Genomic DNA, 121,896 nt, shown 5'->3' with positions numbered 1-121,896 from the left:
GGAGTAGCTGGGATTACAGGCATGTGCCACCATGCCTGGCTAATTTTGTATTTTTAGTAGAGACAGGGTTTCTCCATGTTGGTTAGGCTGGTCTCAAACTCCCAACCCGAAGTGATCCGCCCACCTCAGCCTCCCAAAGTGCTGGGATTATAGGCATGAGCCACCGCACCCAGCAAAAACAATTAAAAAAAATTTATAAAGAAGTATATTTATTTGGCTCTTGTCTTTTGCTGTTTTTTTGTTTTGTCTTTGTTTTTGTTTTTTTGAGACAGAGTCTCACTCTGTCGCCCAGGCTGGAGTGCAGTGGCACAATCTTGGCTCACCAACCTCCACCTCCCAGATTAAAGCGATTCTCCTGCCTCAGCCTCCTGAGTAGCTGGGACTACAGGCACATGCCACCATGCCCGGTTAATTTTTGTATTTTTAGTAGAGACGGGGTTTCGCCATGTTGGCCAGGCTGGCCTTGAACTCCTGACCTCATGTGATCCACTTGCCTCGGCTTCCCAAAGTATTGGGATTACAGGCGTGAGCCACTGTGACTGTCCCCTTTTGCTGTTCTTTATTCTGCTTTACAGCAGAAGTATTTTGATAACTTTTTTTTTCATTTTAAAAACTGAGTTCTGGAAAATATCTCAATTTTTGTGCATATGCCTTGATACAGCTGATCAATTCTGGGTTGCCACTGCTCTAACACTCTGGAGGGCAAGTATATTTGTTCATGAAGTCCACAGCTAAATAGTGAAAAGAACACTTATTAGCAAGGCATGTGGGGCTGGCTTTTCAGGTGTCTTCTGCAGAAGTCACTCAAGTTGTGAATTTACCTTCTTTTTAATTGTGTCTCCTAAACAGACCTCAATTCCGTGGGTTCGTTCCCCAGGGTGTTTTCCAGGACATGCTAGTTCCAAAAGATACTCCTTAAAAAAGAGTTCTACAGTCAAGTTAGTTAGGAAAATGCTATAACAATTAGGAAGTTTTGGTGACAATTCACAGAAAACGCTGTTTCAAACTGATTTAGCAAGAAGGAAAGGCCAGATACGGTGGTTCACGCCTGTAATCCCAGCACTTTGGGAGGCTGAGGTGGGTGGATCACCTGAGCTCAGGAGTCCGAGACCAACCTGGCCAACATAGTGAAACCCCGTCTCTACTAAAAATACAAAAATTAGCAGGGCGTGGTGGTGCACGCCTGTAATCCCAGCTACTCAGGAGGCTGAGGCATGAGAATCACTTGAAACCAGGAGATAGAGGTTGCAGTGAGCTGAGATCTTGCCACTGCTGTCTACCCTAGGCAGCAGAGATTCTGTCTCCAAAAAAAAAAAAAAAAAAAAAAAGGAAAGATAATTGTATCCTATAACTGGACATCTGGGGGGATTGCTGAAAGGAAGCTAAGTTCAAACAGAAGGTTCAGTATTATGAAAGACTCAGTTTTATTCATGCTTTTTATCATGCGTATAGAAGAGTATATGATGTAATAAATATAAATACCTCTATATCCCTACCAGAGGCTTCCTGGGTGCCCTTTCCCAGTTGTACCCCTCTCCTTTCCCATATATGCTATGTTTGAGCAAAGTGTTTAAACCTGTCTGGGGGTTTAGCCCTCTTCTGACGATGTAGGTCATAATTTGAACATTGGTATCATTGTGTGTTACCGTAGAAAGTGAGGCGTCAGGCTCCTTGCCTCTGCCCTGCGTGACCCCTTAGTGTTGATTGAAATGATCTATTTATTCCCACCAGACCATGAGCTTGAGGACAGAGCTTATAGTGTTTCCATCTATTTTCCAGGGGCCAATCATAAAGTTTGGCAAGAAGTGGATGCTAATTTATATTTTGAATATAAATTTTTAAAACTGAATTAACTAAACATGGAGGCTGTGGAAAGGATTGGACTGTCTGCTCTGAGGCCTCTGGCAGCTCCATCCTGCTCTTCTAGCATGTGTTTTAACAAATTCATTTTGTGGAACTCAGGTTTCCACTTGCACTCAGTGGTAGCATGTGGCATGAGTCCAGGTCCCCTTCACAGACGCGGCCACAGCAGATGCACTGCCAGACTCTCCACGTGGCTGGAAATGGTCAGGCTGCTGTTTCTTACAAATCATCCTCATGCCCACCAGATTTTGTTCTCATTTTGACAATTGTGAAGGCATTGAATGTCCGTCTAACTACTCAAAGATCACTACTCTTGAGCATAATCTCAATAAATGAACGTGTAGGTTTGTCTTGAGTCCCAGACAGGGGGGAATGTCTGTGATATTATCTTCTCCAGAGGGGGATCAATGCCAAAACCTTTGTTCTCTTCTGAACTGCTTTGAAACAATACTGTTCTTTGAAACAATACTGTTTTGATCTCCCATGGGAGCTGCTGCTCCGATTTCCTTAACTGAAAAGAAGTGGCGACTTCATTTCCTGCCTTAGCCCGCTGTGGATTGTCCTGGCCTGCATGTGTGTGCCTGTGCCTAGGTGCAGAGACGCTCCTTAATTATCTCACCTCCTGCTGCTTCCAGCTTGGAGTGGAAGCTAAAGCTATCAGGCCAAGGAGGTGGGAGAAGGGAGCACCACCATATTCCTTGGCTAGAAGCAACTGTGAGGGACAAATGCTGGGGCTAATTTAATGAATTTAAAACCTTGTTTCCACAGCCTGCAACCTTCTTGTTGAACTCTGGCATGGGAACTATGCACTATATGCACTATGCACTATAATTTCTGAAATTATAGAAATTTCAGAACTTGGGTTCCCACCCTTTTGATCCTCTAGGAAGACTTGGGACCCTCCCTTCTGGAATCTCATATTGCAAACAGCTGATCTTGTTCAAAACCCCTTTCAAGGCAGCTCAGAAGTTCTCAGTAGTCACCTGAGCTGCCAGTGTGCTCCCCATGTCAGCTGTGGTGTGGCTGGTAGGCCCTTGTTCCTGTGGCAGGGATGACAAATGCCTTATAGTTATTTGGCTCTAGACAATGGGGTTGGAGCATGAGGAAAGGGTTGGCCTTTGCAAAGAGCTGAGTCCCTTCATCCACACAAAAGGAAATCATGGGTCAGTGCAATTATTGGCAAGTCAGTAGCTTAGATGGTAGGAAGATATAGGGGATGGAGTTGCTTCTCAATGAAGTGGACGCTGAGGCCCAGGGTTACCGTGGCTGGGAAGGCAGTACAGTCCTTGGTGGTCAGCAATGGGGCCTGGGCAGATTAGGTTGGATATCAGGGCTCGTCAGATTTTAATGGGCTAATCACCTACAGTTTCTCATTCAGTGAGTCAGGAGTGAGACCAGACATTCTGCATTTCTAACCGGCTTTCAGGTGAAACGAAGCCAAAGACTACACTTTGAGCCGGGAGGTTGTATAGCATTACAAATGTGCCCTTTCTGGGAGAACACCTTCAATTTTCCTTTCACTGAGGCTTAAAAGCCTGACAAAGCAATTTCATCAGCTAGGGGTGGGGTGTGGAGAAGCGGATGTTACCAGGGGAAGGAGGAATGAATGAGAGGAGGTTAGGGAGGAGACGATGTGAAACGGCTGTTGTGGAAAGCGGGAAGGTGAGCATACCAGGGAGGTGGTGAAGTCCAACGGCACAAATTTTTTTTTTTTTTATACTTTAAGTTCTAAGGTACATGTGCACAACATGCAGGTTTGTTACATATGTATACATGTGCCATGTTGGTGTGCTGCAACCATTAACTCGTCATTTACGTTAGGTATCTCTCCTAATGCTATCCCTCCCCACTGCCCCTTCCCCACAATAGGCCCCGGTGTGTGATGTTCCCCTTCTTGTGTCCAAGTGATCTCATTGTTCAATTCCCACCTATGAGTGAGAACATGCGGTGTTTGGTTTTCTGTTCTTGCGATAGTTTGCTGAGAATAATGGTTTCCAGCTGCATCCATGTCCCTACAAAGGACACAAACTCATCCTTTTTTATGGCTGCATAGTATTCCATGGTGTATATGTGCCACATTTTCTTAATCCAGTCTGTCACTGATGGACCTTTGGGTTGATTCCAAGTCTTTGCTATTGTGAATAGTGCCGCAATAAACATACGTGTGCATGTGTCTTTATAGCAGCATGATTTATAATCCTTTGGGTATATCCCCAGTAATGGGATGACTGGGTCAAATGGTATTTCTAGTTCTAGATCCTTGAGGAATCGCCACACTGTTTTCCACAATGGTTGAACTAGTTTACAATCCCACCAACAGTGTAAAAGTGTTCCTATTTCTCCACATCCTCTCCAGCACCTGTTGTTTCCTGACTTTTTAATGATTGCCATTCTAACTGGTGTGAGATGGTATCTCATTGTGGTTTTGATTTGCATTTCTCTGATGGCGAGTGATGATGAGCATTTTTTCATGTGTCTGTTGGCTGTATGAATGTCTCTTTTGAGAAGTGTCTGTTCATATCCTTTGCACACTTTTTGATGGGGTTGTTTGCTTTTTTCTTGTAAATTTGTCTGAGTTCTTTGTAGGTTCTGGATATTAGCCCTTTGTCAGATGAGTAGATTGCAAAAATTTTCTCCCATTCTGTAGGTTCCCTGTTCACTCTGATGGTAGTTTCTTTTGCTGTGCAGAAGCTCTTTAGTTTAATTAGATCCCATTTGTCGATTTTGGCTTTTGTTGAACGGCACAAATTTTAAAGGACCTGGGCCTTCAGAAGAAAGGAGAGGTGGCCGGAAAGCAGAGTAGACACTGGCCATGCCAAGGCCATTGGGCATGAGACGAAAGGCAGCAGGGGAAGTGATGATGTCACAGGACAGCCAGGTTTCCTTTAGAGCAAGAGGATGACAGCACTGTCCAGAGAATAGACTGAGGATGTGGGAAATTTCCTGCTGATAGACCGTGAGGCCCAGAGGGTATGCAGAAAGGGTTGGGGAGGGGCGAGGGAGGGAGAATTGGGAGACATTAGCAGGTGTACGGAGAAGTTCAGTGTGAGGTCCAGGTCCATACTGGGGCCCTTGGACTTCCTGTGGGCTGAGGCAGGGCTGAAGCAGGCTGGGAAGACAGGTAACCAGTTCCGACGGCACAGAGTAGGGCCACTGGGGATGCTCTTCCCTGCATTCGGGTGATGCACTGATCCTTTTCTGGAGGCACGAGGGAGGGGCAGTAAAACTTCAGGAGAGGCGTCACTCCTGGGACAGGAAGCCGGGGTGCCCCTCTCCAGGGCCCAGGTGTCTCAGCCATGGAGTGGAAGCCCCATGCACACGACCTTGTCTCTCCAGGGCATGTTGTTATGGATGCTGCCTTCTTAGAGCAATGTGGTCAGACAAGGCTGTCCCCACGCACTGGTGACTTGGTGGTTACAGCTCAGCATTTCCAAAGATAAAGCAATAGTTGTGGGGTTTTTTGTTTGTTTGTTTTTTGAGACGGAGTCTCACTCTGTTGCCCAGGCTGGAGTGCAATGGCACGCTTTAGGCTCACTCAACCTCTGCCTCCTGGGTTCAAGCAATTCTCCTGCCTCAGCCTCCTGAGTAGCTGGGAGCACCATGCCCAGCTAATTTTTTGTATTTTTAGTAGAAATGAGATTTCGCCATGTTGGCCAGGCTGGTCTCAGACTCCTGACCTCAGGTGATCCACCCGCCTCGGCCTCCCAAAGTGCTGGGATTACAGGTGTGAGCCACCGCACCTGGCCAATAGCTGTGTCTTGAGCTTCAAATATCATAGATGCCTGAGTATAAGGTGTCCTGAATATAACGTGACCCCATGCCCACTGTAAAGGTTCTCTCTCTCCACCCAAAAGATTTTTCACTAACTTAAACTTATAAACTTTGGGGATGTAGATGAAATAGTTTAGTTTCTACTAATAATACTTATTAAATTTAAAATGTGTTTAAAATCACACGTTCATAAAATGTTGAGAACAAGTGCTTTCCTCCATTCATATTCCATAAAATAATTGCACTCAAATTTATCACAGAATCTTGTCCATTGTTGTACTTGAGCCATTTTCGGAATCATCTAACAGTTTTTAGGAGAACGTTGCCTTCCCACCCATCATGTTGTTTGAGGTCCAGGACTTGAGAGTCCGTGGCTCTGTGGCTGAATGTGTTGTCCTGAGCCGCCAGCCCTCATCTGCATTGCATTAGGACAACTGGCCTTCCCATCCGTCCTGTAAGTGGGCTTTTCCCATCTTCATTTAATGTACTGCTCTTTCTTTTTTGTGTGAGAGAAGTTCTCGCTCTGTCAGCCAGGCTGGGGTGCAGTAGTGAGATTATTGCTCACTGCAGCTTCAACCTCCTGGGCTCAAGTGATCCTCCTGCCTCCCCTCCCTGCCAGCTAGGACCACAGGAACACAGCATTGTGCCTGTCTAACTTTTTAAATTTTTGGGAGACAGGGTCTCACCATGTTGCCCAGGCTGCTCTCAAACCCCTAACTTCAAGTGATTCTCCTGCCTCAGTCTCCCAAAGCAGTGGGATTTCAGGCATAAGCCACTGTGCCCAGGCCAATGTACCACTTTTTAAAACAAGCTTTAAAATGCTTGTTTATAACTTTTGCAAACTCTTGAGATTTTACAACCATGTCCCCAGGAATAACAACTAAATCTGTATTCAATTTCTTTCACACCAAGCCTCTCAAAGGCCTCCATAAACATCAAAAACTAGCTATTGATTGGGATCACTTCAGGTTAATGTGTCATCCCCAAACTGTACATTGTTGTCCAAACAAATGTAATTGACAGGGCCTCATGTAATTGGAAATTGTCAGGCAATTATTGTGTGTCAATTAAAACTAATAAAAGTAAAAAACATAAAACTAACAACACATGTATAAGATATGTATTCTAAAAATTACACAATGATGAAAACAACATCAAAGAAGACGCAGGCTTGGCACAGTGGCTCACACGTGTAATCCCAACACTTTGGGAGGTCAAGGTGGGAGGATCGCTTGAGCTCAGGAGTTCAAGACCAGCCTGGGCAACACGGCAAAATCCCATCTCTACAAAGAATACAAAAAATTAGCCAGATGTGGTGGCGTGTGCCTGTAGTCCCAGCTACTTGGGGGCTGAGGCAGGAGGATCACTTGAGGCTGGAAAGCAGAGGTTGCGGTGAGCTGAGATGGCACCACTGCACTACAGCCTGGGTGACAAAGTCAGACCCTGTCTCAAAAAAAACAAAACAAAAAAAAGTCTTAAATAAAGAGATTTATCATGTTCACGGATTGGAAGACTCAGCATAGTAAAGATGTTTCTCTACCAAAAAAAAAAGAAAAACAAATTGTTATAGCTAAAATGTCAGGCTTTTTTTCAAGGGGATAAAAACTGCAGGTATTGGCCAGGCGCAGAGAAACACGCCTGTAATCCCAGCACTTTGGGAGTCTGAGGGGGGGGTGGATCACTTGAGCCCAGGAGTTCCAGACCACCCTGGGCAACATGGAGAAACCCCGTCTCTACAAAACATGAGCCGGGCATGGTGGCCCACCTATAGTCCCAGCTACTTGAGAGGCTGAGGTGGGAGAATCATTTGACCCCAAGAGGTTGAGGCTTCAGTAAGCTGAGATTGTGCCACTGCTCTCCAGCCTGAGCAACAGAATGAGACCCTGTCTCCAAACAAAATAAAAGCAAAACCAAACCAAACTTGCAGGTATTTATAGGTTGCCACATTTTGTTTTATTTCCCCCATCTTTGGAAATCAGCTCCAATTTTGACTGCTGTAATAGAAAAAATGCAGGCTTTAGAGTTATTCGAACTCTAAATCCTAGCTCTTCCTCTGACAAATGATGTGACTTTGAACAATGGCTCCATCCCCCTCAGCTTCGATTTCCTACTGTTTAAATTGGGATAACAATGTCTACATCCCAAGACTGTTCTGAGAATAATATAGTCAGAGTTCAAAAAGGTTAGTCTTTTTTTCCCACTGATTTTTTTAAAGAGCTTTTTGTGGTTAACCCTTTATTGTGCACATGGCAAATAATTTATCCTTTATAACATTTTGGGACAAACAGATTAATAGGCAAATCTGTCAACATTTCCCTTCATGGTTTCTGGATAAGTATATTTTTTTCACAAAGAAATAGATGTTCCATGAAGTTAAAGCTTAGGCATCAGGGTCCCTCACTTGCCCGGGCCTCTTCCAAGGCTGCACCTAATTTTTCATTTGTAATTTTGTTTCCTTTTTCCTAAAGAGACCCCCGCCCCACCCCCACCCCCCACCTGGCAAATATAAACTTCAGGCCCCACAGAATCTGAACTTCCCCAAGTAACATGCTTAGAAAAGTCACCTCACCCTAGTCCGGGCATGGTGACTCATGCCTGTAATCCCAGCACTTTGGGAGGCTGAGGCGGGCAGATCACCTGAGGTTAGGAGTTCAAGACCAACCTGACCAACATGGCAAAACCCCGTCTCTACTAAAAATACAAAAACTAGCTGGGCATTGTGATGGGCGCCTGTAATCCCAGCTACTCGGGAGGCTGAGGCAGGGAGAATTGCTTGAACCCAGGAGGCGGAGGTTTCAGTCAGCCGAGGTCATGCCATTACACTCCAGCCTAGAAGAAAGAGGGAGACTCTGTCTCAAAAAAAAAAAAAAGAAAAAGAAAAAAGAAAAAGAAAAAGAAAAGTCACCTCACCCCAAATTATGAAAAATTTTAATATGCTTAGCTTTATATCTTTTCTTTTGGCTTATTTTCTAATTTTTTAGTACTAAAGTTGATTACTAATTTTCTTCAAAGAAGTTTTCTCAGCACAAAATAGAGCTCCACTGCTCATTCATTTACTCATCTTATTTGCTAGCTCATCCAAGCCCTTCCCTCACCTTTCTGCACCCAGCTGAGTTGTGAAGCAGCTGGTGGTTTCTGGAGAGGAGAGAGGAAGGGACAGAGCCGGAGGGCACGGTGGCCCTGGATGGAAGTGATGGTGCTGGGGTTGGGGGCAATGTATTAGTTTCCTAGGACTACCGTAATGAACTAGCACAAACGGGGTGGCTTGAACCACAAAAACGTATTCTCTCATTGTTCTGGAGACTAGAAGTCCAAAATCAAGGTGTCAGCAGAGCATCAGAAGGCTCTAGAGAGGATCTGTCCACTTCTCTCTCCTAGCTGCTAGCATTGCTGGCAAACCTTGGCAGTCCTTAGCTTGTAGAGGCGTCACTCCAATCTCTGCCCCTGTCATCATGTGGCGTTCACCCTGCATGTCTGTGTGCCACTTCTCTTATTATAAGGACACCATTATATCAGATTAGGGCCTCCTCTAATGACTTGATTATATCTGCAAAGACCTTATTTCCAAATAGGAAGGTCACATTCACTGGTACCTGGAGTTAGGACATCAGCATATATCTCTGGGGGCTGGGGACATAATTCAACCCATGACAGAAGGATTAGGGGCTGATTCTTCCTCACCTCAGGTCCTACGCCCCAACCCTCAGAAGTGCCTGTCCCTCCCTGCGCTCATTCCACTTTGGTTACACTTCCAAGCATGAGGAGCTCATTGCCTCTGCAACGGGCCCTTTACTTTCTCTCTTCAGTTTCTGTCCCCCACCCCAACATGCATTTTGGTGTATCTGGTATAAACACTGGCCCCTAAGTTACAGTGCAGGGTTTGAATCACCACCCCATGACTTAATAGATGTGTGGCCCAGTACTTAAAAACAGCATGCATGATATGGTGTGGCTCTGTATCCTCACCCAAAACTCACTTCATCTCAAAATGTAATCCCCATAATCCCCACATGTCGAAGGAGGGACCCGGTGGGAGGTGATTCAATCGGGGGCGGTTTCCCCCATGCTGTTCTCATGATAGGGGGTTCTCACAAGGAGATCTGATGGTTTTATGTTTGACAGTTCCTCCTTCACACTCTTTCTCTCGTTGCCTTGTGAGGAAGGTGCCTGCTTCCCCTTCACTTTCTCCTGTGATTGCAAGTTTCCTGAAGCCTCCCCAAACATGTGGAACTGTAAGTCAATTAAACCTCTTTTTTAAAAAAATAAATTACCAAGTCTCAGGTATTTCTTTATAGCAGTGTGAAAACGGCCTAATACAGTGCAGAAAAAGCCTTCATAACTACTTGCCAAATACATGAAAGATCTTGGGCAGGTGCTTTGCTTCTCTGAGCCTGAGTTTGGGGCTCAGATATGGGGATAGGGAAGGGAGATAGTGAAGCACCTGCCTCAAGGATGTTGGGATGATTACAAGGGATGACTACCCTGATACACTTGGTGCAGCCTGGCATATGTTAACTCCTCGTAAACATTAGTTACAGTAATCATAATATGCCCTAGAGCTCAGGATGCAGTGCAGGCACTGGCTGGTCTTAATGAAGACTGATACTAACAAATGATAAAAAGCAATCCTCCAAAGACGGCCCATCTCACTCAGCATAAAAGCCAAAGTCCTTACTGGGTCTGACTAGTTCTCTGCATTGACCAGCGCCCTTGCCCTCTGCTTGGCCAGATTGTTCCTCAGACAGGCCAGGTGCATTCCCAATTTCAGGGCCTCCAGCTTGGCATCCCCTCTGCCAGGAATGCTCTTCCTCCAGATGGCTGTAGAGTTCACTCCCTGGCATCTCTTAGATCTTTGCTTGAAGGCCACCTCCTCCTGAGGCCGTCCCGGAACCCCTCTTTCAAGCAGCGCTCACTCCACTGCCTAGCCCTTATTCTGCATCTCTACATACAGCACTTTTTACTGCCCGGCGCTCTACGTGTGTTGATTTACTGTCTCTCTGCTATCACCCAGAAAGTTTGTTCCGAAAGAAGACTGTCTCATTACTGTTACATCTCTGGCCCTGGAGTAGCCCCTGGCAAATCTGTACTCAGTACATATTTGCGAGACGCATGGACTTGTAGAACAGTTCCACAGCTGTCCATCACTGCTGTTCCATACCTGGCGATGCGGCCCTTCGAAACGCACCGGAGATCTGGGCAGACCAAGGATAATGTCACAGGTAAGTCAAATAGAGCCTGGGAAGGTGCAGCGATTGGCCTAGGCTCCCAAAACTGATGACCCGGGAAGCTGGGGCCTGCGCTCTGCTCTGTGGTGTGGCTTTGCGTGCTGCGCAGCTGACCAGAGCACCTTTAGAGGAGCCACTGCTCATTTACCAGTCACATCGTCGTGTCATGCACCGCTGACAGGAGACCAAACCCAGGGCAACATTCTCATTCCCCCTCTCCATGAGCGTGACCGGTGGGTCTCGGTCTTGCCTCCGCGTGGGCTGTACAGGACAAGGGCCAGAGCCTTGCAACCCCACCCCCCTTCCAGGGGTGGTCTCCCGGCAGCCCGGCAGAGGGCGCTGTGGGACAGCGTTGCTGATCGGTTGGGGACCTGGGTCCAGCTCAGCGCCCTGCGCTCCTGCTGGGTCAGGACAGGCGAGGGCAGGGCTGCGGGGCGGGGCAGGCTGTGGAACTTCAATGTCCTGTGTCCGCTACTCCCTGCCCTGTGCTCAGGTGTCTCCTCGTCCAGGGCTCTTGCATATTCTTGGAGAGCTTTGCTTGGAAATTGTGTCTTAAGCTAGTGAGAAAGTGACTCGTTTTTGGTTTGCATGAGGCTATGGTTCCAGAGTTAGAAAGGGAGGGAGTGTTGGTTTGCTGCAAAGAGTTTAGGGATGAATATTGAGTTTGAAGTGCTTGTGGCACATTCAGAAAAACTGTCCAGGGGCTGGTTGGATGTGCGAGTTTGACATTCTGGAAAGGGGTTTGGGCTGAAGATACAGGTGTCATCAGCGGTTAGCTGGTAATCGAATCCTCAGAAGTGAATGACCGTGTTGAAGAAGGGAGGCAGAACAGCAACATTCAGGGGACAGGTGACAAAAGAGGGCTTTTAAAGGAGACTGAGAAGCTGGGAGAAAAACAAAGTAGGAAAGAGGAAAGTCAACTGGTGAATGCTTTTGATTGATCAAGTGAGACTGAGCTATACCCTTCAATTAGATCTAGCCAGTGATCTTGTTAGTTCAGAAGATGGAAGCAGTTCTCCTGGGGAGGAATCTTAGAAAGGCTACTACTGGGAGGGTGACATTCATATCTATTGGGCTGCTATATGGGATGCTCTCCCTATTGACTTTCACATGTTAACTTGTCTAGCTCTCATGACAATCCTTAAGTATTAACCCTGTACAGTTTTTTTTGTTTTGTTTTTGTTTTTTGTTTTTGTTTTTTAAATTTTTGAGACAGGGTCTTGCTCTGTCTCCCAGGCTGGAGTGCAGTGGCACCATCATAGTTCGCTGCAGCTGCAAACTCTTGGGCTCAAGCAATCCTCCCACCTCAGCCTTCAGAGTAGCTGGAACTACAGCTGCATGTTAGCCACGTTTTCATTCATTCATTTGAGACAGGGTCTCCCTTTGTTGCCCAGGCTGGAGTGTAGTGACGCGATCATGGCTCACTGCAGCCTCAACCTCCTGGGCTCAGGTGATCCTCCCACCTCAGCCTCCTGAGTAGCTGGGACTACAGGTGTGCACCACCACACCCAGCAAAGTTTTTTTTTTTTTTTTTTTTTTTTTTTTTGTAGACACGGAGTTTCCCCATGTTGCCCAAGCTAAATTTTCTAAAACAATTTCTAAAATAATCAAGACTCAGATAAAAAAATCTTACCTAAGATCACCCTGCTGGTAAGTGGTAGAGATTATCCCTAGATCGATCTACAACTTGAGTCTGAGGTCTTTCCACTACTTCTTTCCTCTATGTCCACATCCTGCCATGTAGGATAATTTTATTAATTCATGATTAGGTTGAACAAATATTTGAGTGTTTACTGGGCACTGTTCTAGATGCTGGAAATGCAGCAGTGAAAAAAACTGTCAAATACTTCATGCTGTTCATATTCTAGCAGGAATGATATAAACATGCAGTATGTCACGTAATGAGACATGGAGATACAAAAAGAGGGATGAGGATGTGCTTAGTTTTTAAAATATATGTGAATTTCTTTCCTGCCCTTTATGATCTGCAGGAGGTTATCAGAATTGACAATGAGGACTTTACTAATAAAAGTGACGTTTGAGCCAAGACCTGAGGAAGGGGAGAAAGCCAGTCATCCAGTTATCCAGAAGAAAGGAGGAACATAAAACCTCCAAGGTAAGAAGATGCTTGGCATGTCCTAGGAGCAGCAAGGCCAGTGTGGTGGGAGCAGAAGGATTAAGTGCCAGCAGTAGGAAATTAGATCAGAGAAACAGGTCGTGGGGCAACGATGGGGAGAGGGGTAAGGAAATCAGATGCAGGGCGATGTAGACCGAATTAAGTATTTTGACATAAAAATCCCACTAGGTGGGACGCCATTTGGTGGGTTTTGAGCCAAGTGGTGCTGTGTTGAGAAGACAAAATGGAGGCGAGGGCTAAGCAGGAAGGCCAGTTAAGGCTACTGTGGTACCTAGGTGAGAAATGAGGGTGGTGGTTGAAGCAAGTTGTTCAATTTCTAAAATGTTTGGAATGCAATCAACATGATTTGATGCTAGACTGGATGCAGAGTATGACAGCAACTGAAAAAGTGTTGAGATCAGGCATCTCCCATTGGAAACTGAAAAGCAAGAAAAAGGAGGTGTCCTGGGAACAAGTTAACACTTTCAAGGAATGAGTCCAACTTGTCAAATGCTGCCTACAGGAGGAACAAAACCTACTAGATATATGGAGTTACTGGTGACCCTGAGAAAATTTTGGTGTGGGGAACCTGGGGGGTGAAGCCCTACTGAGGCTTAAGAATGGGCAAAATTGGACAACTTTCAATTTTGCAGTATATAAAGGAAAAAAATTGGGGGCAGTCAAGATGTGCAATCTTATTTTGAAGTCACCATGAAGTGAATGAAAATTAGTCACTGCATGCTGATACTAAAGACCTTGGCCATCGTGCAAGGTACATCCCAATTATATCCAAATACTGCCATTCCACAGTATGGCAGGTTATGAAGTGCACTGTTAGGTGTCTTTAGAACAAGGTAGCAGCAGTATTATACATTCTCTACAGGTTATTTTGAGTAGCTCTTGACACATATGTGGTGGTAAGATTAAAGCATGATTCTGTAAGCAATAACGAACCACTACGCACTGGGTTTAGTTTTTTATTGAGACGGAGTTTCGCTCTTGTTGCTTAGCTGGAGTGCAATGGTGCCATCTTGACTCACCGCAACCTCCGCCTAGGTTCAAGTGATTCTCCTGCCTCAGCCTCCCAAGTCACTGGGATTACAGGCATGCACCGCCACGCCCGGCTAATTTTGTATTTTTCTGGAAGAGTACAGGGTTTCTCCATGTTGGCCAGCCTGGTCTTGAACTCCAACCTCAGGTCATCCACCCACCTTGGCCTCCCAAACTGCTGGGATTATAGGCGCAAGCCACTGCACCCGGCCCAAGTCTAACACTTCCTTTAGTCTGATACCCTGGCTGAATTGGGGAAATTCCGGCAATAAGAGGAATTGAATAGCTGATCCATCTGTCTAACCACTTGCGCCTTTTGCTAGGTTAAAAATTAGTTTCCTCCCCTTGGTGGGGAAGGTTGGGCAGATAAACAACTTACAGCTCTTTTAAAATCTCAAGTAGGTTCATACAAATCTCTGCTTAGCCTTAATTTTGCTGTACTCAAAGTACTCACCAAAAGCTTGACTTTAACAAGGTACCATAACGCAAGGTTTAGCTTCCCTGGCCCAAGTAAGACAGAAAAACATTGATTGGCTCTGCCCACCACCCGTAGGAGCAGGTGCAGGCAGCCTCTTCTGACTTCAAGTTTCTGATGGGTTCAGCAGTGATCATCTGCCTTGAGGGTCTCCCCCATCACCAATAGGTTGTTCTTCGGTGTTGACATCAACCAGAACTCCAGTGGCACACTTCAAGAGTCCTCATCCATGCCAATGTTAGAAGTAACCCTAGGATTGTCAGAATGTTCCAGGGCTGGAGGGAAATCCTTTATATGTGCTTTTGGAAAACATGCAGAGGTTTAAGTTGAATCAAAAGTCAATTTTACTGGGACAATGGAATTTTTCCAGGGGAAGCAGGGATCTTCCTGGACATTCAGGGGCAGCTACTGGGAATGATGCTTACAGGACAGCTAAGCTTATCCAGACATCATCATGTATTTCAGTCTGACAAAAGATAAATGTCAACAAATTGTAGTTGCTATGTGTAGCAATGTTCCTCCACATTCATGAGACTTGTAATCTTTGATTATAAAAATCATTTATATTGGTTAGTTTTAGTAACTCAAAGCAAAAATAACCACCTTAATTAAATCTTGGGTCTCATCATGAAGAGTCTAAAAATTCCTTCTGGAACTCAGGCTTGTACAGCAGAAAACCAAACATTTGAAAGCCTGTAAGTCAAACTAAGGTGGGTCTCCTATACCTCAACAACAAAGCTGACTATTCTCCCACAGATTGTCGATGCCATTTACAGCCAGCCACACATCACTACATCAAGTATCACAATGTTTATTGATAGATACAAGTATATAAAATCAGGGCATGAACATGACTTGATAAATTAAGTAGACTTAATTTCAATACTATAATAGGAGGGACCAATTCAAATTCTCACCATTTGTTTCACACCCACAAAAACCACTTCAAGGGCATTAACGATCTCTCAAAACTGATCAGTTTTGTGCAAGTAAACCATGTTTCTTTTAAAAAGACTTGTGCACTTGCCCAGGCTCAAGGATATTAAAATCTAGCACATAAAGCCCATTACTAGAGGTAGAAATACAGGCAATATACTATTACGGCAACAACCATCAATTACAGTTAAGAATTTTTCTGTAACAACCAAATGGATAATCAAATATTGCAACAACTCAAGTATTACTGAGCAAAGTGCATTTCTACAGTATTCAGTGTTGCTATTCAGTTTTCTAACTTAAAACAGCCTATGATAACTGGCAGCAAAGAAGGTCCTTGCAATAGACTGCCTCTGCTTGAGAACTTATGATGTAATTATTGCATGCTGCTAATATACTATCTAAACATTAAAGATACTCCTAAAATATTTGATGGTAGACTATGATTAAGACATTACACTACAAAAAAACCTTATGCAGAAGAAAATCCTAACTGACGTGCTTCTGCTTTAAATATTGTGAAAACATTACAGCGGAATGAATTTTCGCAGTGGTTAGGTCAAATGCAGTTACATCATAGCAACAGTATGTTTTGCACAATTTAAGGCTTTGGCTGGTTCTTTAGTCAGCTTCTTCCTCTGATTCTTCTTCTTCAGCAGTTTCTAGCCAGGTTAGCCACTGATTCACCTATAAATTAAGATTTGTAACTTAAAATAGTTCACAATATAAATGGAAATCCATCCAGAAAGTTTTAGGTGGTACTACAGTTTTAGAATATGAAACAAGGACATCCTTACAACAATTTGTATATTAAGTTATGCAAACAGTGGTGTATTATCCAGATTTGGGACAACACAGAGCTAGATATAATCCTGCACGGATGAGCCTCATGAATCTAGTTTATAATCAGCAATAAAAAGGTAGCAAGATGCGCTGTAGGACCAATGTTTCTCAAAGCCTGGGCCCCCTGGAAAACTAGTAGCATGAGAATCACCTGGATTTTGTACATAGACCTACTAAACCAGAATCTCTGGGATTAGGCCTGGAACCTACTTTTAAACTGCTCTTCAGGTGATTAATGCATTCGCTGTGATTTGAGAATGCCCTGATGTTCCTCCCCTAGGGCTACCATTTCATTCAATAAGACACAATTAAATTGTGAGAAATCAAAAGCATCTCTTTTTAAAAAAATAAATATATATTTAAACTGTTTTTTTTTTGAGACACAGTCTTATTCTGTTGCCCAGGCTAGAGTGCAGTGTTATGATCTCAGCTCACTGCAACCTCTGCCTCCTGGGCTCAAGACATCCTCCCGAGTAGCTGGGACCAGGACCACAGGAACATGTCACCACGTCTGGCTAATTTTTTACATTTTTTAAAGACAGGGTTTCACTCTGCTGCCCAGGCTGGTCTTGAACTCCTGAGTTCAAGTGATCCTCCCACCTCGGTCTCTTAAAAGTGCTAGGATTACAGGCATGAGCCACGTGCCCAGCCACAATTTCCTCTTTATTGACGTTTTTTAAAAATCTTAAATCGAAACTTGTACAGTCACTCCCATCTATATCAGTAGCTATACTCCTTGAAAAATTTGTTAGCTACCTCTAACATCTTATACACCACTAGAACTGATTCACTGTGTAGCTTTACTTAATCATAGCTTTAAACAGTGCAGAATGAAATGTATGGGTGAAGAAAAACTACTAACTAGGACTATCTTCCCTGTATTTCAGTTGAAAAAGGCTCTTAACTTGAAGTTAATACCAAGCAAAATGAAATAAGCAGACCAAATTTTTAACAAAAGACTTACCTGGAACAAAGCCTTGCCTTTTCCCGGAAACTCTTGGGTTATATCTTCTTTCCAAGCCAAGAAAGCTTCTTCTTCAATAATCTCCATATCATAGAAGTGCACAAAAAAGCGAAGTAACATGCCTTTAAAAAAAATTAAAAAGTAGTAGTAAGCCCATTATTTAGTGTGCTGTTTAAGACTTGCCCCACACTACTCCTCTGATACAAGTCCCCTCACCTTTTGGGAAGTTGCTGTTATAGCAGTGCACCTGAAGAGCATACAGGGCGCTGACTTGTAGATCAACGTGATCATGAAGAAATTTCTGCATTACTGGCTTGAAAGAAAGAAGTAGTTGTTTTTCCTGCTCTAACTGTTCTTTGGAAGGAGCAGAGGATGAATCTGTTTCATCGCTGGGGGGGTTTACTTCACTAGAAATGTACTGTAAGAAGCTGGACAGAAAGAGGTCTTGTTAGAACCAAACAGCGAGTTTTCTTGCTTATCTCCTGCCTTGTAGACATTCTTTTCTAGTACATGAAACATTACTACATATAGAAAACCATCTTACCTAGTCATTAAGATGTTCACAAATCCTTTATCTACATGAAGTTTGGGAGAGATGTTATCTTTAATCCATTTATATATGGTTTGAGGGGATGGATCCAACTTTATTTGCTTCAACAGTTCCTTCTCCAGTTTGAGGAGTGGGAATAAGAAACTCAGTCCCTTTCCTTCCAAAATCTCCAACATGCGGTCCTTATTCTGATCAATTTCTGAAGAGACAAAACCACTTGCATCATCTAAAAGTTCATTTTACCAAGTTGTCCTGTCCAGAGAACAGAACTTCACAAATGATGTCCCCAAGTATACAAGATCCATGTAGCAGAATAGAGAACCAACCCAGCAAATGAAAAAACTCAATATACGGATCAAATGAAAGTAGTTTAATCATACATCTTTTTATTGGTAAGATCTGCAGTATGTTTATCATTATCTGAGCAGGACAATCAGACCATCTGACCTACATAAATCCATTCGAGGTACTAAAAATCTCTAGATATACTATTAAAAAAACAAACAAAACAAACAAGTCAGCATTCTCTTACCTGGGAGCATTTTCTGCATATTGACCTTGCTTTGTTGAAAAAGTTCTGTTAACCATTCTCGATCTTGTAATTTAGCTAATTGCTGAAGACAAAGTAGGAAGAGAGGAAAATGGGTGCCACTTTCTAGTGGTTGAGCTAGTTCTGAAATGCTCACCAGCTCTGAAATGATGGCACGAGCTGCAAACTGTGCTAAATATGATTTCACCAAGGGGATGTCAACCTCCAGTTTGGGACACTGGTCCAATACATTCAGGAAAGCCTTAGAAGAAATATACAACAGTTTATCAGTTCTCGAATTTGAGTGCTAAGAGTTCTTACCACACAATCAGTAAAGTGTCCTACCTGCATGAAGTTATCACTTGTGGCTATCCCTTCCTGTTTGAGTAAACTGATCAAAGAACTTGCTTTTTCTTTATCTTCATCGCTTCTATCTAGTGACAGGATGATTACTTTGCTTAACATCTCAGGAAGAAAGTGTTTAGGAGCCCTCATTTCTCTTACACCATTGACAGCCTCATTTGCATTTCCACTATTTAGATATTCAGTCACAACAGTTTCCTGTGAAGAACACAAGTATCTTTAATGTTTTCTCTATCTCAAATATAGGCTGATTACACTAAAATGGGATATTTGAAACTTACAGTTAGTTTAAGTAGTTCTTCCTTTGATGGCGGTGGCTTTTTGCTGGTCTTGGCAGGCTTTTCCTGGATAAGTGGTGGATTAGTTTTGAGACCAAGCTGAGGTGTCTAAAAAACAAGCAATGACAAGACATTTTTTAAAAGAAGGAATATGAAGTTAGGGGGAAGAACATACTAAATTTAGAAAAAAAAAAGTCTTCAGTCATCTTTAGAAAATAATGGAACAACAGAAAATGCTATCACACTATGGTCTGTACCTGTCCCAGAGGTGGTGTTTGAGTGCGTGGTGGTTGTGCACTAGGAGGAATCATAGTTATCTGGGGCTGAAGCTTTGGCACTTGGTTTTTATTCATTAGGAAAGACTGAGCAGGCCTCAGGCTAATCTGGAATTGAAAATAAATCAAAATATAACTAAATTAACAACATGCAGTTGGTGAACATATTAAATACAATATCTAAAATCCTATACAAACATGACAGAATCTAGGGAAACATTAAGCTTTTTATAAAACTAAAGAAGGCACTCCACATTAACAGGTTTAATTTTTGACAAAAAATTTAAAGATCTGATGATGCATACAGTAGTAAGATACTACTATAAATCTTACATTTATGAGAATTCTCTTAGAATTAGCATGACTAAAATATTCAAATAAAAAACTGCAAATTTAGCCAGTTTAGAAAATGCCTTGTTTTATCCTTAAATCACCCTACTTACAAAGAAAGAAACCACAATATCTTGACAACCATTTTCCTTGCCCTAACTAATAGACTTTAGCAGACTTGCCCTCATATCTCATAATCTTCACTCACAGGATGCTGGACATTCAAAGAAAGAAAAATTAAGTACAGAAAAGAGAGAAAAATGTAAAGAACTCCAGCATTAAGTCCTCTTAATAACGCGTCTTTTTATAATCATCGGGCAATAAATTTCTGAATTGACAAACTATGGTATATAAGTAACATAGGCAAATGTACCTCATCTGCATTAAGCTGTCCTTTCTTAGAAAACCGAGGTGGCATATCCTTCGACTGTCCTTGCAGCTGGGATAAGAGTCCCTGACTCTGGTTATGGTAGAGCTGGCTTAGCCCCTATTTCAGAAAAGGAGAAGGTCAGTCTAGATAAAAAGGGGTCCACAAATTACGGTAATCAAGTACCAAAGGGATGAGCCAAGCCAAAAAGAAAGTTTAATTGAATCTGCCCAGAGAAAGTAAAAGATGAAACAGGGAAGAATAAAAATCTAACCTAACTGTCAAAGTGATGTCATTTTACTAATACTTTACTAATCTTAAGGATAAACATTTTAGTTTGAAATAAATGTTGCAGATATGGTTTAGAAAACATGCACACTCCTAAAATAGTTCCATGTTTTAACAGCAAATGAAATCACATATATTGCAGAATTTAACACTTATTGCCTAAACACTCAAATCTTACTTACCTGGCTTTTCATAAACTTGCCTCCCATCTCTCCAAACTGCGACTGTGTGGGAGGCATGATGTGTCCCCCATGGCCATTGAACAGTTGATTTGAACGATGACGTCCCATGGTGGGTGAAAATCTATCCTGGATAACTCCTGGACCAGTACCAATTCCGCTACCTTAAAATACATATACGGACAACTCTCAAAACTCCACTGACAAAGTTAAACTGATTTTTCAGCTTAATGAAACCACTGTTTTTTTTCAAAATTACCTGGCATTTGTCCAAACATATCAGCAAGTCCTCCAAGTGGGTCCCTATCTATTTTCATCCTGGGTGGCATGAACGGTCCCTCCAGAAAGAAGTCACTTCTCATCCCTTGAGCCATGGGAGCAGGAATAAACACCCCTAGATCCTTTAGAAATGAAGTGAATAAGCACTTTTTGTCTCTGGACCCTATTTTACTTAAAACTAAAATTCTTGCAACTGGGGGGAAACCTAGAATATTAAAACCGTAATTTATGCTATTTCTGTAAATAACTTCTTCCAAAAATGGGAGACAAGGCTCGGCATGGTCGCTCACATCTGTAATCCCAGCACTTTGGGAGGCCCAAGCCTTGGTTTGCATGAGGTCAGGAGTCCAAGACGAGCCTGGCCAACATGGTAGAACCATCTCTACTAAAAATACAAAAAATTAGTGGGTTGTGGTGGCGCAGGCCTATAGTCCCAGCTACTGGGGAGGCTGAGGCAGGAGATCGCTTGAACCTGGGAGGCAGAGGTTGCAGTGAATCGAGAATGTGCCACTGCACTCCAGCCTGGGTGACAGTGAAATTCCGTCTCAAAAAATAAAAAAATAAAAATGGAAGACAAGACACTAAAAACATTAAGCTCCGCCACTAAGATGAGACAGACCCCTCAAGTGTTCGGGGTGGGTGGGGAGGAATACCATACTACTCTACAAACACAAAGTCTATGTGACAAAACAAAAACCCAATCTTACTTTTACTGCATCTTGACGGATTTGATTGATCGTCTTTGGTCCATTGTCAAGAAAAGCCTTGCGAGGAACCCAATGGTGTTCTCGCAACTCTACGGTATCCTTTAATTGAAAAATATATTTCAATATTCCTAAACCAAAAACTCAGCTTATCAACACATTTAAAGAAACCAGTTTTACCTGCAGCAGGAAACGAATCCTCGCTGGCAATTCCTTACTTAACATCAAGGAGCACATTCGGGCAAAGTACTGATCCATTAAGGACTGGTAAGAGAAGAATACACTCATTGGAAGAGCTAAAGCAAATGTGTTCAATTTACAGTTTTAAGACTTCTAGATTACAACCCAGTTAATGGCTAAATATGGCAATCCCCTATGATGTCACAAAAATAAATAGCTTGATTTAAAGACAAACTACTTGTACTGCTTCCATCAGCTACACACATACCTTGGCTCGTTCATGGTCTAATCTAGGTCCCACTGTCCTCATTATCTGACAGAGGCACTCCAAATCCTCTCCCATATCTTTGAGTTGGACTCTCTTCTTCTTTTCCAAAAGCTGCAAGAATAAAATGCCGTGGTGACAAAATTTTACAGTTACTCTGGTTTAGGCGTAGTACTTTCCCTTTACGTTTGCACTGACTCATTCACAGTTCCTACAGAATCTAGTATAGTGCTTTCTACCAATCTGATCAGTTCTAACCCTACTTTGTCAAACACCACATATTTCAAATTATTATTCTATGTTTGGTAAATTTTGTTGCCCATTTGTATTTAACTAGTCAACCTCCCTCTCAGATGAATAATTGACTCATTTCCCCTAAATAATGATTGACTACATTCACCTAAGCCTAACTTCCCCGTCACACTTACTGTTTTGATGCACTTATGAAGGATAGATTCGTGAATAAGATCAAGCTTGCCAAGCTCTCCAATGAATTTGATGTTTCCCAACATCTTGATCTTAGCAATGGCTCTCTGTTCCTCCTCCTCGGGGAGGAGGGGATTTTCACGCTTATCATAGACTGAAAAAAATAACAATGAAGTAAGACAACATTCAGAATTAAGCTGAAAATATACAGTACTACTTAGTATCAACTGTAAGTCTTACCATCAACATTTCTAGTTCGGTTTTCAAATTCATCTTGTAATTTGGAAATTAGGAGGCGTCTGAATGTCTAGGAAAAAAGACATTTGTCATGCCTTAAGGAAATTTTTCAAGTCAACTTTAAAACAAGCAAACAAAAACTACCACTTACGGTGCTTTGCTTCTGTCCTGGTTGACCCTCTGCTGCTGGGCCATCAAAGTTTGGTGCATCTTCTGCCAATCGCAGACATAGCTGAGCATACAGTGAGCTATACTTTGGCTCTTCTAGGGCTTTGTCCACAATCTACAGAAAATGTCATTGCTTAAACTAAATATGAATACTACTTCCAAGAACCCTTCCTTTAGGAAAAATACAACCACCTAAATGTTAGCTATTACACTGTACCAAAAATGTCCAGTTATACCAGTTCTCATCTAGTCACATCCATCTCTCCAGGGAGCCAGAAAATGGCATGGATATCAAAACTTTCAAGTCTACATAAACTGTCATACAATGCATTTCCAAGACCAAAATATGGTGTTTTCCACCAAAGAGCTTGCTAAGCACCACCATTTATCTCTTCAAGCATAGTATGAACATTTACCTCTTTAATCTAATGCTACTGAAGTCAGTGGTTCTTTCTAATCACTATCAGTATTCAAAAATCACACCTCAGGGTTTTAAGTAGTAATCCAAGTGTAAAAAAACACAACTTGAGTTTGTTAAACAGTTCCCTCTCCCTTTTGAGTTAAGCCAATATTTAAAACTTACCAGCAGTATGACCCCTTTAAGGATGAGTTTAGACTCTACACCCACATTGAGGAGCTCAAGGCATAGCTTGTCAAACTTTTCAGGAGTAAGCTTATTTAGTATGCTGGAGAAAAAGGAATTACATTTTAAGTGTTAGCTAATACACAGAATTTGAATTGAAAAACTGCTTTTAAATTACACTGATTTTTCTTCCACTTGCTCCCTTTAATAATCAAGACATGTTTTCTTACTCATCTAAAACCAAAGGAATGCTGAAATAAACCTGTTATTTTAATTACAATGATTTGAATTAGATAGGGCGGTTCCCAGCTGTTTGACAAGAATCCTTTCTCACTTTCTCAAGGTTAGAGTGCAAAGATCTCATTATCAAGGCTAGACCATGAACTAAGACCATTATATTCCCTGCTTCACTGGCTTAAATAACATAGCACTTCCCTTAGCCAGCACAAATGTTAGCACAACAGGATTATGGATTGCAATCCGATGGCTAAAAGCAACCGTAAGCCCAAAAAAACAACGTTCAAGATACATTTTTTCTTTTTTTTTGAGACAGTCTTGTTCTGTCACCCAGGCTGGAGTGCAGTGGTGTGATCTTGGCTCACTGAAACCTCCATCTGTAGGGTGTTCAAGTGATTCTCCTGCCTCAGCCTTTTTAGTAGCTGGAAAAACAGGCGCCTGCCACTACACCCAGCTAATTTTTGTATTTTTAGTAGAGATGGAGTTTCAACATGTTGGCCAGGCTGGTCTTGAACTCCTGACCTCAAGTGATCTGCCCACCTTGGCCTCCCAAAGTGCTGGGATTACAGGCATGAGCCACAGTGCCTGGCTAGTTCAAGGTACCCTTGCCTTCTTAGTAGTACAGCACACACACCAAACACAGTTAATCCATACTATTTCCCATCTTTTAGTAAAACAGACCTTCCAACTTACCCTCTTACTTTCCTGAAGATTGCATCATGTCGTTCTTTTTCGTTTGCGGAGTTGTTTGCTGCGGAGTTGTCATCTCGTCTAGTGCTTCGTGCAGGAATCCATTTCTGAGCGTTTTGCCCTGGGGTTTTCCCCAGGAACTCGCTAATAAAAATCAGCAGTAACACTTATTTTCACACAAATGTTAAACATCATAAATTCTCTCAAACAGAGAAAGTAATTTAGGCTTTCTCGACTTCCCCTCCCAAAAAGTCAACTCTGGAGATCAGTGGTTCTGTAAGGGTAGTGTGCCATCAGAATCACCTGAAGGGCCTGTTAAAACAGATTGCTGGGCCCACCCAGTTTCTGCTTTCACTGGTTTGGGGTGGGGCCTAAGAATTTGCATGTCTAGTAAATATTCCCAGTATCAACGCTGTGGATCCAGGAACCACATTTTGAAAACTAATTTTTTTTTTTTTTAAAAGAGATAGGGTCTTGCTGTGTTGCCCAGGCTGCTCTCAAACTCCTGGGCTCAAGCGATCCTCCCACTTTTGCCTCCCCAAGTTGTTGCTGGGATCACAGGTGTGAGCCACTATACCGGCTGCCAATGAACACTTTCTAATGTTTTACTGACCGTGTTGCATGTGTACCACTTTACTAATACCAATTAGTAGGAATAATAGCTACTAATTTTGGGAAAAAAATTAGTAAAAATAACCCAAAGAATAAGAAAAAAAGTAAGTTTGAGAGTCTCAACTCATTTAGATAATTTGGCTAAGTAATAATCAAGAGCTGATATTCTATATTTAGGATACCCAACAGAAACCATGCCCCTTAAGATTAGGAGTCTTGATGGCTATTGCCTTAATTACACCATCACATGGGAAAGACTTTTAACTTAATTTGTTAAATAAAGCTCAGTTTTTTTTTTCACATGTTTACCACACCTGTTGCCAGCAGTCTTGGGATAGTGCTGAGGTGCACCCCTACTTCCTCCTCCGCCCGAAGAAGCACTATTTAAAAGAAAAAAACTTTTTAGTTTACTGTATCCCAACTATGTCTCAATCAAAAAGAATAAACCATCTATTTTGTGTTTTGCTTTTCTTGTAGAGATGGGGGTCTCGCTATTTTGCCCAGACTGTAGCCAGGCCTGTATTTTAGTGTTCGTATGTTATGCTACAAATGAAGACTAAACTGGGACCCAAAGGAAAGGCAAATACTTGATTTTATTCTTCAGATGGCAGTTCTTAGAAGGCTGTCAATGAAAACTTAAGAACTTTTCAAATGAAAATTGCAGCCCATTAAGTCGGAATTATTTGCCATGGTATCTAAGTTTTGGGACTGGCCTTTTCAAAAGGATTCCCCAAAATCAATCTAGACATACCTGAAACGAGAAGCACCCCCTTCTGCAATCGCACTCTCCACTTTGGCGGCTTGACAACGAAGAATCTTCAAAAGAATAATATTAATAGATGGGGTGGGGAGGGGAGGGGATGGGAGAAATGAAATACCTGGAACGAGAAAGAGCACCAAAATGAGACACTTCTAACTAACATACAGATCTATAAGCCTTCATTCAATTATAACGTATTTCAGATCCTGGCACTGTCACTGCATTGCAGATCTGTAAGACTAACCTAGGATGTACTCAAAACACAAATAGACAATTACATTTTGTTTAGCCACCTGGAAATTCCCCGGTGTTCAAGGATGCAAAGAGACTTCGTAGAACACAAGAGTATTTCAAACGGCTCAGAACGAATCTTTTGAAAAACCCACATTCTACTGTCTTTAAAACTGAGCACTGAGATCAATAGAAAAATCTAACTATAGACACGAGCAACATCACGTGGAAAATGTCTGCCCTAGGAATTTTTACTGCCTCGACGAGGAGGCCAGCGACTGCATGAGGTCTCTCCGAAAGCTCTTCAGCAGTTTTCCCCTGTCCACCCTTTCGCCTCCTCCCCGTGGAGAGCTCGTGGAAAGACGCGCGAGAGGGGGCCGGGTGTACGGGGCTAGCACTCGCAAGCGGAAGACCTGGGCTACAACATGGCAGCAGGAACCTCCGCCCCGTTTTTCCCTTCCTGGGAACAAAAGAGCGGAGCATTCCTCCCACCCAGGCGCAAGTTAGGGAAGTGCTTCCGACAACCTCCCCGCGAGGCCGCGGGTCGCTCGGCTGGGAGGAGCAGCTGAGGCCGCCCCCGCCGGCCCGGCGCCCAGCTCTTTGTTCTCCAGGCAGGAAGGCGGCCTCCTGCCCACCCGCCGCCTCCAAGCGGGCCCCCTCCTGCCCCATAAATCCCCCTGGGACTGACAACCGCCTCGCCACGGCCTCCTCGGCTGACAAAACAAGCAGAAATCATCACTCTCTCTTTTCCTCCCCCCAAAGGGCAGCCCCGCCGACTCCAGGCCCAACACACCTCCCCGCCGGGAGGCCGGGCTCCGGGACACCTGCGGTTCCCTGGTCCCGCGCCAACGGCCGGGCCCTCCCTGCCGGCCCGCGTGCCTCCCGCCTCGGCGCTCGCGGTCCGAGCCGCGCTCCCTCGCCGTCCCAGCACACCCGTGCCTCGGTCCGCCACGGCCTCGGCCCTGCAGGGGTCGGCCATCCGGCCATGACCGCACGGCGGTCTGGCCAACACTGACGTTTTCCTTCTACTCCGTCAGCAACAGGAAGAGATAACAAAGGCCAAGACTTTCCAGGTGTCTGAAGCGCAGAGGAAATGCTAAAAAAGGGTCGCCCCACCCGGCTCCGCCTGCGGCCGCCATTTTGTACCACTCGAGAAGAAGCGGCCAGGGACGGCGGCCATTTTAGAGCGCTCCACTCGGCGGCGGCGGCGGCGGCGGCTCCACTCACCTTCACCGAGAACTCAGCAGCTGCCACCGCAGCTGCCTCCTCAGGATCCGGTCGTCGGGGATAGGGAAGGGAGGGGAAAGGGGAACGGAAAACAAAAAAAAGGGGGAGGGAAGGGGAAGGAAGGAATCGGGGACGGCCTGAAACTCAGCTCAGAGGAGTCACTGCTGCAGCCGCCACCCGGTACCCACCGCCACCTCCATAGAGCTCCGACTCACTGCTGGCGCTGAGGCGTGTCTGAAGCCGAACTTATCACTCTTGGGGCAGCCGAACCCACCAGAGCCGCCCCGAATGGCTCCTTCGCCGCCCAATCAGCGGCCCGGTTGCCGTCTGCCACCAATCCGCGCAGGGCAACGGGGAGGAGCCACAGGGCTGAGCTCGGTTGCGGCGCAGCCCCGCCGCAGTGCGCAAAGCCATATTCGCGAAGTCTCTGAGGCTGAGGCAGTGGCGTAAGGGGCGCGGAGCGCTGCCGAGATGTGGGCTGCGTGCGTAAAGCCGGAGAGCCCTTTTGAGTCTGCGTTGGTGTGGCTGCTGCTTCTTGCTCCAGTCCCTTTGTTCGCTGAGTCGATATCCCATGCTCCAGTTGTATCATCCCCTTTTCTCCCGACCTCGTTTTCTCACCGGGAATATGGGAAGAAAACGCACCTTTACCTCCCCGGAGCCCTGTGCGTGGCGAGTGAGCATTGCTTTTCTTGGCGCCCCTTGGAGCTGTGGCTGCCCTCGCGTGCCTGGCCTCTCCAGGGGCCGGGCCCGTCGGGTTGAGGCCTGGCGCCCCCGGGCGCAGTGCCGGGACACTACCCAATTCCAGGTCCTCGGCTTCGGCAGCCTTAGGGAACCCAGAGAGTAGTGGGGAGGAGGCGAGACTTGCGCCCTGATGCGAAAGGAGAGCTTCATTCAGCTCCTTATTGGCCCACCCCCTGCAGAGTGAATGAGAAGGGGATGAAAGGAAGGGGTTGATTGTCTTTCTTTGTACCGCACACAAGAAGCAGCTTTTCCCATAGGAATGTCCCGCTGGCGGTCACCGAGGAAAACACCCTGTGTGTCAGACTTCCGCGGGTGTTTGGAGGATTTCAAATTGCTGGCTCCTGGGTGGTTTTGTTTTGTTTTGTTTTTTAAGTGCACGTTAAACATTGTCAGTTGTGTATTTTCATTTTATTTAGGGTCAACCATAATAAATAGGATTAGGCTTTTCAAAGCCGGCAAGTTGAACTTTGTATACTTCTCAGGTAATGTGTTGATGGGTACCTTATTCCATCGGTTGCGACACTGTGGCTACACTAAAATGGAGTCATACTTCCATAAACTTAAACAACAAAAATGTCCCCATCTCCATTTTAACATGTAGTACTTTCACAGTGTATAGTCAAAGGCAAGAATGTGTGTGTTTTAACATGAATGACTTTTAAAGAAAGTGTTCAGTAAGAGGCAGGATTTTCAAAGACCCAAACTTAACCTTTGATGTGTCAAAACAGCTCTTGGTATTAGAGCACCTGGTCCTTAATACAATTTTCAGGAAAATTGCAGTTTTTCCTGCGACATTTAAACGTGATAACAGAAGGCTGTGGTGTGGCTCTACAGGTTTCTAATACAATTCCAGCATCTGTAGATCTTTGCTATAGAATAAAGTCAGCATTCCCCACCTTACTGTTACTACACTTACTGCTATTAAATCAATTTTACTTGAACTTTAAAACTTGGAAGAGATATTCTAAAAATATATATATATATTTTGGGGTGGTGGTGGTGGTGTAAGTTTTGTTTTAAATACAAGAGGTTTCACTTTGTAATTTTTTGGACCCTTCTAGCTTCATGATAACACCAGAATAATGTTTCTTTATAATTTCTGTAGGGCTTTAAGGTTTGGAAAAATGAATTTAGTATATGTGATATTTTGACATAACTGGTTTACATTCCATATATCTGATAATGAACGAATACATTAGTTTACTAGGAAGAGTAGTAGTCAAAAACTATTGTCTAGACTTCAAAAAGAATATTCACCTAGCCCTAAAAGTCGGATGTTCTTATAATTAAGACACTTAAAATTCAGTAATTAAAAATTTAAAAAAGGTTTTACTTAATATTTTATTTAATCTTTGCTAATTGTGAACCCTTTTGGTATGGGCTTTGCAGATATGAGTTTATGTGAGAAATTGACCTGGAAGGGAGTAACCTAAGGTACAAAGAGTAAAAATACTGATAAAACAATCTTTCAATTACCTTTCTGTCACTTAAATAGAAAGATTTCAGATTGAAATCAAACCTGCAAAGCCCATTGCAGAAGGGTTCACAATTAGCAAAGATTAAATAAAACATTAAAACCTTTAGGAAAAAAATTTTTTTTTGAGACAGAGTCTCACTTTGTCACCCAGGCTGGAGTGTAGTGGCGTGATCTCTGCTCACTGCAGCCCCTACCTCCTGGGTTCAAGCATTTCTCGTGCCTCAGCCTCCTGAGTAGCAGGGATTACAAGCATGTGCCACCACACCCAGCTGATTTTTGTATTTCTAGTTGAGACTGGGTTTCACCATGTTGCCCAGACTGGTCTCGAACTCCTGACCTCAAGTGAGCCACCCACCTAGGCTTCTCCAAAGTGCTGGAATTACAGGTGTGAGCCACTGTGCCCAGGGTAAAAAATTTTTAATTATTGAATTTTAAGTGTCTTAATTATAAGAACATCCAGCTTTTAGGGCTAGGTGAATATTCTCTTTGAAGTCTAGACAATAGTTTTTTTCAAATTGAAATCTATTAAGTGAGGGAAATAAACATTGAAACTTTCTAAAGTTTCCATCACATCATGGATATATGAAAATTCAATAGCACTTTGGGAGGCCAAGGTGGAAGGATCCCTTGAGCCCAGGAGTTGGAGACCAATCAGGGCAACATAGGGAAACCCCCCTTCCCCCGTCTCTAAAATTTAAAAGTTAAAAAAAGATCCGGATGTGGTGACATGCATTTGTAGTATCAGCTACTTGGGAGGCTGACATGGGCAAATCCCTTAAGCCCAGAACTTTGAGGCTGCAATGAGCCGTGATCACGCCACTGCACTCCAGCCAGGGCAATAGAGTGAGACCCTGTCTCAAAAAAAAAAAAAAAAAAATTGCTGGGCACGGTGGCTCATGCTTGAGCTCAGGAGTTTGAGACTAGCCTGTGCAATGTGGTGAAAACCCGTCTCTACAAAAAATACAAAAATTAGCCTGTGTCCCACATGCCTGTAGTACCAGCTACTTGGGAGGCTGAGGCAGTAGGATTGCTTGAGCCCTGGAGGTCGAGGCTGAAGTGAGCCATGATCATGCCACTGCACTCCAGCCTGGACAACAGAGCGAGATTCTATCTTAAAAAAAAAAAAAAAAAAAAAAAAGGTTGGCCGGGCGCGGTGGCTCAAGCCTGTAATCCCAGCACTTTGGGAGGCCGAGACGGGCGGATCACGAGGTCAGGAGATCGAGACCATCCTGGCTAACACGGTGAAACCCCGTCTCTACTAAAAAATACAAAAAACTAGCCGGGCGAGGTGGCGGGCGTCTGTGTTCCCAGCTACTCGGGGAGGCTGAGGCAGAAGAATGGCGTAAACCCAGAAGGCGGAGCTTGCAGTGAGCTGAGATCCGGCCACTGCACTCCAGCCCGGGCCACAGAGCCAGACTCCTTCTCAAAAAAATAAATTAAAAAAAAAAAAAAAAAAAAGGCATTGTCTGGAATTTAGCTTTTAGTTCATTGAAAATTGAATTTTAAATATACCCACTTCAATCTGCTAGTTTTCCACTTCCATTTTATCAGTTTTCTTTAAGTCCTAACTTGTTAACTCATATATTTTTGCCTTATTTTAACTAATCATGTCAAGTGCTGGTTACTATTCTAATACATACTATTTTGGAAGCATCTACCATCCTCTCTGTGCTTATGAATTCCCTAATCATATACTTTCAGCCCAGATCTCTCACTTTACATCCAGTTCTGAATTTCCAACAGGCTTTTGCTCAGAGATGCAAACTTGAAGCCATAGTTTGGGCCACAGTAGTTTTAAACACTTGAATTTGATATTCACACAAATTTTTACATACAAATCCAGATTTCCATCTTTTCATGAAAAATATTAAAATATGGCAACACTGGGCCTGAAAGTCTCATAGGGCAACGTTCAAGCATAACTAAGTAGAACTGCCTCCTCTCGATGTTTTGATTTCTCCAAGTTGCATCTGACTTGATTCACTCATTTATGTTCCCATCTGGCCTCTATAGCCATTTTGCTTTTTTGAGTTGTTTGTTCAAATTCAACAGATTCCATATGTAAACTGGTCATCTTCCTAAAAGGAAAAGTAGTCAAACCAGTTGAGATCAAATGTCTTCTCTATCACTTACTGTGTAACTTTGGACAAATAATTTAATTACTCTTCCTCAGTTTCTAAATCTGTAAAATGGGAATGATAGTAGTATTTATATGGTTGTTGTAAAGATTAAATGAGATAATGTATGTAAGGCACATAGGTTAGACCCTGACTTAGAATTTAATATTAGTTTCCATATTCTCAACAATATTAACCAGCTGTTTCACAACTACTTTAATTTTGTTAAGGATCCTATTGTTGTTCTATGCTAGAAACTTGACCATATTTTTTTTTGCTTTTGCTCAGATTTAATATTCAATCACTTACTGAATCCTGGTGCTACTTCTCTCTAAATGTTTCTTGCAGTCATCTTCCTCCCTTCAACATCATTGTATGTATGCTAATCCAGCCCTTACTAAACTTTTCTCTTAGATTATTGCAATATTCTTGTTGATCTTCTGTAGTCTTTGCCTACTAGTCTGTATATTCCTGTTAGTCTTTCTTCAAATACCTTTTTTCAGCCAGGCGCAGTGGCTCATGCCTGTAATCCCAGCACTTTGGGAGGCCGAGGCAGGCAGATTACAAGGTCAGGAGTTCGAGATCAGCCTGGTGAACATAGTGAAACCCCGTCTCTACTAAAAATACAAAAGATTAGCCGGATGTTGTGGTGCGCACCTGTAATCCTAGCTACTCGGGAGGCTGAGGCAGGAGAATCACTTGAACCCAGGAGGTGGAGGTTGCAGTGAGTTGAGATCATGCCATTGTACTCCAGCCTGGGCAACAGAACAAGATTCCGTCTTGGGGGAAAAAAAAAAAATAACTAAACTAAACTTTAACATTATTACCATGCTCAAGAATCTTAGTGCTTCACTATTTTCTACATGAGTTGATCTTTACCTTGGCTGCACATTAGAATCACCTGGAGAACTTTTAAATATCTCAGTGTCCAGGCTGCATCTGAGACCAGATAAATCTGAGTCTTTGGTAGTGAGATCTAGCCATCAATAGCTTTTAAAGCACTCTGGGTGATTCCAGTGTGCAGTCAAGGTTTCAGAGCCACTGTAGCAGGTCAGAGCATTGTAGAAAATTACAACATTTATAGCTGAAGCAAACCCCAGGAAAAGGCAACTGGGTTTTCAAAAAGATAAGGGGACTTTCTCCAAGTAGGGAAATAGGTATTAGAACCCAGGGATCCCAGTTTATATGCTTTTACCTGGCTTTGAAGCCCTTTATATTCTATCCCTACCCTACCTTTTCTGTTGGCCTTATTTTTTGCCTCTCCCAAACACCCAATCTTCTCTTATGGAGCCAGTTAGGCTGGTATTGCTGTCCCTAAAAATTCAGTTCTAATACTTCATTGCTTGCAATTTTGAGGGCACCCTCATTTATCCCCTCTACTGATTCATTCCTGAAGTACAGAATTAATATGTAAGTGCCCTACTCAAAAACCTCTATAGCTCTCCTGTAACAATAATACCTGAACTCCTTAGTTTGGCCATAAAAGGACCTTTATCATCTGGCTTCAGACTACTTTCCTATTCCTAGATGTATCACTCCTTCATTCCTACAGTTATCCGTAATCTGGTTCTATGGTACTCAAATTTTGCTCCATTGTTAAGATATATTTTGGAGATAAAGCCAATAAAACTTCTGATGGATTGAATGTGGAAGATGAGAGAAGAATCAAGAATGATTCATAGATTTTGACCTTAAGCAACTGGCAGGTAGTAAACAATGGAGGAAAAACTATTCTGAATATATTAAATTTGAAATGCCTATTAGATATTCAAAGGGACATTTCAGTAGGCAATTCAAAATAGATGATATGCATCTATAGCTTACATGGGAGGAAGGGTGGCTCAGAGATGGAGATATGACCAATACCAGTGTTCTGTATTACATGTGACTAAAATTTGGAGGTCTTTGTTCACTTGGCAGAAAAAGAAATAAAGTTACTGAGTTTATATGTGTAATACCTGTTTTCAGGGATCTCACAATCTAGACAAAAGATAAATACACCAATTATATAAAAGGCAGGGAAGGGTGGAATCAATGCTAAACCAAAGATGCCATAAGCTTTCATAAAGGGAATAACAGAGAGATGAGGCTGTGGCCATTCTTCCTTAAGTGCCAGAATGATGATTTGGGACTTGACTACACAGACAAAGTTCTTGAACTGATCAGAACTCTGATCAGTTTTAGTGTAAAGCTGATCATTTTTAATTGATCCATGTACTGTTTTAGAAAAACTATCCTTACAGTTTGTGTAGAATGGATTAAAATGGGGTGTGGTGGCTCACGCCTGTAATCCCAACACTTTGGGAGGATGAGGTGTGTGGATTCCTTGAGCCCAGGAGTTCGAGACCAGCCTGGATAATATGGTGAAACCCTGTCTCTATAAAAAAAAACTACAAAAATAAGTCAGGTGTGGTGGAGCACCTGTGGTCCCAGCCACTCAGAAGGCTGAGGTGGTAGAATCACTTGAGCCTAGGAGGACAAAGCTGCAGTGAGCTGTGATCACACCACTGCCCTACAGTCTGGGCAACAGAGTGACACCCTGTCTCAAAAAAAAAAAAAAAAAAAAAAAAAAAAAGGAGGGCACATTTGGAGATAGGGAGATCATTAGTTAGGCGGCTACATGATTTATTATTTTTATGGGCTTATTTTTACCTCCCTTCCAAAATCATAAGGTTCTTGATATCAAGTATTTCTCTTGCATTACCAATAGAATTCTTTGCATACACAAGAGCTGAGAAAATATTTGCATATTATCTTGCTGCCATTTTATTTATTTTTTTCTGTAGAGTTTCGTACTGCCTCATTGCCTCCTTTACCAATTCAGCTCAGTCTTTGCTGGGTTCTCCTACTCTGTTTGACCTATAAATATTGACATACCACCAAGGATTTATTCTGGGTCTTCTCTTCCCTCTGAATACTTTTCTGTGAGGTAATTCATCAATCCTATGGCTTTAAATCCCATTTATATGATAAACATTTCCAAATTCATATCTCTATCTCTTATCTACCTTTTCCCCCATGCAAGCTATAGATGTATATCATCTATCTTGACTTGCCTACTGAAATTTCCCCCTGAATATCTAATAGGCATTTCAAGTTTAACATGTTCAGGATAGTTTTTCTCCATTGTTCACCACTGTCAGTTACTAAAGTAAAAAACATATGAATCTTTCTTGATTCTTCTGTCCCTTATCTTCTGTATTCAATCCATCAGAAGTTCTGTTGGTTCTGTCTCCAAAATATCTTAAACTGGTCCACTTCTTTTGATCTACATTGCTATCACTTTAATCTAACCACCATTCTCCCTAGCCTTCTAGAACTGGTCCCTCAACTTCATCTCTTGCTCTCCAATACATTCTCTACCCGGAACCAGTAATCTTTAAAAAATGTAAATCAGATTATGCCACTTCCATGTTTAAAACCCTCTAATCATGGATCTATATATAATATCCACAATAAAATCCAAACTCCTTAGCATGGCCTATATGACCTTACATGATCTGACCCTTGACTATCACTCTGACTTCAACTCCTACTATGTTCCCTTTGATCTCTATATTCAGTCACACTGGCCCCTTTCTATTCTTCAAACATGTCAAGCTCATGCAAAGCTTTCTATTTCTCAAATATGCAAAAACTATGGCTATTTCTTTTTTAAGTTCCACTGCCCAAAAGCTCTTATCCCAGTTTTTTACAGAATGGCTTTGTGTGTGTGTATAATTTAGATTTCAGCTTGAATGGCCACCTCTCTAGAAAAGCCTTCCCTGATCATCCTGTGTAATGTTGTGTCCTCTTCTAGACACTCTATTACGTTTCCCCTCTTAGTTTTTCTGTTTGTTAGTTTTTGTCTTTTGCACAGTCCTTCTTACTATCTGAAATGATTTTTTGCATTCATTCTTGTCTCTTGTCTGCTCACTGCATTAGGATGTTAAGCTAAATGGCAGCAGAAACTTTATCTGTCATGTTGTATTCCATAGATTTTTTAAAAAGATGACTGGCTTCTGGCAGGCATAGTAGCTCATGCCTGTAATCCCAGCACTTTGGGAGGCTGCGGCAGGTAGCTCACTTGAGGCCAGGAGTTTGAGACCAGCTTGGCCAACATGGCAAAACCCCATCTATACTAAAAAAATACAAAAATTAGCTGGGTGTGGTGGCACACATCTGTAATCCCAGCTACTTGGGAGGCTGAGGCACGAGAATTGCTTGAGTCTGGGAGGTGGAGGTTGCAGTGAGCCAAGGTCGCACCACTGCACTCCAGCCTGGGCAACAGAGCAAAGCTCTGTCTCAAAAACAAAACAAAACAAAACAAAACAAAAACACACACAAAAAACTTCACATTAAAAAGATGACTGGCTTCTGGATAGGGAATGTATTGGATAGCAAGAGATAAAGAGCTTAGAATAGTTCCTGGCATATACTAGGCATCATTAAATATTTATTGAATACAGGAATATACATTATCTCAATTGAGTCTCACTACAAACTATTTGGAGGAAGTAGAGATGTATTATTTCCCCCATTATATATATTGGGAAATCGAAAGTTTGGTGACTTTTCTAATGCAATTCGTGGCAGCATCTCATACTTTCCCGAGTACATCAAGCTCCCCCACCCCACAGCAACATTAATAGCCATAATGGGAATATTCCTTTCTTATCACTTTTGCATGAATAAGGTGCTTGCATTAGTTTCCTTTGGCTGCCGTAACCAATTGCCACAAACTTGGTAGCTTAAAACAACCAAAATTAATTTTCTCACAGTTCTGGAAGTCAGAAGTCTAAAATCAAGGCATTGGCAGAGGTGCACTTCCTAGGGAGGTGCTGGGGAGAATCCAACTCTTGCCTCTTGTAGCTTCTGGTGGCTGTTGGCATGCCTTGGCTTGTGGCCACACCTCTCTGCTCTGTCTTCACATTGCCTTTCTGTATGCGTGTGTGTGTGTGTGTGTGTGTGTGGTGCACATTCCTTGGCTTGTGGCCACATCCCTCTGCTCTGTCTTCACATTGCCTTTCTGTGTGTGTGTGTGTGTGTGTGTTGTGCATCCCCAAACCCCCTCTGCCTCTCTAAGGATACATGTGATTGTACCCAGATAATCCAGGCTAAGCACCTCCTCTTAAGACCCTTAATTTAATTACATTATTTGCTATATAAAGTAATATTCCCACACTACAGGGATTAGGACATGGGCATATCTTTTCGGGGTAGTCATCAATTCAACCCTACAGTGCTCATACTATTTTACTGCAGTACTAAATTCTCAGAACTCTATTTAATGGGCCAGTCTCTTTACTGTTTTATTGCAGAACCAGATTCTCAGAACTGTCTTAATGGGCCAGTCTCTTTTTATATAGCTCATCATTCATTCATTAACAAATATTTAGTGAGCACCTAATACATGCTGTGCACTGCTAGAAATAGGGTATATATTGATAAACAATAGTAAGCACTTTATGTGTGGGGTGAAAGAGGGTGTTATTAATAATTACATTGGGATAGCCAGCATAAACCAGGACTATACCAGGTAAAGCAGGTTCTGTGACCACCTTACTTATGATGCATGTTGTTAGGCTAGGATAATGAACTAGACCAAGACCCTGCCTGCTAGTATTTCTCCCTTTGCCATTTTTCTTTTCTAAGTCAAACATAGTGTTTAGTTTTTAAAGTTCTTAAATGAATAGCATGCATAGCAGCATGACTGAAGTGATTTTACTGGACTTCATCAATATGTAGATCACTTATACCTTTGGATATTGGACTTGTAACCTGGGAGTACAAGGACCATTCCAGAGCAAAATTTTCTGTATTAGATAGGCTAGGGATACACTTGAGCCTTAAGTAAGGGAGGACAACCGGCGCTTTTAGTTCACTGTACAGTTGACTCTTGAGCAACGTGGGTTTGAACTGCGTAAGTACACTAATAGGTGGATTTTCTTCCACCTCTGCTACTCTTGAGACAGCCCCAATGAGGTCTTGACAGCAAAACCAACCCCTCCTCTTCTTTCTCCACCTTAGCCTACTCAGTGTGATGACTACAAGGATGAAGATTTTTATTATGATCCACTTCCACTTAGCGAACAGTAAATACATTTCTTCTCCTTATGACTTTTTTTTTGAGACGGAGTCTTGCTCTGTCCCCCAGGCTGGAGTGCAGGGGCGCGATCTCGGCTCACTGCAAGCTCCACCTCCTGGGTTTACACCATTCTCCTGCCTCAGCCTCCTGAGTAGCTGGGACTACAGGCGCCCACCACCTCGCCCGGCTAGTTTTTTGTGTTTTTAGTAGAGACGGAGTTTCACCGTGTTAGCCAGGATGGTCTTGATCTCCTGACCTTGTGATCCGCCTGCCTCGGCCTCCCAAAGTGCTGGGATTACAGGCTTGAGCCACCGCGCCCGGCCTCCTTATGACTTTCTTTATAAAATTTTCTTAAATTTTTTTTTTTTTTTTTTTTGGCTGGGAGCAGTGACTCACACCTGTTATCCTAGCACTTTGGAAAGCCAAGGCAGGAAGATCACTTGAGTTCAGGAATTCAAGACTAGCCTGAGTAACATAGTGAGACCCTGTCTCTATGAAAAAAAAAATTAAAAATTAGCTGGGTGTAGTGGTGGGCATCTGTAGTCCCAGCTACTTGGGAGGCTGAGGTGGGAGGATCACTTGAGCCTGGGAGGTTGAGGCTGTGGTGAGCCATGTGGTGAGATCGCGCCACTCTACTCCAGCCTGGGCGACAGAGCGAGACCTTGTTTCAAAAAATAATTATTTTTTTTTACCTTTTTTTTTTTTAAGAGACAGAGTCTTACTATTTTGCCCAGGCTGTTCTCGAATTCCTGGCCTCAAGCAATCCTCCCGCCTTAGCCTCCCAAGGTGTTGGGGTAGCAGGTGTGAGCTATCACACTCGGCCCATTTCCTTTTTTCTCGCTTACTTTATTGTTAAAAATATAGAACATAATACATATAACATACAAAATATGTGTTAATAGATGGTTTATCAGTAAAGTCAACAGTAGGCTATTAGTAGTTAAGTGTTTGGGAAGCCAAAAGTTATATGTGGATTTTTGACTGTGCAGTGAGGGATGTGTTGATGACCCCTAACCTCCACATTGTTCAAGGGTCAACTATATTTCATAATTCATTTAATTTAGAAAAATTAAAGTTAGAGAATGGATGATGTTCATCTGTAACACTCCTGAAAGGTGACCAAAATTACTGGCAGCAACTTAAGATAAACAGGCTTCAAGTTATGTGCAATTCCCAGTGTTCCTTTCTTGCCAAAGTAATAAAGCATATATGAATGCAAGTTACTGAGAATATTATTATAGGGATAATATTGCATCCACTCTCATTGATTGACTGATTGAGACGAAGTCTTGTTTTGTCACCCAGCCTGGAGTGGAGTGGCGCGATTTTGGCTCACTGCAACCTCTGCCTCGCAGTTTCAAGCGATCCTCGTGTCTCAGCCTCCTGAGTAGCTGGGATTACAGACATATGCCACCACGCCCAGCTAATTGTTTTGTATTTTTAGTACAGATGGGGCTTCACTGTGTTGCCCAGGCTGATCTGGAACTCCTGGGCTCAAGTGATCTGTCCGCCTCAGCCTCCCAAAGTGCTGGGATTAAAGGTGTGAGCTACTGTGCCTGGCCACTTTTATTAATAAAGAAAATCATTTGCAAATTTTGTTTCTTCATAATTTTTATTAGTGACAATATTTATAATATAACCCAGCCGGGCATGGTGGTGGCTCATACCTGTAATCCCAGCACTTTGGGAGGCTGAGGCGGCTAGATCACTTGAGGTCAGGAGTTTGAGACCAGCTTGGCCAACATGGTGAAACCCTGTCTCCACTAGAAATAAAAAATTTGTAATCCACCTACTTGGGAAGCTGAGGCACAATTGTTTGAACCCAGGAGGTGGAGGTTGCAGTGAGCCGAGATCGCACCACTGCACTCCAGCAGCCTGGGTGACAGAGCGAGACCGTATCTTAAAATAATAATAATAATTTATAACCAAATGTAATCAAAATGCTATAACAACACAGTTAAAGAATCAGTTCTAGAAAATGCAAATTATTTAACTGGAATAGAGAAACGTAAGTGTAATAAACCAAGTTTCTCATCTTGTTTCAAGGGGAAGAAAGCACATGTCCAGAGCACAGGTTTTATACGTTAAAAATTATTTATAAAATGCTCAAGTTTACATTTTAAAGGATGCTTCCATATGCAAGGGAAATATCCTTATTTCCATTTTATGACTGATGTTTGGAGAAACTAATTTACCTGTATCTTTTTCTTTCCCTTTTATTTTCTTTTTCTTTAGAGACATGACCTTGCTCTGTTACACAGGCTGGAGTGCAGTGGTGATCATAGCTAACTACAACCTTGAACTCCTGGGCTCAAAGAATCCTCTGGCCTCAGCCTCCCAAGTAGCTAGGACTATAGGTACATATTATCATGTCTGACTACTTTTAAAACTTTTCTTTTTTTTTTAAGAGATAGGGTCTAGCTATGTTGCCCAGGTTAGTCTTGAACTCCTCGCCTCAGCCTCCCAAAGTGCTGGGATTACAGGTGTAATCCCACCACCCCAGCCCGATATCTGTTTTTTAAACTTTTATTCCAGTGATCTTTCCTTGACTTTATACTTTATCTCTTAATAGAGCATAGAGTGAGCAGAAGTAAACAAAATAGACACTAGAAAAGCACAGAAAAGATCAATGAAACTAAGTGTTGGCTTTTATAAAAGACAAAAAAGTCAATAAACCTTTAGAGTAGCAGAGAAAAAGAGAGAAGACGCGAATAAACTCAGAAATGAGAAAGGAGACCTTACAATTGATACAACAGAAATATAAAAGATCATGAGACTACTCTGAACAATTATAACCAACAAATTGGATTAACTGGAAGAAATGGATAATTTCCTTGACACATAAAACCTACCAAAATTGAATTATGAAGAGAAAGAAAATCTGAATTGACCAATAACAGGTAGGAGCTCAAATCAGTAGTAAAAAGTTTCTCATCAAAGAAAAGCCCAGGACCACATGGTTGCACTGGTGAATGCTACCAAACATTTAAAGAATATTCCTTGTTTGAATATTTTTGATTAGTGATTCAAACTGCATACTCGTTATTGGTCTATTCAGATTTTCTATTTTTCATGGTTCAGTCTTCCTAGGTTGTATATGTCTAGGAACTTAATCATTTCTTCTAGGTTATCCAATTTGCTGGCATGTGATTGTCCACAGTAGTCTCTTATGATCCTTTGTGTTTCTGTGGTACCCACTGTAATGTCTCCTCTTTCATTTATAGTTATTTGAGTCTCCTTTCTTAGCCTAGCTAATGCTTTGTCAATTTTTGTTTTTCAAAAAAATAATTTAGTTCACTGATCTTTTCTATTGTTTTTCTAGTCTCTATTTCACTTGTGCTCTAATCTGTATTATTTCCTTTCCTCTGCAAACTTAGTTTGTTCTTGTATATCTAGTTCCTTCAGATGGAAAGTTACGTTATTTATTTGAGATCTTTCTTTTTCTTAATTAGGTATTTGTCGCTGTCACTTTCCCTCTTGAACTCCTTTTGCTGCATCCCATAAATATGTGTGTGTGTGTGTGTGTGTGTGTGTGTGTTTGATAGATCCACTCTGTTGCCCAGGCTGGAGTGCAGTGGTATGATCTTGGCTCACTGCAAGCTCCGCCTCCTGGGTTCAAGCGATTCTCCCACCTCAGCCTCCCAAGTAGCTGGGACTACAGGTGCCCACCACCACGCCTGGCTAATTATTGTATTTTTAGTAGAGATGGGGGTTTCACCATGTTGGCCAGGCTGGTCTTGAACTCCTGACTTCGAGTGATTTGCCAGCCTTGGCCTCCCAAAGTGCTGAGATTACAGGCGTGAGCCACTGCAACCTGGCCACATCCCATAAATTTTGGTATGTTGTGTTTCCATTTTCATTTGTCTTAAGATATTTCTGATTTCTTCTTTGACCCACTGGTTGTTCAGGAGTGTTAATTCCACATACTTGGGAATTTTCCAAGTTTTCTCCTGTTATTTATTTCCAGTTTCATACCAGTGTATGAAGCCTTTCCTTGATGTGGTAGTAGATATAAATACAAACATATGTATAGGTTTCCATCTATGATTCCTGGCTCATAACTCCCAGAGTCCTTGTTATAGTCTTTTGTTACAATGTTGGTATGTTAGGCCTCTGACTTCCTCCAGCGTTCCTTTCACCTGCCCCAAGGCAGGACTGTAATCTGATTGTGGGTCATAAGACCACCATTCCAGAGAGGGTCCCATCCATACCTTGGGGGAAGGAATGCTAACATCATGTAGCTTCTATAAAAAGCCAGGAGGACTGGATTTAGAGAGCTTCTGGATAGCTGAACACATGCAAGTTCCTGGAGGGCAGCTCGCCCAGGGAGGGCATGGGAGTTCTGTGCCCCTTCCCCCATACCTCACCCTGAGCATCTCTTCATCTGTATCCTTTGTAATAAAATAAATTGGTAAACATGTTTCCCTGAGTTCTGTGAGTCACTGGTGTGTAGCAAATTAATTGAACCCAAAGAGGGATTGTGGGAACCCCAACTTGAAGCCAGCTGTCAGAAGTTCCAGAGGCCCCAGACCTGTGACTGGTGTCTAGCAGTGTTGCAGGAGGGAAAGAGGACAATCTTGGGGGGGCTGAGCCCTTACCCTGTGGGATCAGACACTATTTCCAGGTAGATAGTATTGGAATTGAATTGGAAGACATCCAGTTGGTGTTTGTTGCCAAACTGATTGCTTACTTCTTGCTAGGGAGAAATCCCCACATATTTTGAGGTCACAGAAGTCTTCTGTATTGATGATGGTTGTGCTGGCATGAGAGCAGAGAGAAAACAGAATTTGAGGGTTTTTCCAAAACACTTGGCTATAAAAACACACTGTTCTGGTTGACAGTTACATTTTATTGTGACTGATTAGATAAAAGGTGGAGAAAAAGAGAACATTTGTGAACCAACAAGGAACTCAAAACAGAAAGCAAAAATACTATGGTAGAACAATGTCACCCAATGCTGTCTCAGAGACTAATCTTGGCCCTAGAGCACTGCACATCTCCATTATCACATTTCTACAGTGGAGCTTAGGGCCTCTGTGACTGCTTCCCTCCCTTAGAAGAGAAAGTGCCTGTCAGAATATACAAATATACAAATATCCCTCTGTTTTGCGGGGAGAATGGTAAACCAAAAAACTGTCTTTTATTTTTAGTTAATTCACTGTATCTTTTAAAATTCTTTTTTCTGTCTCAAGCATCATTTTTACTGGAACTTCATGTTTTTTTAGACAGTGTTCTTATTCTCTTCTGGACAGAACATTTTTAAAAGTTTGTGTTTCCTTTTTGCATTCTTTCACTGTGATCACAAGTCAGATATAAAATCCAGCTGGATCTGGCTAACAACTGTTGAGAAAGGGACTTAAATGAAGACATTCAATGGTAAATTCAGTGATGTCTTTCTGGTTATAGTTCACCTTTCCACATTTATGTATAGCCCAAAGGCAAACACATATATACTGACAAACCACCAAAACAAAACCAGAGTAGGGGCAGGGGGGCAGGGGCTCATGCCTGTACTCAAAGGGATACCAAGATTGGAGGAAGGCTTGAGATCAGGAATTTGAGGCCAGCCTGGGCAACATAGCAAGACTCCATCTTTACCTATATATACACATGTATTTTATATAAACATAAAAGCTGGAGGGGGGGAACAGAGTCATCACTTCAAGGTCTGAAGTTATGATTTTTGAGAACTTGGAGAACTGAGAATTTAGGAAAAAAGGTATGCAGGAAAATAGGAAGATATAATTTTGACAATCTCTGATAAATTTAAGAGAGACAAAGATGATCATGATCAATGTTTACAGCATGTGCTTATGATCTTTTGAAGAAGAGAGAATATAAGATAATATTAGAAGTCAAAGGGCAAGTGTTCTTTCTTGCATTCAAGAGTCAATGGAGGCAACAGTAAAGAACTACTTTTTTTTTTTTTTTTTTTAAGAGATGGGATCTAGCTATTTTGCCCAGCCTGGTCTTGAACTCCAGGGCTCAAGCAATCCCCCCACTTCAACATCCCAAAGTGCTGGGATTACAGATGTGTGCCACCTCATCTGGCCTATAAATGATTATTTAAATAAACAGCTACTCCTTTGTCATCATTACTATCTATAAACCAAATGTTGCTCATTGAAGTCAGCATTAGTTTTTGCTTCATCTCTATGTTCTTCCCAGCATAGTGTGTGATACATTATCGTCATTCAATAAACATTTGTTAAATTATTAGGGTGGTAGAAGTGACATGGGTCTCTCTCCAACAAGGTCATGGGTGAACTCATAATCAATAAACACTTACTAAGTGCGTTCCACATTTTATACTTTTCTAAGTGTTTTATATGTATACACCACCACAGGAGATGGTTGATATTACTGTTCTCTCTTTACAGACAAGGAAGCTGAGGCACAGAGAAATGAGTACATGACAGAATTGGGATTTAAGACTAGGCAGTATGGGTTATAGAGCCTATATACTAATCAGCACCTATATGATCTCAGGTCAATCAGAAAAATGCCCCAGGATAACTCCAGGATAACTCTACAATGCATTAAACCAGAGCTCATACCTGCCCAACCCAAGAACCAAAAACAGGAAGTGTCACACTAGGCTGGAGAGTCACTATACATGTATAAAGTGACAGTGGGCTAATAGTAAGCCAGGAATCCGGAAGGGCCTCTGCTAGCCTGTAAATTGGGGCAATCACTAATACCCAAAGCGTGTTTAGTGGGTATGGTACAGTAGATTTCAGAAGATCTTAAACCCCTGGCTGGGTGCCTTTATGCTGTGCAAAAATTGCAGAGCGTAAGCAAGAGCGAGAGCAAGAAAATGAGAAGGAGGAAGAGAAAGATTAAAAGCCAAGGACAAAAACAGGCATGGGAGATGGGGGTGGGGAACAGATGGATCCAGAAGGCCAACTTCAGAAATTGATAAATCAATTGTGGTCACACCATGCTTCAATTCAGAGAGTTTTAAACCTTCCCCCTAACTCCACCCATCAAATCCTGCTCCTAAAAAGCCTTGTTCCTTTTGATCAAAGGAATAATATACTGACAAGTAACAATATACATGGCCTATTATTTTTATTTTTCATTTATTATTATTTTTTAGAGACAGCATCTTTCTCTGTTACTCAGGTTGGAGTGCAATGGCATGTTCATAGTTCACTATAGCTTCAAACTTTCGGGCTCAAGGGATCCTCCTTCCTCAGCCGCCTGAGTAGCTAGGACCACAGGTATGCACCACCACACCCAAACTAAGAATATGGCTTAAAAAACAAAAAAAGAAAAAACAAAAACAAAACAAACAAAAAAATACCTCTCTGCTGTGGTCTGAAAGCTTGTGTCTCCCCTAATTCATATGTTGAAATTCTAACCCCCAAGGTGATCGTATTAAGAAATGGGGGCCCTTAGTGGGAGGTAATTAAATCCTAAGGACAGAACCCTCATCAATGGGATTAGTTCCCTTATGAAAGAGGCCCGAGGTGCTTGTTTGCTCCTTCTACCATGTGAGGGTACATCAAGAAGGCACTATTTATGTATCAGAACAAGGGCCCTCATCAGACACTGAATCTGTCGGGTTTTTTGTTTGTTTTTTTTTTTTTGAGCTGGAGTCTCACTCTGTAGCCCGGGCTGGAGTGCAGTGGTATGATCTTGGCTCACTGCAACCTCTACCTCCCATGTTCAAGCAATTCTCCTGCCTCAGCCTTCTGGGCAGTTGCATTACAGGCACCCACCACCATGCCCAGCTAATTTTTTTGTATTTTTAGTAGAGAGAGGGTTTCACCATGTTGGCCAGGTCTCAATTCTTGACCTCAAGTGATCCACCCACCTCGGCCTCCCAAAGTGCTGGGATATAGGCGTGAGCTGCACGCCCAGCCTGTTGGTGTTTTGATTTTGGATTTTCCAGCTTCCAAAACTGTCAAAAATAAATTACTGTACTTTAAAAGCTACCTGTTTTATGGTATTTTGTTATAGCAGCCTGCACAGACTAATGCACTTTCAAACCAATCCTTTATAACAGAGACTAGACTAGCAGGTAGAGTGATATATTGATATATGAAATTTAGCTTGACTTTAATTAAAAATTTTTAATTTGGCATAATAATCTCCCAAGGGAGATAATTAGGAAGAAATGGCACTGATTAGACAAAAGTAGTACACAATTTTTTTCCTCATTGACTAAAGATGTTTGCCATTTCCATTTGTCCAACTGCTACAGATAGATGCACAGAAAGATAAACTGCTAATAGGCACCAGGAGAAGAGTAAGAACAGCAGTTCATCAAAAAAAAAAAAAAAAAAAAAAAAAAAAAAGCCCATTATCCAATTCATGTGCAATTTCTCCCAGGACTTACATAGCTGAGACCTCAGGGAAGAAAGGAGACAAAGGAAGAACACACTAGGTGAGTGGCACCATCGAGTAGGATGTGGAACAGACATCATGAGCCTGGGCATTAATCAGTATGTGTCAGAACAGAAAGCTATATTTAAAAAAATAAATTTTATTAAATAAAGCTGTATTTTTGAAATTTGAATTTTCCTTTTTTTGTTGTTGAACTTCCTTTTGGAATCCATTACATTTTAATAAAACTTACTTTGAAAAAAATCTCAGATACACTATAGGTAAATAAATGTTGTTATTTACAAAGATGGGCCAGGGAGAAATGTGAGACAGTATAACTTGGGGCCAGGCACAGAGTTATTCATTTATTCAATAAATATTTACTGAATGCCTACTATGTGCCAGGCATTATGCTAAGATGCTGGGGATATATCTACTAATGAAGAAGGAAGAAATTGTCTCTGCCTACATGTAACTAAAAGTCCTTGGGAGAAGAAAGATAGTGAAAAATAAATCCAAATGTGATGTGTTATGAAAGAGGAAGTACAAAGTGCCATGACTATGAGTGGAAAGAGCAGTAAAAAGTGAGCAGAGGAGCAGCTCTCAGTCAAAAGAAATCAAAAGCTAAGATAAAAATCAGAAACACTCAGGATGGGTGGGAATAGATGGAAATCCATAAAGTCAAAGAGATTTGAGTAGCTTGACTTCAAATAGGTTGAATATTTCAGTAAGGTAAGGACTTTATTCTTTTTCTTTCTGGGCCTTTGTCCAGAGAGAGTGGGAAAATTTTGAAAGATTTGGTCTGAATCCAGGTTTTAAAAATTATTTTTATGGATTGATTAATATTGTTATACACAACAGGGCTACAGAATGTAGGAGATGGGGTAACTGTCCCCAGAGAGGTCATAGTCTTGTTGGAGAGACAATGTATAAACATAGAAAAAAATAAAAGAGGTCTCTTAGGAGACTATAAATGAATAAAGCCTTAATGAAGGCAGAGAAAGAAGTTTCTATGGGCAGAAATAATAAGGAATGATGTCTTGCTAGAGATGTCCTACTTTAGAACTTATTGGTGAATTATGACATTCTAAGACAGGCCTAAGTGTACAAGACTTAGATCTAAAATTAGGCATTAGAAACTGCCTCCCTGTTTGGACTGGCTGATGGGAGGGGGAGGTTCAGCAATACAGGGGAGATTCAGTAGCCAAAGATGGGTTCATCTATAACTATGATGAGATAAAGAGTTGACACCAAGCTTATACATTCTAGTGTCTAGAAGGGGGGTTTTTCTGTATTTGTCTGTTCTCACACTGCTATAAAGATACTACCTGAGACTAAGTAATTTATAAAGAAAATAGGTTAATTGACTCACAGTTCTACTTGGCTGGCGAGGCTTCAGGAGACTTACAATCATGGTGGAAGGTGAAGAAAAAGCAAGGACCTTCTTTACATGGCAGCAAGAGAGAGACGGGTAAGCAGGGGAAATGCCAGATGCTTATAGAACCATCAGATCTTGTGAGAACTCATTCACTATCACAAGAACAGCATCGGGGGAACCACCCCCATGATCCAATCACCTCCCACCAGGTCCCTCCCTTGACACATGGGGATTATGGGGATTACAATTCAAGATGAGATTTGTGTGGGAACACAAAGCCTCCATATCATTCCGCCCCTGGCCCCTCCCAAGTCTTTTTCTCACATTTCAAAACATAATCATGTCTTCCCAACAGTACCTCAAAGTCTTAACTCATTCCAGCATTAAACCAAAAGTCCAAGTTCAAAGTCCCATCTGAGACAAGGCATGCCACTCCTGCCTAGTAGCCTATAAAATCAAAAGCAAGTTAATTACTTCCAAGATACTATGGGGGTATAGGCATTGGATAAATGCTTCCATTTCAAATAGGAGAAATTGGCCAAAACAAAGGGGTTACAGGCCCCATGCAAGTCTGAAAACCAGCAGGGCAGTCATTAAATCTTTAAGCTCCAAAAGGATGTCCTGTGACTCCATGTCTCACATCCAGGTCATGCTGATGAAAAAGGTGGGCTCCCATGGCCTTGGGCAGCCCTACCCTTGTGGCTTTGCAGGGTATAGCCCCCGCCCTAGCTGCTTTCATGGCTGGCATTGAGTGTCTGCGGCTTTTCCAGGCTAATGGTGCAACCTGTCTGGAGGATGGTGGCCCTCTTCTCACAGCTCCATTAGACAGTGCCCTAGCGGGAACTCTACATGAGAAATCCAACTTCACATTTCCCTTCTGCACTGCGCTAGCAGAGGTTCTCTGTGAGAGCTCTGCTCCTGCAGAAGATTTCTGCGGGACATTTGGGCATTTCCATGTATCCTCTGAAATCTAGGCAGAGGTTCCCAAACCTCACTTGTTTTCTGTGCACCCGAAGGCCCAACACCACATGGAAGCTGCCAAGACTTGGCGCTTGCACCCTCTGAAGCCACGACCCAAGCTGTACCTTGGCCCCTTTCAGCCACAGCTAGGATGCAGGGTGCCAAGTCCCAAGCCTACATAGAGCAGCAGTGGGGCCTGGCCCACAAAACCATTTTTTCCTCCTAGGCCTCCAGGTCTGTGATGGGAGGGGCTGCCATGAAGGTCTCTGACATGTCCTGGAGACATTTGCCCCATCATCCTGGCTATTAACATTTGGCTTCTGGTTACTCATGCAAATTTCTGCAGCTGGCTTGAATTCCTCCCCATAAATGGTTTTTTCTTTTCTACTACATGGTCAGGCTGCAAATTTTCCACATTTTTACACTCTGTTGCCCTTTTCTTTTTTTTGAGATGGAGTCTCACTCTGTCACCCAAGCTAGAGTGCAGTGGCATGATCTCAGCTCACTGCAACCTCCACCTCCTGGGTTCAAGTGATTCACCTGAGCCTCCAGAGTAGTAGCTGGGATTACAGGCACCCACCACCATGCCTGGCTAATTTTTGTATTTTTCATAGAGACAGGGTTTCGCCATGTTGGCCAGGCTGGTCTCAAACCCCTGACCTCAAGTGATCTGCCTGCCTTGGCCTCCCAAAGTGCTGGGATTATAGGCGTGATCCTCTTTTAAAAATAAGTTCCAATTTCAAATTATCTCTTTGTGAATGTATAAGACTGAACACTTTCAAAATCAACCAGGTCACCTCTTGAATGCTTTGCTACTTAGAAATGTCTTCTGCCAGATGTCTTACATCATCTCTCTCAAGTTCAAAGTTTCACAGATCTCTAAGGCAGTGGCAAAATGCCAGCAGTCTCTTTGCTAAAGCATAGGAGGAGTGACCCTTTGCTCCAGTTCCCAAGAAGTTCCTCATCGCCATCTGAGACCACCTCAGCCTGGACTTCATTGTCCACATCATTATCAGTATTTTGGTCAAAACCATTCAACAAGTCTCTAGGAAGTTTCAAACTTTCTTACATCTTCCTGTCTTCCTTTGAGCCCTCCAAACTGTTCCAACATCTGCCTGTTACCCAGTCCCAAAGTCGCTTCCAAATTTTCAAGTATCTTTATAGCAGTACCCCAAACTCTTGGTACCAATTCACTGTATTAGTCTGTTCTCTCACACTGCTATAAAGAATATTACCCAAGACTGGGTAATTTATAAAGGAAAAAGGTTTAATTGACTCACAGTTCCACATGGCTGGGGAGGCCTCAGGACTTATAATCATGGTGGAAGGTGAAGAGAAAACAAGGACCTTCTTCGCATAGCAGCAGGAGAGAGAATAGTGAGCAGGGGAAATGCCAGATGTTTATAAAACCATCAGATCTCTTGAGAACTTCCTCATGATCACAAGAACAGCATGGGGAAGACTGCCCCCATGATCCAATCACCTCCCATTGGGTTCCTCCCTTGACATGTGGGGATTATGGGGATTATAATTCAAGATGAGATTTAGGTGGGAACACAAAGCCTAACCATATCACTTGGATTCCAGAATGTTGGGATGAAAACTTCCCTTTCAGCAGAAGGCATATAGGAATGAGTTGACCTTGATACAATGATCAAGACAAGAAAGCTATTCTGGGCCAGTGGAACAGGGAAGATACACATTTAGTCTCACTCAAAGGGAAGATAAGAAAATCTACTAAAATAAGCTTCTATCAGGGATCTGAGGTGCAACTGTGCCAATATATAGGACATAGTATATCAACATGTATAGGAGATGAGCCAGATAAACTGGAGCAGGTAGAAACGGGAGACATGAAACTTCACCTCCTTTGGCTTTCAGCTTATTAGTATTATGCAGCTGGACTAGATAAACTCTTACATTCTTTCCAATTCCAACATTATATTTATAAGGTGGAGGAAGACATTTTAATAATATTATAAAGTGTCTACTATGTGCCAGGTACTTTCATACACTATCTCACATTATCCTCACAACTTCGTGAGGTTAAGTATTACTCTATCCTAATAGTATGGCTAAGGTTTAGAGGCATTAATAACTTACCCATGATTACATAGCTAGTAAATGGATAAGCCAAAATTCAAACACAAATTTGTCTGATACCTAAATCCTTAATCTTTCCAATCACGATGGTGTTTTCTAAGATGTGATAAGAAATAATGCGGAGGAAATTTCCGTTTCAGCCAGTGGTTGAGTGAAGGCAACGAGTAGCATCTGGCGGAAAAAGGGAATCATGCAAGGATGAGTCTTTACTTACATACATAAAGGTTCTTAGTAAATATTAATACAAGTTCATAAATAGTATTGTGTTTGTGGCATTGCATTTGAGGGAGGCACTGGTAAATGCTGGGTATTCTAAATATGAATAAAATGTTATCTCTGTTTTAAAAGAAGTCTCAATCTAATATAATCAATTCTACTAACCAATTCTATAGTACAATATTTGATCTGAACAAAATGTTTTGAGAGCTGTAGACCGACGCTCAATCCCTTTCTAATCTGCAGAAGCTGGAAAGCTAACAAGTGACATTTACCAGAATCCCTTTCAGTTAGCATTCCTGCCATGATTTGGTTCAATACATCCTGTGAGAAATGAATTCAGAACCGAGTCATGTCAGGAGAGAGGAAAGATGCATGGACTCTAATTTCCTATGTGGATTGGCAGAGGTGATTTGTATAATTCTGGAGCAAGTAGTTTCCTATAAGAGCAGCAGCAGAAGAGGTAGTAAGTTGTGTGGAGAGCAAAAATGGCAGCAGAATCCTACAGCAATGGTGGCAGGAGCTATTCTTTTCTCTTTCTTTCGAGACAGGGTTTCACTCTGTGGCTCAGGCTGGAGTACAGTATTACAATCATGGTGCACTGTAACTTCAACCTCCCAGGCTCAAGTGGTCCTTACACCTCAGCCACGGGAGTAGCTTGGACGACAGGTGTGCCCCAACACTCCTGCCTTTTTTTTTCTTTTTTTTTTTTTAGAGATGGGGTTTCACTATGTTGCCCAGACTGGTCTCAAACTCCTGTGCTCAAGCGGTCCTCCTGCCTCAGCCTCCCAAAGTTTTGGGATTACAGGTGTAAGCCACTGTGCCAGTCCAGTGGGAGATTTTCTAATCATGGTAGAGAGTTGTGAGTGGTGGAAGTTTTTCCAAGGAGTTGGACCTACAGCTTTGCTCCTCTAGTCCTTTCAGTAGTTTTGTACAAACTCAATTCCTTGCTTTAAATCCCTGTATGCTTAAACTTGACCAGATTCTCTGTTATGCAACTGAACATGGATTGATGCAGAAATAAGAAAAGCTGTAAGCTATGAACTTTCCAGTTGTATCTGAAGGCAGTGAGGAGCTTGTTACTATTAGAGAAAACTTGGCCAGGTATGGTGGCTCACGCCTGTAATCCCAGCACTTTGGGAGGCCAAGCAGGTGGACTATATGAGGTCAGGAGTTTAAGACCAGCCTGACCAACATGGCAAAACCCCATCTCTACTAAAAATACAAAAATTAGCTGGGCATGGTGGCGGGCGCCTGTAATCCCAGCTACTTGGGAGGCTGAGGCAGGAGAATCGCTTGAACCTGGGAGGAGGAGGTTGCAGTGAGCTGGGATCACACCATTGCACTCCAGCCTGGGTGACAAGAGCAAAACTCCATCTCCAAATAAATAAATAAATAAATATATATATATATATATATATATATATATATATATATATAAAGGATCATCTCTGGTCACCTGGAATGAAGTGTTTATTAAAGTCAAGGCTTTGGGGCTGGGTGAAGTGGTTCACATCTGTAGTCCAGGGCTTTGGGAAGCTGAGGTGGGAGAAGTACTTGAGGCCAGGAGTTTGAGACCATCTTGGGCAACATAGTGAGACCCCTATCTGCACAAAAAAATAATAATAGGCCTGGTGTGGTGGCTCATGCCTGCAATCCCAGCATTTTGGGAGGCCGAGACAGGTGGATTGCTTGAGACCAGGAGTTCAAGACCAGCTGGCCAACATGGTGAAACCCCATCTCTACTGAAAATACAAAAATTAGCTGGGCATGGTGGCATGCGCCTGTAATTCCAGCTGCTTGGGAGGTTGAGGCAGGAAAATTGCTTGAACCCAGAAGGCAGAGGTTGCAGTGAGCTGAGATTGTGCCAATGCATTCCAGTCTGGGCGACAGAGCAAGACTCTGTCTCAAAACAATAATAATAATAAAATTCAGGTGTGGTGGCATGTGCCTATAGTCTTAGCTACCTAGGAGGCTGAGGTAAGAGAATCGCTTAAGCACAGGACATGAAGGCTGCAGTGAGCTATGACCACACCAGTGCTCTCTAGCCTGGGTGACAGAGCAAGACTATATCTGAAAAAAACAAAAAACAATTTTTTTTTTTAACATTTGAAAAGGAAAAGGCAAGGTTTTGGTGGACCAACTGGCTGCTGGGAGGGACTATTATGGAGGGTACAAGGAATATAAGGGCAGGGGTTGTGCTGCTTGCTTCTAACTATGCTAGAAAAGTTGAAGAAAATTATAGGCCCAAGATTTCAAATTTTTAACTCAGCACTTCAGAAAACCAGGGATTTTCCATGATTGCCCTAAAAAATCCCTTAAAGCCACAAGTCTAAAACACCAAAAATTAGAAGCAGAATCTGATTCAGTAGAATGCTGAATTATGACCAAAGTAGAATTAATGATTTTACTTGATCTCTGATGTGGAAGTTAGGGCAGTGACTGAAAAAGAGTAGGACTATGAAAATGGTATCCTATGCTCCCCAAATCTATTGAATGTCCCATGCCTACAGAAGCAGCCTGTTTACTCCTCTGATGAGGCTGGTCTTGCCTTTGTTGAAAACTGTATTAGTCCATTCTCATGCTGCTATAACGACATACCCGAGACTAGGTAATTTATAAAGAAAAGAGGTTTAATTGACTCACAGTTCTGCAGGGCTGGGGACCTCTCAGGAAACTTACAGTCATGGTGGAAGGGGAAGCAAACACATCCTTCTTCACAGGCAGCAGGAGACAGAAGAATGAGAGCCAAGTGAAAGGAGAAGCCCCTTATAAAACCATCCGATCTCATGAGAATTTACTATCACAAGAACAGCATGGAGGAAACTGCCCCCATGATTCAATTATCTCCAACTGGTCCCTACAATTCAAGATGAGATATGGGTGGGGACACAGAAAAGCCATATCAAAAACCATATTGTTATCCTTCAGTAATCAGTCTCCAAGAAGGCCCCAGTGATCTCCACTTTCTAGTATTAAATGCCCTTATGTAGCCTCCTCCAATACTCAATGGCGTTGACCTGTGTAACCTATAGAGTACTGCAGACATGATGTTGTATGACTTCTGAGGCTAGGTCATAAAAGATACTGTCATTTCTGCCTTAGATCTAGAGAAAGCCAGATGCCATGTTGTAAAGACACTACAGACAAGTTCAAATGGCATGGAACTGAGGCCTGCTACCAAGACCCAGCACAAACTTGCCAAGTATGTGAGTGAACCATATTGAAAGCAGATCCTCCAACCCCAGTCAAGCCCCAGGTGACATCTTTACACCAATGTTATGAGATAACCTGAGCCAGAATCACCCACCTAGGCCAATTCTAGATTCCTGACCTAAAGAAACTGTGAGATGTTGCTTGTTATTTTCAGTTGCTAAATTTTGGGTAACGTGTCACACAATAATAGATAATAAAGGTCTCATCTTGCACAGGGATGGCAATTTTCCTCTTCTATATCCTATCTCCTATAACTAACTCCAGACCTGTACATTGAGTCAGATCCTCACATGCTGTAAGGCAGAGGTGCCCAGCCTGTTAGGACCAGGCTGCATAGCAGGAGGTGAGTGGCAGGTGAGTGAGGGAAGCTTCATCTGTATTTATAGCCATTCCCCATTGCTTGTATGACCGCCTGAACTCTGCCTCCTGTCAGATGAGCAGTGGCATTAGATTCTCACAGGAGCACAAACCCTATTGTGAACTGTACATGCGAGGGATCTAGGTTCCATGCTCCTTATGAGAATCTAATGCCTGATGATCTGTCGCTGTCTAACATCACCCCCAGATGGGACCATCTAGTTGTAAGAAAACAAGCTCAGGGATTCCACTGATTCTACATTATGGTGAGTTGTATAATTATTGCCTTATATATTACAATGTAATAATAATAGAAATAAAGTGTACAATAAATGTAATGAGCTTGAATCATCCCACCCCCACCCCTCCCCACCAACCCCCCAAACTGGTCCATGGAACCAGTCCCTGGTGCCAAATATGTTGGGGACTGCTGCTGTAAAGGATCAACAATAAAGTAAGTTTGGGAAGAGAAGGATTACATGCCAAAAGAATGGCAAGATTTTGCTAAACTGTATTGGCAAAAAGCTGGAGAATATATGTAGAAATACACTCTTGAAGATGCAAGATCAAGGAAAAAGGAACATAATTTTAGATTGGGCTGAATGTATTGATATGAGAACATTTATCTAAGATTCTGGTACTAGTTCAGGTAGCTTTAAGTGTTCTGGTTATGCTTAGTTGATTAATTAAAAACTAGACTCAACTGGTGACTGAAACCAAATAGGATTGAGTTGGCAATAATTTTTTTTGTTAAGACAGTCTCATTCTGTCACCCAGGTTGGAGTGCAGTGGCCGGTCTCAGTTTACTGCAACCTCTGCCTCTTGGGTTTGAGCGATTCTCCTGCCTCAGCCTCCCAAGCAGCTGGGATTACAGACATGCACCACTACACTCAGCTAATTTCTGTATTTTTAGTGGAGATGGGGTTTCTCCATGTTGTCCAGACTGGTCTCAAACTCTAAACCTCAGGTGATCTGCCCGCCTCGACCTCCCAAAGTGCTGGATTATAGGCATGAGCCACTGCACCTGGCATGCCCCAATAAATTTTGTTTTAACTTTTATTTTAGATCCGGGGTACATGTGAGGTTTGTTATATAGGTACACTCATGTCACGGGTTTGTTGTTCAGATTATTTTGTCACCCGGATACTAAGCAAATAGTTATTTTTTCTGCTCATCTCCCTCCTGCCACCTTCCATCCTCAAGTAGGCCCCAGTGTCTGTTGTTCCTCTCTGTGTGTCCATGTGTTCTCATCATTTAGCTCTCACCTGTAAGTGGGAACATGCAGTATTTGGTTTTCTGTTCCTGCATTAGTTTACTAAGAATAATGGCCACCAGCTCCATCCATGTTCCTGCAAAAGACATGATCTCATTCTTTTTATGGCCACATACTATTCCATGGTGTATATGTACCACATTTTCTTTATCCAGTCTGTCATTGATGGGCATTTAGGTTGATTCCATGTCTTTGCTATTGTGAACAGTGCTGCAATGAATATTTGTGTGTATGTGTCTTTTGTTTGCCAGCAGGGAAGGAATGCTTTGCAAAGTTAGGATGTTGCCCTACAGCAGAGATTAGCAAATTATAGTCTGAGGGCAAATATGGCCTAAATCCTAGTTTTGGACAGTTTTTAAGAATTTTTTTTACACTTTTTAAGGGTTGCAACAATAACAACAAAAAAGGATACATGACAGACATCAATCACATGTGGTCTTTAAAGCTTGGAATATGTATTATCTGGTCCTTTACAGAAAAAAGTATGCCAACTCCTGTGCTACAGCAATGTGCTGTGAACCAGCAACCAACATAAAGCGCTGTTTTTCCCTTATCTATATCTGCTGGGAAACCCAGGCTTGAGACAAACACCGCCCACTATGATACCCACTGATGCACTCACAAAATGTTTCGCTTTCTATTTTCACAACTTTGAGCTTTGCCTATGTAGAACTCTTTATCCAAGGGAGACATGTGCTACCCAGAAAATCCAAGAATGGTTCCTCTTAACTGGAAGTTTGTTAACCAGCTGCAGATGCTGGCAATATGAAGATGGAATAGATAATGAAGGATGTTGTAGTTTACAAGACCAGTTGTAGAAATAAAGATGTAGTAGCTACCCATCTACTTTATTCTATCTATATAGGTTAAGCATTCCCACTGACTTGTTTTCGCTCCTCATTTATATGAAGTGTATTTGTTATTTAGCCAATGGTATTGTACTTACGTTTATTAATTTTGATAATTATACTATAATTATGTAAGACGTTGACATTAGGGGACGCTATGTGAAGGTATTTGTACTTTTCGGCAAGTCTAACTTTATTCATTTGAGATGGAATCTTGCTCCGTCTCCCAGGCTGGAGTGCAATGTTGTGGTCTCGGCTCACGGCAACCTCTGCCTCCTGGATTCAAGCAATTATCCTGCCTCAGCCTCCTGAGTAGCTGGGAGTAGCCCGTCTCCACACTTGGCTAATTTTTCTATTTTTAGTAGAGATGGGGTTTTGCCATGTTGGCCAGGTTGGTCTCAAACTCCTGACCTCAGGTGATCCGCCCGCCTCGGCCTCCCAAAGTGCTAAGATTACAGGCGTGAGCCACCACACCCAGCCAGTCTACCTTTATTTCAAAATAAAAAGTTTAGGCTGGGCATGGTAGCTCACACCTACAATCATAGCACTTTGGGAGGCCAAGGTGGGAGGGCTGCTTGAAGCCAGGAGTTCATGACTGACCAGTCTTGAACACAGTGAGACCCCATCATACTGAGACCCCATCTCTATTAAATATATATATATATATATAAAGTTTTAAAATAAGCACAATTATGCAAACATAAATATGCAATTTAGAAACACATGAAGTGATGAAATTTTTGATGCAATGTGGCAATAAAAAATAAGATGCACTAAAATAATGTTTGCTCCTTTTTTAGATGCAAATGACATTAAATAAATCTTACAAATTACACCACAGTTAATACCAGGAAATTTTCTTTATAACATTTTAAAAATACATATGTATTTAAAAATAGAGACAGGGTCTCACTGTGTTGCCCAAGCTAGTCTTAAACTTCTGGGCTCAAGCAATCCTACTGCCTCAGCTTCCCAAAGTGCTGGGATTACAGGTGTAAGTCGCTGTGCCCAGCCATGGACTTTTCTTCTATCACTTCTTTAATATTTCCTCCCTAAAATTATCTCATGTCTCTCTCTTTAGAACTATGAGATACTGGAATCCCTGCATTTGTTTTACATGTCTCTGAAATCACTCTCCACGATTATCTTTGTTCTTTTGGAGTAACTCTTTAGCTTACTGTTCCAGTTTTGCTAGCTTGCTCTTCATTGAAGAAGTCCATTCACTCTTTAGTCCACCTTTTACTTTTTAAATTATATTGTATTATATTGTATTTATTTTTTGGAGACAAGGTCTCGCTCTATGTCCAGGCTGGAGTGCAATGGCATGATCTCAGCTCACTGCAACCTCTGCCTCCTGGGCTGAAGCCATCCTCCCACCTCAGCCTCCTGAGTAGCTGGGACTGCAGGTGTGTACCACTACCCCCAGCTAATTTTTGTTATTTTTTGTGGAGATGAGGTTTCGCCATGTTTCCCAGGCTGGTCTCAAACTCATGAGCTCAAGTGATCCGCCCACCTTGGCCTCCCAAAATGTTGGGATTACAGACATGAGCCACCACGGGGGCATAATTTTTTTTAAATGGTAACAACCTATTTAACTGGTTCTTTTTCATCATTACAATAGTCTCTCCTATTCCTCTGGGGATATTCTGTATACAAACTAAATTTTAAAAAAATATGTGAGGTGCTTAGAAGAATGCCTGACACCACACCAGGATGCACTAATTATTAATAATTATCATTTCAAAGATCCTCCTCTGTTTACTCCGATAACTACTTGCTTTTTGTTTGTTGACTGGTGTCATGCTTTCATGGTACTGGTCTTCTTTGGGCATTTGGTTGTTCCTTTTTTTTGTTTTTGGAGATGAAGTCTTGCTCTGTCACCCAGGCTGGAGTGCAGTGGCACCATCTCAGCTCACTGCAAGCTCTGCCTCCCAGGTTCACACCATTCTCCTGCCTCAGCCTTCCGAGTAGCTGGGACTACAGGCGCCTGCCACCACACCCGGCTAATTTTTTGTATTTTTAGTAGAGATGGGGTTTCACCATGTTAGCCAGGATGGTCTCAATCTCCTGACCTTGTGATCCACCCGCCTCGGCCTCCCAAAGTGCTGGGATTACAGGTGTGAGCCACCGCACCTGGCTAATTGTTCCTTATTTTGTTCTCATCTTGTTATTTCCTGTTCTCTGTGTATGATGCCACTTCTGTTTATCATAGTTTGCTCTAGTGATTGTGAGCGAAGGATAAAATGTAATCCTGGACAGGGTATGCCAGTAGCTAACATTCTGAGTGTGAAATGAGGCTTCCTTTCCTGGACACAGTGTAGCCATTGGGGTACTGCCTGGCTTATTGGCCCCAAGTTTCCAAAGTCACTGTACTAGGGGCAAATGCCATTCTGGGGTACCCTTGGCTTTGAAGAATGAATGAGGGAAGGAGCCAACCCAACCAGAGGCTTCAAAGTCCATTCCCCAAAAGTTATCCTTTATAGTTGTTCTAGGACACTATGCCATCTCCACCCCTGCCTCCTACTCCCCTACTCCATCTATCACTTCTGAGCCTGAATTATTACTCTGCCAATTTGATCCCATCTCCCTTCTTTCAGAGACTCCTCAAAATTCCAAGTCTGCTGGTAATTTGGGCTCTGATAATCTTTAATAATCTTGAGCAGGCTGAACGTGGTGGCTCAAATCTATAATTCCAGCATTGTAGGAGGCCGAGGCAGGATTCCTTGAGGCCAGAAATTCAAGATGAGCCTGGGCAAAATAGCAAGACCCTATCTCTACAAAAAATTGATAATTAGCTGAGCATCGTGATGTGCACGTATAGTCCTACTCGGGGGCTGAGGTGGGAGGATTACTTGAGGCCAAGAGTTTGAGGTGGCAGTGAGCTATGAAGGCATCATTGCACTCCAGCCTGGAGTGAGATCCTGTCTCTTAAAAAAAGAGGAGAGCTTTCGAAAAAAAAAAAAAACAAAAAAAATAGTGCCTTGGTCACCTGATAAATTCAGATTCATGGTTTAAGACTCAAATACAGCATTTCTCTCTATGAATTTGTCTTTGACTCACACTTCCTTCATCATGTTTCTCTGAACTTACATAGGTCCTTGCATAAATCTTTATTGTTATTTACAAATGTATGTCCCTGTACCCCATTAAACTGTGAATAAATTAACAAATGAAAGAAATGCTCTCCATAGGTCTATTAGTAATACTAGCATATCCACCAGATTATTTTCTTCAGACAGTGTTGTTGAGACGTAACTTCTACTTTGTGTGCTTTTAAAAATATGAACTAAAACTTGGAATTTATTATCACAAACCAAGAATGAAAAATATTTAACTATCCCTATCTATTAAGAAAATTGATTAGGATGAACAATCCTAGGAAAAAGTTGGAATGAAGGTAACTTACGCTACAACAGAAAACAAACTTTTTTTTTTCTTTTGAGATGGAGTCTTGCTTTGTTGCCCAGGCTGCAGTACAGTGGTGTCATCTCTGCTCACTGCAACCTCTGCCTCCCGGGTTCAAGCAATTCTCCTGCCTCAGTCTCCTGAGTAGCTGGGATTACAAGCGCGCAGCACCACACCTGGCTAATTTTTGTATTTTTAGTAGAGATGGGGTTTCACCATGTTGGTCAGGCTGGTCTTGAACTCCTGACCTCGTGATCTGCCTGCCTCGGCGTCCCAAAGTGCTGGGATTACAAGTATGAGCCACCGTGCCCCGCCAAACATTTTTAATGCTTTAGAAAAATTCATCTCTAGGCAAGTTTATGCTAACCATAAACATAAAATAATATAAAATAAATATATATACAATTCTATGTATTCACTGAGAGAAGAGTAGTGTAAGTGGAAACACTGTGTGCTTTGTAGTCAGACAGATGTAACCTGGAATCTCAGGTTTGCTACTCATTAGCTTTGTAAAACTGGATAAGCAACTTGAGCACCCTGATCCTGAGGGAGACGCCTTCTAAAGTGGCTCACTGTCATTTCTGCCTCCTGGTATTCATGCCCTTGTGTAATACCTTCCCCTTGAATATGGGCTGGACCTAGTGACTTGCTTTTAATGAATAGAATATAACAAAAGTGGTGGGATGTCACCTCCAAAACTAGGTTACAAAAAATTATGACTTTGGTCTTACTGGTGCTTTCTCACTTGCTCACTTCGATGAAGCCTGCTGGAATGTTGTGAGCTGCCCTGTAGAGGTCCACGTGTCAAGGAACTTCCAACAGCCTGCAAAAAACTGAATCCTGCCAACAGGAGTAAGCTTGGAAGTGGATCCTTCCCTAGTGGAGTCTTTTCATTTATTTATTTATTTTTATTTTTTGAGACAGAGTCTCGCTCTGTCACCCAGGCTGGAGTGCAGTGGCGCGATCATGGCTCACTGCAAGCTCCACCTCCCGGGTTCACGCCATTCTCCTGCCTCAGCCTCCCAAGTAGCTGGGACTACAGGCCCCCGCCACCATGCCCGGCTAATATCTTGTATTTTTAGTAGAGACGGGGCTTTACCGTGTTGGCCAGGATGATCTCGATCTCCTGACCTCGTGATCCGCCCGCCTCGGCCTCCCAAAGTGCTGGGATTACAGGCATAAGCCACCGTGCCCGGCTCTAGTGGAGTCTTGAAATGACTGCAGCTCTTGCTAACACCTGCATTGCAGCCAGTGACAGACTCTGAAGCTAAGCTCCACCTGATTCCTGACATTTAGAAACTGAGGTAATAAATGTTGACGTTTTAAGCCACTACGTTTTGGAGCAATTTATTAAGCAATAGGTAACTAACACATAGCCTTAGTTTCTTCATCTCTAAAATGGGGTTGATAGCTTACCTCACAGAGTTGTTATCATGATTAAATGAAATACATATATAAAGCATCTGGCATCCAATATGTGATCAAAAAAAAAAAAACAAAAACAAAAAATGGTAAATATTATTAAGTCTACCAAAAATTTCTACCAGGCAATATTGTGTTATAACATTGTTAGTCTTAAAATAATGATTTTAAATAATGCTGTAACATTTTATATAGGGATTTTACATGTATTACATTATTTGATTCTCAGAGCAGGGCCGTAAAACACAGAATAACATATTATTCCTCTTAAAAGAGATGAAGAAACTGAGGGTCAGAGAATTCAAGTGACTTGAACAAGGGTCCACACGAGAAAGTGTCAGAGCTCAGAGTCAAACCTAGTCCTTTTCCCACCACTAACATATCGATACTAAACATCTATTAATGAACTATTAGGCAACAGGCATTATTCTAGGCCCTGAGAATACAGAGGTGGATAAGTAAGTCAAGGTTCCTGCCCTCACAGATCTTACATCCCCTGTTCTACTCTATAAAATTGGAAATAACAATTTAAACTTTTCATTAAACATTTCTTTAGTCTGAATTAGCATGTTTTAAAATATTTTATGACTTGGAAATGCTACATTAACTTTGTCCAGATTCCTAAGTCCATTTCACTGGCAGTGATGTAATACAAGGCAGAGGCATGGTTGTATGTTTCAGTGTTTGACTGGCTAACTACCAAGTAAATGCTCCATACATACACCAAACAATTGTTCATTGATGTTCACAATAGAGTTTGTGTCTTGAACTTCAAGCCTTAACAAAGGTTTGATAAGCACTATTTATCTCCCATGTTCTTGCATAAAGTTTAGTTGGTGAAATTCTGCCTTTTTTCCTAGAGTACAAAATTAAGCAGAAATAGAATAGGTAGAGTTCAGGGGTGCTGCACTATTTAGGAATTGCTGGAATTACTTGATGCATACAGGAAAAATGTGAGAACTTCATAACTGGCAGTCAGTCTATTGTGAAAATATTATTGTAGTGGGACTCCAAACAGACTAGAGTTCTATATTATATTTGACTGGATACTGAGGCCTGAGAGCAGCTCATTTTCTAAAATAAGTACACAGTATGACTGTCAGAAATGGTTTTTTTTTTTTTTTTTTGCCCCCAAAGTCTTTTTCTGAAAAGGAATGTTGGCTAGTTCTTCAACATAAATGAGATTAAAAAAGAAAATGAAAAGGGATGTCGGCTTAGTTCCTGATGACAGCTGAGTAGTCAAATTATGGTGCTTTGATATACCATAAATATTTTAAAAAGCTGGGATGGGTATTTGCAAAGTGAAATTTCTGTTAAGGTACATGTATTCTACAGTCATCTTCACTCCTGCCTTTCAAAACAGGCAGTTGGTGGAGGGGAAAAAAAGGTGCATAAATGTTACTGAATGAACCTGGGAAAATCCGTCAAGAATTCCAAAAACTTGAGACTTTGACAATATACCATTTTTTACTTCTTAGAATATAAGAAGTGATGTCTAACCTTTACATTTGTACATCTAAGAATAGCAAAAACAACACTTTGCATTTTAAAGGCCTCCTGTAAAAGTCCCAAAGTGCTTCTGGAAGGTTAGGTGATTCTTCCATAGCTATAAAATGGCTGTATAATCTACTCCAGAATTAATTGCCTAACAACTAGGAAGTGCTCTGGAAATGGACATCCAGAGTGATCCTTATTGTTTTAGTAGCATTGAGAAAAGCCTTGAAATAAAATCTTATTCTGTTATTCCAAGCTTACTCAGTGCTATATTATTCAGATCAGGGTTCCTTACACACTTTGGGCAGGATGACAGGGGCTACATGAAGTCGAAATCATATGATCCAAAGTGATTCAAGTTGGAGGGAATTTAAAAATTAAAAAAATAATTCCAACAGTGAAATTCCTAAGGGTGAGTCTTTGCTCTTCCACCCATTAAGAATTCTGGGTTCCTCTTCCCCAAAGAACAGAAGAGTGGGGAAAGATTTGTGACAGCCAAAAGGACACGGTGGTAGCAAGCCAACTTGAAGAGTTACTAGAGGTGGCTTAGCAAATATTCATGCCTTCACTCAACTAAAACGAAAACAAAACAAGTCAAATTCGGGCATTTTTTATAGATCACAGACTTTTGTTTGATCAATGCACTACACTTCTTTACAACAAAAGGTAATGACAATGAAATTTTGCATGTTCCCAAATTTGGGTAGTTGTCCAATTTAACAGTCTCAAGGAGCCTAACATGGTGCTATGTGGGATGAAAAGAGGTTCAAAGTATGATCCCTGTCTTAAAATTAAGATACAGAATCTTCCAATTAATATATGTATTTTCTAAAGTGGGGTCCTTAAACTGCTGGATCTCCTCAGAAGTGTTTTGAGGGTCCCAATATCATCAAAGTTTTGAGCTTCTCAAAAGAAAGGGTATATGATACTAACAGGTCTAAAATACTCATTACAATAGCTCTTCCCTCAATTCCCTCATACATTTGTAAATACTCCCTAGAGGAAATAACCTAACCCCCACCCATTCCCCGTGTTTGAGAACCACAGTGGCTTCCCAACACAGTTGAAATAAAATCCAAACTCTTTATACTGGCCTATAAGACCCTGAGTGCCCTGCATCCTTCCTACCTACTGACAATTTCTATGATGCATTCCTCAGACATACCTCACTCTTTTCTGCATCAGGGTATTTGTACTTGCTTTCTTTCCCTCTGGAATATTCTTTCCCCAATCTTCATTTGATTGGCTCCTTCTTATTACTGAGGTCTCAGCTCAAATCTCATTTCCTTGGAAAGACCTTCTTAGATCACTCGCAGTTAAGACCCTGCTTCATTTACTCTTTTGAAAAAATTTCCTTGTAGCACTTACTACAGTCTCTCTCTCCCACTAGAATGTAAATTCTTTGAGAGCAAACACATCTTTTTTGTTTCTTGGCGTTGCTATAGATAGATTTAGTCTAAGTTTGATATTTCTTTCAGCATGCCTGAAATTGTAGCAAGTTAGAGACAAATGTAGGCACTCAGATTACCACATGAGGCCTCTGCCCTCTTCGTTGTATTGTGGCTTTAACCACTAGCTGGGCAGCTAGAGTGGCATTATTCTTGCTCTCAGATACACAGGACACTTATCTCTTCCTTAAGAGTGAGGAAATATATTTTTTTAAAGTCCCCATACTATTGCCCTTGCTTTTCTCTGGTTTGTATTGAATCACATACTATTCCTGGACCAATTCTGTGGTCAGAGTAATACTATACCTCCAGCAGGCTTTTATCCAGGTTTCTCAACAATTTTTCTAAGGGCAATTGCATTGCACTCACCAGTGTCTTTCAAACAGTGGTCCATAACCTGAGAATGAATTAGGAAATTAAGTCTTGGGTTATAACCATTACTGAAAAAATTAACTAGACTATAAAATTTGAAACTGCATAAAATATATGACGAGTTAGTACTGTTTTATGAAACTTTGGTGTATACACACAAACACACCTGGATCACAAGAATAAAATCTACTTGTGGACTGGCGTCAAAAAAAGTTTGAAAGCTACCATCTTAGACAAAACAAGTTGACTCCTAAAACTGGAGTAGGGTCAGCTTCTGATTATGTAGGGAAAGAATGGATACCTGAAGTAAAATCAGAGTATGATTTAGAAGAGGAAAATACATGCTGGGGAGATAGCCCACAATTTCCACTACAGCCTGCTTGACACTTTAGTTACTGGATTCCAATACAGTCATAACCAAACATTTTCATTTCCCCTCCAATGTCTTCTAAATTTCAAAGTATTTATCCATTCCAAAAAAGTACTTCATTCCTTCCATCCAACAAGTATCCATGATGGAGAAACTCACATTTTATCATTTGGTTGGTGGAAAGTGTACATCTTATCACCCTAATCTTTACTTATGTTTAAATTTTGATCTTATGTGACAGGAACTTTAGAACTCAGTCCATTTATTTATTTATTTATTTATTTATTTATTTATTTATTTGAGACAGGGTCTCATTCAGTCACCCAGGCTGGAGTGCAGTGATGCAATCACAGCTCATTGCATTCTCTATCTCTTGGGCTCAAGTGACTCTCCTGCCTCACCTCCTGAGTTGCTAGAATCACAGGCATGCATCACCACTCCTCACTAATTTTTTTATTTTTGTCGAGACAAGGTCTAGCCATGTTGCCCAGGCTGGTCTTGAACTCCTGGGCTCAAGCAATCTTCCCATCTCAGCCTCCTGAATAGCTAGGACTACAGGTGCAAGCCACCATGCTCAGTTAATTACAATTTTTTTTTTTTTTTTTTTTTTTTTTTTTAGAGATCGGGTCTTGCTATGTTGCCCAGGCTGATCTTGAATTATTTCTGGCCTCAAAGAATCCTCCTTTGGCCTCTCAAAATGTTGGGATTACAGATGTGAACAACCATGCCAAGCTGAAAGCTCATTCTAGTTCAAAACCTTTCACTTAAGAAACTAAGGCCTAGAGAGAAGAGTGAACTTACTTAAAACAGTTAATTAGTAGCAGAACACGTCTCTTGACACCCACTTAAGAATTCTTTCCATTGTACTAATTAACAGTATACTTATGCCAACTTTTAAAAACAAAGGTAAACAAACATGTAAGTTCCAGAGGCAACTAGGTTTACATAGCTGACAAATTCTTTCAAGAACTGTAGGTGACTTACATTTGGGGCAGCAAAGCTGCATTTTTTTTTTTTTTTTTTTTTTTTTTGAGACGGAGTATCGCTTTGTCGCCCAGGCTGGAGTGCAGTGGCGCGATCTCGGCTCACTGCAAGCTCCGCCTCCCGGGTTCACGCCATTCTCCTGCCTCAGCCTCCCGAGTAGCTGGGACTACAGGCGCCCACAACCGTGCCCGGCTAATTTTTTGTATTTTTAGTAGAGACGGGGTTTCACCGTGGTCTCGATCTCCTGACCTTGTGATCCGCCCGCCTCGGCCTCCCAAAGTGCTGGGATTACAGGCGTGAGCCACCGCGCCCGGCTTTTTTTTTTTTTTTGAGACGGAGTCTGGCTCTGTCACCCAGGCTGGAGTGCAGTGGCGCGATCTCGGCTCACTGCAAGCTCCGCCTCCCGGGTTCCCGCCATTCTCCTGCCTCAGCCTCCCGAGTAGCTGGGACTACAGGCGCCCGCCACCTCGCCCGGCTAGTTTTTTTTTTGTATTTTTTAGTAGAGACGGGGGTTTCACCGTGTTAGCCAGGATGGTCTCGATCTCCTGACCTCGTGATCCGCCCGTCTCGGCCTCCCAAAGTGCTGGGATTACAGGCTTGAGCCACGGCGCCCGGCCCAAAGCTGCATTTTTAAGGCAACAGGTGAATTTATTAAAGAAATGCTGCTGGCTGGTAGCTCATGCCTGTAATCCCAACACTTGGAAAGTCTGAGGCAGGAGAATGGCTTGAGGCTAGGAGTTCCAGGCCAGTCTAGGTGACATACCAAGACCTAGTCTCTGAAAAAATAATTTAAAAAAAGCTGGGCATGGTGGTGCATACCTGCAGTCCTAGCTGCTCAGAAGGCTGAGGTGGGAGGATACCTTGAGCCCAGGAGTGAGTGAGGTTACAGTGAACTATGATTTTGCCACTGCACTGTAGCTGGGATGTAAAAAAACAAATATTGCTTTTGAAGTGTCTGAAAACCAAAAACTTGTTACTGCCTTATCTATTTAAGAGAGGTTAAGGCAACCGGCATGCATCATCACCCACAGCTAACTTTTGTATTTTTTTGTAGAGATGGCACTTTGCCATGTGGCCCAGGCTGGTCTCGAACCTGTGAGCTCAAGTGATCTGCCCATGTTGGCTTCCTAAAATGCTGAGATTACAGGCATGAGCCACTGCACTGGGCCAAAGTTAATTTTCATAATGTTACATATAGTAGGAATTGTATTTTACCTTAATACTTCACTTTTTAAGCTAGGAAACTCAATTCACTGTTTACTTTTTGTATTATTAGAAATTTACTAAGATTTATGAATGACCCATCATAGCTACAAAGAGCTTATGGTGTATTTTTGTATGTGTGGTGATAGGGCAAGACTAACTTATGAAATAATTATAATTAAGAAATCAAGGCAATTTCAATTATTGTAAATATAGGGATCAAAAGTGGGAAAGTCCTTTTGGGTTGGACACATCAGGGGAATTTTACTGTTTTATGCATCAGTTGGAAGAGTAGCTATCATGTGAGGGTGCCATGAGAATATAATTTAGTCCTCAAATAGCTCTTCCATTTATTAAATGGAATGATACTCATTTCTTCCTCTAAGAGTTGTTCTCTCTTTTGTGTAAAAGGGTTTGTTAGAGGTTTCCCTCCAGCTCCAGAGAATGTTTCGCTATTAGTCTCAGGGACATTACTGTGGTAGAAGGGTAACCAAAGGGCTTTGGAAGTATGGAAGGAAATGAGGCTGGCAGTGCTTGTTACTTGGTTTCCTTTGGTTTTATTTAGAGAATAAGCAGCCAATTCTGAAGGGCAGGTAGGGTTTAAATAAAAAGGAAAAGAATCCTCTTTTTGGGATGCATTCACGGTAACTACATTTAGGTTAGGGTAATCTAGAACTAGCTGCTATCTGGAACTCAACTTGTCTGTTGTCCACCAGACCCACCTTCAGGTGCTAAAAGTCCATTCTCACTAGCCATGCATGTATCCATAATTTAGTCCTGATACGTTACAGATGAGGTGAACAGTTGGCATCAAGAACCAAGATGGGTAGGGTCAGCATTAAAAAGGTCTAGTAGCAGACAGCAGGGTCCCAAATAATGGACATGGACTTAAATGCAGGAATCTAGACTCTCCAAGGAGATTAGGGAAAAGAACTGGAAAACAAGAATGGTTTATATTTTAAGAGGCTGACATCTTGGACAAATAATCTAATCAATGGCTCAAAGTCAGCAATCACGAGTCTAGTTACCAGGCTCGAGGTACATGCTGGACAGATATTAAGGCACTGTACATCCTTCTCAAACTAGGGTGTAATTTTGGGACTAATAAATAAAAAGCATAGCATATACAAGAAATTATGATACATCTTCTAAGGAATTAGTAGTTGACAGCAATTTACTCTATATTTTACATGAAAATAAGCAGTCAGGCCGGGCGCGGTGGCTCAAGCCTGTAATCCCAGCACTTTGGGAGGCCTAGACGGGCGGATCACGAGGTCAGGAGATCGAGACCATCCTGGCTAACACGGTGAAACCCCGTCTCTACTAAAAAATACAAAAAACTAGCTGGGCGAGGTGGCAGGCGCCTGTAGTCCCAGCTACTCAGGAGGCTGAGGCAGGAGAATGGCATAAACCCGGGAGGCGGAGCTTGCAGTGAGCTGAGATCTGGCCACTGCACCCCAGCCTGGGCAACAGAGCGAGATTCCGTCTCAAAAAAAAAAAAAAAAAAAAAAAAAAAAGAAAATAAGCAGTCATATTTTAAATTAGACAGTCAATTTTGGGTGAATTTAGAAGTACACGCAAAACTTCAAAGAAATGTCCAGATTCTAGTAGGGAGTTTCAGGCTGTACTTCCAAGTCACTGTTTGAGTCTTAGAAAAGTTCAGAAGGCAGTGATGGGAAAAAGCACTCTCTTTGGGAGAGAGTTATTTTAAACTAAATTCTGCTAATTACTTATGACCTAGGGCAAGTCCAAAAATGACTGAATGCCATGAGATTGTTGTAAAGATTATAGATAAATACAAAGCAACCATCAAAGTGCCTGACAGGCTGGGAGCAGTGGCTCACGCCTGTAATCCCAGCACTTTAGGAGACCTAGGTGGGCAGATCACCTGAGGTCAGGAGTTCAAGATCAGCCTGGCCAACATGGTGAAACCCTGTCATTAATAAAAATACAAAAATTAGGCCAGGTGTGGTGGCTTATGCCTGCAATTTTAGCACTTTGGGAGGCCGAGGTGGGTGGATCACCTGAGGTCAAGATTCGGGACCAGCCTGGCCAACATGGAGAAATCATGTTGGAGAAACCGTCTCTACTAAAAATACAAAAATTAGCCGGGTGTGGTGGCATGCGCCTGTTAATTCCAGCTTCTCGGGAAGTTGAGGCAGGAGAATCTCTTGAACCTGGTGGAGGGGCGGGGCGGGGTGGATGGAGATGGAGGTTGCAGTGAGCCAAGATCACACCACTTCACTCCAGCATGGGGGAAAGAGTGAAACTCTGTATCAAAACAAACAAACAAACAAAAATTAGCTGGGGTGGGGGTAGGGGTGGGACATGCTTGTAATCCCAGCTACTAGGGAGGCTGAGGCACGAGAATTGGTTGAACCCGGGAGGCAGAGGTTGCAGTGAGCCAAGATCGTGCCACTATACTCCAGCCTGGGTGACAGAGCAAGACTCTGTCTCGAAAAAATAAATAAAATAAAATAAAATAAAGTTCCTCACAGATAAATAAGTGCTTAATAAGGCAACAAGGGGGAAAAACCTGGGCTAGAAGTGTGTAATCTTGTTGCCTTGGATCAGGAAATGTCCCATGGTCTGGTAAACTGCTGAGTCTCCAGAGAATAAAAATTCAGATTACAAGTGTGAAGTGTAGATTCAAGTTTAACTGGAACATGGTTGGATGTGGCACAGAACTAATATATGCTGTACACCTATCCTGATCATCTACTGTTAAGAGCTTTACATTTATACACTCACATTTAATCTTCATAACAACCCTTCAAAGGAGGCATAATTGTAATTTTATAGATGAAACAACTGAGATTCAAGAAGTTCAGATTATTGTACATTACAAAGTAAAGTAGGTACTTGAACCTAGTCATTTTACCACATTCTGCCTTAATGGTGGAGGGTGGTACCTCTACTCCCTAAAACAGAAGTTTCAACAAATGAGATTAAATAATGGTTATCTACAGTAGTTCTTGACTACAGGAGTAACATAAATATTTAACACTGAGTTGGTGAACTGTACTGCATGACGTGACATAGCAAAAGTAGCCCAGAGACAGGAAATTCAGTCAGGAATTTACAGTATTATAAAAACAAACTGATTTCTGGTCTAAGCATCTCTGACTACAGTAAAGTCTCATTAATTTATACTATATGTGGAATTTACAATAATCTATATAGGAACTGAGAAAAAAAACAAAGTATCTGAAAATGCTCTTCATACTTCATCCCCTCTCCCTCAATAGTTCAGCCTGAATCATAAAACTGTGACATTCCTCGATGACTTCTGCATAATGACCACATTGAACTCTAGTTAATAGAATAAGTGAGCCAAAAAACCCAAAGGGTAGCAGTGCATACACCTGCTACCATAGCAATCAATGAATGTAGGAAATCCCCTCTTCCATTTTTTGTTGGTTCACTTTCACCAACATTTTTTTCCTTTACTGAGCATCTAATTTAGTAAAGCCTTTTTCCAGATAATGAAGATACAGATTTGGATGAGACTCCATAATGAAGATACAGATTTGGATAAGACTCGATAAGAGCTCGGTCTGAAAACATTGGGAACCATGAGACCATCAAGGAGTTCACAGTAGAGACAGACACAAACATTAAATACAAGTGTGAAAAAGGATCAAAATAGGAAGATACAGAGAATGAAAGTACCTACAAGTCAAAGTGTTGAAGCAATTAGGAGCCTATCAGAAAGTAAGACGGGGACAGAATCGTTTTTTGAGACCTGAAACCATAAAACAGTGTGATATATTTAGGGAATGGCAAGAAGTTCCATGGGATTGGAGAGCTGCAGGGTAGACAGGGAAAGATTGGTAGGGATTAGATCCTGAAGAGAGATGTTAAGGGACTGGGACTTCATCTTGTGGATCACTATTTCCCAGTTATGATCATGGAACCCTTTACAATTACAATGTAAAGAAATACCAATAACACAATATGTTTAAAATTTTTGATTCTTTAGCTTTCTTAAAATCTAAATAGTATAAAAAATTGAATTATTTTATTTAAAACCCCCAAATACCAGAGATGAAGTAAATCATCTTTTATTTTCATCTTACATTTGGTTATCATGAGACATGCAAACTCCTCCAATTTTAATGAGAACAGTGTTTTTGTGTCTTTTTATCACATATCCGCTTAATATTAGGTGTAATGTTGCTAAGTCGGATTCGCATATGAGGTGCAGCATCAAGTCTTTTCCTATATTTTGTTTTTGTTGCAGCGTAATACGAAAACCCCGTTTCACACAGGTGCATTGTAGCAAAAGGAAGAAGTACACGCACTGCACGCCTTGCAATGCTTGGGTATTCCTGAATTAGGCTACTCCAAAAATCATTTAGTGAAAGTTCACTGAAATTCTGTTTCACTTGAGAATCAGATGTTAAATCAATCAGGCTCTCATAGTCCCGTGCTACTAATGAAACTGGTTTAACAGTAACTGTAAATGGATTTCTAACCCAAGCATTATTATCATTTGTTACAGGAAAGTATTTTAACAGAGTAGAGCGCAAACCCCTTAGGTGCTGCACAATGGCACTGCAAATATCTTTATCAACTGTAGAATTAATTTCAGTCAAAAAATCACTGAGTGTGGGAAAACAATCAAAGTTTTCTTCTTCTACAGATGAGGCCCAAAATTCCAATTTTCTTAACAATGACGACATTTTATCAAATACTGTAAAAACAGTCACATTTTTTCCTTGCATTGACAAATTAACTTCATTTAATTTAGTAAAAATATCTGCAAGATACGCAAGTCTTAGCAGCCAAGACGAATTTGTTAAACAATCAGATAGTCGAAAAGCAGAATCCATGAAAACCAAAAGTTCACGACGAAGTTCAAAAAGTCTCACAAGAACTTTACCTCGAGAAAGCCACCTCACCTCTGTATTTAGAAGAAGTGCTGTGTGCTGAGCACCCATTTCCTCACATAAAATTTTTAATAGTCTGGATTGATGTGGTCGAGCTTTAATATAATTGATGATTTGTACTGCCTGGTCTAGCACATTTTTTAGAGATGTAGGCATTATTTTAACTGCTAGTGCATGTCTATATAATAGGCAGTGACTACTGGTGCTTTCGGGAGCCACATATTTTATTAAGGTGACAGCCTCGGCAATTTTCCCATCCATTGCCCTAGAAGCATCACTACAAACATCAACACATTTTTCCCATTCAATTTCATGTTTCTGCATAAAACTGTTGACACAGTTGAATATTTCTTCACCGGTAGCATTACTTTGCAAAGATTCACACAGGAGTAGGTCTTCCTCAATAGACTTATTAAACCTATAACGAACAAACACAAGCAGCACAGCAAGTCCTGAAACATCAGCTGATTCATCTAGTTGCAGTGAAAACCCATCACAAATTTTCAGTCTACAAACAAGTTCTTCTTCAATGTCAGCAGCTAGATCCTTAATTCGACGTGCAACAGTACTGTTTGATAGCTGTACTGCATCTATCTTTTTACTATATTGTTCATCAAACATCCGCATCACTACATCTTTTGCACAAGGTTTGATAAGCAATTCTCCAATAGTATGAGCCTCTCCACTCAATGCTATATGGTAACTTACATTGTATGATGCTTCTGTAGCACTTTCATTATCTGTATTCACAATTTTAGGTGTTGGGGGTTTATTATTTTCAGGTGAATCAAGATGTTGCTTGAAAAAGCTTATGTCTTTGTCTTTATATGCAGCATGTTTAGTTTCCAAATGTCTTCGAAGCTTACTAGGGGCTAAAGAGCTATTCGATAAAATTTTCTTACATAATACACACTGAGCATGAGGTGCATCTCTATTCCCGAAGTAAGTAAATCCAAAAGACAAATAACTTTCATCATATTTTCTTCTTTTTGGTTTTTTACTAAATGTTATTTTGTTGGAATTGGATATAAATTTAATCCTGGAAAGCTCACCTTCTGATTTTTTAGAAACTGAAGGTTGCAGCTGTTTATCTTCACTTTGTAATATCCCAACCTTCTGATCATTTGATTCAGACACAATCTGATAACAGAAAGATTCCACTTCTTGTTTAAGACTTCCTTGTTTCAGCAACAGATCCATGGGCAATGAGTTTGTGGTACAAAACATGGTTAATTTAGAACAGACATTGAGTATCGCAAATGTGATGAAACTTTAAGACAGGATACAAAGAAGACGAGCAATCATCAAAGAGATGATATACAGCAACACATCAGTTAATTTCTAAATGCTGCCTATCCATCAATGCGCAGATGGAACATCATACGTTCATGTATCAGGTGATCTCTCATGCGACTTCCTGGTGCTCTCAGGTATGGTACACCTTTTCTTAAAGGTAGATTATCACATAAAAATAAAAGCTATAGAAATGAGTTTAGTAATCTCATATTTAAACATATTAAAATCAACTATAAAGAAAAACTACTATTAGCTTCAATCTTTTTCTCAAAACATTTATTAACTTAGAGAATATTTATATTCTATAAAACATAATTTGGGAATCATTGAGCCAAGAAATTATTAAGAGTTGTTATACATACTTTTAAGAAAGGGACCTTGAAGAATACGCCCCATGGCAGGGGTTGGCAGGCTTTTTTTGTAAAGGGCCATATAGTCTCTGTTGCAACTACTCAACTGTGTAGTTGTAACATGACAGCAGCCATAGACAATACATGAAAGAACGGGCACGGGTGTGTTCCAATAAAACTTTACGTACAAAACCAGACAGCATGGGCCACAATTTATCAGCCCTGTCTCATGGTATGTAGTATTGTGAAATCTCTTTTAGCTTTCGATGCCTACTGCCATTAGATGTATTAGTTGTTGATACTATTATGTATCTGAAGTCCCTTCAGGGTTAGCAACAATTCTGAAGAAGTGAATTAAATACACAGACAGTTCCAAGTTTTACGAGATACATAAACATAATTCTACTGTATCCTAAATGCTATGTTAACAATGAAGAATAAATTGTATATCAAAAGTTAGGTACTGTTTCTCTGGACTTAAATTATATAAATGTTTATATTATCCAAATTAAGACTCAATGAAAGTAACGTATATTTTTACAAATTACTCTGCATTCTATTTATACAACAGGTGAAGACTTAACTGGGATCTAAAAAAAATAAACTCTCATTTAAGAGGTTTATTTTTCATATAATAAAACAAATCAAAATTAAAAGAATAATGCAATCTAAGGATTGCTAAAGAATACTGTTCACTCTATAAATTAAGGCATACAAATTATGTCTATCCAAGTATAGCTACTTTTGATTTAAACTTTATAACCTGGCTATAGAGTAAATTTTGTATTCTCATGTTAGATCCTGAGTCAAAATGGTTCTCCTATTAAGGGGTAGAAGGTAAGATACCTGAAATAAGGTGTTCTCCTTTCTGTAATCCCTCTCTCCACCTTGGCAGCTTGAAATGCACTCTTCAAAAGAATAAAATTAAGGAATGGGGTGGGAAGGGGAGTAACCAAAAGCCTATAACGAGAAAAATTACAATTAGACACAGTAACAAGAACTAACTATAAACCCGTAAGAAGGGTTTATTCTTTCTGGATCTAAGCAGTGTGAATGATTCTTTACTGCAATGCAGATCTTGGACTGAGAGAAGATGCTTAGCATAGTAAAAATTCTAACATTTTCATCCTGTTCAATATGCTGGCAATTTGGCTGCTTTGAGATGTTCCCCCCACCTACTGACTTCATAGAAACACGTTAACAACAACAACAACAATACACTTTCAAGAACTTAAAACTAAATCTAATTTTTAAAAGTACAGCCTCATCAATGTCTCTAAAACTAGGCCTTGAATCTAAAATGGAATTATACATAGAACTATTACATGAAACAATCCTTTCACTACAATCATTTTTAGCCCCCCAATAACCAATCTCCTCAGGTAAACAATGTTTAATGAGAGATGATTTTTTACTGTATGCCAATTACTGCTAAATCCCTCATATAGACTATCTCATCGATGAAGAGACAAGGACTATTAATAACCCCATTTTAGAGGTAGATACACCCAGGTTAACATATTTCGCTACACCTCTTGTAAGTGAAAAACCAAGTTCAGAGCCCAAGAAGTATGACTGCATAGCCCATGTGTCTAGCCATTACTTGTGTGTTCCTGAATACTTTTAATTCCCCAACTACTAAAAAATCTGGTTACTAGGAGTTGGGCTATGCAGAGAAATAAATGAACAATGGGTTACAACTGCCAGAAAGTCGAGGGTCTCATACTAGCAACAGCAGAAAGCCCTACTTCTTATTGGGAGCAAAAAAGCAGATTCTCCTTCCACAGGCTCCATTTGGATTTTGCAACGGGGAACTTTGTGGAGCTGCTGGTTCACGTAAAAGATTAGGATCCCTCTCCCTCGTTGCCAGAGAAAGACACAGACGAGTAGGAAGCTTTTGTTTTCAGAAAGGAGGTCCTTAGCGCCACCTCTTCAAAGGTGTTTCCCCGAATTGCTCGAGGACAAAGAATCTACTCCTCTGAGAGTAAAGTTTCCTTTCCACTCCCTGAAGAGCGCGGAAAACTTCCGTAGTCTCCCTCTGGGCAAACTGACAGGTATCACAATCCTTTCTCCCCTACCCTCGGGCGGTTCCGGCTGGGAACAATACCCTTAGGGCAGGAGGGCAGGATTTGAGGGCAGGATCTGAGTGCAGGCCAGCCAGAAAGGCGGGAAAGGATGCTCCTTCCAACACCTAAATGCTTTGTTAAACGGTCACCTGGATGTGCAGCCAGGGCCAACTATCCCTCAGTTCCTCTCTGTCATAGGTGCGCGCTGCCCACAGACCGCCACGACTGGGGGGGCTCCCTACCAGTAGCAGCCCACCCTTGCCTCAGGACTCCTCTCGCGTCCCCGGGCGGCCGCCTCCGCTAAAGACCACATGAAAACGTCTCAGCACCCAACACCATCTCTCTATTTCATCTCCATCAGCGATGAAGAGAACGGTCTTCGCCGCGGCTGGGCTGCACAGCAGCGCCGCGGTCCCCAGCTGAGCCCGCGACCGCCATTTTAGGCAGTTCCAGGAAGCGGCCATTTCACAGCGCACCGCTTAGCCGCGGCGGCGGCTCTGCTCCTCACCTTCACCGAGGCCTGAACGGGGTCAACAGCCAGTCGTCGTGGACTGGAGGGGGAGGGGAATGAAAAACAAAACAGAGGAAAGAAGGATTCGGGGACAGGGTGATGCTCTCAGCTCAGGGATACCGCCTAGGCCATCTCCACAGATATCCGATTCGCGGCTGGCGCGATCGCTGGTCTGAAGATAAATTTAGCACTCTAGAGGACCCGAACCCTACAGTCTTTACGAGCGACTCTACCGCCGCCCAATCAGCGCCAGATTTGTACCCCGCCACCAATCCGCGCTGAGCAGCGGGGCGGGACCAAAGGAAAGGACCAAGGTCGGTTGAGGCGCAGCCCAGCAGTAGACACAGCCGCAGCTGCAGTGGCCGTGCTACCTTGGTGATAGCGGACCTGCTGGGTATGAAGCAATTGTTCCCAAACTTTACTAGCCCCGTCGGCCCGGGCGCTCGTCGAGAATGCAGATTCCTGGGTAATGCCAGATACGGTTGGTGATACCGTAGGGCTGGAGTGCAACCCATGAATCTGCATTTTCATCATTTCTGGCGCTCGGCCCGGATGGGGGTGATTAACGGGGATTCGTGGTGGCCCCAAAGGAGCACGCAGAACCTCGGCTGCTGTGCGTTCGCTACCTCTTTTGTTCCCGGAGGCCTTACCCCGGGCACAGTTTACACAGCCGCCACCTCCTTTTCTTGTTTTCCCACTGGAATCTGGGAAGAAAACTCGCCCTTTGCTTCCCCGCCCCACACCCGACGACGGAGTGTCCAGGGGCCTGGCCGGCCTGGGCTGTGCGGAGAGCTGAGCCTGACGAGCGGGCGCTGATCTGGCGCAGACCCCGCCAGACCTCTTGGGTGGCCCGGAGTAGTCTGGGGAGCCGCAGTACAGGACTGGATAGGGACAGCGGCGTCCACGGGCAAGCAGAAAGTCCGCTTGATGTCTTTGCATCACAGTGGCGCCCTCCCCGCAGGAACGCCCGGCCGCCTGCACTGAACGGTTGCCTGGAGGGAACGGCCAGCCCTCCCTGAAATACTCTCTTTGTGGGTTGCAGCTTTCGGGTATTTTAAGCCATGGTTCTGTGCCCTTCCTTGTTTTTAGAAACACCACAGCCAAAGGCTGCAGGTTGTGTGCTTTCATTTTGTGTTAAGTTGCGTGGTGGAGACCTGGAATCTGTTTTCCAAATAGGCACCTTGAAATAGATACGCTTCTTAAGGGGGGAAAGTACGAGTAGGTCCTATTATTTGCAATATTTTAGCCTTTCCAGACTCCGTAGAAATGACTAAATGAAGATTGGATCGTATTTTCAGGCACTGCGCCAATGACAGAAAATTCCCACCTTGGGGTCAAAAGCAAGAGCAGCTTTCGTTTTTCTTCAGTATGCTTCTGATCAAATATCTAAACTGTTGAAAGAAACCTAACCCTTAATAAGACAATTTACAGGAGTGCATAGACAATTTCCTAGGACTGACATTTAGTTCCAAATGTTTTGTCCATATATTCTCATTATTATTTTAAAATTATTCCTATTAAATCAGTTTCATTTGAACTTTAACCATAAATGCATATATCGTTTTTGGGAAGGGGGTACAATCTTGCTTGAAGAGCAAAGGATTTTATTTTGTAATTGCAGGAGTTGCCTCTCTTCGGAATAATACTGGAATAATATGTTTTCTTGTTTCATATTTTAGAAAAATATTTTACACATGTGCTTCCAAACCAATTTTTTTTATTTATTTTTATTATTATACTTTAAGTTCTAGGGTATATGTGCACAATGTGCAGGTTTGTTACATATGTATACATGTGCCATGTGGGTGTGCTGCAATTCGTTAACTCATCATTTACATTAGGTATATCTCCTAACACTATCCCTCCCCCCTCCCCGCACCCCACACCAGGCCCCTGTGTGTGATGTTCCCCTTCCTGTGTCCAAGTGTTCTCATTGTTCAATTCCCACCTATGAGTGAGAACATGTGGTGTTTGGTTTTCTGTCCTTGCAATAGGCTCCCAAACCAATCTTTACACATCTAGTTTACATCTTCATGAAGAGGAAAAACCCAAAATACTAAACTGATAGGTGGAGTAGTGTTTAAATAAGTTCATCTAAAGTTTAGGAATTAGGTCCTGATATGATTTGGCTCTGTGTCGCTACCCAAATCTTACATCGAATTATAATCCCCACGTATGGAGGGATTAAAGTGATTAGATTATGAGGATGGTTTCTCCCATGCTGTTCTGATAGTAAGTGAATTCTCACAAGATCTGATGGTTTTATAAATGGTAGTTTTTCCTGCGGTCTCGCATGCTGTCTCTCACCTGCCACCATGTAAGACCTGCCCTGTAAGACGTGCCTACTTCCCCTTCCTCCATGATTGGAAAATTTTGTGAGGCTGCCCAGCCATGGGCAACTGAGTCAATTAAACCTCTTTCCTTTATAAATTACCCAGTCTCTGTATTTCTTTATAGCAGTGTGAGAATGGATTAATATAGGGGCCCAAATCTGAAGTGTCTCATAATTAAAGTTCGTGAAACGTAACTTTTTTGTAATCGTTTTGTCAAATTATTACAGAATGTTGATGAGATGAGACAGATAAGAAAAAATACAATGTAGAACTCAGACCAGTAATACATAGCTAGAATTTATTAAATACATAGTGTAGCCTGGGAAGCTATTGTATACACTTTTTTTGTTTTTGCTTTTTGAGTCAGGTCTCACTCTGTTGCCCATGCTGGAGTGCAGTGGCACGATCTTGGCTCCGTGCAACCTCAGCCTCCTGGGCTCAAATGATCTTTCCACCTCAGTCTCCTGAGTAGCTGGGACTACAGGTGCATGCCGCCATGTCCGGCTAATTTTTGTATTTTTTTATAGCGATGGGGTTTCGCCATGTTACCTAGGCTGATCTCGAACTCTTGGGCTCAAACGATTCACCTGCCTTGGCTTCCCAAAGTGCTGGAATTACAGGTATGAGCCACCAGGCCTGGCCTATACACTTGTAAATGTATTAAGTCTTTTACTGTTCACAACAATTTTATTAGATGATTATCCTTATTTTACAGATAAGGAAATTAAGCACAAAGAGGTAAATAACTTACCCCAGTTCCAAGAACTAATTAGTGGCAGAACCTAGATTAGATGTTATGCTGGTTGTGGGAACTACAAACTGTGTTTGTGTGCATACTTGATTTATTTATTTATTTATTTATTTTATTATTTTTTTTTTTTTTTGAGACAGAGTCTCACGCTGTTGCCCAGGCTGGAGTGCAGTGGCGCGATCTCGGCTCACTGCAAGCTCCGCCTCCCGGGTTTCCGCCATTCTCCTGCCTCAGCCTCCTGAGTAGCTGGGACTACAGGCGCCCGCCACCGCGCCCGGCTAATTTTTTGTATTTTTAGTAGAGACGGGGTTTCACTGTGGTCTCGATCTCCTGACCTTGTGATCCGCCCGCCTCGGCCTCCCAAAGTGCTGGGATTACAGGCTTGAGCCACCGCGCCCGGCGCATACTTGATTTATATTAGGCAGAAAACTATTGTGAATAATATTACAGTAATGTATTAGGTATGGAGGCTGAGCCTCACCATTAAAAAGGACTCAGTACCTCTCTCAGTTCTTGGGGAAAAAAAAAAGGACTCAGTTTGTTAACCTGTGGCTCAAGTCAAATAATCGCTGGAAGGAGTAACAAAAATTGTGACTGAAACCCCAAATTTGCAGCCTCAGTTGCTGTAGGACATCTGAGATGACAATTGTGTTCATGTTGGTTTTATGAGTTAATTTGTGTTGCACTAGGTTTTCCAGAAGCAGATCATGAGACAGAAAACTATGTAGCCAGTATTGTAGGTCAGAGTGTGTCGCCCTTACGTTTATACTCCTCCCTTCCTCCCTCAGTTACTAGATGTGGGCTGCCCTGGGAAGGGCATGACTGCAGCTGAGGTCCTAAGCAGGGCAGAGTCCTTGCTTGAAGGAATAGCTGAGTGGCGCATCTTCACGTTGGCCACAATTTGGAACCTTTAATATAAAGATGGTAAATTAACATAGTTTCATTGTTTTTGTGAAAGTTATCATTATTGGGGTGTTGTGTGCTTTGTCAGCCTTCGAGATGTATGAAACATTTAAGGGAATTTCGTGACCACGTGTATGATTGGTTTATTGGTATTATATTTGCAAGAGTTATGTGTTTATAAAAATTTCACTGGCTAGATGTTAGATATATTACATTTGTAATTGTAGTTTAAAATGTTTAAGAAAATGTGATTAGTTGATTATGCAAATGATGTTAAATATTTAAGGAATATTTAGTCTGTTAATGCTTGTGAATTAATTAAACCATAGCAGAGCATAAGTGAAAGTGATTGTCAATATTTTTATACAAAAATTTTGAGATTTATAAATAGACATAATATTTATACATTGAGCTTAAAGGATTGTGACATATGATTTTACAATTTCAATATATTTTGCCTATGTATAAATAAACTTTTTTCTTTTTTTTGAGACAGGGTCTCACTTTGTTATCCAGGCTGGAGTGCAGTGGTGCCATCACAGCTCACTGCAGCCTTGACCTCCTGGGCTCAAGCCTCCTTGACCTCAGCCCTGCGCAAGTAGCTGGGACTACAGGCACCAGGCGTACACTACATACAGGCGTGTACTACACCACGCCTGGCTCATTTTTTGTGTGTGTTTTTTGTAGATCCGGGGTTTCTCCATGTTGCCCAGGCCTGTCTCAATCTCCTGAGCTCAAGCAATCCTCCTGCTTCAGCCTCCCAAAGTGTTGGGATTATAGGTGTGAGCCACCAGGCCCAGCCATGTCTGACTCTTTATCTCTTGATAGGCCCTATCTGCATGGCAGTATTGTGGCCTCTGACGTCCCAAAACTTACAGAGAAAGCATATTCCCCCAGCTACATTGGAAGAAAGGTTTCATTCATTTTGGGTTATATCTGTGAAGTAAATACACTGGCCATTCAAGGAGTGCTCTGAATGGCCAACTTGGGAGACATACCTCCTTCAGTTTTGAGGACATGAATTTGCTATGCCACCAGAATTTCATGGAGTGGGTGAGTGAGCAGTGCCTAAAAGAAGGGATTCTGGGCAGATGGAAAAGTGAGAGATACCTACTAAATTTCCTTTTCTTGCCCCTTATATCTGATCAGCCACCGAGAAGTCCTTGGCCAGGCATGGTGGCCCATGCCTGTAATCCCAGCACTTTGGGAGGACGAGGCAGGATGATTGCTGGAGCCCAGGAATTCGAGACCAGGGTAACATGGCAAGACCCTATCTCTATAAAAATAAAAAATACATAAATAATACATAAAATAATAATAACAAGAAAAAGTCCTCAATTGTTCTAATCTCTAAGACCAAATTTTCTCTCCAATTCCTCTGCCATCACTCTAGGCTTACTATCAATTTCCTTAACCAATCTCTTAGCTACCAGCCAATCTCTATCAAATTTATCCTGCACACAGAAAAGCACTTTATCTAAAATACAGACATTAAAGTCTTTTTTTTTTTTTTTTTTTTTTTGAGATGAGGTTTCCCTGTTGCTCAGGCTGGAGTGCAGTGGTGCCATCATGGCTCACTGCAGCCTCAACCTCCTGGGTTCAGGTGATCCTCCCACCTCAGCCTTCTGAGTAGCTAGGACTACAGGCACGCACCACCACACCAGGCTAATTTTTGTATTTTTTGTAGAGATGAGGTCTCGTCATGTTGCCCAGGCTAGTCTTGAACTCCTGGGCTCAAGTGATCCTCCTGCCTTAGCCTCCCAGAGTGTTAGGATTACAGGTATGAGCTACTGCACCCAGCCTAAAGTCATTTTCTTACTCAAAGTTATCCCATTGTTGGGGTGATCAACTCTTTAACTGGGCATTTAAGGTTTTCATTAAACTGGATTTTCTTTTCTTTTTTTTCTTTTTATAGAGATAGGGTCTTGCTATGCTGACCAGGCTGCTCTCAAACTCCTCGACTCAGGCAATCTGCCTGCCTCTGCCTCCCAAAGTGCTGGGATTATAGGCATGAGCCACCACACTGACCCAAAACTGGTTTTGCTTTTAAAATTTGTTTTCAATGTTACACAGTGACAGTGCTAGTGTAGCAGGACAAGCGGCAGACAAAACTCCTCAGACACCAAGTTAAAGAAGGAAGGGGTTTATTCTGCCGGGGCATCGGCAAGACTCCTGTCTCAAAAGCCGAGCTCCCTGAGTGAGCAATTCCTGTCCCTTTTAAGGGCTCACAACTCCAAGATGGTGCATGTGAGAGGGTCGTGATTGATTGAGCAAGCGGAGAGGGGGTGCTGACTGGGGGTTGCATGCACCGTTAATTAGATCAGAACAAAACAAGATAGGGATTTTCACAGTGCATTTCTATACAATGTCTGTAATCTATAGATAACATAACCAATTAGGTCAGGGGTCGATCTTTAATTACCAGGCCCAGGGTGCGGTGCCAGGCTGTCTGCCCGTGGATTTCATTTCTGCCTTTCAGTTTTTACTTCCTTCTTTGGAGGTAGAAATTGGGCATAAGATGATATGAGGGGTGGTCTCCTCCCTTATTCCCCACTTTTGAGACGCTCACTCAATAGTGGGAGTTCTCACTTTCATTTTTACTACCCATGTCTTCTTGCAAGACAGATTGATAGTGATTCATATAGTACACTTGTGCTGAAGCATTTTAGTGAACTAAGGTAGCGATGAAGCTTTTTATTATTTGAAGAAGTACAGGTAGCAAACAAGGGAGCAGTAAGTAGGTTCCTATTATAACTCTTATTATAAGAGTTTTAAATCCTTCTAGTGCTGAGAACCATTTTCTAAACGTGGCCCTAGGATTAAATCTATGCCACACTTGCACGGGCACATGTGCCAGTTTTGTCATATCTCTAACTATGTCTATAACTACTTGCCCTTGATTATCTATGTGTAGGCAGCAATTAGTAAGGTTAAATTTCGTATAGACCTCTCCTTCAGCTACTAGCAAGTAGTCGAGAGCTAATCTATTTTGATAGATAGCATTTCTCATCTGAGTTTCTTGCCAGACCAGAATAGTCAAGGCTCTGCGGGTTTTATTAGTGATTATTTTTAAGACAGCTTGTAACCGTATGATTTGGTTGATCATGTAAATGGGGGCCCGGTATCCCCATGAGCCATCTTGTGCCTAAGTAGCAGGCCTATAATATTGTGTGATTCTCTCAGGGGGCCATTTATCATTTTTTCAATTTTTTATAACTATGCTTCTCTTTTCATGGGAAGCCTAGACAAGGAAGCCCAGGAGTTCGCCTGTTTTTATGGGCAGTAGGAAGAAAGATGGTTTAATAGTGCCAATAACACAACTACCTGCCCACTGGTCAGGTAATTTGGCGTAAGCTCTATGCCCACATATCCAGTATAATCCAGTGGGGGCTGTCCAGTCCTGGTGGGACTCCAGGTGGGTCCACACAGTTTGCAACTTTGGGAATTTACTAAATGGATTTCTCTCGGTGTGATTTGAACTCCACCAAGTGACTGTTTTTGTGGTACTGTTATACAGTTTCTGTCTCAGACAACTAAGTCATCCTACGGGGTGAGTGAATTCTTTTTCTTCTCTAGCTATGCAATGTTGTCCAATAATTGAGGCTTTTAGAACCTAGAAATTATCAGGGTGATTCTTTTGAGCCGGGAATTCATCAGGAACTGAGTCTGTAGGTACTAATTCTCGGGCTTCCTATGGCCATTGATCTCCTATTACAGTTCCTCCACATATATAACATGAAGTGACACTGAGAGACTGGGCTACATGCTCGGCTAATTGCAAAAACAAATTTCTTGTTTTTCCTGGAATTCCTAGTACTAGCGCTTTTAGTTTATCGTAGAAGGTTTGAAATACTGGCTCAGGAGAGCGTTTATAAACTTTTTCTCAAACCGTGATATTTACTTGAAGATCCAGTGTAGCTCCATCAATTTTTAGAGTTACACGTTCCCCTTTTTTTCAGCGAGGATCAAGGGGATTGGTTATTACTAGCTTTAAGGGGTTACATTGTCCCTTAGTACGGGAAGGGCCATTTTTTCCTTTCTGAAGGTGGGCTGGATCCTTTTCATTTTTTTTTTTTTTTAATCCAAGTGGCCTAAATGACACAAGACCAGTATTTACATTTATTTCCACACAGTCTTAATTTACGACAGATGTACTTATTTTCTGCCATATAGCCTGTTTTCTAATTAAGAGAACTACACCTTATTTTTAACTTATTACTATTAATGACAACACAGGCATCAAATTTTAAGGTGACTTGTTTGGGCACCGCCTTTTTCTTTTTTTTTCTGTTTTGGCTAACACTTTACTCGTATCGTTTATGAGCCCCTACCAGTCTTCAGTTCTTAATCTTATTTTAAAAACTGTGGTCATGGGAGGCTCAGATGGGTCATAACACATACCAGGTTGGTCATTTCCTGTGCTATGTACCTTGTATAGAATAACATTATACAAACAAGTTCTTTTTAGAGTTCCAGTACACTTATAATAACCGTAAAATAATAGGACCATAGCAACCTTTTGTCCTACCTCAGTGACTTGATGTATACACTGGGAGCAGTCCTCAGTCTGAGGAAGGTCAGTTGAAGTCTTTACTGTACAAGTTCAAATTTTAAGGCAAATGAGTCCTGCGATGAGTTTCCTCATGCTTTGGCTGTGCGTGGACCAGTCAGCTTCCGGGTGTGACTGGAGCAGGGCTTTTCGTCTTCTTCAGAGTCACTTTGCAGCGGTTGGCGCAGCTGCTCCCATCCACGTACCGCTCACAGTCTATAGATGTTTAAGGATGGTCTCGGAGGTTGGGCCTGCTAGAATAAACTGAATCCAACACCTCTACACAGTTATGTTCAACTGGGCTCTTTGATACAGGGAGCAAGGTGGTGGGGTTTAAGATGTTTGCAAACTTCAGTGGTTATGTGGGGATTTTCACTTTGGTACTTGGTTAATCTAGCATTTGTTAACCAATGATGTCCTTTGGTATTTATTAAAGTTACCACAGCATGGGGAGCCTTTATATTCAGGTTTTGTCTAAGGGTTAGTTTATCTGCTTCTTGTGCTAACAGGGCCATTGCTGCTAGGGCCCTTAGACCTGGGGGCCAACCTTTGGAAACCCTGTCTAGTTGTTTTGAGAGATAGGCCACTGGCCTTGGCCAGGGCCCCACAGTCTGAGTTAAAACTCCAACTGCCATTTTTTTTCTCTTTCTGACACATAGAGTGTAAAGAGTTTTGTCAGGTCAGGTAGCCTCAGGGCTGGGGCCAACATGAGTTTTTCTTTTAACTCATGAAAACCTCGTTGCTGTTGGTTGTAATACATGTAGTTTATCTAATCTATATTTTTATTAACTGTCACCCACCAAAATATTGACTTAAATCCTGCAGCTATTTGATTTCAAGCTTTAAATTGATCTGGTATTCCTCGTGGGATTCCAATTGTGTCTAAATAGACATGGGAGTCAAAAGATCCATAAGGGGCTTCTCTCACTTTACGATGTCTAATTTTTTTTTCTTCTGGTTGATGAAATGCCAGGGTGAAAGGGATAGCCAATTGGACTAAACTACAAGTGCCACTCAAGTTATTCAGCAGAGTGCCTAGTAAAGATCCACAACAAGTAAAAATACCACCATACATCTGCTCGGAGTAAGTCAATTTCACCTCAAACTATTGCATTTAATGCTCCCCTTGTTATATCCTGTGGGGACTTGCCAAGTCAAAGACAGCTCTCTACTTCAGAAAAGTACTTCTGTCCCTCCTGACTCTCCTCAGACTGGGCATTAGTAACTAGGCTGACCAATTGATAAGCTCTTGAAAATTCTTCAGCTCATCGCATCCCTTCAGGTCTCCAAGGAATGCTAAGTTTCCTCCCTGTCGTGAGAGACACAAAGTGAACTTAGTGTTGGGAGACGAAGGCTGGATGGCCCTCGGGGGCTGACCTGCAGGGTGCCGGACTTTGGGATATAGCAGAGAGAGAGCTTGGCATGACTTATTACTCCAGGCTGTAGAATCCTGGAAAAGAGCTACCATGCAGCCTATGCCTGGTCGACTGGAGGACCACCTTAGTGGAAAGGGGACAGTCTGGGCCTCTGGCCTGCCATGTGCACAATCATAACAATTGCTTTTGTTTAACGTGCAGATGGAATATTTGATCCATTTTAACCAGGCATTTGCATCTTGGTATCCTGTCTTAATTGCTAGAGTTTGTTTTAAGTCTTTAACTTCTATGATCCTCTAGTAAAATGAATGTATGGTTTTAGGCAATTACAAAAAAAGGCTGGGGCAGTCCATCCTTGTTCTTTAGTGGTCCACAGAACATTGGACCAACTATGGCATGAAAGCTCTACATCAGGGGGCAAGACTCCTGGTTGGCACTGGGGTCTTTATCGAAATCTCACTGGATTAAATGGTCCTAGTTTACTAATGCCCAGTCTGAGGAGAGTCAGGAGGGACAGAAGTACTTTTCTGAAGTAGAGAGCTGTCTTTGACTTGGCAAGTCCCCACAGGGTATAACAAGGTGAGCATTAAATGCAATAGTTTGAGGCGAAATTGACTTGGTTATGTTAATAACTAGATGGTCAGCAATAGAACGAAGAAAGAAGAAAGAGTAATAGAATAGATGAAAAGAGTTAGATTTTTCTTAGCTTTAGTTTGATAGGGTTTTCCTCTGGGACTATGGCCCACGACTCTGGAGGGGGTGGCGTTTTCTTGACTTGGGTGTGATGAGTCCATCCTTTTTTGCTGTACGAACAGCAGCCTTGGTGGTTAGCAGCACAAGGTAGGGTCCTTCCCCGGCTGGCTCCAGTTTTTCTTCTTTCCACCTTTCGATGAGAACGTGATCTTCAGGCTGGTGCTGGTTTACCGAAAATTCTAGGGGTAGTACATGTGCTAAAAGACTTTTAGTTTTTGAGAGAAAGGAAAGTGGAAGATAAACCAAGTAGATAATTTCTAAGAAATTTACCTTTTGTTTTAAATGTGGGGACCTTGGCAGTGGACTTTATAGTCCTTAGTGCCTTTTTACTGAGAAATTTCCTTTAGCACCTATTTTTGTTAGTTTTTAAACCAAAGAAAGCCAAATACTATTTTACATTTAACAATGCTTCTCGTGTAATTTTTATACCAGGTAAGCTAAATTTTATCTTTATATTAGTGTGTTATTAATGTTAAACCTTGTAGACATATTTATCTAATTTTTAATATTTCACCATAAGGTAAGATTTTATAGACTCTTTTTAACCTTTTATAATTTTTGCTAAAGAGCAGGTTGGTGCTTTAAGAAAAACCTGTTATGCTTTTACTTTAATGTCCAGTTCACAGAAAAACTGGATGATACTTCTTTAACTTTAGCTAATATGTTTACACACAGAATTTTCTTTACAATTAATGTTTTAAAACTTGCTTAAACCTTCAAAACAATGATTTTTTAAAAAAACTTTTTAATGTAGATAAAAATATACATTCTTATACCTCTTTATAATCCTTTTGCTAAAGGTATATTTTACTTTTCTTATACACCTTGCACATAAACTGGTTTTTTTTTTTCCCCCAATAGTTTTACATTCAGGAGGCCTAGTTACTTTTAAATTATACAATATTTTTTGCATAAATTTTTTTAACACTTTTTTTTATAACCTTTTTTTCACGACTTTTACAGGCAACTTTTAGACATGCCTTAACTTTTTGACTTATTACAAACATTTCTTTTTTTAAACAATAGTTAATTTATTTCAGACAAGAATTTACCATATAACACTCTTTTTATATAAATTCTGCCCCTCCACTTTTTTTCCCCTTTTTTTTTTTTCCAAAGATGATAACCATTCTTTTCCAAAGTGAACTTTTTTTCATGTCTGTGGACTAGACTGTCTAAGGCCACAAGAATAGAAGTTACTGTAATACATGTTACATTGTTAACTTTTAGCAAACTTTACTTTTGTTGAAAACCTTGTGTTTGGGATTTTAATTATGCTTTGCTATTAATAAGACCTTGTTTTGTCCAAATTAGAATTGGTATGATGGCTTTTTTTTTTTTTTTTAATTACCCAGGAGGAACCATGATCGTCCTGTCCTGAAGGGAGTTCCTCCTAGGTCTGGTCAGACCTTCGTATGGTAATTAAGATTTAGATCCCCTGTTAGGAAACCTGCTGGGTTAAGGGAATTTTCAGTGGTTAATGTTAAATCATCTTTCTTTCTCTCTTTGACTTTGTCTCTCTCTCTTTGACTTTCCTTTTGCCTCTGTCCCTCTCTCTCTCTCTGCCTATCTCTTTCTCTCTCTCTCTCTCTCCTTGACTCCCTCTTTGTCTCTTCCTCTCTGTCTCTTCCTCTCTCTTTTTGCCTCTTTTCATCTGTCTCTTTCCTTTCTCTCTCTCTGCTGGTCTTTCCTTGCCTCTGCCAGCCGCTATGCTGCTGTTCTCTCAACCACTGTGTGTTAGGCGCGGGGAGTCTAAAACCAGCTGTAACCAAGCGTCTATGTACTGGAGCTGGTCTGGGTGCCCTGGCCTACAGGTTACCTTGTGCCATACCTTTGAAACAGGGGACCTGTCCAGGCTTCCTTCTAATGGCCAACCTACCTCTAATGCTGGCCAATCTATCTTACACAAAGTTTTTCTGGTGTCATAGTACTCCATAGTCTCCCTTAAATGCTTTTCTTGAAATTTTTCAACATAGCTCTTAGTGGGGTGGGCTTACTTTGTGCCACACCCACATTTCCTCGAGACAAAACACATGCTCACACCACACGCACACCACAAAACAAAGAATGGGTAAAAAGGGCACACACACACTTTTGTAGTTTACACCAAACCAAAATCAAAACCAAAATCAGAGTATCCAGAAATCCAAGCCAGGTCAAAACCAAAGTATCAAGCAATCCAAGTCAAATCAAAAACAAAAACCGAAGTGCTGGTACAGGCACACTGTGGGTGATCAGGCCACGCTTCCACTCAAATGGAGTAGGCAAGTTCCCAAGACCAATCCTGTCAAGCAATTCAAACCAAGTCAAAACCAAAACCAAAGTGCCGATAAAGGCACGCCCTGGGTGATCAGGCCACGCTTCCACTCAAATGGAGTGGGCAAGTTTCAAAGACTAGTCTTACCAAGTTTTAGATGTCCAGACTCCAAGTGCCCGTTCATTCCCAGTGTTCAGCCACTGCATTGATCCTCCACGGGGGCCTGCCACACCCTGCTCGGGCGAGGCATCCCACTGGGACAAATGCCTACCCAGGAGCACTCTCAGGAACCCCGTTGCTCAGGGTTGGAGTCCCCTCAGGGATGTTCCACAGGGCAGGCTTAAGCAGCCTAAGGAGGTGTCTCGACCATCCGACCATCCACCAATCACCTTGCTTCCCAGTCAGGAAACCAAGAAATGTAGCAGGACAAGCGGCAGACAAAACTCCTCAGATACCAAGTTAAAGAAGGAAGGAGTTTATTCGGCCAGGGGCATCAGCAACACGCCTGTCTCAAGAGCCAAGCTCCCCAAGTGAGCAATTCCTGTCTCTTTTAGGGGCTCACAACTCTAAGGGGGTGCGTGTGAGAGGGTCGTGATTGAGCAAGCGGGGGTACGCGACTGGGGGCTGCATGCACCAGGTAATTAGATCAGAACAAAACAAGATAGGGATTTTCACAATGCGCTTCTATACAATGTCTGTAATCTATAGATAACATAACCGATTAGGTCAGGGGTCGATCTTTAACTACCAGGCCCAGGGTGTGGCACTGGGCTGTCTGCCTTTGGATTTCATTTCTGCCTTTTAGTTTTTACTTCTTCTTTCTTTGGAGGCAGAAATTGGGCATAAGATGATATGAGGGGTGGTCTCCCTTACTAGGTCGAAAGTAAGGCAACTATGGTCAGGAATATCTGGAACTCCCTCTCCTCAGCTGGTGGTCTTGTGATGTATAGTTTACTTGTTCTGGCTTAAAGGCCCAAGTTTGAGGTATTCTTTTTGTTGTTTTGTTTTAATTTTAATCCAAGCAATGCAAACATAGAGTTTAAAAATTCAAGTACAACTAAAAGTATTATAGACAATAATAAAAAAAAAACATTTCTTGGCTCCTTCTTCAGATGCAATGCCTTGTAACATTTTATACCATTTAGGAGTTCCAGGCCAGCCTGGGAAACATAGCAAGACCCTGTCTCAAACAACAACAACAAAAATAAATCCAATAACTCTTAGGTTTGTGAAAATTGTCAGAATCAAGATAGAGTCCCTAGTGTGTGTGGGGAAACAAACAAACAAACAAACAAACAAAAAACAGAGAAGTAGAACCCAGGAAGGCCATTAAGAGAGGATTCTCATGCACAGATGCCTGCTAACAAAAACTGTCACAAAACACTGCAAAACCACAACCTTGCACAAATGCTGTCAAAATCTTACACAAAAAATACTTCTTCAAGGACATTTGCCCAGCAACTCCCTGTGCAATCTTGGACTGGTGTCACCCTTGCTACTGATCTTTGTAGCCAAAGATAATTATCTCAAAATAATTATAATCTTCCACATTTTTCCCTTTAAAAACCTTTGTCTTCCCTTACCTCCCTGAATGTGCACATAGTTTACTATGGCACACATATTCCCACTGGAATGCTTTATTCCCAAATAAACATCATTTTCTTCTAGACAGCCTCCCTCTGTTATTTAGGTTGAAAGATTAATACTATTGTTTTAGTTTCCACTTCCCTGAAGCAGGAAAAATTTTATATTCCTCTACTTGTGTAAGAATTTGCCTATGCAAATGTTAATTGGCTCTATAGTTACTGATTATTCCAGTGATATTTTAGTGCCCCTTTCAGAGAAATCATTTGGGCAACTCCCCAACTGCTCACCTTTTAATTCAGATCTGGTTGTGGTTAAAAAAAAAGAGCAGGAATATACAAAAATTAATTGGGCATGATGGGGTGCAAGCCTGTAATCCCAGCTGCTCCGGAAGCTGAAGCAGGAGAATCGCTTGAACCCAGGAAGTGGAGGTTGCAGTGAGCTGAAATCACACTATTGCACTCCAGCCTGGGTGACAGAGTGAGACTTCTGACTCAAAAAACAAAACAAACCAGCCAGGCACAGTGGTTCACATCTGTAATCCCAGCACTTTGGGAGGCCGAGGCGAGCAGATCACCTGAGGTCAGGAGTTTGACACCAGCCTGGCCAACATACTGAAACGCTGTCTCTACTGAAAATACAAAAATTAGCTGGATGTGGTGGGGCACACCTGTAGTCCCAGCTACTCAGGAGGCTGAGGCAGGAGAATCATTTGAACCCAGGAGGCAGAGGTTGCAGTGAGCTGAGATTGAACCATTGCACTCTAGCCTGGGCGACAGAGCAAGGCTCCGTCTCAAAAAAATTAAAAAGGCAGGATTGTGTGTACAGCAGGTACAGCAGAAGGTGAAGGAGGGTAGTTCACTCAGAAAAGAACTGTGGCAGATATTGCAACATCTCTAGTGTAATTCTCTTTAATTTATAAAAAGCTAATCACTTTGTTACTTTAAATCATGACACACCTCAGAAATGTCATATACTCCTTTTCTAGACACTGCAGTTGAAACTGTTGGTCTAGAAAAAAAACAAATTATTGGGCCCCAAATTGAGAGGCTTGAATATTACAAATCAGACACTTTTTCATATTTTTGGGGAGAAGGACAGGTTTACTTGTATTGAGAACCCAAGTTTCAAATAATAATAATTTAATTAAAATAATTTTTTTTTGAGATGGGGTCTCACTCTGTCACCCAGGCTGAAGTGCAGTGGCACAGTCTTGGCTCACTGCCACTTCCACCTCCTGGGCTCCAGTGATTCTCCCACCTCAGCCTCCCTGGTAGCTGGGACTACAGGTGCCCACCCCGACTCCCAGCTATTTTTTTGGTGTTTTTGGTAAAGATGGGGTTGCACCATGTTGCCCAGGTTGGGCTCAAAACTCCTGAGCTCAAGTGCTCTGCTCACCTTGGCCTCCCAAAGTGCTGGGATTACAGGTGTGAGCCACTGTACCTGGCCCATTAATAATCATTTGTCTGGAACTTTACAGAGTACCTTCACAATCGCTCTCTCATTTGAAACTTGAGACAACTTATTTAATTAAGCAGGGAGGTATTCTCATCCCTATTTACAAGGAATGAGGAATCTGAGGTTTAGAGAAGTTGATGGGGTTATGCAAAACTATATGCAACATACAGTTTTTGGAATAGGCAGTGCTTGGATCCGTTTTCCTGATTCAGATCAGTGTCTTTTATACTTCCTTTTCTTATTTATTTATTTATTTATTTATTTTTTTGAGACGGAGTCTCGCTCTGTCGCCCAGGCTGGAGTGCAGTGGCCGGATCTCAGCTCACTGCAAGCTCCGCCTCCCGGGTTCACGCCATTCTCCTGCCTCAGCCTCCCGAGTAGCTGGGACTATAGGCGCCCGCCACCTCGCCCGGCTAATTTTTTGTATTTTTTAGTAGAGACGGGGTTTCACCGTGTTAGCCAGAATGGTCTCGATCTCCTGACCTCGTGATCTGCCCGTCTCGGCCTCCCAAAGTGCTGGGATTATACTTCCTTTTCTTAAGAAAGTTTTCAGGATTGGGATAATGCAGTTACCGAGTAGTTCTGCTAAGTTATTGATCTTGGGCTAAATAATATAGTCAGGACTGTCATTTGGAAAAACACTATGTTCTTCCAGAGTTATCCTCTTATAGAAGGTGAAAACTAATCTTACTCCCTTAACTTTCTCGGGAAGGTTGATGTTAAACTTTTAAAAGCCACCCCTTTAAAAAGAATGCTAGATATAGACAATTTTTAAAGCCAAAGTGAAGGTTTACAAGTCATTTAAACACTCAATTACTTGGGGAGAGCCTGAAATGCCAGCAGATGGGGTTATTTATAGCACTGTGCTGAGAGCCAGTATATATATTTATTTGTACGAGAGTGGAATCTTGGCTCTGGATCATTTCCTGACTTGTTTGAGACTCTGAGTAAGTCATTTATTATGTCTGTATTTTGGAATTATAGCCTTGCCTCAAAGGTGTGTTCTGTGATTAAATGAACTTCTATTTGTAAATCTTGTTTAAATTTCTCTGATGAAAGGCATATCAGTGTTGATAGTTGTGGAGGATAAGAACGCTGACAATAATAATAAGTATGATAATATCAGTGCCTTGAATTTATGCAGTATCATTACTTTGAGGTTTTGAGTGCCTCCCATGTAACATATATTCTATAACAAAAAACTGTAATTACAAACATTTCACAATAAATCATTCTTACTGTGATTTTTTTTTACTTGCAGAATTGAGCATACCACAAAAAAGTTCTCATTTTGTGTCCTCCCATCCCATTCTCCCCGTTAACCAAAGGTAATCACAGTTGTTTTGTATATATCCAGATGTATATGTATACATACTAATGTATATGACTGATATAAATATTTTATAAATTATTCCACAACTTATAAAATATTTATAATGTTTTGACCTTATCAATATGCCTTGAAGAAATTTTCATGTCAGCATGTAAATCTTTTTTAATAAGTGCATAGTTTCCCAGTTGATTTATTTAATCATTCCCTTATGAAAAGATTCTTGAGTTGTTTCTAATTTTTCAACATTAGAAACAATGCTACAATGAATGTCCTATATATACATCTTTGCACATCTTTGTGTGTATTGCTGTAGGTTAGATTTCTAACATGGCTTAAACTTTCACGCTGAAAAGATATGTATTAAATTGTACCCCAGAAAGCCTTACCGATGTACTTCCATAAATAGCACACAAGAGTGTCTTTCTCCTATGGTCAACATTGCTTTGTATAGTATCAGTCTCTCTAAATTTTGCCATGTAACAGATTAAAAATTCATTTTAATTTTCTTAACCACTAATGAGGTTGAGCATCTTTTTGTAAGTTTATCAACCATTTACATTTATTCTTTTGTGAACTGCCTGTTCAGAGACATTCTCATTTTCCCCATGGGGTGAGTTTCTGTTTCTGTTTCTCTTTCCTTCTCTTTCTTTTCTTTTCCTTTCTTTTCTTTCTTTCTTTCTTTCTTTTTCTTTCTTCCTCTCTCCTTCCTTCTTTCCTTCTCTCTCTCTCCTTCCTTCCTTTCTCTCTCTTTTCCTTCCTTCCCTCCCTCCCTTTCTTTCTTCCTTCCCCTCTCTCTCTTTCCTTCCTTCCTTCCTTCCTTCCTTCCTTCCTTCCTTCCTTCCTTCCTTCCTTCCTTCCTTCCTTCCTTCCTTCCTTCCTTCTTTCCTTCCTTCCTTCTTTCCTTCTTTCCTTCCTTTCTTCTTTCGACAGGGTCTCACTCTGTCACCCAGGCTGCAGTGCAATGGTGCAGTCATAACTAACTACAACCTCAATCTCCTGGGCTCCAGTGATCCTCTTGCCTCAGCCTCCCAAGTAGCTGGGACTACAGGCATATGCCACCATGTCTGGCTAATTGTTATTTATTTATTCCATTTTTTTTGTAGAAACGAGGTCTCACTAAATTGCCCAGGCTGGTCTGTGTCTTATTGATTGTAAAATCTCTTAAAATATTTTGATTATGAATACTGGGTTAGGTATGTTTCCCAGCTTGCTGTTACATTGTTATCTTTTTTCTTGCTGAAGAAAAAGTTTTTAATATTTATGAAATCAAGTCCAGTGTGGTGGTGCATGCCCATAGTCTCAGCTACTTGGGAGACTGAGCAGGGAGGGTTGCTTGAGCCCAGGAAGTTGAGACTGCTGTGAGCCATGATGACACCACTGCACTCCAGCTTGGGTGACAGAGCAAGACCGTGTCTCAAATAAAATAAAATAAAATAAAATAAAATAATGAAATCAATCTTTTCATTTGTCAACTAAAGGAAAAAAAAGTCAGGCTTTTAAAGAATTAACATTAGTTAATTCTCAGAAGTTACAATGTTAGTTTTATTCAGAGTCTTACTGAGCATTGCAACCCAGGAGAGTCTTTCAGAGAGTCTCTGTTAGACTGCTCCAAAGCAGCGTTTCAGCCCTCAGCTTCTATACAGGCGGTGGAGGTTCTGCATGTGCTTGGAAGTTACCTAAAGGTGCTCAGAGGTTACATTAGTGCAAAATCTCATCAAAGTTCAGGAGCGAGAGTACATTCAGTTATAGATCACAGAGGCATATTCATTAATCCTGTCAGATGTTATCTTATGGATAGGAAAAGGTAAGGGCTCACTGAACTTATCTTTTCCACAAATGCAGTGATTCAGACGTGGGAAACTGTGCTCTATCCTACTTATGGTCTTCAAGCATTTTTCCAGAGAGCTGAGCTCAGTCACTGAGTCAGGGGTTTGGGAAGTTTATGCTGACAAACAGAATGAGCAAACGTGGTTCTTCACAGCAAGGGCAGACCGTGTGGCTAGCCAGAGGCAGATGTTTGCTACTTTGCCTCACACATTTGTGACTTTTGGGATTTGTGTCTTCTTAAGAAGGAAACTCTTCTATCACCCCTACCTTAAGATTATAAAATAGTGTCCTCATATTGTTTCTGCTATTTTTAAAAGCATCAAGTGCTCTTTAATCCTTGTGAGGTGTATTCTGAATAGCTATGAGAAAGGAACCTATTTTATTATTTTACCAAATGTTTAGCCAGTTGCTTCAAATATGGTAATTAGTTCATTTTAATCCCAGTAATTTGAAATGCCATCTTTCAAAAATATCAAAGATTCGTAATTCTTGATTCTGTTTCTAGACAGAGCCATTTGCCTAATTCAGTATTAATATTGCATTATTTAATTTTTACTGTTTTCTGTAACTGCATAATCTATCTTGATATCTGATATACAATGTTTTTCCTCATTCTTTTTTTCCCCCCCAAATTGCAGGGCAAAATCTTGTGCATTTTTTCTTCAATAGTAACATTAGAATGAGCTTTTTAGGCTTTATAAATAATAACACCGGGATTTTGGTTAAGAATCATACATTAAATGTAGGAGAATTGGCATTTTTATAGTAGTGGGTCTTTTCAGTCTGGATCATGGTGTGTTTTTCCATTTATTTAGGCCACCATTTAGGTCTGCTTTTGTCTTTTTTTTTTTTTTTTTTAGGATTTTCAGTATATTTATGTAATTTTCTTTATCTGAGTCTTAATGTTTATTACACAGTTAATTCTCTGTTATTTTATAGTTATGGTTTTTATCATGAATACAGTTGTAAAATTCTATTTTCTAATAGTTAATTATTGATGAGAGAAGTTATTATTTATTATTATTAATATTTTTTCTATATCCTACCTGATAATTTAATTTTTCTTTTATTATGGAAGATTTCAAATATATACAAAGTAAACAGAATAGTTATGAGCTGCCACGTACCCACCCCAAAGTTTCAACAATGATCAACATTCTGCCGTTCTTGTTTTGACTCCCTTCCTACTTTCCACTCCCAAAATTGCTCTTACTTTTTACAGTTCTTTTTTTCCTCGTAGATTAAAAAATTTAAACGGTTTATTTGAGATAACTGTGGATTCACATGCAGTTGTGAGAAATAATAGAGAGATCTCAGGTACCCTTTACTCACTTTTCCCAGTAGTAACATCTTATACAACTCCAGTACAATATCACAAGGATGTTGACATTGATACAATCAAGATAAAGAGAATTTCCATCACCACAAAAATCTCTGGTGTTGTCCATTTATAGTTACATTCATTTCTCTGCCACTCCCACTTAACCCCTGGCAACCACTAATCTGTTCTCCATTTCTGTAGTTTTGCCATTTCAAGAATGTTATGTAGGCCAGGTACAGTGGCTTATGCCTGTATTTCCAGTACACTGGGAGGCCGAGGCAGGCAGATTGCGTGAGCTCAGGAGTTTGAGACCAGCCTGGGCAACATGGTGAAACCTCCATCTCTACTAAAATACAAAAAATTAGCCAGCGCCTGTAGTCCCAGATACTCAGGAGGCTGAGGCAGGAGAATTGCTTGAACCCTGGAGGCAGAAGTTGCAGTGAGCTGAGATCATGCCACTGCATTTCAGCCTGGGCTATAGAGAATGTTATAATAAGTGGAATCATTTATATACATTAGATGACATTTTGAGATTGAAATTTTTTTCACTTAGCATAATTCTCTGGAGATTCACCAAGATAATATAACAATAGTTCATTCCTTTTTATTGCTGATCAGTATTCCATGGTATGGGTATACCACAACTTGTTTAACCCATCACATGTTGAAGGACATCTTGGTTATTTCCAGTTTTTGGCTATTATGAATAAAAGTGCTATAAACTTTTGGGTACAGGTTTTATGTGAACATGAGTTTTCATTTTCCAGGATATATGCCTAAGAGTGCAATTATATGCATGGTATAATGGATGGTAATTTTATGTCTAACTTTTTAAAAAATTGAAAAACTGTTTTCCAGTTTGGCTGTACCATTTTACATTTCCATTAGCAATGTATGAATGATCAGGTGTTTCCACATTCTTGCTAATATTTGGCATTATTACAATTTATATTTTAGCCATCCTAGTAATTGCATAGTGATATCTCGCTGTAGTATTAATTTGTATTTTTTCCTATGGCTAATATGTTGAACATCTCTTAATGTGTTATTTGCCATCTGTATATCTTAATTGATAAAATGTCTCTTCATGTCTTTTGTTTTTGTTTATTTTCTAATTGGATTTTTTTTTTTTTTTTTTACTGTTGAGTTTTAGGCATTTTTTTTTGTTTTAGTGGGGGGACAGGATCGGGCTCTGCGACCCAGGCCAGAGTACAGTGGTGCAATCATAGCTCACTGAAACCTTAAACTCCTGGGATCAAATGATCATGTGGCTTCAGCCTCCCAAGTAGCTAGGATGCCTGGCTAATTTTGTATTTTTTAGAGACAGAGTCTCACTATGTTCCCCAGGCTGGTCTTGAACTTCTGGTCTCAAGCAGTCCTCCCTTCTTGGCCTCCTAAAGTGCTGGGATTACAGGCATGAGAATTCTTTACATATTCTAGATGCTAGTCCTTTGTTGAAGTTTAATATTGTTATATTTGTCTATTTTGGTTTTTGTTGCCTGTGTTTTTGAAGTTTTAGCGATAAATCTTTGCCTGGACTAATGTCCTGAAGCATTTCCTCTATTTTATCTTTTAGTATTTTTTATAATTTTGGGTCTTAAGTTTATGTTTTTAATTCATTTTGAATTGATTTTTGTATGTATGATGCCTCCTTAGGATTGCTTTGTCTAATCAGGGTCTTTTTTGGTTCCATACGCATTTTAGGATTTTTTTTTTTTTTTTTGAGACGGAGTCTCGCTCTGTCGCCAGGCTGGAGTGCAGTGGTACAATCTTGGCTCGCTGCAACCTCTGCCTCTCAGGTTCAAGTGATTCTCCTGCCTCAGCCTCCTGAGTAGCTGGAACTACAGGTGCCTGCCATCACACCCGGCTAATTTTTGTATTTTTAGTAGAGACAGGGTTTCACCATGTTGGCCAGGATGGTCTCTATCTCTTGACCTTGTGATCCACCTGCCTCAGCCTCTCAAAGTGCTGGGATTATAGGCGTGAGCCACTACGCCCAGCCCAGGACTTTTTTTTTTTTTTTTTCTATTTCTATAAAGAATATAATTGGTGGCCGGGCGCGGTGGCTCACGCCTGTAATCCCAGCACTTTGGGAGGCCGAGACGGGCGGATCACGAGGTCAGGAGATCGAGACCATCCTGGCTAACACGGTGAAACACTGTCTCTACTAAAAAATACAAAAAACTAGCCGGGCAAGGTGGCGGGCGCCTATAGTCCCAGCTACTCGGGAGGCTGAGGCAGGAGAATGGCGTGAACCCGGGAGGCGGAGCTTGCAGTGAGCTGAGATCCGGCCACTGCACTCCAGCCTGGGCGACAGAGCGAGACTCCGTCTCAAAAAAAAAAAAAAAAAAAAAGAATGTAATTGGTATTTTTATAGGGCATGCATTGAATCTGTAAATTGCCTTAAGTAGTATGGCCATTTTAACAATATTAATCCTTCCAATTCATGAGGATGATATGTCTTTCCATTTTTTTGTGTCCTCTTCAATTTCTTTCATTGGTAATTTATAAATTCCCTTGTAGAAGTCTTTCACTTCCTTGGCTAATTTATTCCTAGGCATTTTGTTTGTAGCTATTGTAAATGGGATTATTTTATTGACTTGTTTTTTGTGTAGTTTGTTATTGGTATATAAAAATGCTACTGATGTTTGTATGTTGATTTTGTATCCTGCAACTTTACTGATTTCATTTATTGGTCCTAAAAGTTTTTTGGCAGCGCCTTTAGGTTTTTCTATATATAAGATCATGTCATCTACAAAGAGGGGCAATTTGACTTCCTGTTTTACTTTTTTTTTTTTTTTCCCTAAGATAGAGTTTTGCTCTTGTTTCCCAGGCTGGAGTGCAATGGCGCGATCTCTGCTCACTGCAACCTCTGCCTCCTGGGTTCAAGTGATTCTACTGCCTCAGCCTCCTGAGTAGCTGGGATTACAGGCACGCACCACCACACCTGGCTAATTTTCGTATTTTTAGTAGAGACGGGGTTTTGCCATGTTGGCCAGACTGGTCTCGATCTCCTGACTTCGGGTGATCTGCCCACCTTGGCCTCCCAAAGTGTTGGGATTACAGGCGTGAGCCACGGTGCGCAGCCACACTTCCTCTTTTTCAATTTGGATGCCTTTTATCTCTCTCTTTTGCATGATTGCTTGGGTAGGACTTCCAGTACTATGTTGAATAAGTGTAGTGAAAGTGAGAATTTTTGTCTTGTTCTAGTTCCTAGAGGAAAGGCTTTCAGCTTTTCTCACTGAGTAGGTTAGCTGTGGGTTTGTCATATATGGCCTTTAGTATGTTTTGGTATGTTCCTCCTGTGCCTAATTTGTTGAGAGTTTTTATTGTGAAGGGATCAAATGCTTATCTACATCTGTTGAGATAATCATATAGTTTTTTTGATGTGATGCAACTGTTACTGTGATATATTAATTCAACTGGTATCATAACAATCAATGAGTGGTAGGAAACTCCCTATTCCATTTTTATTTGTTCGCTTTCATCAACATTTTCTTTCTTTATTGGGCATCTGATTTAGTAAAGCCTTTTGCCAGATAATGGAGATAACATTGTTCTTTATCTGAGGTGGGATGATTGCTTGAGTCCAGGAGTTTGAGACCAGCCTGGATGTCATGGCAAAACCTCATCTCTACAAAAAATACAAAAATTAGCCGGGCATGGTGGTATACGCCTGTAGTCCCAGCTACCCAGGTGGCTGAGGCGGGAGGATTGCTTTAGCCTGGGAGGCGGAGGTTGCAGTGAGCTGAGAACATGCTACTGCACTCCAGCCTGGGCAAGAGAGTGAGACTGTCTAAAAACAAACAAATAAAAAACAAAAATTATTATTTATATGTGAGAACTTATTTCTGTCATTTTGTTGTTTTGTGCTTGTCTGTATATCTTTTGTCCCTTTCTTCCTCTTTTACTGTTTATCATTGAGGTTTAGTGGATTTCTGTAGTGGTAATGTTTGACTTCTTTCTCTTTATTATTTATGTATCTACTGTACCAGTTTTACATTTGCATGTGTTTTCTTGATGGCAAGTATTGTCCTTTTGCTTTCAGATATAGGACTGACTTAAGCCTGTCTTGTAGGACCAGTCTAGTGGTGATGAATTCCCTCAGTTTTTGCTTGTCTGGCATTTTATTTCTCTTCATTTTTGAAGGATAGCTTTGCTGGGTTTAGTATTTTTGGCTGATAGTGTTTTTCTCTCAGCTCTTTAAACATACCATTCTATTCTCTTCCGGCCTGTAAAGTTTCTGCTGAGAAATCTGCTGTTAGACTGATGGGGATTCCCTTATACGTGACTTGATGCTTTTATCTTGCTCTTTTATTCTCTCTTTGTCTTTGACTTTTGACAGTTTGACTATAATATATCTTGGAGAAGACCTTTTTGGGTTGAAGCTATTCGAGGATCTCTGAGCTGTATCTGGGATGTCTAAATCTCTTGCCAGACTTGGGAAGTTGTCAGCTATTATTTTGTGAAATAGATTTCCTATGCCTTTGCTCATTTCTCTTCCTTCTGAAACTCCCAGAATTTGAACATTTGGTCACTTTATGGTGTTCTATATGTTATGTAGGCTTTCTTCATTTTTTTTTTTTTTTTTCTGAGCTGTCTTCAAGTTCAGAAATTCCCTCCCCTTCCCCTTCCCCTTCCTTCTTTCTTTTCTGCTTTCTTTCTTTTCTTTCTTCCTTTGTTTTTTCCTGAGATGGAGTCTCACTCTATCACCAAGGCTAGAGTGCAGTGGCGCAATCTCAGCTCACTGCAACCCCCACCTCTTGGGTTCAAGTGATTCTCCTGCCTCAGCCTCCTGAGTAGCTGGGACTACAGGTGTGTGCCACCACGCCCAACTAATTTTTGTATTTTTAGTAGAGACATGGTTTCACCATGTTGGCCAGGCTGGTCTCAAACTCCTTACCTCAAGTGATCTGCCCACCTTGGTCTCCCAGAGTCTTAGGACTACAGGCATGAGCCAATGTGCCCAGCCAGAAATTATTTCTTTTGCTTAATCTAGTCTGTTGTTGAAGTTGTCTATAGTATTTTAGTATTTTTTATTTCATTCATTGAATTCTTCAGTTCCAGGATTTCTGTGTGTGTGGTTTTTTTTTTTTTTTTTTTTTTTTTTGAGATGGCATCTGGCTCTGTTGCCCAGGCTGGAGTGAACTTGGCTCACTGCAAGCTCCGCCTCCTGGGTTCACACCATTCTCCTGACTCAGCCTCCTGAGGAGTTGGGAGTACAGGTGCCCATCAACACGCCCGGCTAATTTTTTTGTATTTTTTAGTAGAGATGGGGTTTCACTGTGTTAGCCAGGAGAGTCTTGACCTCCTGACCTCGTGATCTGTCCACCTCGGCCTCCCAAAGTGCTGGGATTACAGGCATGAGCCACCACGCTCGGTCACCTATTTGTTTTTTATTAAACGATACCTATTGCATTGTTGAATTTTTTTTTTTTTTTGAGATGGAGTCTCACTCTGTCTTCCAGGTTGGAGTGCAGTGGCACGATCTCAGCTCACTGCAAGCTCCACCTCCCAGGTTCAGGCCATTCTCCTGCCTTACGAATAGCTGGGACTACAGGCACCCACCACCATGCCCAGCTATTTTTTGTATTTTTTTTTAGTAGAGATGGAGTTTCACCATGTTAGCCAGGATGATCTTGATCTCCTGACCTCGTGATCTGCCTGCCTCAGCCTCCCAATCATAAATTGTTTCCTTGATTTCTGTTTTTTACCTGTGTTCTTTTGTAACTCACTGAGTTTCTCATTCTTTTCAAGCATTTCATAAATTTCCTTTTTTTTCCAGATCTGTTATCAGAGAATTATTGTGTTCCTTTGGAGGTGTTTTTTCGTGTGTGTGTTTGTGTGTGTGTGTGTGTGTGTGTGGTTTGAGACAGGGTCTATCTTTGTCACCCAGGCTAGAGTGCAGTAGCGTGATCATAGTTCGCTGCAGCCTCAATGTCTTGGGCTCAAGGGATCCATCTGCCTCAGTCCCCCAAGTAGCTAGGACTATGGGCATACACAACCAGGCCTGGCTAAGTTTTATTATTATTATTATTATACTTTAAGTTCTAGGGTACATGTGCATAACGTGCAGGTTTGTTACATATGTATACTTGTGCCATGTTGGTGTGCTGCACCCATCAACTCGTCAGCACCCATCAACACATCATTTACATCAGGTATAACTCCCAATGCAATCCCTCCCCCCTCCCCCTCCCCATGATAGGCCCCGGTGTGTGATGTTCCCCTTCCCGAGTCCAAGTGATCTCATTGTTCAGTTCCCACCTATGAGTGAGAACATGCGGTGTTTGGTTTTCTGTTCTTGTGATAGTTTGCTAAGAATGATGGTTTCCAGCTGCATCCATGTCCCTACAAAAGACACAAACTCATCCTTTTTTGTGGCTGCATAGTATTCCATGGTGTATATGTGCCACATTTTCTTAATCCAGTCTGTCACTGATGGACATTTGGGTTGATTCCAAGTCTTTGCTATTGTGAATAGTGCCGCAATAAACATACGTGTGCATGTGTCTTTATAGCAGCATGATTTATAATCCTTTGGGTATATACCCAGTAATGGGATGGCTGGGTCATATGGTACATCTAGTTCTAGATCCTTGAGGAATCGCCATACTGTTTTCCATAATGGTTGAACTAGTTTACAATCCCACCAACAGTGTAAAAGTGTTCCTATTTCTCCACATCCTCTCCAGCACCTGTTGTTTCCTGACTTTTTAATGATCACCATTCTAACTGGTGTGAGATGGTATCTCATTGTGGTTTTCATTTGCATTTCTCTGATGGCCAGTGATAATGAGCATTTTTTCATGTGTCTGTTGGCTGTATGAATGTCTTCTTTTGAGAAATGTCTGTTCATATCCTTTGCCCACTTTTTGATGGGGTTGTTTGTTTTTCTCTTGTAAATTTGTTTGAGTTCTTTGTAGGTTCTGGATATTAGCCCTTTGTCAGATGAGTAGATTGCAAAAATTTTCTCCCATTCTGTAGGTTGCCTGTTCACTCTGATGGTAGTTTCTTTTTCTGTGCAGAAGCTCTTTAGTTTAATGAGATCCCATTTGTCAATTTTGGCTTTTGCTGCCGTTGCTTTTGGTGTTTTAGACATGAAGTCTTTGCCCATGCCTATGTCCTGAATGGTACTACCTAGGTTTTCTTCTAGGATTTTTATGGTATTAGGTCTAACATTTAAGTCTCTAATCCATCTTGAATTAATTTTCGTATAAGGAGTAAGGAAAGGATCCAGTTTCAGCTTTCTACTTATGGCTAGCCAATTTTCCCAGCACCATTTATTAAATAGGGAATCCTTTCCCCATTTCTTGTTTCTCTCAGGTTTGTCAAAGATCAGATGGCTGTAGATGTGTGGTATTATTTCTGAGGGCTCTGTTCTGTTCCATTGGTCTATATCTCTGTTTTGGTACCAGTACCATGCTGTTTTGGTTACTGTAGCCTTGTAGTATAGTTTGAAGTCAGGTAGCATGATGCCTCCGGCTTTGTTCTTTTGACTTAGGATTGTCTTGGAGATGCGGGCTCTTTTTTGGTTCCATATGAACTTTAAAGCAGCTTTTTCCAATTCTGTGAAGAAACTCATTGGTAGCTTGATGGGGATGGCATTGAATCTATAAATAACCTTGGGCAGTATGGCCATTTTCACGATATTGATTCTTCCTATCCATGAGCATGGTATGTTCTTCCATTTGTTTGTGTCCTCTTTTATTTCACTGAGCAGTGGTTTGTAGTTCTCCTTGAAGAGGTCCTTTACATCCCTTGTAAGTTGGATTCCTAGATATTTTATTCTCTTTGAAGCAATTGTGAATGGAAGTTCATTCCTGATTTGGCTCTCTGTTTGTCTGTTACTGGTGTATAAGAATGCTTGTGATTTTTGCACATTAATTTTGTATCCTGAGACTTTGCTGAAGTTGCTTATCAGCTTAAGGAGATTTTGGGCTGAGATGACGGGGTTTTCTAAATATACAATCATGTAATCTGCAAAGAGGGACAATTTGACTTCTTCTTTTCCTAACTGAATACCCTTGATTTCTTTCTCTTGCCTGATTGCCCTAGCCAGAACTTCCAACACTATGTTGAATAGGAGTGGTGAGAGAGGGCATCCCTGTCTTGTGCCAGTTTTCAAAGGGAATTTTTCCAGTTTTTGCCCATTCAGTATGATATTGGCTGTGGGTTTGTCATAAATAGCTCTTATTATTTTGAGGTACGTTCCATCAGTACCGAATTTATTGAGCGTTTTTAGCATGAAGGGCTGTTGAATTTTGTCAAAAGCCTTTTCTGCATCTATTGAGATAATCATGTGGTTCTTGTCTTTGGTTCTGTTTATATGCTGGATTATGTTTATTGATTTGCGAATGTTGAACCAGCCTTGCATCCCAGGGATGAAGCCCACTTGATCATGGCGGATAAGCTTTTTGATGTGCTGCTGATTCCGGTTTGCCAGTATTATAGAGGATTTTTGCATCGATGTTCATCAGGGATATTGGTCTGAAATTCTCTTTTTTTGTTGCGTCTCTGCCAGGCTTTGGTATCAGGATGATGTTGGCCTCATAAAATGAGTTAGTGAGGATTTTCTCTTTTTCTATTGATTGGAATAGTTTCAGAAGGAATGGTACCAGCTCCTCCTTGTACCTCTGGTAGAATTCAGCTGTGAATCCATCTGGTCCTGGACTTTTTTTGGTTGGTAGGCTATTAATTATTGCCTCAATTTCAGAGCCTGCTATTGGTCTATTCAGGGATTCAACTTCTTCCTGGTTTAGTCTTGGAAGACTGTAAGTGTCCAGGAAATTATCCATTTCTTCTAGATTTTCTAGTTTATTTGCGTAGAGGTGTTTATAGTATTCTCTGATGGTAGTTTGTATTTCTGTGGGGTCGGTGGTAATATCCCCTTTATCATTTTTTACTGTGTCTATTTGATTCTTCTCTCTTTTCTTCTTTATTAGTCTTGCTAGTGGTCTGTCAATTTTGTTGATCTTTTCAAAAAACTAACTCCTGGATTCATTGATTTTTTGGAGGGTTTTTTGTGTCTCTATCTCCTTCAGTTCTGCTCTGATCTTAGTTATTTCTTGCCTTCTGCTAGCTTTCGAATGTGTTTGCTCTTGCTTCTCTAGTTCTTTTAATTGTGATGTTAGAGTGTCAATTTTAGATCTTTCCTGCTTTCTCTTGTGGGCATTTAGTGCTATAAATTTCCCTCTACACACTGCTTTAAATGTGTCCCAGAGATTCTGGTATGTTGTATCTTTGTTCTCATTGGTTTCAAAGAACATCTTTATTTCTGCCTTCATTTCGTTATGTACCCAGTAGTCATTCAGGAGCAGGTTGTGCAGTTTCCATGTAGTTGAGCGGTTTTGATTGAGTTTCTTAGTCCTGAGTTCTAGTTTGATTGCACTGTGGTCTGAGAGACAGTTTGTTATAATTTCTGTTCTTGTACATTTGCTGAGGAGGGCTTTACTTCCAATTACGTGGTCGATTTTGGAATAAGTGCGATGTGGTGCTGAGAAGAATGTATATTCTGTTGATTTGGGGTGGAGAGCTCTATAGATGTCTATTAGGTCTGCTTGCTGCAGGGATGAGTTCAATTCCTGGATATCCTTGTTAACTTTCTGTCTCGTTGATCTGTCTAATGTTGACAGTGAAGTGTTGAAGTCTCCCATTATTATTGTGTGGGAGTCTAAGTCTCTTTGTAGGTCTCTAAGGACTTGCTTTATGAATCTGGGTGCTCCTGTATTGGGTGCATATATATTTAGGATAGTTAGCTCTTCCTGTTGAATTGATCCCTTTACCATTATGTAATGGCCATCTTTGTCTCTTTTGATCTTTGATGGTTTAAAGTCTATTTTATCAGAGACTAGTATTGCAACCCCTGCTTTTTTTGTTCTCCATTTGCTTGGTAAATCTTCCTCCATCCCTTTATTTTGAGCCTATGTATGTCTCTGCATGTGAGATGGGTCTCCTGAATACAGCAGACTGATGGGTCTTGACTCTTTATCCAGTTTGCCAGTCTGTGTCTTTTAATTGGAGCATTTAGTCCATTTACATTTAAGGTTAATATTGTTATGTGTGAACTTGATCCTGCCATTATGACATTAACTGGTTATTTTGCTCGTTAGTTGATGCAGTTTCTTCCTAGCCTCGATGGTCTTTACATTTTGGCTTGTTTTTGCAATGGCTGGTACCGGTTGTTCCTTTCCATATTTAGTGCTTCCTTCAGGGTCTCTTGTAAGGCAGGCCTAGTGGTGACAAAATCTCTAAGCATTTGCTTATCTGTAAAGGATTTTATTTCTCCTTCACTTATGAAACTTAGTTTGGCTGGATATGAAATTCTGGGTTTAAAATTCTTTTCTTTAAGAATGTTGAATATTGGCCCCCACTCTCTTCTGGCTTGTAGAGTTTCTGCCGAGAGATCTGCTGTTAATCTGATGGGCTTCCCTTTGTGGGTAACCCGACCTTTCTCTCTGGCTGCCCTTAAGATTTTTTTCCTTCATTTCAACTTTGGTGAATCTGGCAATTATGTGTCTTGGAGTTGCTCTTCTTGAGGAGTATCTTTGTGGCATTCTCTGTATTTCCTGGATTTGAATGTTGGCCTGCCCTACTAGGTTGGGGAAGTTCTCCTGGATGATATCCTGAAGAGTGTTTTCCAACTTGGTTCCATTTTCCCCCTCACTTTCAGGCACCCCAATCAGACGTAGATTTGGTCTTTTTACATAATCCCATACTTCTTGCAGGCTTTGTTCATTTCTTTTTCTTCTTTTTTCTTTTGGTTTCTCTTCTCGCTTCATTTCATTCATTTGATCCTCAATCGCTGATACTCTTTCTTCCAGTTGATCGAGTCGGTTACTGAAGCTTGTGCATTTGTCACGTATTTCTCGTGTCATGGTTTTCATCTCTTTCATTTCGTTTATGACCTTCTCTGCATTAATTACTCTAGCTATCAATTCTTCCACTTTTTTTCCAAGATTTTTAGTTTCTTTGCGCTGGGTACGTAATTCCTCCTTTAGTTCTGAGAAATTTGATGGACTGAAGCCTTCTTCCCCTATCTCGTCAAAGTCATTCTCTGTCCAGCTTTGATCCGTTGCTGGCGATGACCTGCGCTCCTTTGCCGGGGGAGATGTGCTCTTATTTTTTGAATTTCCAGCTTTTCTGCCCTGCTTTTTCCCCATCTTTGTGGTTTTATCTGCCTCTGGTCTTTGATGATGGTGACGTACTGATGGGGTTTTGGTGTAGGTGTCCTTCCTGTTTGATAGTTTTCCTTCTAACAGTCAGGACCCTCAGCTGTAGGTCTGTTGGAGATTGCTTGAGGTCCACTCCAGACCCTGTTTGCCTGGGTATCAGCTGCAGAGGCTGCAGAAGATAGAATATTGCTGAACAGCGAGTGTACCTGTCTGATTCTTGCTTTGGAAGCTTCCTCTCAGGGGTGTACTCCAACCCGTGATGTGTGGGGTGTCAGACTGCCCCTAGTGGGGGATGTCTCCCATTTAGGCTACTCAGGGGTCACTTGAACCCACTTGAACAGGAAGTCTGTCCCTTCTCAGATCTCAACTTTTGTGTTGGGAGATCCACTGCTGTCTTCAAAGCTGTCAGACAGTGTCATTTGCATCTGCAGAGGTTTCTGCTGCTTTTGCTGTTGTTTAGTTGTGCCCTGTCCCCAGAGGTGGAGTCTACAGAGACAGGCAGGTTTCCTTGAGCTGCTGTGAGCTCCACCCAGTTTGAGCTTCCCAGCGGCTTTGTTTACCTACTTAAGCCTCAGCAATGGCGGGCGTCCCTCCCCCAGCCTCCCTGCTGCCTTGCGGTTAGATCGCAGACTGCTGTGCTAGCAATGAGGGAGGCCCCTTGGGCATGGGACCCTTCCGGCCAGGTGTGGGATACAATCTCCTGGTGTGCCCGTTTGCTTAAAGCGCAGTATTGGGGTGGGAGTTACCCGATTTTCCAGGTGTTGTGTGTCTCAGTTCCCCTGGCTAGGAAAAGGGATTCCCTTCCCCCTTGCGCTTCCCAGGTGAGGCGATGCCTCGCCCTGCTTCAGCTCTCGCTGGTCAGGCTGCAGCAGCTGACCAGCACCGATTGTCCGGCACTCCCTAGTGAGATGAACCCAGTACCTCAGTTGAAAATGCAGAAATCACTGGTCTTCTGTGTTGCTCGCGCTGGGAGTTGGAGACTGGAGCTCTTCCTATTCGGCCATCTTGCTCCGCCCCCAGTTTTTATTTTTCATAGAAATGGGGTCTTGCTATGTTGCCAGGCTGGTCTACAACTCCTGGTCTTTAAAAATTCCCCTTGTTGCCTTATTAAGCACTTATTTATCTGTCAGGCACTTTATTTTATTTTATTTTATTTGAGATGAAGTCTCACTCTATTGCCCAGTTTGGAGTTTAGTGGCACAATCTCGGCGCACACCCTGCCTCTTGGGTTCAAGCAATTCTCATGCCTCAGTCTCCCGAGTAGCTGGGATTACAGGTGTGCATCACCATGCTCGACTAATTTTTGGGTTTTTAGTAGAGATGGTATTTCACCATGTTGATCTTGAACTCCTGACCTCAGGTGATCTGCCCCCCTCAGACTCCCAAAGTGCTGGGATTACAGGTGTGAGTTATCACACCCAGTCTCCAGTGCCTTTGAATAATTTAAAATTTTTTCCAGATTTTATTATTGTTATCTAAACGAGGGTTAGTATAACCAAGGTACTCTGCCAGTATGGGCAGATGAAAGTCTCTAGTTACTGAATTTTGTGTGTTGATCTTTTTAAAAAAGTTTTAATTTTAAAACATTTAAATAGTTTTTGGAGTACAGGACAAGTTCTTTAGTGGTGATTTCTGGGATCTGGTGCACCTGCCACCTGAGCAGTGTACATTGTACCAAATATGTAGTGTTTTATCCCCCTTCCACCCTTCCCCCACCCCAAGTCTCAACATTCTGTTAATTCATTCTTATGCCTTTGTATCCTCCTAGCTTAGCTCCGCCCCACTTATAAGTGAGAACATATGATATTTAGTTTTCCATTCCTGAGTTACCTACCTTAGAATAATGGCCTCCAGCTTCATCCAAGTTGCTGCAAAAGACATTATTTTATTTTTTTTTATGGTTGAGTAGTGTTCTGTGGTATATATATACACCATATTTTCTTTATCCACTCGTTGGTTGATGGGTACTTAGGTTGGTTCCACATTTTTGCAATTGTGAGTTGTGTTGCTATAAACGTGTGTATGTGTGTCTTTTCATATAACAACTTGTTTTCTTTTGTGTAGATACCCAGTAGTGGGATTGCTGCATTGAATGGTAGTTCTATTTTTAGTTGTTTAAGGAATCTCCATACTGTTTTCCTTAATGGTCGTACCAGTTTACATTCCCACCAGCAGTGTAAAAGTGTTCCCTTTTCACCATACCCACACCAATATCTATTGATTTTTGACTTTTAAAGTATGCCCATTCTTGCAGGATTAAAGTGGTATCTCATTGTGGTTTTAATTTGCATTTCCCTGATAATTAGTGTTGTTGAACATTTTTTCATATGTTTATTGCCTCCTTTTTTATTTTTTATTTTTATTTTTTATTTATTTATTTATTTATTTTTTAATTTATTTATTATTCTTATACTTTAAGTTGTAGGGTACATGTGCATAATGTGCAGGTTTGTTACATATGTATACTTGTGCCATGTTGGTGTGCTGCACCCATCAACTCGTCATTTACATCAGGTATAACTCCCAATGCAATCCCTCCCCCCTTCCCCCTCCCCATGATAGGCCCCGGTGTGTGATGTTCCCCTTCCTGAGTCCAAGTGATCTTATTGTTCAGTTCCCACCTATGAGTGAGAACATGCGGTGTTTGGTTTTCTGTTCTTGTGATAGTTTGCTAAGAATGATGGTTTCCAGCTGCATCCATGTCCCTACAAAGGACACAAACTCATCCTTTTTGATGGCTGCATAGTATTCCATGGTGTATATGTGCCACATTTTCTTAATCCAGTCTGTCACTGATGGACATTTGGGTTGATTCCAAGTCTTTGCTATTGTGAATAGTGCTGCAATAAACATACATGTGCATGTGTCTTTATAGCAGCATAATTTATAATCCTATGGGTATATACCCAGTAATGGGATGGCTGGGTCATATGGTACATCTAGTTCTAGATCCTTGAGGAATCGCCATACTGTTTTCCATAATGGTTGAACTAGTTTACAATCCCACCAACAGTGTAAAAGTGTTCCTATTTCTCCACATCCTCTCCAGCACCTGTTGTTTCCTGACTTTTTAATGATCGCCATTCTAACTGGTGTGAGATGGTATCTCATTGTGGTTTTGATTTGCATTTCTCTGATGGCCAGTGATGATGAGCATTTTTTCATGTGTCTGTTGGCTGTATGAATGTCTTCTTTTGAGAAATGTCTGTTCATATCCTTTGCCCACTTTTTGATGGGGTTGTTTGTTTTTCTCTTGTAAATTTGTTTGAGTTCTTTGTAGGTTCTGGATATTAGCCCTTTGTCAGATGAGTAGATTGCAAAAATTTTCTCCCATTCTGTAGGTTGCCTGTTCACTCTGATGGTAGTTTCTTTTTCTGTGCAGAAGCTCTTTAGTTTAATGAGATCCCATTTGTCAATTTTGGCTTTTGCTGCCGTTGCTTTTGGTGTTTTAGACATGAAGTCTTTGCCCATGCCTATGTCCTGAATGGTACTACCTAGGTTTTCTTCTAGGATTTTTATGGTATTAGGTCTAACATTTAAGTCTCTAATCCATCTTGAATTAATTTTCGTATAAGGAGTAAGGAAAGGATCCAGTTTCAGCTTTCTACTTATGGCTAGCCAATTTTCCCAGCACCATTTATTAAATAGGGAATCCTTTCCCCATTTCTTGTTTCTGTCAGGTTTGTCAAAGATCAGATGGCTGTAGACGTGTGGTATTATTTCTGAGGGCTCTGTTCTGTTCCATTGGTCTATATCTCTGTTTTGGTACCAGTACCATGCTGTTTTGGTTACTGTAGCCTTGTAGTATAGTTTGAAGTCAGGTAGCGTGATGCCTCCAGCTTTGTTCTTTTGACTTAGGATTGTCTTGGAGATGCGGGCTCTTTTTTGGTTCCATATGAACTTTAAAGCAGTTTTTTCCAATTCTGTGAAGAAACTCATTGGTAGCTTGATGGGGATGGCATTGAATCTATAAATTACCTTGGGCAGTATGGCCATTTTCACGATATTGATTCTTCCTATCCATGAGCATGGTATGTTCTTCCATTTGTTTGTGTCCTCTTTTATTTCACTGAGCAGTGGTTTGTAGTTCTCCTTGAAGAGGTCCTTTACATCCCTTGTAAGTTGGATTCCTAGGTATTTTATTCTCTTTGAAGCAATTGTGAACGGAAGTTCATTCCTGATTTGGCTCTCTGTTTGTCTGTTACTGGTGTATAAGAATGCTTGTGATTTTTGCACATTAATTTTGTATCCTGAGACTTTGCTGAAGTTGCTTATCAGCTTAAGGAGATTTTGGGCTGAGATGACGGGGTTTTCTAAATATACAATCATGTAATCTGCAAAGAGGGACAATTTGACTTCTTCTTTTCCTAACTGAATACCCTTGATTTCTTTCTCTTGCCTGATTGCCCTAGCCAGAACTTCCAACACTATGTTGAATAGGAGTGGTGAGAGAGGGCATCCCTGTCTTGTGCCAGTTTTCAAAGGTATTTTTCCAGTTTTTGCCCATTCAGTATGATATTGGCTGTGGGTTTGTCATAAATAGCTCTTATTATTTTGAGGTATGTTCCATCAATACCGAATTTATTGAGCGTTTTTAGCATGAAGGGCTGTTGAATTTTGTCAAAAGCCTTTTCTGCATCTATTGAGATAATCATGTGGTTCTTGTCTTTGGTTCTGTTTATATGCTGGATTATGTTTATTGATTTGCGAATGTTGAACCAGCCTTGCATCCCAGGGATGAAGCCCACTTGATCATGGTGGATAAGCTTTTTGATGTGTTGCTGAATCCGGTTTGCCAGTATTTTATTGAGGATTTTTGCATCGATGTTCATCAGGGATATTGGTCTGAAATTCTCTTTTTTTGTTGTGTCTCTGCCAGGCTTTGGTATCAGGATGATGTTGGCCTCATAAAATGAGTTAGTGAGGATTCCCTATTTTTCTATTGATTGGAATAGTTTCAGAAGGAATGGTACCAACTCCTCCTTGTACCTCTGGTAGAATTCAGCTGTGAATCCATCTGGTCCTGGACTTTTTTTGGTTGGTAGGCTATTAATTATTGCCTCAATTTCAGAGCCTGCTATTGGTCTATTCAGGGATTCAACTTCTTCCTGGTTTAGTCTTGGAAGAGTGTAAGTGTCCAGGAAATTATCCATTTCTTCTAGATTTTCCAGTTTATTTGCATAGAGGTGTTTATAGTATTCTCTGATGGTGTTTGTATTTCTGTGGGATCGGTGGTGATATCCCCTTTATCATTTTTTATTGCGTCGATTTGATTCTTCTCTCTTTTCTTCTTTATTAGTCTTGCTAGTGGTCTGTCAATTTTGTTGATCTTTTCAAAAAACCGACTCCTGGATTCATTGATTTTTTGGAGAGTTTTTTGTGTCTCTATCTCCTTCAGTTCTGCTCTGATCTTAGTTATTTCTTGCCTTCTGCTAGCTTTCGAATGTGTTTGCTCTTGCTTCTCTAGTTCTTTTAATTGCGATGTTAGAGTGTCAATTTTAGATCTTTCCTGCTTTCTCTTGTGGGCATTTAGTGCTATAAATTTCCCTCTACATACTGCTTTAAATATGTCCCAGAGATTCTGGTATGTTGTATCTTTGTTCTCATTGGTTTCAAAGAACATCTTTATTTCTGCCTTCATTTCGTTATGTACCCAGTAGTCATTCAGGAGCAGGTTGTGCAGTTTCCATGTAGTTGAGCGGTTTTGATTGAGTTTCTTAGTCCTGAGTTCTAGTTTGATTGCACTGTGGTCTGAGAGACAGTTTGTTATAATTTCTGTTCTTGTACATTTGCTGAGGAGTGCTTTACTTCCAATTACGTGGTCGATTTTGGAGTAAGTACGATGTGGTGCTGAGAAGAATGTATATTCTGTTGATTTGGGGTGGAGAGTTCTATAGATGTCTATTAGGTCTGCTTGGTGCAGAGCTGAGTTCAATTCCTGGATATCCTTGTTAACTTTCTGTCTCGTTGATCTGTCTAATGTTGACAGTGGAGTGTTGAAGTCTCCCATTATTATTGTATGGGAGTCTAAGTCTCTTTGTAAGTCTCTAAGGACTTGCTTTATGAATCTGGGTGTTCCTGTATTGGGTGCATATATATTTAGGATAGTTAGCTCTTCCTGTTGAATTGATCCCTTTACCATTATGTAATGGCCTTGTTTGTCTCTTTTGATCTTTGATGGTTTAAAGTCTGTTTTATCAGAGACTAGGATTGCAACCCCCGCTTCTTTTTGTTCTCCATTTGCTTGGTAAATCTTCCTCCATCCCTTTTTTTTGAGTCTATGTATATCTCTGCCTGTGAGATGGGTCTCCTGAATACAGCAGACTGATGGGTCTTGACTCTTTATCCAGTTTGCCAGTCTGTGTCTTTCAATTGGAGCATTTAGTCCATTTACATTTAAGGTTAAGATTGTTATGTGTGAACTTGATCCTGCCATTATGATATTAACTGGTTATTTTGCTCGGTAGTTGATGCAGTTTCTTCCTAGCCTCGATGGTCTTTACATTTTGGCATGTTTTTGCAATGGCTGGTACCGGTTGTTCCTTTCCATGTTGAGTGCTTCCTTCAGGGTCTCTTGTAAGGCAGGCCTAGTGGTGACAAAATCTCTAAGCATTTGCTTATCTGTAAAGGATTTTATTTCTCCTTCACTTATGAAACTTAGTTTGGCTGGATATGAAATTCTGGGTTTAAAATTCTTTTCTTTAAGAATGTTGAATATTGGCCCCCACTCTCTTCTGGCTTGTAGAGTTTCTGCCGAGAGATCTGCTGTTAATCTGATGGGCTTCCCTTTGTGGGTAACCCGACCTTTCTCTCTGGCTGCCCTTAAGATTTTTTCCTTCATTTCAACTTTGGTGAATCTGGCAATTATGTGTCTTGGAGTTGCTCTTCTTGAGGAGTATCTTTGTGGCATTCTCTGTATTTCCTGGATTTGAATGTTGGCCTGCCCTACTAGGTTGGGGAAGTTCTCCTGGATGATATCCTGAAGAGTGTTTTCCAACTTGGTTCCATTTTCCCCCTCACTTTCAGGCACCCCAATCAGACGTAGATTTGGTCTTTTTACATATTCCCATACTTCTTGCAGGCTTTGTTCATTTCTTTTTCTTCTTTTTTCTTTTGGTTTCTCTTCTCGCTTCATTTCATTCATTTGATCCTCAATCGCAGATACTCTTTCTTCCAGTTGATTGAGTTGGTTACTGAAGCTTGTGCATTTGTCACGTATTTCTCGTGTCATGGTTTTCATCTCTTTCATTTCGTTTATGACCTTCTCTGCATTAATTACTCTAGCTATCAATTCTTCCACTTTTTTTTCAAGATTTTTAGTTTCTTTGCGCTGGGTATGTAATTCCTCCTGTAGCTCTGAGAAATTTGATAGACTTAAGCCTTCTTCTGTCATCTCGTCAAAGTCATTCTCCATCCAGCTTTGATCCGTTGCTGGCGATGAGCTACGCCTCTTTGCCGGGGGAGATGCGCTCTTATTTTTTGAATTTCCAGCTTTTCTGCCCTGCTTTTTCCCCATCTTTGTGGTTTTATCTGCCTCTGGTCTTTGATGATGGTGATGTACTGATGGGGTTTTGGTGTAGGTGTCCTTCCTGTTTGATAGTTTTCCTTCTAACAGTCAGGACCCTCAGCTGTAGGTCTGTTGGAGATTGCTTGAGGTCCACTCCAGACCCTGTTTGCCTGGGTATCAGCAGCAGAGGCTGCAGAAGATAGAATATTTCTGAACAGCGAGTGTACCTGTCTGATTCTTGCTTTGGAAGCTTCCTCTCAGGGGTGTACTCCACCCTGTGAGGTGTGGGGTGTCAGACTGCCCCTAGTGGGGGATGTCTCCCAGTTAGGCTACTCAGGGATCAGGTACCCACTTGAGCAGGGAGTCTGTCCCTTCTCAGATCTCAACCTCCGTGTTGGGAGATCCACTGCTCTCTTCAAAGCTGTCAGACAGAGTTGTTTGCGTCTGCAGAGGTTTCGGCTGCATTTGTTATTGCCCTGTCCCCAGAGGTGGAGTCTACAGAGACAGGCAGGTTTCCTTGAGCTGCTGTGAGCTCCACCCAGTTCAAGCTTCCCAGCAGCGTTGTTTACCTACTTAAGCCTCAGCAATGGCGGACGCCCCTCCCCCAGCCTCGCTGCTGCCTTGCCGGTAGATCACAGACTGCTGTGCTTAGCAATGAGGGAGGCTCCGTGGGTGTGGGACCCTCCCGGCCAGGTGAGGGATATGATCTCCTGGTGTGCCCGTTTGCTTAAAGCGCAGTATTGGGGTGGGAGTTACCCGATTTTCCAGGTGTTGTGTGTCTCAGTTCCCCTGGCTAGGAAAAGGGATTCCCTTCCCCCTTGCGCTTCCCAGGTGAGGCAATGCCTCGCCCTGCTTCAGCTCTCGCTGGTCGGGCTGCAGCAGCTGACCAGCACCTATTGTCCGGCACTCCCTAGTGAGATGAACCCAGTACCTCAGTTGAAAATGCAGAAATCACCGGTCTTCTGTGTCGCTCGTGCTGGGAGTTGGAAACTGGAGCTGTTCCTATTTGGCCATGTTGCTCCGCCCCCTTCTTTTTTTTTTCTTTGAGACAGAGTTTTACTCTGTTACCCAGGCTGGAGTGCAGTGGTGTTGTCTCAGCTCAGTGGAACCTCTGCTTTCTGGGCTCAACTGATCCTCCAACCTCAACCTTCCAAAATAGATGAGACTACAGGTATGAGCCACCATACCTGGCTAATTTTTGTACAGATAGGTTTTCATCATGTTGCCCAGGCTGGTCTTGAACTCCTGAGCTCAAAGTGACTCACCTACCTCAGCCTCCAAAAGTGCTGGGATTACAGGCTACTATGCCCAGCCTGTATATCCTCTTTTGAGAATTTTCTATTCATGTTCCTTGCCCATTTTTCAATAGGCTTATTTTTTTTTCTTTGTTTGAGTTCCTTATAGATTCTGGTTATTAGTCCTTTGTTGGATGCATAGTTTGCAAATATTTTCTCCCACTCTGTGAGTTGTCTGATTACTCTGTTGATTATTTCTTTTGCTGTGCAGAAGCTCTTTTTTTAATTAGGTCCCATTTATTTATTCTTGTTTTGTTGCATTTGCTTTTGGGTTCTTAGTCATGAATTCTTTGCCTAAGCCAATGTCTAGAAGAGTTTTTCTGATGTTATCCTCTAGAATTTTTATGGTTTCAGGACTTAGATTTAAGTCTTTGATCCATCTTGAGTTGATTTTTGTGTAAGCTGAGAGATGAGGATCCAGTTTCATTCTCTAAAGGTGGCTTGCCAGTTTTCCCAGCTCCATTTATTGAATAGAGTATCCTTTCCCCAGTTTACATTTTTGTATGCTTTGTCAAAGATCAGTTGGCTGTAAGCATTTGGTCTTATTTTTGGATTCTCTATTCTGTTACATTGGTCTACATGCCTATTATTATACCAATAACATGCTGTTTTGGTAACTATAGCCTCATAGTATAATTTGAAGTCAGGCAATGTGATGCCTCCAGATTTGTTCTTTTTGCTTAGTATTACTTTGCCTATGTGGGCTCATTTTTGGTGCCATATGAATTTAAGAATTGTTTTTTTTAGTTTTGTGAAGAATGATGATGGCATTTTGGTGGGAATTGCATTGAATCTGTAGAGTGCTTTAGGCAGTATGGTCATTTTCACAATATTTATTCTACTTATCCATTATTATGGCATGTGTTTCCATTTGTTTGTGTCATCTATGACTTCCTTCAGGAATGTTTTATAGTTTTCCTTGCACAGATCTTTCACGTCCTTGGTTCAGTATATTCCTGAGTATTGTATTGCATTTTGCAGCTGTTGTAAAAGGGATTGAGTTCTTTATTTGGTTCTCAGCTTGGTTGTTGGCTACTGATTTGTGTACATTGATTCTGTATCCTAAGACTTCACTGAATTCGTTTATCAGATCTAGGAGATTTTTGGAGAGTCTTTAGGGTTTTCTAGTTATACGATCATATCATCAGTGAACAGCAACAGTTTGATTTCCTGTATTTCTATTTGGATGTCCTTTATTTCTTTCTCTTGTCTGATTTCTCTAGCCAGCCCTTCCAGTAGTATGTTGAATAGAAGTGGTGAAAGTGGCATCTTTGTCTTGTTCCAGTTCTCGGGGGGAGTGCTTTCAACTTTTACCCATTCAGTATTATGTTGTATGTGAGTTTGTCATATATGGCTTTTATTATTTTGAGTTATGTCCCTTCTATGTCTATTTTGTTGAGAGTTTTTATCATAAAGTGATACTGGATTTTATAAAATGCTTTTTCTGCATCTATCGAGATGATCCTATGATTTTTGTTTTTAATTCTGTTTCTGTAATGTATCACATTTACTGACTTATATACATTAAACCATTCCTGCATCTCTGGTATGAAACCCACTTGATCATGAAGTATTATCTTTTGATATGTGGTTGGATTTGGTTAGCTAGGTTTTTTTTTTTTTTTCTTTTTAGGATTTTTGCATCTATGTCCATCAGGGATACTGGTCTGTAGTTTTCTTTTTTTGTTAGGTCGTCTCCTGGTTTTGGTATTTGGGTGATACTGGCTTCACAGAATGACTTAGGGAGGATTCCCTTTTTCTCTACTTTTGGAATAGTTTTAGTTGGATTGGTACCAATTCTTCTTTGAATGTCTGATAGAATTCAACTGTGGATCCATCTGGTCCTGGACTTTTTTTGTTGGCAATTTTTAAAAGTTACTCATTCATTGTTATTGCTTGTTGTTGGTCTGTTCCAGGTTTCTATTTCTTCCTGATTGAATCTAGGCGGCTTGTATATTTCCACAAATTTGTGTGTTGATTTTGTATTTGCCCATTCTTTACTAAATATCTTATTAGTTCTAATATTTCAGCTATAAATAGTATTTCCCTTTCTCATATTGGTACCTCTTAATTATTTTTCTTATCAAATCTCATTGTCTACAATGTATTGTCTAAACTTGGAGATGACACAGCAGGTATCCTTGTCTTGTTCCTGACTTTAGTGAGAATACTTCCAGTGTTTCATCATGAAAGCATGATATTTTATGTAGGCTTCTAATAATTCTTTGTGAAGGAATTTCTCTTTTTAAAATTAGAAATAAGTATTTAATCTTTAAAATACTGTTTTTAGCATTTATCAAGATGAATACATGATTTTCTCCTTCAATCTGAGTTTATGTAATTAATTACATTATACATTTCCCAGTGTTGAGGCAACCTCACGTTCTTAGAATCAATCCTGTTGGGTCACGATCAATTGATTTTTAAAAATATTATAATGTTAGATTTAATTAGGTAATACATTATTTATCATTTTAAAATTCATATTTGTAATTGAGACTTGCCAGAAATTTCTTCTTTCATTTTCATGGTCTATTGTCCTCCAGCTTTGACATCAGGTTTGTGCTAATCTTTAACAGATACTTAGCCTGCCAACTTGATGATATCCACAGTAACGTCTCCCTATAAGATTTCTGAAGAGATTGGTGTGAGGTAGATATTATTATCATCATTTATTTCAGATGTGGTAACTGAGGCACATTGAGAATTATAGTGTCTAATGTTCATGATGTAAGTCAGTGACTAGCAAACTACTTCGAGCTTAATACTTCTTATTTATGAAATACTACAATTATTCTTTTAATTTCTGGGGTTGAGAGGAGAGCAAAGAATATTTAAGTACTCCTCTGATCCTCTCCAGCTACTCAAACTAATATTGTTGTTTATTCCTGTTTCTCTCTGTTTTCACTAGGCTAGGAATGATCTGTGAATGTAGGACCACAATTCTTAAATTCATATGGCACCAAAAAAGAGCACACATAGGCAAAGTAATACCAAAAGATTTGCAGTCTTCCTCTGATGCTGTGGAGAGTTTCTAGGAATGAAACAGATATATGGCCTTGGGTCCTTTCTTTTCGCTCTTTTTTTAAAAATAGAGACGAGCATCTCACTATGTTGCCCAGGGTAGTCTGAAACTCCTGACCTCAAGCAATCCCCACCCCAACCCCACCTCTCAAAGTGATGGGATTACAGGCATAAACCACCATGCCTGGCCAGAAGGTGCTTTAACACCAAATCTCAAAATTGTTCAGAAGAGAAACATTGAGCATGAACACCATCTGTTCAAGTAATTTACCTATTGCCCCTCACCTCTAAATCTACCTTCTGTACTCTTCCCTGTAATGATGGGACTAGTTATCTTCAAACTGTTTCTCAGACTTCTTTGTAAGCTTGCTTGCTGTTCGGTTCTGCCAATAGGGGTCACTAGAGAGAGACTGGGAGGCAGAAGGAGAGGAGAACATGTTTCCTGTTTTTTCTGTTCTTGTTAATGTTGCTTACAAGGCCAGCAATGCTTCTTCACCTAGAGGCACTTGCCCCAGCAGTGGCAGTTGGTTCTAGCCTTCAGCTTCTTTCAGCACTACCGGAATCAGCCTCAGTGATTCTGCCTTTACCTACTCAGAGATTACCAACAGCAGCCAGATGGTTCTACCTTCCACAAAGATTGTGGTTGCAATTCTGGGCTTCTAAGTTCTGGTTACTTCATATTTTTCCTTTTGTTCCTCCAGCCCTAGAGGTGGTAGCTGTTTCCTGAAGTTATTATTTCTAGAGGACTTTTGCTTTTTCAGCCTTTGTATCATGCTTTTTCAGCCTTCTAATGCCTGTGTAACCAATTTCCCTGTAATAAATAAATTTCCTCCATTGAAATACCTAATGTATTTTTTTGTTTGTTTGTTTTTCTGACTGGACTCTGACATAAAGAGGGACTGCTCATTATATGCCAGTCAGAACCACTTAATTATGAAAGTAGTATATTCATTCTTTTTCACTCCTCCAAAAATTCTGAGATTAATTTGTAGATATTGCTGGCCTTGAATGAAGTGCTTAGTTCCTTGCCAATGGAAAACAAGATTCTGGCAATCTATAATGTAAGTAGGATCATGATTAATTAAAGTATCATCTATGGTTTCTTGGGAAAAAATACCTATTGAAGTAGTTGTCTTCAGGGATCAAGTGGCTGTTGCATTTTACCATTGTGGGAGTACAGATAACAACAAGGACTGTGAGTGGAATGACATCTATGACTGCACTGGAAACCTTACAGACAGAAAATGACAAATTGAAGGCTTTGAAGTCTAAGTTCAAGTCAAATTCAGACAGAGAACTTCTATAGCAACTTTGAAAAAAGTTTCTGATTTCTTATAGCTATAAGGTCAACATTATTAAAAATATAACTAGGTGGGTTGCAGAATTAAAATGGAAATTGAATTTAGAGACTCATTAAATCATTTATGTGACAATCAGGGCCCTGGGAGCAAGCAGGATTCTAAGACTTGCACCGGACTTGGATGAAGCTAAATGCCCAAGTCTCTCGGAATAAGCAGAAGCAGCCCTTCTTATAACAGAGAAGATTGCCGAGCACGGTGGCTCACACCTGTCATCCCAGCACTTTGGGAGGCTGAGGAGCGCAGATCACCTGAAGTCGGGAGTTCGAGACCAGCCTGACCAACATGGAGAAACCCCATCTCTACTAAAAAAAAAAGAAAATTAGCCAGACATGGTGGCACATGCCTGCAATCCCAGCTACTTGGGAGGCTGACGCACGACAATCGCTTGAACCCGGGAGGCTGAGGTTGCAGTGAGCCGAGATTGCACCATTGCACTTCAGTCTGGGCAACAAGACTGAAATTCCGTCTCGCGGGGCGGGGAGGGGGGTGGGTGGCTGGAAAGGCCGGCCGAGGTGGCTCATGCCTGTAATTCTAGCACTTTGGGAGGCCAAGGTGGGTGGATCACCTGAGATCAGGAGTTTGAGACCAGCCTCAACATGCAGAAACCCCGTCTCTACTAAAAACACAAAATTAGCCGGGCATGGTGGTACATGCCTGTAATCCCAGTTACTCGGGAGACTGAGGAAGGAGAATTGCTTGAACCCGGGAGGCAGAGGTTGCGGTGAGCCGAGATCGCACCATTGCACTCCAGCCTGGGCAACAAGAGCAAACTCCGTCTCAAACAAACAAACAAACGAAAAACCAGAGAAGATTGACCTTTCCTTCTTGAAAACTCTATAATCAATTCATCTGAAGCAGTTGACTTACAAGGGATACTTATTATCCTCAAGACCCACCCCCACTGCTGATTATTTTTTAGTCTAGACCTAAACTTGAGTTAGATCTCAGCATGATCAAACAGAATGGGGATTCAGACCTGGGGAGAAATGGCCTATACCAAAAAAAAAAAAAAAAAAAAAAAAAAAAAAAAAAAAAAAAGGCAGGATTTTGACAATTCATATAGAAGAAACCAAGAAAATATGTGTGAGAATAGATTCCAAGGGTGTTAGGCTAAAAGGAACAGAATATAATTTTGTCTCGGGATTAATATATTGCTATGAGAACATTTACCAGATAGTCTAGATTTAATGTT

At 41.4% G+C, this 121,896-nt stretch overlaps 2 protein-coding genes and 2 non-coding genes across 8 annotated transcripts; all 4 read right to left on the bottom strand.

The window, feature by feature from the left end:
- Positions 1–15,295: 15,295 nt before the first annotated feature.
- Positions 15,296–27,223, bottom strand: EIF4G2 (eukaryotic translation initiation factor 4 gamma 2). The gene is given in 22 exon segments (NM_001436047.1): positions 15,296–16,123; positions 17,244–17,365; positions 17,460–17,671; positions 17,788–17,992; positions 18,326–18,584; positions 18,668–18,883; positions 18,967–19,071; positions 19,221–19,346; positions 19,942–20,055; positions 20,406–20,566; positions 20,662–20,803; positions 21,389–21,487; positions 21,566–21,649; positions 21,834–21,944; positions 22,259–22,410; positions 22,497–22,563; positions 22,645–22,776; positions 23,245–23,347; positions 24,175–24,315; positions 25,098–25,163; positions 25,535–25,661; positions 27,002–27,223. Coding segments are annotated over 21 exon segments (2,724 nt in total). The 5' UTR covers positions 25,576–25,661; positions 27,002–27,223; the 3' UTR covers positions 15,296–16,057.
- LOC114672570 (small nucleolar RNA SNORD97) lies at positions 19,747–19,889 on the bottom strand. Its single transcript, XR_003722968.1, has one exon. It is a non-coding gene; the product is annotated as a small nucleolar RNA SNORD97 (small nucleolar RNA).
- A 4,770-nt stretch (positions 27,224–31,993) lies between the features above and the next one.
- LOC705269 (uncharacterized) lies at positions 31,994–76,084 on the bottom strand. Of its 5 annotated transcripts, XR_013404007.1 has the most exons (6): positions 75,896–76,084; positions 74,168–74,281; positions 53,038–53,106; positions 50,176–50,346; positions 49,353–49,419; positions 42,002–42,161 (listed from the first exon to the last, which is right to left on the bottom strand). It is a non-coding gene; the product is annotated as an uncharacterized LOC705269 (transcript). The 5 variants fall into 5 exon arrangements; XR_013404006.1 differs by lacking the exons at positions 49,353–49,419; positions 50,176–50,346 and adding an exon at positions 31,994–32,115; XR_013404009.1 differs by lacking the exons at positions 49,353–49,419; positions 50,176–50,346 and adding an exon at positions 55,230–55,313.
- Positions 70,832–73,115, bottom strand: ZBED5 (zinc finger BED-type containing 5). Its single transcript, XM_077963392.1, is given in 1 exon segment — positions 70,832–73,115. A coding segment is annotated over 1 exon segment (2,082 nt). The 5' UTR covers positions 72,981–73,115; the 3' UTR covers positions 70,832–70,898.
- Positions 76,085–121,896: the final 45,812 nt, after the last annotated feature.

Source organism: Macaca mulatta, chromosome 14 (assembly GCF_049350105.2).
Source record: "Macaca mulatta isolate MMU2019108-1 chromosome 14, T2T-MMU8v2.0, whole genome shotgun sequence".
Lineage (NCBI taxonomy): Eukaryota > Metazoa > Chordata > Mammalia > Primates > Cercopithecidae > Macaca > Macaca mulatta.
The sequence above is the reverse complement of the archived record's forward strand: the minus strand, read 5'-3'. Positions and strand labels throughout refer to the sequence as shown.